Source organism: Ostrea edulis, chromosome 4 (genome assembly GCF_947568905.1).
Source record: "Ostrea edulis chromosome 4, xbOstEdul1.1, whole genome shotgun sequence".
NCBI classification, from domain to species: domain Eukaryota; kingdom Metazoa; phylum Mollusca; class Bivalvia; order Ostreida; family Ostreidae; genus Ostrea; species Ostrea edulis.
This window is the reverse complement of record NC_079167.1, coordinates 26,976,942-27,121,120: the sequence shown is the minus strand read 5'-3', so window position 1 is coordinate 27,121,120 and position 144,179 is coordinate 26,976,942. Positions and strand designations below refer to the sequence as shown.

Sequence of the window (144,179 nt, the reverse complement as noted above, 5' to 3'; positions counted from 1 at the left end):
TCTAAAATTATGAAATTTATTACTTTGTTTGAATTTTGTAATGGACAATCGCCAAAAATAATATCAAATACATTGAAACCAATTCTATTTGAAAATATATACTTCGAATTAGATATTTTGCATTGAATATCATTGTAAATCAAATTTTATAAAAAAAAAAAAAAAAAAAAAAAAAAAAAAAAATTAAAAATAGTATATTCATTTCTTGGTTTTCTCATACTGATCACTGTATTCCTTAATTCTCTTCAAAACAAAAATTATTGAGAACTTTCGTTGGCGTGCTCCAAATACCATTTATTTTCAGCATTATTTTGTTTTGTCAACAATTAAGTTTCATTTTAATTCAAGATATATATTCAAAATACATGTATGTTTCATATGAAACAATATAGCAATTATATCTACCATTACTGATTAATGATGACACATTATATACATGTATCTATATATATCTATATACTATTCTTACAAATTAATGTTCTATTATTAAAAAAAAAACAACTAAACTAGTGGGGATCAGAATAAATAGGAAAAACATACAAGCACATAGCTATCACCGTATGATTATATGATATTGAAATAGAGCTGTCTGCAATCAAATAATGTGGGTTTTAAAAATAAATCAGACCACCCATACTGGCATATAAGCATTACATACAAGGATGGTGGGGGTGTAGCGGGTATAAAATGAATTCCCAGTAAACAAAATGCGCGGCCTTTTTACTCCGTGACCAAAGCGTCCTAACGGCAAGCTCTGATTGGTAAAGCATGGAATATGCTACGCACGGGATTTCTCTGAGAGTGTGGTTGTGACAAAATGTCGGTGCAATATCTATCTATGATGATAAAAAGTCCAGGAAACCATTTGATCTACTTTTAGCCCTAAAGTAGGTCATGGTGCACCAATTAAGTTGAAATGTTTGAAATGTGAACTGATTATGTATTTCTCTGAGAAGGAGGCTGTGACTAAATTTCAGAGCAATACCTGTGACCATAACAAAAGAAATCTGGAAAACTGTTTGACCTACTTCTACCCCTAAAGTACTGTAGACCATAGTGCGCCAATCCAACTGAAATGCAAAACTGAACTTGTATTCCTATAAGAGAAAGCCAGTGACTAAATTTCAGGGCAATATCTGTATCCACTTAAGATCAACACCCGTAAAACGCAAATGATGAGGATAAAACCAACATCAAGCGCACCAGTAACTATGACTGGGGAAAATCTGGAAGAAGTTGATAGATTCATATATCTCGATGTAACAGTCAGCAAAAGTGGTGGGGCTACAGAGGACATGAAAAGGAGAATTGGGCTTGCCAGGATTGCTTTAAACAAGCTTAGCAAAATCTGGAGAGACAGCCACCTTGGAAGAAAGACCAAATTAAAAATATTTAGATCAAATGTTGTATCAGTCTTGTTATACGGGTCAGAGACATGGAAGGTTACAAAGGGTGATGAAAAAAGATTTGACGTATTCCTCCATTCATGCCTGAGAAAGATATTTGAGATTTGTTGGCCGGAGAAGATCGATAACATCAATTTGATGAAAAGAGCAGGGATAGATAAGATCAGTGTCTTAGTGAGAGTAAGAAGATGGACCTGGATTGGGCATGTTTTGAGAAAAGATGCACATAACAACTGTAGAGTAGCATTGACATGGACACCTGAAGGTGGAAGGAAAAGAGGTCGGCCAAAGGAAACGTGGAGACGAACGGTGGAAAGAGAAAGAGAGCAAACTGGACTGAAACAGCAAGAGCTGCACAGGACAGGAAAAACTGGAAAATGCGTGTTGGAGGCCCTATTCTCCAGTAGGAGGGAAGGAACTAAGTCAAGTCTGTATCCATAATGAAAAAAGCCTGGAAAACTGTTTAACCTATTTTTAGTCCAAAAGTAGGTCAAGGATGGACCAATTCAGCTGAAATGCAAACTGAACTTGTATTCCTCCAGGAGGAAGCCTGTGACTAAAGTTTAGGGCAATATCTGTATCCATTATGAAACAACTAGGAAAACTGTTTGATCTATCTTATCCCAAAAGTAGATCAAGGATGGACCAATCCAGCTGAAATGCAAACTGAACTTGTATTCCTCCAAAAGAAAGCCTTTGACTAAATATCAGGGCAATATCTGTACCCATACTGAAGAAAGCCAGGAAAACTGTTTGACCTACTTTTAGTCCTAATGTATGTCACGGACGGACAGACAAATCCAGCTGAAATGCAAATTGAACTTATATTCCTCTGAGAGGTAGCTTCTGTGTAAATTTCAGGGCAATATCTGTATCTGTAACGAAAAAATTCCGGAAAACTGTTCGACCTACTTATAGCCCTAAAGTAGGTCAAGGATGGACCAATCCAGCTGAAATGCAAACTCAACTCATACAAATTTTGAGGGAGAAATTATGACCAAATTTCAAAGGTGTACATGCATTCTTTACGGAAAAAAAGTCCGAAAAACATGACCACGGACGGAGGGACAGCCAGCCAGACAAACGCACGGACAGCGCCATAACATAATACAAATCTAACGACTGGCGTATAAAAAGGGGGCCTCAAAATATAAAATTTTCTCGTACCCAACATCAGACAAATATAAAATATACAAAATCAACACGTTACATAAAACATTGACGGAAACTATGGTAAATAGTACCATAGTTTCCGTACCCCATATCAAGACAAAACTAGGAAGAATTGTTTTAGCACACTAAAACTGATTTCTCCCCTTCCATGTTCCATGAGAATTTTTTAAAAATATTTTTAAGGATCATCTTTAAAGTGGAAATTTAAGAATTACGATACATAACGGTCAAGTAAATGTATATGTACTTCAACCTAGGAACAGAGTTGTGAACATATATGTATGATAGTAAATTAAACTTACCAACATACCAAATTGCAAAGGCCTGTGTCAAAAAACAAGAGTTATGATCTCCAAAAAAAAAGACCAAAAATTAATTCTACTATTTGACCTTTACATTAAAAGTCAAGGTTAAAGGTCATCACAATTGGCGTGCGACACACTGTATTATCATGGTATTATCCACATACCAAAGATCAAAGGCCTATTCAAAATACAAAAAGTTATCGTCTGGACAACAAAAATGCCCCAGAATTCTATTATTGGACTTTATCATAAAAGGTCAAAGTTAAAGGTCATCAAACATGGTAAGTGACACACTGTCTTATCATGTTATACCCACATACCAAATATCAAAGGCCTATGTCAAAATACAAAAAAATTATGGTCCGGACAACAAAAATGCCCAAAGATTCTATTATTGGACTTTTACATACAATGCCAAGGTTAAAGGGCATCAACCATAGCAAGCGACACGCTGTCTTATCATGTTATACCAAATATCAATGGCCTATGTCAAAAGACAAAAAAGTTATGGCCCGAACAAATTTTGTATGAGAAGAATTCACACTTAAACAATATGCCCCCCTTCTGGCAAGGGGAGGCATAATAAAACTTACTCAGTTTAACACGTTACATAAAAGTATTTACCATAATCACATATTGTTTTTCATTTATTTCACAAATTATTAATGAAGTGAATTTCAAATGGCACCCCTGAATTTGTTCCCAAATCATTTTCATTTCAGGTTTCTATGACCAAGAATTATTTCTTCCATCTGTCATAAAATTACTCCAAAATAAAATGAAATGTGCAATCACACACGTATTATTTTCCTTTGAGTCATCTTGTAAATCCGTAGTTCTTTTATCAGTGACACAAGAGAGGTAATACAGAGTTTATGTCCTGAACAGGTTATCTTTCCCACCTTAGAGTTTGGATATATTGCTCGGGAATACCACCAGCGCATGCGTCACATCACTCACCCGAACAGTTACATTATTTTCATGTGCAAAATTAAATTCCAATTACAGACCTCACGCTGGGACTATGGTTCATTGTATCGAGCATTGCAATTGCACTACGTAAGGATGCATGCACATCAAAACATTTTGAACTTGGTCTATGAGAGATTTTCAACGAATATTCCTCTTTATTTATTCCTAAATAAATATGCATCCCCCTGTGGCCTCGCCCTGAACATAGGGGTAATGGTGTGAACAATCTTGAATCTACACTAACATGAAAATAATCGCATATTAATTTGACAATACACCCTGCGTTTTGTAAGAAGAACAACTCCTAATGTCTACGAAGCATATGTAAAGTTCTAAATCCTCTCTGTGATCCACAACCCTTCTAAACTGGTAGCCCTGTTGACCTCGCTTCTCTCGAGTGTTTATCACCAATTAGCGGAATACTAATTTACACCCCCTCCTCAAGGGATACTATGTGGAACAAACTTAAGTCTATGCTACATGGGTATACTTGTAAATAGACTCGTTATTCTTAATAGAATATCTTATAATATCCAAACAACTCCTTAGCCCCGCCCAAATTTCGGGGGTTATGGTATAAACAAACTTGAATTTACTCAACATGAGTGTGCTTGTGTATTATTTTCCAAGTGGTTCTTGACAAGATTTCGTATATATATTAAAATATCTTGAATCCCCGGGGCAGGCAGTCTGAACAAATTGGAATCCACACTGCTCGTGAATGCGTGCACATTAAGTTTACAAATTGTGCGACTGTGCTTCTTGATGAAAAGGTGCAGATTATATATATACATTTATCCGATGTAAAACTGAGAATTCTTTTCGTTGCCCTATCCTGAGGGTCACCATGACCCTCAAGATAGGGCAACAAAAATAATTTTGTACAAATACAAATCTACACGAAATGAGAATATGACACATAGAACCCTTGTGATTATTAAAAGGAGTTCCTTATATACATGTATTCTCAAATATGAAAACTTCTAACGTATTATGCCATAACACATGCCAAAAGTAGTGTAAATCAAATGTCGATTCTAAAAAAAAATTCTAAAGACCTTTTAGCAAACTTGAAATCACAAAACTTTTCTCACATCAACAACATCAAAACCTATGGCTTTTCAACACTTTATACGACAATTCCTCACGATAAATTAAAGACTAGCTTTTTTGACACCATAGACCGATGCTTCTTCAACAAAAATGGAAAAAGGAAATATTCATAGCTAGTGATTAGTTATTCAAAAACTTACATTGTTAAACACCACTTTGATTCTATGCACAAGTACTCTCAAGTTGATATTAAAAAGATGCTGGAGTTCCTCATTGACAATATCTTCGTAGTCTTTGGTGATCAGGTCTTCCAACAGTCTGACGGAATTCCCATGGGTACGAATTGTGCCCCTTTGTTAGGTGACCTGTTTTTATATTCTTATGAGCCAGAATTTAATCAAAACTTCTACACGAGAAGAAAGAATCTCTTGCTGTGGCCTTCAACTCCACCTTTAGATATAGCGACGATGTTCTATTCATTAACAATAATTATTTTCATTCATTTGTCGATTCGATGTATCCCAGTAAACTCGAAATAAAAGACACAACAGAGCTTTCCACATGTGCGTCGCAAATAGATATTTTATTGAAAAAAAATGTTAACATCAAATTAACTACTCAACTTCATGACAAACAGGATGACTTCAGAGCTTCGCCACCCTCAACTTCCCGTAATTATGTAGCAGTATTCCATTATCGCCTGCATATGATGTTTATATGTCAACTGATTCGATACGCTAGATTTTGTTCTGGGTGTTATCAGCTTTCAAATCGAGGCAGGCTACTGACAAACAAGTTTATGTTACAGGAGTTTCAACAGTCTCGTTTACAGTCAGTATTTTGCAAATTCTGTTGTTATAAGAATCTAGTTTGCCAATACTGTCTGTGGTTGGGTCAAAAGCTGTCTGACGTGATCCATACCAATTGTTACACCATTCTTTACACACTGATTTCAACTACGGATTATTTCGTTTACCTGATCATAGGGCTCACTGCGGGTGTGACCGGTTGACAGAGGGGGGGGGGGGTGCTAACTCCTTCTAGGCATCTAACCCCACATCTGGTATATCCTGAGGTCCGTGTTTGTCCAACTCTTAATTTTGTATTCTTTATTACATGTAGTTACCGGTATGAGATTAATCTGTGTTCGTTACCTTCACTTTTTCATTTACTGAATCCAACAATGTATCTTTGTTTATAATATTTATAAGGGTTTTTGTGAAGTTTAGAATCCAGTATACTTGTAGGTATGGTAACTCATCATTCACCCCATTGACTGGGATATTGAATGTGTTTAAAACTGAAGCATGATTTTGAAGAATTTTATGTTTTGAAAGGGAACTTGGAGGATTACTAAATGTGGAATTAAAGCCATTTTTTGTAAAATACAGTTAAACAAAGACACGATGGAGAGTGTTCTCTTTTGATGTACCGTCAAGTAAAGAGTTGGGGAGTCTTCATCATTCCATTCAGAGACTGGAAATCAGAGGTGAAAGGTGTACTTTTGGAGGAATTTGTAAAGATTTACAACCAGACCTCAAAACCATAAACTGAGAGTAGACTTCAGTCTAAATTTTAGATCCAGTTAACGTTTGAAATAATTTTTATAAACAAATAAAATTTTCAGTATACATATATGTATTTCAATTTTGTTTATAAACCAGTTGTATTTTAAACATCTGTTCTAAATAAATCTTTAAGGTAGGTATAAGTAACCAAAATTTTGACTAACGTCTAATTTTAATTTATGGTGTTGTTGGCAGGATTTTATCACCCTATTTAACCAGAGATGTCCAAATATGTTTCACATGCATCAGAATGTTATGTAATCAAGGAAATGCAACTAGACATTTTGTCAGTCCGAAACGTTTTTTGTCAGACATTACCATCAGATTGACACTTTTAGATTTTTTGAATACTTAAATTAAGGAAATCTTCAAAGACTATCAAACCATTTGATCGGAGCGGTTACCTATCAAGGATCCCATTGGAAATAAGATTTGTATCCTAGGAATTTAGGGCACGATCTTTTATGAATATTGTTTTAAAATTAACAATATACATGTAGGCATCAATTGATACATGAAAGAAAAATAACGACGCTTGTATGGAAGAAAAGGAATCCAATTTGAAATCCGTGCATGTGTATAATTTGTCGCAATATCGCCAACGTTTCGCTCCATATGAAAAATCAAATTAGACATCAATCCTCATACTCCAGATTTAGATGTGGTTAAATTCCAGACTTACTCGTAGACATTTATTTCTATCAAGGTAAAGTTTTCACCATCGTATGTTAAAAGAATAATAAAGGAACCATTCGTAACTACACATTGAAGAGTTCCAATAAATCTATTTTTATTAGGTACATGTAATTAAGATTTGATTGTGGAAGAGTGACTAAAGATAATACTTTTCAAAAGGGATGTTTATGCTTGTCAAACTGTAAAATATTGGCGAAAGCAGAGACAGAAAATATTTGTACAATGTCAAGATTGTGTAGTTTTGTACCTGGAGTGATATGCCCTTGGATAACACTTAAAGTTCTTCGACTCATTGGCTTCTTTTCATGCATTATAACATGAAATAAAAAAGTTCTATATTTCAAGCATATGATTTTCCCGTTTATGACTTTTAGTAGTGAGACATAAGAATTTTATACCCGAATTTTATACCCGAAAAAGAAGTATGTTACCCTATGAATAGTAAAGCAATGTTGTCGAAATGAGGAACACAGGAGTTGAAATAAAAACAGAATAGAGCTATCACTGCGTTACTGACAATGTCCTTCGTGAAATCAATCTTTCTAACAGTGTTACCAAGGTTTACGTGTAATTGAAGTGCAATGTGTATTTAGATTACATTTTCAACGAAATTACCAAAATATCTTAAAATTGATTTTGCATTTTCAAACTCCCAAACTTCGAGCGGGTTGTTAGTGTTTTGACATTTTTATGCCTGCCTGATGTTTCTTTTATTATTTCTGAACCATCATTTTACTTCTTCACGTGATTTATGCTGATGAAATTCATGCTCACCTGTCAAACATTTCACGTGTTAATGCTGATTGATTTGAAATCGTGTATGGTGCACATTTATGATAATGATAATAACAATATATTCCTCATTTTATTGTTTGAATGTTGAGCATGTTCCATACTCATGTGCTAATTTAGCATTTCGAACAGGAAAATTTGATATAAATCAAGTCAGTTGTGGTCGTGTTTACCCACGAAATGGTCCAGTAACATGTATTAGACAAAATGACAATCAATCAGAATGTCCAAAATCTCTGTCTTCCACGAAATCTAGTTATTCATCTTCATCTTAGTTTGAAATTCGGGGAGTGATTTTGCGTTTTATATTTCAAGACTTGCGACCTCTTTCATGTATAATAATACTAGTTTATTCATTTATTCTTACTAACAAGTTATACACAGAGTTGTTAGTCTCCTGTGGTAAAATAAAACTGGAAGATTATATGCATTCAAAATTAGGAGAAAGAAAAACTGGTAGCTATGCAATGAATCTAGATCTGTGAAATCCTATGCTTTCTTCAAACTCCTAGCTAATAATTTACTGCCTTTTTTGTATGGTTGCATCTATAAATTAATAAAAGTTCGTTACTGCTAATCGTGATGAGAAAAAAGGAGTCAAATAAATTACACAGTGTGCTTGGTGTGAAGTCATGGCATTAATTAACAATGGAAGTATACGCATTGATTCTCAGGTAAAGTCATTTGCATAAATATGAAATTTCATACATCATATCCTGTTTAATGTAATGGCGACCATATTCTAGAATTACTGGGGGAACAAATCAATGGAGGTAGGAAAATCTACATTACTTTCATCTATTTTATCTTTAAAGTTCGTGAATATAATTGAAAGAAATACTTTCTATTTCACATGATAGATTATCGCCATACATATTTCAAAAACTATTATGATAGTTTTCCAGTTTTTGTTTTTATTTGTAAACAGTTCGTTTCTATTCAAAACACAAAAACTCCAAGAATTTCGTTAAATGAAATAATTATGTATTAACGTATTAATTCATTTTACTAAAATTCATATTTGTTTTTATACTGTTTCAGATGAATACATACACAAATTTTGGCCTATTAGTTATTGTGATTTCGCTAGCTTTTGTTCAAGGTAAGTTCACCTTCGAAACAATGTAGGGCTTGCAAATTTCTATCTCAAAAAGTTGTACATGTATTCTGTGAAAGGTTTCTTTCTTGATTTAAACTATGATGGTTTTTTAATCAATTCAATGAAGTATTTCGCTGCTCAGAATTAAATTAGACATAACCTCGGTGTCAGCAATCGGTGCTTGAGACAAGACATCGAGGAAATTGAGCGATACATGAAATGCAAATGAAGTTAGCAGGAGTTGACGTGTGTTTTAACATAAATGAAGACATGTAATAAATTAGAGACAAAAAGATAATTTTGCTATAGAGAATGCCAGGACAATTAAAATTTCTGTTCTAATTTTACCTTGGTTATGAACTAAATATAAAACAACACATCAACACAACGAAATACATGTATGAAAAGGGGAAAAATCAATCTCATAAATCGTATGAAGAATACAAAATTGAGAGTAGGACAAACAGGGACCCCTGAAAACACCAGAGGTTAATGAAATACCTAAGAAGAGTAAGCATCCCTTGTTTACCGGTCACACCCGGTATGAGCCCTATATCGGTATATCTTCATCAGGTAAACGGAGTAATCCGTAGTCAAAATCAGTATGTAACGAACGACATAACAATTTGTATAAGACACATCAGAACGTCGGTGTTTCTATATGTACATGCAGAAATGTAATACCTTTCAACTTCGTAATAAAATGCTCTTATCAACGCAATGAAACATACCAACAATGAATCAGACTAACAAAACGCCACTGCTTATTTTTTCCTCACGCCTAACACTACATTTTGTACCATTGTTTGCTGTATTTTATTTGAGAAAACCACCCATTAAAAAAACGGGAAAAAAAGACTAATAGATGGTTTCTCAATATCACTGTTATAGGGCAGCACTTCCAGCGGTTCTGTGTGTACAATGGTTTTGCGATAGCACGTGACGGAGAACATGGTTTACAACCAGAGGATATTGACCCCTTCATGTGTACGCACATCATCTTCTCGTTTGCCGAAATTGACGAATCGGGAACTAGGCTTAAGGACCCGGATCACTTTGAAGCAAATTATTTGTATGTTTCTACTGTATATGTTGCAATTCTTTCAACCCTATGTTGCAGAATGCTATTGAAATGAAATGTTTCCCTTTGTAGAAATAGACTTATTCTAAGATTACAATATATAAAACTGAAACAGTTGCATCTACCAATGTATAAAAATTTGATACACATTGTTCTTTCTAGATACCAAAGGATAATTCGTCTTAGAAAACTGAATCATCGGTTAAACATGATTTTGTCCGTCGGCGGTTGGGACAAGGGAGGAGAAGGTTTCTCTAGACTGGTGTCATCTCGAGAAAACATGCTGAAATTTACCAAGTGGGTTATTATATATCTTCGACGTTTCGACTTCGATGGACTTGATTTCGATTGGCAATTCCCAGCATTGCGAGAAAGCAATCTTCAAGACAAGAAAAGATTTGCAGATTTATGCGACGTGAGTATTCATCAGGAAAATATATCTTGATGAATTGAAATAAAATTATGAACATGTCATTTATAGAAATTAAATACCTCATCTCCAGGTGATTGCCCTTGAATTTGACATTGAAGAAATCCCAGATATCAAGTGGAAATTGACCTTTACGCTTACCTTTCACCCTATATTACCAGTGATGAATTTCGGTTACGATATACCACGTCTTTCAAGGTAAATTTAATTACAATCGTTGTATTTCAGTTTTATATTTCACCCAGTTGTCGGAAAAATACAAATCCCTTTACAGAGCAGTATATTGATATTATTTCAAAGAAGCTTATATTTTTTACTATATATAGCAAAAACTTGAAGATATCGATCAGTGGTCGATCTCATAAATCCTAAATAAAATCGAGAACTAGTTAAACACGATCCCCTGGAAACAACAGGGATGGGATCAGTGTCTAAAAGAAGTAAGCATCCCCTTTTGACTTGTCACACCCGTCCACGAGATTCCTCTATTTTCATTAGATAAACGGAGTAATCCGTAGACAAAACCAATAAGAAAAGAACAGCCTCACAATTTGTATGAAATACATTAGGCATCATTCAACTTAATGAGAGGTTGTATATGCAAACGTTATCATTATAACGACCACAGAATATGCAGACTTTAAACGAAGCTGTTGGTGTCAATGTAGCATAACTTACCCAGTTTAGAATTTGATTATACGCAGAGCATGCTCTTGCGAATCGAATCAGTGGGAGACAAAAACACCATATGCAGGTGATAATGGAATATTGCTACATAATATGGAATGTTGACGATGGAAAGCCTATGTGATACCGTTTGTCATAATGTTGTGTTGTTGTCCATTAATGACTTATTCTATGTTCAGTGAGACATCTGAATATGAAACAGATGTGCAAGAATGTGGTGTCATTTATTTCGAGTTCAATGGGATATATCGAATTGGCATATGTATGAAAAAAATAATGTTGATTTTTTTTATATTAACTTTGGAGTACTTGTGTGAAAATTCAGAATGATTTTTAACAAAGTAATCGTTGGGATGACTGATCATAAGATATGAATTTCTAAGATCCAGTTTTATTGAATAATCATCTATCTATGGTGTCTTTTGAAAATAGTATGCAATTTGATTTGAATTTTGTGTTTCTGTGAAATGCCTTATTTTTATTATTTCAGTAAGGCCCATTATATCAATTTAAAAATGTATGATTTCTATGGTCAATGGGATGATCCAATGCTGGCAAGACATCATAGTGCACTGAATGGATTCAAAGGTTTCAATAATATTGTGAGTACTTGTTAATATTAATGTTTTTGTATGACATGACTGTAATGTTTTTTCCATTGATTGAAAATAAAGGCCAAATTCTGATTAATATGATGTAGTAGTTGGCACATTGCCAAAAGCAGCTTCATTATCAGACACGACGTCAGAACACCTAACCTTTTCATTTTAAGTTCTGGTTAAAGAATAATATCCATTTATATATTCTTTAAGGTAATTGGTAAGGAGATTTGAATTTGTCGCATAAATATTTTGTTGCCTTGATTTGACAAATTTCTCTAGAAAATAGACAATGAGGCCTTTATTTATTTATTTTTTAGCTTTGCTTCTAATGTATTATATGAATATGTTATGAATAATTTCTTTCCACTTTGGTAAACAGCACATTGCTTCGATATTATCATTTCTGTGACGTCGTCTGTTGCTCGACACTGTCTTAGAAATCCCAATGTAGACCTTACCTATAGAAGATCCCAATGTAGACCTTACCTATAGAAGATCCTACTGCAGACCTTACCTATAGAAGATCCCAAAGTAGACCTTACCTATAGAAGATCCCAATGTAGACTTACCTATAGAAGATCCCAATGTAGACCTTACCTATAGAAGATCCCAATGTAGACCTTACCTATAGAAGATCCCAATGTAGACCTTACCTATAGAAGATCCTACTGTAGACCTTACCTATAGAAGATCCCAATGTAGACCTTACCTATAGAAGATCCCAATGTAGACCTTACCTATAGAAGATCCTACTGTAGACCTTACCTATAGAAGATCCCAATGTAGACCTTACCTATAGAAGATCCCACTGTAGACCTTTCCTATAGAAGATCCTACTGTAGACCTTACCTATAGAAGATCCTACTGTAGACCTTACCTATAGAAGATCCCAATGTAGACTTACCTATAGAAGATCCCAATGTAGACCTTACCTATAGAAGATCCCAATGTAGACCTTACCTATAGAAGATCCCAATGTAGACCTTACCTATAGAAGATCCTACTGTAGACCTTACCTATAGAAGATCCCAATGTAGACCTTACCTATAGAAGATCCCAATGTAGACCTTACCTATAGAAGATCCTACTGTAGACCTTACCTATAGAAGATCCCAATGTAGACCTTACCTATAGAAGATCCCAATGTAGACCTTACCTATAGAAGATCCCAATGTAGACCTTACCTATAGAAGATCCTACTGTAGACCTTACCTATAGAAGATCCCAATATAGACCTTTCCTATAGAAGATCCCAATGTAGACCTTACCTATAGAAGATCCCAATGTAGACTTACCTATAGAAGATCCCAATGTAGACTTACCTATAGAAGATCCTACTGTAGACCTTACCTATAGAAGATCCCAATGTAGACTTACCTATAGAAGATCCCAATGTAGACCTTACCTATAGAAGATCCTACTGTAGACCTTACCTATAGAAGATCCCAATGTAGACCTTACCTATAGAAGATCCCAATGTAGACCTTTCCTATAGAAGATCCTACTGTAGACCTTACCTATAGAAGATCCTACTGTAGACCTTACCTATAGAAGATCCCAATGTAGACTTACCTATAGAAGATCCCAATGTAGACCTTACCTATAGAAGATCCCAATGTAGACCTTACCTATAGAAGATCCTACTGTAGACCTTACCTATAGAAGATCCCAATGTAGACCTTACCTATAGAAGATCCCAATGTAGACCTTACCTATAGAATATCCCAATGTAGACCTTTCCTATAGAAGATCCCAATGTAGACCTTACCTATAGAAGATCCTACTGTAGACCTTACCTATAGAAGATCCCAATATAGACCTTTCCTATAGAAGATCCCAATGTAGACCTTACCTATAGAAGATCCCAATGTAGACTTACCTATAGAAGATCCCAATGTAGACTTACCTATAGAAGATCCTACTGTAGACCTTACCTATAGAAGATCCCAATGTAGACCTTACCTATAGAAGATCCCAATGTAGACCTTACCTATAGAAGATCCTACTGTAGACCTTACCTATAGAAGATCCCAATGTAGACCTTACCTATAGAAGATCCCAATGTAGACTTACCTATAGAAGATCCCAATGTAGACCTTACCTATAGAAGATCCTACTGTAGACCTTACCTATAGAAGATCCCAATGTAGATCTTACCTATAGAAGATCCCAATGTAGACCTTACCTATAGAAGATCCCAATGTAGACCTTACCTATTGAAGATCCCAAATCGCTGTAAATCGCTATAGCTGTGAATCCAAATAATTGTAACTCGCTGTACTTTTAAATCCAAATCACCGAATCTCTAAATCTAAATCCAAATCACTGTAACTCGCTGTAGCTCTAAATCCAAATAAGTCACAAACACTTGTTTTAGATGTTACTCTCATTGTATAAACATGGACGACTCTCGATCCATCTTGGAGATGTTTTGGCCAGCAGATCCACCACTAGATTTATTCGATGACAATCCATTGTTGCTTTTTCAACGTACATGGTGTACTATTCGAGGAAGGTGTAATTCATGATTCTTGCATGTATTTGGTCTTCTACACGTGTATTGTAAATCGTTTTAGCTTGCAATAAATGGTTCTAATAAACTCATCTCACTATTCCTTTAAACCGATTTATGATTTGTTTTATTGCAAACATTTGCTTAGCTGAACAACTGTCAGACAATATAGAAATGATAAGATATCTTGCATAAGAATTTAACACAACTTGTCTATGTGTTAAAACTTTAAAAAAATATTATCAAAGTGTGCATAATATTCAGCCATGCAACTGGTGCAAATGGGCGGAATTAGATTTCGAACAGAAATCACTAAGCAGTTATATGAAAATGAGTTTAAGCAGATCAATGTTTTATTTAACGAATGGGTCTTAAACGGTTCATTATATTAGATATTGAAAAGTGATCAGTGATTCAGGCTTAGAACTGTGTACAATTTGACATATTGAACCGATTTTGTCTTACATCCGTTACTTAAGTTTGTGTGGTATACTAGTATTCGTATATTATAGCACGATTTGGTGGAGTTATGGGAACAAAAAGGAGTTCCTGGCCACAAGATGGTTCTTGGAATTCCATTTTATGGGAGATCCTATCGTCTTGAGAATTCTGCCATGTCAATGCCAGGATCACCTGCTATTGGACCAGGATCGGACAAAGGAGACGGAATACCAATTAAACACGTAATTTGATAACATTCTACTTGGCGTTTTATTGATTTGGTTACAGATAGTATTAAACTTTAATTAAGGGAATTAAATGTTACATTTCTATCGTTGATGCGGATTTGAATAGGGAGAATTGCACCATGGCGTTAGGCGCTATTTATACCATTTTACGTTAACATATGCAGTTGATACTTCCTTTAACCGAAAACAGTGTTAAAGGCTTTTGTTGTTAGATAAAGCATGATTCCACTATGTGTTGTCTCTTGTGAAATTTGCAGCTCTGTCACCTCATACGAAGTGGGTTAAATGAAAGCTTCATTCCTTCGCAAGGCGTGCCTTACCTTGTCCAAGGTGATGAGTGGATTGGATACGATAATCAAAGAAGCGTCATGAATAAGGTATACGTTGTTTTCAATTCATTCATTTATTTACTCATTCATTCAAAAGAGATACACTTGCTTGTAACTTCATTTTATAATCACAGGCAACTTATGTGTTCAATAAACCTTTGGCTGGAGTTATGCTTTACTCCTTGGACATGGATGATCATTCAGGAGCTTGTGGAGGTGGAAAATTCCCACTGACAATGTCTGTCATTAATGGACTTCAAGCCTACATGTTATACATGCAACGTAAGCACATGGCTATTGGAGAGATCTATCGAACCAAGATTAACAGCGCTCGTGTATCTAGAAGAGCTTATTTCATGGCCGGAAAACACAATATGGTGGAAAAAGAAGATGCCAGAATCGCCGCCTTGCAGAAGGAACAAGACATTGCTATGGGAAAGATCACTGTGGACGTACAACAGGCACAAGCCATGATGAACAAACCATTTGAACTTCCCCCCGTCAATCAGCCATCATTTACATGGTAGACGGCGAATAATTATCAACCATTTACGTTAAAGTCAATGTTAAACGACTGTTTATCATATGAACATTTCACAAACATAATTTATGAATATAATGAATTTTTCATTATTCAATACTGTTGTTTGTTCCACGAACAATCACGTGTTTCCAACGCCTAATTTTCTGAATGATCGAGTTTGAATGATCGAAATACATGTATATGTACTAATTTAATTGTGATAAAGGTGTATCTTTAATCAGATATCTTAAGTACAGAACGATTTTGAAATGATACTTTTCGTGAAGAATAAATACAATAAAATGTTTACAGACTCATAAGTGTTCCGAGTGTATTCAAGCTAATTGTACTGACAGACGCAAAATAGAATAAAATGATGACACTAGTGATTATACATGTACATGTATGAATCAATCAGGTATTGCACTGAAAATACGAGCAAGTGGTAAGAGAGAATGAAGCAGATTGCATACATTTAATAAGTCGTTAAATATTCTTAATATTCATATGACATATGCTATAGATTTAACTTTTCATCGTGTATCAAGATAGAACTAGTTCGATAACTGATGTAAAAGCCATCGTGCAACTCACCATCAAAAGAAGTCATTTCGTCAGTTCATCAAGATATCGGTATCTCTTTTGTGTACATACAACAATTTATTGTATTGAATTGATGTTACAAGGGTTCAAAATTCTCGTTTGAGGTCAGCATTATGCAAATTCTATGGTCGTAATAACGATCTAGTTTGCCAATACAACCTATCATTGGGTCAAATGTTGAATGGCGTGTTTCAAACCGATTGTTAGGCCGTTTTTGGCACACCAATTTTGACTACAGATTACCTGATCAAGACGTAGGGCTCACAGTGGGTGTGACCGGTCGACAAGGGATGTTTACTCCTCCTAGGCGCCTGATCTCACCTATATCTAGGACTCCGTGTTTGCCCAAATCTGTATTTTGTATTGCTTATAGGAGTTATGAGATTGATCACTGTTCGTTTTCCTCACCTTTCATTAAGATGTAATGTTTGTCCATATTCGTAATTAGCCTAAGTCATTCAGGTGCCCTGCTTTTGTCCGTGACCGTCCGCCGTAAAATTTTGTAACATTTTCCACTTTGTATCAGAAACTACAGTATACGATCAATTATCACCAATTTGGGTTTACAGGGCAGGTAATCCAAATTAATAAATATCATAGTTATCGCCCGTTCAGGAAAACTTTAGATACCTCTAAACATCCTTCTTTTGACACCTTTTCATGTAGCGGACAAACTTTTTTTGATAAAGGAGAGAGATATCTCTTACAAAACAGAGATGTCTGTCAATTGAAGAAATACCTTGTTATGATGGTGATTTGTAAATAACAGATGGAACCGGGGAAGTATACTGGGATTAGGTTGTCCGTCCGTCTGCAGACTGATTGCTTTCTGAACCATTTCCCTACCGCCTGAAGTCACCACACTTCACAAAAAAACTCAAATTGGTACAATGATCCCTATATTGATTTTTGGAGCAAAAGGGCACTGGGCACTGCTTTAGGGAGACGTTTTCTGGGCCATCATGGTTGATTTCCTTTTCCATTTGAAGTCACTTTTTTATATACTGACTTGACATCCTCGATTCGGAGGTCAAAGGTTATAGGTCTAGTAAACTGGATGGAGGTGTAGTAGAAAGCTTTCAGGGCCTTAATTGGTTCTCTTTTCACTTGCAATCAATACCTTTGTGTAAATACTTGCCATGGGATGAGCAAGAACTATATTAATCTCGGGTCACAAGGTCAAATATCAAATAAAAGGGACAGTGAGGTACCTCGGTCACTTGCATTTCCCGCTTTTATCCAAATTTTGATGCATTTCTTGAACCCTGAACATGCTTCAGTCCTAATTTGATTTACTCAGGTAATCGTTACGATCCACGGGTCAATTGTTGTATTGAACATAATTATGTCTTTTCGAATAATATATTTCATTTTAAGTGCTGTTCCACGTAAGAATCATGCAAAGGGTGGCACATCGACCGTCAGGGATTGAATTGATACTTATATATACTTTACCACTATACATAAGAACCCTATATGTGGTACTAATTTTTTCATCTGATGCATACCTGCAGAGATATGTTACTAAAAATAGATTACCCCCACAATCAACACAAAATAGCTTAAAATAGGCAATAAATTGTAAATTTTATAATCAATACCGAGAGGAAAATACCAATATATTTTGGTCAATAAAAATATACAATGGCAAATAAAGTCCCCTTTTCCTTTATGCATTGCCATAGTGACAATATCTCACTTGTCTCCATGACAACGGTTGATTTTATTTGATGAATATGGTTTTCTTGAAAAAACATCTAATTTTTAAAATTACTTTTCTTAAAACAGCAAACACTTACAATCGTATGAGATTTATATAAGAGAAAAGGGGATTTTGTTTAATCAATTTTCATTTTCAAAAGTGTGGAAAATTCATTTTTTCCCCAGAAATGCCTCCTTTAAAGTGGTGAAAAATTCCGGGAAAATGAAAAAAACGAAATATATTGAAATCATTGAAATATAATAATTGTGCATTAACTTATCATCTTTGATTATTTTAGTTAATGATTATATCAATGTATTTTCATTTTTGTTTCTTAAACTATCGAAATATAATATATGATCCTACCGAATAGGTAAAACAATAATTTCTGAGAAATTTAGGTCGGGATCGAAATTCCCATTATACCTAACCCATTTGTTTCCACCACAAGTTGTACCTGTAGACGAATTTCAATTTGGAATTGGAGTTGTTTTTAAGCTTACCTTTGTAAGTTTTAATGAAGAAGTCATGTAACTGTTACATGTAAAGATGTGTGGTTTATCAACACTAACGATCGGTTAATATTCATATGAAGCACCATGTAAACAAGGTAGGGCCTATATCTCTTTACCACAGGGGCTCAGTTTCAACATTCAGGGTATTCTTTAATCTCTATAGAGAAGTAGATCACAGTGAATGGGCTTGTCATATGTAGAGGTTAGAATTAATTATCCCCGGAAAAAGAATGTTCCCACTCCCGAAGATTTCTTTTCTATACAGCCCATGTGAATTGAGAGCCAGTTGATAAACTTCACTAAAGAGATTAAGTATTACATTAAGGGTAGGGGATTTTTTTAACGCCATTTTCACAGTATTGGTGATAATTCATACTTGCTAATGTTATAATGCATTCTACATCAAGATATATGATTAAACCCATAACAAATATGACCAAATATTGACCAAATGGTACCTTTAACAAATCCATTGATATATAACACTCCCATATTCTATTTAAATATAATATGTACACGGTGTGACCGTTGGACCGAGCGAAGCATGTAATGGTCATTGGAGTGTCCCAAGTGGTAGTCATAATTCCGTTAAGTATGGTAGGTTATGATTCATTTAAAAATATATATTTTGAATGAAATTTTCCTTGCGCTAAAAACCCAGTAACATCTCAATATTAAAGGGGTTTATATGGGGACAACAGCGTTACAGGATCCGCCTATTCGTTGAACGCGGGAAATAAAACACAGGGCGACGTAAACTGTGTATTGTGACGTCACATTTAGCCTCAACCTTTTACAAAGCAAACAATCATAAACAACAATAATACATTCCGTATGCAATGAAAAAGGCCGTTATAAAACTAAACAAAATTAACCAATAAATTCAAAATGGTAAAAATGTAACCGTAATTTTATCGTATATTATTGTTTAAAGAAACTCATGAACTCGTTCATCTATTTAGTCGTATTACGGTTTTATATGTAATTATTTGCTAAAACCTGTTACAATGATAATTATACTATTCACTTTGAACAAACAGAGTGTTTAAATTACGAATTGCACATCAGAGTCGTCTATTATTTGCATTAAAAATAAAACACGAATAACTGTTGAAGCAGGTGATGAAAAAATAAATGGCGGCGCCCATATGGATCACGAAAATTTCAGTGAACGTATATAGAGATTGCCTCTTTTTCTTTTGCTAATTTTGACTTTTTTCTTTTACATACGTGTTACCTTTAGAGCCTTGCTTCGCGGACGGGCCTTCGGCCCGTCCGAGCTTCGCTCGGTAATATTCAAGATGTATTACTGAAGATATGGGGTATTTTGTGTGTTATACTGTTGCAGCTAAAAATGGCTTTATTTTCAAGTTTTTGTTCAAAGAGATTTATAGAAGAGGCTTTTGGTAATAAAAACCAGATCAATGAGAAATTATTCCACTTTTATGTGCAATTTACGGTATGTAAATCGAAAAAAAATATTAACGAAATAATATTTAAAAATATGAAAATGCGTGTACATTATGCAATTTTATAAAATTCCAATGTTTAAACTTACAAGTAAAAAAAACTACATGTTAATTCATTATTTCAACTTTTGTTTTGCTTTGAAAAATGAGTTGAATACTAAATGAAACATTATAGAAAAGTTGAGTGGATTATTCAAAACTTGAAAAAATGGCGCATTTTTCTCTAACTGGCATAAAAATGTCCAAAAATTCTGTAGTGTCCGCAACATGTGCATATTTTGGAATGCCTGATGACTTATATTTCTATACTCTTACTGGTAAGAGGCAATACAGCTACTAATGTATCTACCAAAGAAACAGACTCTAATTCATTATTGCTAAATTTTCTGGCAGATATATTGTGTTTTGTAAAGTCCGCAACCTTGTGGAGTCCGCAACGGCTTTTTGATTTCATAGATTTTTTCAAGAAAATGTATTGTGATTTATCTTTATGATAACTATAACTATTCAAGTATTTACTTTAAACATGTAATGGATTAAAATACTGTAAAAATATATGTTCAAACTCGGAATTTACACCCATAACATCTATTGTATACATATTCAAAATCCTTCAATTTTCAGTCTAAAGTTACATATTTCAAGTCAATTTTCACATATTTGAAACTGAAGAAGTGGAAACTAATTAAACAAATATATGTCAAGATTTTAATTGTTTAATGATAAATCTAAATATATTCCAATTTAATTATGTTGCAGACACTACAGTAATGATATGTATTCCAATTTTCTTAAGTGCCATAGACTAAAAGATTTCAATGAGCCACTAAGATGAGCAGCCCAGAGAGGTTAATGAAATCAAGGGAGAAGATAGAAGAAATAGGGTGAAATTAAAAAACAAAAAACCCAGTGAAGCTAAAGAAAGACAAAATAAGGAAAAGGAGAAAGAGAGAGAGGGGGGAGGTATTAAAAAACAATCCCCAATTTCTTGCCACACTTGGAAAAAAGAGATTACATGAATAAAAAAAATACAGACAGAAAGAAATCTTGAGAGAAAGAAAAGGTTGAAATTGAAAAGGAAATGTAAGAAAAGGTGAACACAAAATATTGGAAAGAAAAGAACTTTAAAAAGGAAAGAATTAAAACCAAAAAGGGCAGAGAAGAACTGTTATTTGTGACAAACATAATTTTCAGATCATAGCTATGGACAAGGAGAAAGATGAGGTTGAAATCCCCCCCCCCCCCCCCCCCCTCAGTACCATTCCTGTTCACACGAAATACAGAAAGTAGATTCCTCCTGGGGAAACTAATGATAAAATTAGCGTCATACTTTCTGAGCCAATTTTATCCCCAAACAGTACCAATGACAAGTTATTTCATTCTTTTGATAATTAAGTACTGTTTATATGCAAACATTATTTTGCATTCAACATTTAGTTCCAAGTTCAAGTTTGTTTGAATTTGAAAAAAAATAAATAAAAGATTTGTTCATAAATTTATCTACAGTATTTGCAGTGTCTACAACAGCACTAATTATCATTTCACTTTTATTTCATTACAATATTTCTGAAATAAGTGAATATAATAAAACATCTCTAATATTCTGTTATTTTGATGATAAAGTTGGATAACTTTATTTAAAAATACAAATGGTTAGTTTAAAAGATGACACTTCAAACTTGTATGTACACACTTCATAATTGATATATAGGTATCATTTCCAAAAGTATCATTCTAGCCCCCCCCCCCCTTTTTTTTAAACAAATGTTCCCATCATGTTATACCATTCACTAACATAGAAAACAAGTTAGAATTTAAGGTTTTTAATTTACTTCATTCAAATCAAATATGGATTCAATCAGAAATACCTCAGTATATTTGTAGTGTCCGCAACAATATAAAATCTGAGGGAAAACAAATAAGAGTCCTCAGTAAATTCTTTAATTTATGAAATTTACTCTATAAAATCATTCCTTAGAACATGTTTAATAGAATGAACATCTGTGATACCATCAATATTTTTTGAAACTGCATAACAATATATAACAACAAAAATTTAATGATTAATGTTATATGGTAATTCCCATCTCAAAAAAAAAAACCCACATTCTACAACTTTTGATATCTAATTTTCCAGAGTTGATCCTATGGCACATGAATTAGTCGATCAAGAAACATTCATCAACATTGATTTTAAAATAAATGACAATATATTAGATATGTAATGTATGATAACCTGTAGTGTCCACAACAAAAATATCTATGTATTTTCAAAATTTAAGAGGAATGAAATGTTCTGGAATGGACGTCTGCCACATTATGTCGAAGTTGGCTTCTAAGGGGACTAGATGTGCCTTTTGTTGTGAGTTGTAGAATCTGATCAGATTTACATCCGTTAAATCTAACTCACAGTCTTCACTCCAATTAGAATTCTGTGATACTGATTGGGAGTAAGACTCTTGACTGTCCCTCATTGTCTAAAGAAAGGGTATATATGTATTTCAAATACTTGTGAAAGCAGTTATAATTGTAACGGGACAGTTACAAATGATCCTTAACAGCAACAACAACCCCACCCTAATTTAAACAAAAGGCCCATGAGCCACATCACTCACTTGAGTCACATTGACCTGCCATTGTTCAGCTGATGTGAATTTTCAAAGTTCACTGGGTTTTAAAAATGATTGAAATTAATAAACATTTTATTCATATATAATGATTTCCATATCTAGTTACGGAATGTATAAAAAAAAACAACCCTGGTTTGTAAATTGACAGTACACATTTTAAACACAAGGTGTCATACATGTATGCTTATAGTAGTTGTACAGTTGTTACCTGTATGTAAAATTGTTCGATTTTATTTTATCACTATCATCATCATAAACCAATTTAAAGTTGTCACTTAATTATGTGTACTTTTGTATAATATTCTATTGGTAATCTTTTGTTCTAAATGTTCACACCTGTATAGTGGCAATACTCTAATATATGGGCAAAAAAAAATCTGAAAAATTGATAAGTTTCTTACACAAGAGAGAGAGAGAGAGAGAGAGAGAGAGAGAGAGAGAGAGAGAGTAAATTAATAATAATAAAAAAATCATTTTGATGAGGTAAACAGGTATATATTTTTTTAAACTTCACTGTAGCGTGAGTTATCTTTCCTTTTTATATTGACTTGCAGCTTGAGTTACCTTTCCTTCTTAGTGCATATATTTATATAAAATTAGCTACTGAGTTTTTATATTAATTAAATTAAATCAAATTACTTACTATTAAGTTTATGCTATATTTTTAAACATTTACACAGAAATGAATATGCATTCATTAATTATTTGGTTAAAAAAAATTAATTTAATTTTGTTAAAACCTTCGGAAAGTTACAATTTTATATCACGAAACTTAATTCAACGTGGGGATTTCAATATTGCGAAGTGGAAGCGTGTGGCGCACAATTGTTTAACATATTTATCCCATTCATAAACTCTATCTAAATCAAATTGAATTCTACTTATAGTTCAATTACAGGAGTCGGAAATTTTTCTGTAAAGGTTTACAATGTAAACAACAATCACTGAGCTTTCGCTTTTCTGGCTTAGCTCAGTGGTTGTTGTTCAACTTGTTGGCGACTCGTGTAATCTCGATTGTATTTAGATCCGCTGTTATACTGTACATGTACTCATTTGTTTCTATTTCTTGGGGGCACTGCATTGATCAGTGTATGTATGTCAGGTGTGCGTGTTTCAATGTGTTCATAATATAAATGACCGACACTACACTTTTCCATTGCAAGGCTCTATTTAATTTTTGGATCGCCGCGATTTTCACGCACCAGCGTTCTTAGTTACGGTGTGCCATCTAGCGGTGTTTATGAAACTTCCACGAACGATAACTAAAACTCACGATTATTCAGCGATTATTTTATTATTTATAAAACCGGAATGAAAATTTTCCACACTTTTGAAGTTTTAAAATGGTGATTGAAGATTTTACCTTGAGATATGTGTAAATGGCTCTTTATTTCAGTGTTGCTGTTTTGAGAATTTCCGTTTGGTATTCCCGACATTTTGTATGAATTAGTACACAGTAACAACTTTTCGATTTTTTAAATAAAAATTATACTGGGTGACAAAAAATGAAAATAAACAGATTGTCATATATTATGCACCCAACTATTTTTTTTCTAAAAGTTTGGCCCAATTTCGTAACATTGGATGTGCCGCGGAAATTCAATTTTGCATGATTCTTACGTGGAACAGCACTTAATTACAGATATTTCTCTTCAAATAAGATACATCATGAAAGATATATTTTATATCAGAAAGATACTTGTTATTGATAGAAATGTCGGTTTATCAAAGTAAGAGATAGAGAGGGCTATAAGTAAATTTAATGTATATCTCTGTAAAATAGAGAGATTTCTAAAGGCCAGTAGGAGGAGGCCAATTCTTTGTCTTAGAAAAATACACCTTAATCTTAGGGAGTTCTCTGATAACTTAAAGATAGCTTCAAGCTAAAGAAGTTATATCTTTTTACATCCCAGTGAACTCGAAATAAAAGACTACGGAGTCTTCCATATCTTTTGATATTTCATTGAACTTAGACTTTAACGGCTAATTTACCAACTGAACTTTAAGACAGCGGGATACCTTCAGCTTATCCACCGTCAACTTCTCAGATTTATGTAGGAATATCCCATTATCACCTGCATTTGCAACTGATTCGATAGGAGAGAACATGTTCGGTGGATGATCAATTTTTAAAATGAAGACAGGCTACTGACGAATAAGTTGACGTTACAAGAGTTCCAACAGTCTCGTTTTAAAATCACCATTTCATTATGATGATCCAATTTGCAAATACAACCACTTATTAGATCGAATTCTCTCTGACATAATTACCAATTGCTAAGCCATTCCTTGTATATTAATTTTCACTAGGCATGACTCAGTTTGCATTATCAAGACAAATAGTTCATGGCGAGTGTGGCCATTTAAGAGATGATGCTTACTCCTCATAGACACCTGATCCCACCTCTAGTGTATCCAGGGGTTCGTGTTTACCCTACTCTCAATTATATACTTTATATGAGATTTATGAGATTAATCACTGTTTAGACTTATATATTACTTGTATCTAATTCGCATATGAATTTATAGAGGACAGTGTAATACGCAGTTATTCGTCTCTCTCTCTCTCTCTCTCTCTCTCTCTCTCTCTCTCTCTCTCTGTCTCTCTCTCTCTCTCTCTCTTTACCCACACATATATATGCGCTGTTTTTAGAGTCGTGAAATAGCGTCAATACAGAATCCTCAAGTGGCTGTGGATTTGCTAGAGGGTGTACCTCTTTTAACAATATGTTGACCTATATGTAGTTTATCTGTTTCCATCAAACCTGGGGGATGAGAAAAAATTCGTCATGAATAACTTGGGGGAAATTATCACTGAAGACTCAACGCCTAAACATATTGAGTGAATAGAAAAATGGACTGATGCCATGCTGATCTTTGCAGGAATTTACATGCAGGTTCACCCCGCTAAATCCATTGACCTCATCAAAGACATTTAAACATTAAGAATGGGGGGGGGGGGGGGGCTGGTAGGGGTTATAAGTGGTGGTATGACTATGATATTCAGTACCGCCTTCGCAAGGCCAATGGCCCCAGTAGCTCAGGTTGACTCAGAACTCTGGCTTATGTACATAACCCCATCTTCTGTCTGAAACAAGCTACAGCAGGGCAATATTTTATTTCAATTTCAAAGGATATTGTAGCTAATTCCCTTGTTTTTATAATCACATGTGCTTGCGCTGTAACGGGTAGTATGCGGGGGGTTCAATATCCAGGGGTTCATTAGCCACAGCTAAGCAAATGTACACAAATCCCTCGACAAGTTTCGTTCTCCAGGGAAATACCAGTTTTCAGCATCAAATTCAGCACTCACTTTCATAGGGCTACAAAACCAATCATTCACCTATAGAGGACAACAAAACCAATCATTCACCTATAGAGAACAACAAAACCAATCATTCACCTATAGAGGACAACAAAACCAATCATTCACCTATAGAGAACAACAAAACCAATCATTCACCTATAGAGAGCAACAAAACCAATCATTCACCTATAGAGAGCAACAAAACCAATCATTCACCTATAGAGGGCAACAAAACCAATCATTCACCTATAGAGAGCTACAAAACCAATCATTCACCTATAGAGGGCAACAAAACCAATCATTCACCTATAGAGGGCAACAAAACCAATCATTCACCTATAGAGGGCAACAAAACCAATCATTCACCTATAGAGGGCAACAAAACCAATCATTCACCTATAGAGAGCAACAAAACCAATCATTCACCTATAGAGAGCTACAAAACCAATCATTCACCTATAGAGGGCAACAAAACCAATCATTCACCTATAGAGGGCAACAAAACCAATCATTCACCTATAGAGAGCAACAAAACCAATCATTCACCTATAGAGGACAACAAAACCAATCATTCACCTATAGAGAGCAACAAAACCAATCATTCACCTATAGAGGACAACAAAACCAATCATTCACCTATAGAGAGCAACAAAACCAATCATTCACCTATAGAGGGCAACAAAACCAATCATTCACCTATAGAGGGCAACAAAACCAATCATTCACCTATCAACAAAACCAATCATTCACCTATAGAGAGCAACAAAACCAATCATTCACCTATAGAGGACAACAAAACCAATCATTCACCTATAGAGGACAACAAAACCAATCATTCACCTATAGAGAGCAACAAAACCAATCATTCACCTATAGAGGACAACAAAACCAATCATTCACCTATAGAGGACAACAAAACCAATCATTCACCTATAGAGGACAACAAAACCAATCATTCACCTATAGAGAGCAACAAAACCAATCATTCACCTATAGAGGACAACAAAACCAATCATTCACCTATAGAGAGCAACAAAACCAATCATTCACCTATAGAGGACAACAAAACTAATCATTCACCTATAGAGAGCAACAAAACCAATCATTCACCTATAGAGAGCAACAAAACCAATCATTCACCTATAGAGGACAACAAAACCAATCATTCACCTATAGAGGACAACAAAACCAATCATTCACCTATAGAGAGCAACAAAACCAATCATTCACCTACAGAGAGCAACAAAACCAATCATTCACCTATAGAGGGCAACAAAACCAATCATTCACCTATAGAGGGCAACAAAACCAATCATTCACCTATAGAGGACCCAATATTTCTACGTAAGAAACCGATTCCAAAACCCAACAAGATTTGGGTTTTAGACAGTTAGAGTGTCAGTTCTGAAAAAGATAATTTAGATCAGTACCCCAATTGACCAATCGCAAACAAATTATATCTAGGATTTGCCCAAGAATTTCGGTTACTTTATTTTGGACATAGGCTACAACTTGATATCAGCATATGAACACCACCAAGATGTTAAAGACAAAAATCGGGAAAATTTGATTTGGGCAGGATTGGTGGACCATACGAAGAGTTGCCTAATTTCACCAATAGGGGTATAGTAGTTCCAGGGGTGGAGGTGGGAGGTAATTCAGGATGACGGCTCATAACTCATCTATCCTTCCTTGACCACTGCAGCATCAATGTATTCATAGACCCCAATGCAACACTTCATTTGATGTAGTCGTCCAAATGATGGCTAGGTTTGGTAAGGGGGCATTTATTGCAAAATGTGACATAAAATCGGCATTTAGACTTTTACCCAGTCATAATTGCTGGGGATTTTAATCTTCTGGGTTATACATTTGACAATATCTATTACATTGATCAATATCTGCCCATGGGATGTTCTATATCTTGTAAAATTTGGCTTTAATTCGGTTGATCATTATCTTGATTTCATATTTGCTGCTCAAAAGTCTCAAGGCTATAAACATATTATGTCAAAATTTCAAAACATGTGCCATCAACTTCGAGTTCCCTAAGCAGATAGCAAATCAGTAGGTCCAACAACCTGCTTAACCTTTTCGGAACTAGTGATAGACACAGTTCAGATGTTATTGGTAAAAATCCCGGTCCCCAAATTGCTTGAACTTTAGCACTGAGGATTTCATGTCTTGGAAAATATACTCTAACACACTTCCAGTCATTGTTAGAAAAGTTCACCTAAGCTATCCTTCTGTATTTGTGAGGCGCCTATGTGATGCTACAACAGAGGTTACAAAGCAGCATAATGAAAGCCATACATGAAGATCTTTGCAAATGGTCAACATTTTTAAATGACTTTAATGGTCATTTTTACTTTTTAGACTAGGAATTGACATCAGACGATTTGTTACAGTTTGTTACAGACAGTTCAGGGGCTTTAAAGGTTGTGAAGCATATTTTCAAGGTGAATGGTGTTACCTGGGTTGGTCCCCCTTTTGGTAATATCTATTAGGTGATAATTTATTATGACATTTTTTGAGCTAATACCGTTGGTGTTGAAAGTCTATTTATGGGCGGATAAGCTTGCCAACAAAAACAACATCCCTCACAGAGATAACAAAGCCCCTGTAGCAATATTAGATAAGCATGCACAGTCATAAAAGCATGCAGTACAACATGTTAACTATTCCGTGCAGAATATATTCCCACAAAACTTAATACCATTGCTGATTCTATTTCTCACAACCTGTTGGAAAGATTTCGTCATGCAGAGCCGGAAGCAGATCCAGTTCCATTGCCAATCCCCTCCTCCTTCACAAACCTCATCTCCAGTTTGAACTCAACAAGTTATCAGATGCTTCACCGTCACAAGACACACACAGAGTTTGCAAAGGAAGTGTCCAGACGTATTACAAGTTTTGTTCAGAAAACCGGATCAGTCAAAATTGGCCACCCAACTTAGCTTCAATAGTTCAATTTTGTATTTATCTATCAGGAATTTAGCCTATTCCACATCCCATTCATACATTGCAGCTTTGTCATATCAATGTCAATTATTGCAAGCAATTTGTGATCCTACTTCTGAATCCTTGATTGTTAAACTTTTGCGAGGTATGAAACGTTTGAGGCATACTGCAGATAACAGGCTTCCAATAACGAAGATATTTTAGCTAGAATAAATCAGCTGCTTCCATGTAATTGTAGTAATGTTTATGAGTCTGCTTGTTTTCCGCTGCATTCTCAGTAGCTTTTCACAGGCTGCTTAGGGTAGGCGAATTAGTTAGCTATCCCAGTTCACCAACAAGAGGTTGGTGATGTTAAACTAGACAGGGCAAATGGCTCAATAATCGTAACTAATACATATACCAAGATCGACCAACTACATAGCATTCCTTAAGTGCCCACTTTATCACGTGGATGTTTTCCTAAGTGTTCGTCCCAATGGTTCAAACACAAATTTCTCCATTTTGATTCATCCCCGATGACTAGATACATGAACCAATTAATTGCTGTTTTGTCAAAAGCAATTAAACTATTTAAATTGCCAGGTAAGTACAAAACACATTCTTTTAGGATTGGGATGAGTACTGAGCTAGTTATTTGAAGATTTTCATCCGATGTCATTCAGAACTCTGGTAGATGGCGGTCTAGATATTTGTATACCAAAGTTTTAATTTTCGAAGTTCATTTATTTTGTAGAGACTCAAGTAGTTTGGTTGGTGGACTCCACGATAATAAAGCAATTTTCCTTAGGCCTAGTGGTTGCGGTTTGAATCTCGGTAACAGTAAATATATCATTGTGGTTTGTCCACAGCCTAGTGCCATTCTACTACACTGCAGTGGGAACGTTTTAGGTCACATATTCATAAGAAAATTTCTAAAACCAAAATTTCCCTATGTTGGATTAATTGGTCTTGTGTTTTAGCGCGCATGAAATGGAAATATTCCCACAATAGTGTCAAAATAGAGGAAGCACGTCGGCGCCTTAACTCCTTTGCAAGCGCTTTAATAAAGTCGGGATGGGTAGGGATTGTCATTTCATATCCATACATCAAACCAAAACCCCCATTATTACGCAGTGATGGTGTTCATCTATCCAAACTATGGAAATTTAATTATATTAAATACCTTACAGGGGGGTCTAGAAGCAATGATGTGTCACAGTATATATTTTCCGCAGTAGTCCCACCAGTACGGCTTAATCATATCAAGTACCGCTCCTCCCCCATCCCAAGTATGACGGAGTTTCCTGTCATGATTGCCATTCATGGTAGGATTGATTGATTGAAAATTGTTTAACGTCCCTCTCGAGAATTTTTCACTCATATGGAGACGTCACCACTGCCAGTGAAGGGATACAATATTTAGGCCTATGCTCGGCGCTTACGGCCTTTGAGCAGGGGGGATCTTTATCGTACCACACCTGCTATGACACGGGACCTTGGATTTTGCGGTCTCATCTGAAGGACTACCCCATTTAGTCGCCTCTTACGACAAGTAAGGGGTACTGAGGACAAATTCTAACCCGGATCCCCACGGGATCATTCATAGTAGGAAACTTGTGGCGCTTACGGATGTGAAACCTACATCTCTGCACTTCACAGGTTCAAAGTCATGAGATGTTTGAACTCTCTACCTCCAAATGTCAAGCACTCTGATATCATGGTGAACTTTGAATGTTGATTTTTTTCCAACTGTGAATGTTACAAGAAAATAATTATGTTGTGAAATTGCTTTTGATGATGCTTCTGTTGTTTGTGGACCTGCCCTTGAGATGCTGGCGGACCATCAGTTCGTGTTGTAGATCAGCCATGCCCATAAACGCCACAATAAAGAATTAAGTATTCTATTTTTCCTGTTTATTTTCATAATACACTGTTCTGAGATAAAAACAGTCCCTGTAACCTAGCGGTTTGGACGTTCGCTTCTGGCGCTACGTCAAACCCATGACCTTTAACATGGTTAGTGAACTGCTCATTTGTCAACCAACCGGGTACTTCAGTGGAAACGATAATAGAGGATACTACATCCTTGTGACGGTAGGGGGTGGGAACGATAACAGCGGATACTATGTCCTCGTGACGGTAGGGGGTGGGAACGATAACAGCGGGCACTACGTCCTTGAACGCCCAGCATACCGTAGGTCAAACTTTTGCCATTTCACCTAAAGCTGGTGGCGGGAATGAAAAAATCTCGAATAGGACGTTAAATAAAAAAATTAACAATAAAACAATCTTACTGTTTTGGACTTCAACAGTCTTACTGTATTTAACTGAAATAGCCTTATTGTATTGAACTTTCAACATCCTTATTGTTCTGGACTATTTGTAGAGATCGCTACAGTTATATACCTTAACAATTCTTTTTAAATGAATGTTGAATTGTATTCTATTTTGAATTTGTGTGATTGAACAGATATATCGTTTTTAATTTGTATATTTGTTAAAGTTATACTGTCAAAAATAATTTTTCCATGCTTGTGGATTCAATTCTAAAATTGAAACAAAGCAAATTTTGAAATCTTGACAGGAGGAAGAAATTACCATATCTGCCCTGCTGGGATCATTAAAATCTTGTCTTAATATACTGCTTTTCTCTACATCACTTGTTTCCATTACATTTTCATGTAAATATGAAATATGATTAATTATTTTAAAACTCTTCTTAAAACAATTTAAATAAACTAAATACAGCAGCAAGCCTAGGGATTGTGGTCAGCTGAACAGGTGCACTTGCAGAAAACTGATCAGTTGAATTTTTCAGATACTGAACATGAATTTATTTGGATGATTAGGACATCAGATTACTTGCTGAAGATGAAAATGGCAGTTTGGCTGATTCTATTTTCTTTGATTTCATGTGTAAGCGGGGGTAAGTTTTTGGTGGTTACTTAGCTTCGAACAATAAATCGAATAAAGAATATAATGTAATGAATGTGTTAGCGATATATTCTTTATCCCTCAGATGTTAGTATAGATACGTGTAATGTACTGTTTGGATTCTGATAATGTTCATTTGAAGATTACTCAAAAATGCACCTAAAATCTAAGCATGTACAAGTATATTGTCAATGAATTCTTTTGATATGCTATGGTGACATTTGTCTATTTTCTGTTTCTTCAAGAAGAGTTTCGAAAAATGTAGAGCTGCATAAAACTATATTAAATGGAAATTTGACGCCGAAAATATATATATACTACATCTTTACAGAATCTTACAGTATGATTTTATTCATACTTCTGCAACCTCATATTTCTTTACATATTATCTTAATCAGCATTGTGACTTAAGTACGTCAATAACTTGAATATCAAAAATGTTTACTGAAAGTATCATGGATACTTAATAAAAAAAAAAAAACAACTTTCCCTCGCTCAGCCGCAACAGTATTTTCATTTTTGTATTCACATAATTAAACACAAACAATTAAACGTTTTATCGGAAATCACCGCTAAAATTTAATTTCTCAACTTAAGCTTGTTTCAGAATTCTAATTAGGGGGTATACAAAGTGCTATGAATCTTCTTGCGTATATATTGCATAGAAATAAATGAATGTTTCCCGTCTATTTAAACGTTCAACTGTCTGGCTGCCATGTCAAGTTGGCATAATGAAAGAAGTACTGAGAACGTGACTATTCATCATAGAAATTTTAATTTAGAAGGAATAAGACGAATAAACTCCCATTTAACATATTTATAAAGCAATACGTGTTCTTTAAAAAACATAAAAAGCTCTGCTAGAGAATTAGCACGCATAGATTTACGTGATGTTCCAACATGAATTTTACATTACATAGTCCTGCATAAAACTTACAACACCGTAACAAATGGGAGATGGTCGAAATATTGAATTTTATATTTGAATAGTATTTCCTTGAACGATGAGATAAAGCGAGGTTCACGTGACATAAGATATTATCATTAATGCTGTGTATTTCAAAACAAAATTGAACTGATAAAACATTAATCTGAAAATCTGCTTGCACTTATATATTTTTGCAGAATTTATCAAAATGTGTTACTATAGCGCCTGGGCAATTTATCGAGACGGGACACATGCCCTGGCACCAGAGAATGTTGATGCCCATCACTGTACACATATGGTCCTTGCTTATGCCACGATAGACGAAACGGGCAAACGGGTGAAATTTCCGGACGCCCTTGAAGACATGCATCTGTAAGAAATAACATAAGTTGTAAAAAGACATAGATCAAATGTATATAATAAACTATGCAAGTTATAGTGATTTAGACATCATTTGAAATCAAGTTCACAACATTTGAAATATGTTTGAACGTTTTAAGACTGGGTAGTATGTTTCAGTGCCGAGAGATTGAACGATCTACGAGACCACAAAGATGACATTAATATGGTGCTGTCAGTGGGAGGCTGGATGATGGACAGCGAGGCTTGGACAAATGTTGTCAGAACCAAGGAATCTATGGACGCCTTCATTACAGAAGCCATTGTATTCCTCCGCTTTTATGACTTTGACGGCATTGATCTGGACTGGCAGTACCCGTCCTTTAGAGGAAGCACTCACGCGGATCAAGAAAAATTGGTGGAATTTTGTGAGGTGTTTATCTTTCAAATTGCAGAAATATCCTAGTGTTATCGAACCTGTACCAGTGAACACTGCTACGAGTTGGGTATAGTATGCACGAGCATATATTTGAGCGTCTGAGAGCATTTTCAAGCCTGGCTTAGACTTCTCGATAAAAAAGATTCAAATTTTAAGTTCGAGTTTTCTTTTATTTGAGCGGTCAAATTTTTAGTAAAATTTCATTCTTGAGTTGTTTTCAAGAAATCCAGGCCAGGATTCTGTCAATATTTATTGATACATGTACAAGTTAACCCTTATGTTTCAAAAAATTTCTAAAATGTTTAGTGAGGGTTTCAATTACTTGAATTTTCAGTTAATAGATGCAAAATTATATAAGATATAACATTTCTTGATAGTTTCTTGATAGTATTCTATAAAAGAAATTTGTCATTAGGCAATGTGATAATAATGTGTGAAAACTGCTTCTCAATTGGATGAAAAAATTCAAGTAATGTTAATATTAATTTTCATCCAGATGTGAAATGATTATATTTTCAAAATATATCAGTTGCCCTTGATTTTAAACATAATATACTGTAGAAATTCTGGGTTTACTTCATTGTGTACATTAATATTAACACTTCAAAGACTTGAAAATACTCGTACCGTTTGACCTTTCACCTTGGATCCTCTTTATCTAGCGTTTTCGACATGGCATCGAGACAGAGTCGGAACCTGATAGCAAGTGGCACCTGTCGTTTTCATTGTCTGTAGACCCCTCGGCCTATCGTGTGATGCACTCCTACGACCTCAGAAAATTATCGAAGTAAGTACAATAGCCCTCCCGCGTTATCTGTGGGCGTCATGCTGCTGTATGAGAAGTCACTCGTAGCTGTGAATCAAAATACAAGATACATAAATCATTGATTCTAAGGGACGAATTTACTGACACTACATCTGCTTTTTCAAAAGGTGTAACACGTAACAACAGGAACTTAACCGGTTATAACTTTAGTGAATCGTTAATACATTTAGCACTACAATAGACAGAATCATTGAGATCCACACGTTATATGCCTCATCGATGAACAATATGTTTGCTACAAGTTTCCCCCCTTTATTTTCAATAATTTTTGTCTCGTCGAATTATATATATGGGTTTGTTGTCCTTTAATAGAAGAGATGCAATGAAACACAGAGATTAGACTTTTTTCTGATAAAAATGTGCTTGACAAAATACAACATATACTTACCCTCTGTAGGGAGGTGGACTTCTTTAACTTGAAGACCTATGACCTTCACGGTCACTGGAGTGAGCCCCTGACAGCTGACCATCACAGCCCTCTCACTGGAGGTGACGATCTCAGTCCAGAACCCAAGGACAGTGTTGTAGGTTTCATTCTAAAATATGTTCTTCACACTGAAATATGCTCATCTACAATGTTTGACGTGTTTATCAGTGAAGACAAATTTGTCACACAGCACATACATGTACAGCTTAACTGAAATTATGTATTTTGTTCAGTGTAATTGTGTTCGATATGCAGAATGTCTCTACATGCTAATTATAGATTATTTGGTTAATAACTCAATTCAATTCATATAAATCAAAACTTTATAGAAAATGCATTCACACTGTATTCCATTTATGTATCAAAAAACGCACCGCATGTAAAAACTAAAAAGTATGTTCGATTAAACAAAACGTATACCAACACACTGTGAGTTAAATGTGCTGAAAAGATTGTTTCCTGTACATTTTCAGAATGAACTGGCTAAGGAGTGGGTTCTATCAGGGGTACCCGCTAACCAGATTGTGATTGGGCTTGCCTTCTACGGTCGATCCTTCAAATTACAAAACGCTAACTATTCCATGCCAGGTGCCCCAGCCATGGGCCCGGGGTCGGATGGAGGGGAAGGGATCCCTGTCAATAAGGTAAGGACAAAGACATAATTGTTTTCCTTGCCTTTAGTTTCTGTTTGAAATCAATTGATAATTGGTGCCTGTTTGTTTTGCAGATATGTCACTTAATCCGAGGTGGAATACGAGAAAGATACATTCCTGAAAACCGGGTTCCATATTACGTTATAGGAGATGAATGGGTTGGATTTGACAATCCAAGAAGTATCAGAGAGAAAGTACATAGTCTAGGTCTTCTATCATATAGAACAAGAGAGCAGAGATAATGCATGTGTATTTACTGTTTAGCGAAGAAATCATTTTCAATGAATGAAAATAGAAATGTATTAAAACCAGAAACAGCCAAATGCGGCCCAGTCAATCACAGAAAATCAACGTTTACTACTGGGGATCTTCATTTTGTCCAGTGATACTTTCTTTTTTGTAACATACAAATAATACATAATTAATCATCTATTTTAGGCCCAACTTGTTGCTAAGAATCACCTAGGAGGAGTGGCAATTTGGACAGTAGACCAAGATGACCACAGTGGTGCTTGTGGTGACAAATGGCCGCTTATGTTCGCTATAATTCACGGACTTGGTCCTCGGGAATATGTTAGCTATGTATCAGCAAAGCATGGTTCTTTGAGAGATTTACTAAATAAGAAAATATCGCATGCTCACAAAGAACTAGCTTTCTTCACAGGAGCTCATGACTACAGAAAAGCTCGAGTGAAAGAGAAAGAGGTGGCCGCTTATACCAAACAGTTGGCAAAAATGCAAGCTCAACAGTCCGCGTTCTGGGCACAAGTACAATCTTCTGCAACTCGTGGTGGTAGTCCAATGCCCCCAGTTGACAAGCCTTCGTGGACGATGTGATTCTCATCAATTTACAAATATAAATCATTGGATATTGAATGTTATATTAGTGTCATGGAAATAAATTTGCACGTACAGAAAACTGTCAGGATATACACAATGTACCTTAGGAAACGTCATAATTCACTCTAGAAATGATTTACCATCAACACCGATACATGTATCAACAATATATTTCTGTTAATTTCTGTTAATGTTATTTCTGTTATACTCCTGTTTTTGTATAAATGAAAATAGACGGTACAATTACTATTCAGATAAGGTTCTGAACAAACTTACTACGCCAACATTTTTAAGCCGCATTGTAGTCGACATTTTTACCATAATCACATACCTGGTACTAATGATACACTTTGAAAAAGCGTTGATTATAATATCATTTTTAGTTTTCATCACTAAATAGGATACCATATTTTTTTCTCTCCCTAATACTTGTATAGAATTTGTCAAAGTATTCAACGTATTTCTTAAGCGTGAAACTGGAAATATACTTTGATTGAACATAGTAAAGTTGTGTTGATTAATGAATATAAAACAATTTCAAATCTTCACACACACACACACACACACACACACACACACACACACACAAAACAACCTTGTATTGAATTACTTAATGCCATGTGTCATTAGAAATAAAAAATCAACAGAAATAGTTAATCATTTAAAATTGAAACATCCTGATATTCGTGAAGTGTAGAAATTCAGTCGTAGCTTACCAGTATACAAGTTTCGTATCTGTAATTCCTCTTTATCAATAACATGAAATGTACACACATGTACTTACTTCCGTGTTGTAAAATTCCTCAGATGGACATTGTTACATGCATCGAAAAATTTCCGTCAAACATCATTACGAAAATTATCACTGGACATAAACATGATATGATGATGAAAAAGAAGTTTTTAGCAAGTAATTATACTGATCATACAGTGACGTGAATTATGTAAATTTCGGTCAGTTAAAAGGTATCATGAGTGATGTTGTGCTAATTTTATCTTTTCTCGAAATACTTCAGGTAGACCTATGACATCGAAATTTAATTATGAAAAATGATATCTTTCGGCCCGAAACAGGATATGTGAAATTCATTAAAGCAATATAATGTCTGGAACAGACAGATTCACGTCAGTGACAATGATTACCAGTATAGTGCCAGAGTGACACAGCTCACTTGTTCCTGTCTAAATGTGATCTACTAATTAAATTCAAATCAGGTATCTGTTCTGTATAATGCAGTCAGCGATTGACGATTGAAGAAAATGGCGTCGAGATCGTTGTAATCCTTCTTGTTTGATTTTTACGGATTTACTCCAAATACACAAAAATATCGACCAGTAAGTGTTTTGATATCGTATACATATGATAATTCAACATTTGTTATAATTTGTAATACATATAATTTATTATGTTAAATCATGTTTTATCTATCTATCTATCTATCTATCTATCTATCTATCTATCTATCTATCTATCTGTATCTATCTATCTATCTATCTGTATCTCTCTCTCTCTCTCTCTCTCTCTGTATCTATCTATCTATCTATCTACCGGGTAACTGTATCTATCTATCTATGTATCTATCTGTATCTATCTATGTATCTATCTGTATCTATCTATCTATCTATCTATCTATCTATCTGTATCTATCTATCTATCTGTATCTATCTATCTGTATCTATCTATCTATCTATCTATAATTGTATCTAAATCTATCTATCTATGGTAAAAAACAAAAAAAAAAACAACACCAAACATTCTTTATATACGTATATGGTGAAAAAAAGATCATTCTTTGAATTTTGGAACGGAGAAAACACAACACATAAAGATAAAACAGAAATCAGAGATTTCTTTTAGAGCTAATTTAATTCTGTCAGTCAATGACATAAGAACTCTTATTTTTCAGATCATGAATACGATGATCCGCTCCTTTCTTCTCGTCACTCTAATCACCTTAACAGAAGTCCATGGAGGTTTGTTACTTGCTAGTTTTGTAAATCATTTAAAGAAATGAATAGCACTACACTAAGATAAATGGACAAGTAAAATATCATCAAATTTGGTCTATAGTCCAGATTTTCAGGTGCAGTGGGTTGATTACATGTATTATCTAAATAATGTGTTTTCAAATAAAAATAAGGAAGTTGTAAAATAGCCAATTGAATACAGAGAAGAATACACCAGGAAAAAGAGATATAAAAACCGAGCATATCACGAGTAGAGAACCACACTATTCGTCCCAATAAAACATGTTATTTAGGTAACCTCATATTCTAATTAAAATGGATTATAGATAAGAGTTCTCTTCTATACATTATGTATTATAAATAATAGTCTCTCTTCTATACAGTTTTGAAGCAACTTACTCATTACTTCAGAGTTAGAGTAGAGTTATGAAAATTAATAATTAAGAACTATGTAATTTTATTTTTAGACGAACTAAGCGCCAGAGAGGTTGTAAGCGCGCGGTCATAATTAGCCCGGATTCTGTAAAAATGCAAATGAAGACAATGAAATAATAATAGGTATTTAAAATCAGAAGAAATACCTAAGATATTACATTAAATCTGTATCATTTATGGAGGTATGTTACACCATAGAAATTTGATATGGATGAAAAGTAGAGGATATGTACAACAATATTTTGAAATTGAAAACTTGCAAATTTACTTTATTTAGTCAAAAATGAAGTTTTGGTACAAAGCAGTGTGAAAAAATTAAAAAATAAACTTGCTGGACTCGAACCCGCGATCTACCGTTCAGCAGTCGACGTGTTAACCTACTGAGCTACTCAGCTAGGCGACAATTGTTTTAATGAATAGACAAATATTGCTGATATTTATATTTTCATCCACGTTTTAAAAGGAAGTCAGCCATTATGACGATGTAGAGACCATCCTTAATAGAATGTCAGATAATGGATGTTCTTAGTCGTCAATCATCTGAACACATTTGCAATACACGAACAATGGCTACACTGAATATTCCATACCTACAATTCTCTGAATTCTATTTCACTCCAGAATTCATTAAGATGTGTTACTACAGCGCCTGGGCGACGTACAGAGATGGAAACACGGCGCTACAACCAGAAAACGTGGACGCTTTCCACTGCACTCACCTGACCCTAGCCTACGGAACCATCGATGAAAGCGGCAGAAGAGTCAAGTTCCCAGATGCGTTTGAAGAAATGCACTTGTAAGATCCATTTCTATGGCTACATATGTATGAAAAGGTTACGATAACGAACAGTGATCAAAATCATAACTCCTATAAAGAATACAAAATTAAGAGTTCGACAAACACGGACCACTGGAGATACCAGACGTAGGATGCCTAGGAGGAGTAAGCACCCATGCTGACCGGTGGTACATGTATGTGTATCGCTATTTAATAATGCCGATGCTTCCTATTGGCAATGAAAACTGATTACGATTCAAAATACAATATCGATTATTAAGTTTTGCGTCCCTCTGAGGATTTTCGTTTTCGTTTATCTAGATATATCACTACTTTAGTGAAGTGCCAATTTTTTTTAAAATCTATACTATACATTCGAATTCATTCCGCAGAGGACATTCTTTATAGTACTAACGCATACCGTATCATGGGATCTTGAGTTTAAGGTCTTAACCGAAACACCCGCGAGCTCTTATCGAAGGAACGATCGCTGCTTATATTGATGAATCGGGTATGTCGCAGCCTTATATCGAACCCGGGCATTTCTCAAAAAGTCTAAAAATACAATGAAGTTAACATAGTAAATAATTGTAAAATTTAGGATTTCAAAAAGCGTTTTGTTTTATTCAGAATCGAGCGAATGAACACATTACGTGATCATAATGAGGATCTAAACATGGTTCTATCTGTGGGAGGCTGGATGATGGACAGCGAGGCGTGGTCTAACATACTCCGGTCCAAAGACAATATGGAAGAGTTTGCAAAGGAGGCCATTGTCTTCCTCAGGTTCCACGACTTCGATGGAATCGATCTAGATTGGCAGTATCCAGCTTTTAGGAAAAGCACGGCTGAAGACAAAGAGAGATTTGCTGATTTGTTGGAGGTGAGAGAAAGAAATAGCGAGAAAGAATCAATATGTTACAAAACTACGAAAGTCCGTAAGTGCAAATCAAATATTCCATAACAGAAAAAATATATAAAACCAGAAAACTAAATTATTTGATAAAATAAAAAATAATTCAAATAAAAATGAGATTATTACATAAAAAATTATGTATAAAATAGGAATTTACTGAATAAAAAAAAAGCAAGTAATAAAACTATTGATTTTTTTCTTCAAAAGTCCGAAACGTTACTATTGCCTATTCAGAATTTGACAACTCGATATTTGAGGGAGAGAGGCAACAATTAGTCAAATTCTCAAGAGAGAATAGTAACGATTCGGAATTTTGAAATGTTTTTATCAATATTTTTGTAATAATAAGAACAAAAGACTCGAACCAGTTGGTCTTGTTAGTATATATAATAAATTTAATACCCCCACACACTCGGATTCAACCTATCCATGGTAAAGTCGCCCAGACTCAGATTCAGTTGCCTGGTGACGAAACGCTGCACGCTCCATTTTCAGTTTTATCTAACGTTAGTTTTTTTGGTCTTCTTCAACTTATTGATTTTGTATTAAATTCGTAATTTCGTTATTCATTCATTAATTTCGTTTTTCATTTTATAATTTCCATTTGCTATATTTTTTTTCTGTTTATTTTGTTTGCACCTATAGGCTTCCGTACAAATCAGGTTAATTCAATTGGATATTTTAATAAACATACCGGTACCAAAACACATTTATCACACATACATGTGTAGGTCTGCAATGACATCGAAAAACTCACGCATTAATATGGACATGCACCTAATGAATAGAAATTGTTGTTAATTAAAGTAAATGCATAGGGTGTCACGGTGATTGTCCGTCATAAATGAAACACCTGCTAAAATAATGAACGTAAAGAGAATTATATTCAAATATAAGCCATAAATTATCGGAACAATTAGTTAGTCTGCTGATATGACGGATAACACATGAAATGTTGCTAAGACAAACATTTAAGGAGAAATCGATCAATTACAAAGCTAAATATATTTGATTTGAATGAATGATTGTATCAATAGAATTCATATTTTATGAAAGTTTTCGTCCCAATATATCTCTCATTCATCAAGTAAAGATGAAACGATTGATGTCAATAACATTTGATTGAACCCCTTATACGTACAACGTAACGTTTTATCAGGAAAATGGCTTACTTGTGTGCGCGACACTACTCAACTTTTTTTTTCATATTTGAAAGTTGAGTAGTAATACTCACATATGATACATGTGCCTTGCGACTGTCGTAGAGAGGGAACTTGCCGCCAAACCGTGCGGTCTTCCTGTAACTGTTCTATGAGGATCCTAAGATTGGAGCGAAATATAGCTTCTTATTTCTGTCTTCAAGAAGAAGAGTTTCAGTATAAATAACAAAACATATTTTACACTACTCTACGATATTTTGTGGTACGATGTCAGTGTGAACACGACTAAAGTTACTGACATTGATGTTTTTAAGGTGGTTTCAAAATTTTGTAACGTTTACATATTCATGAAATATATGTTTTAATCAGAGACATACAACTCAACTGTATGACAAACGGGATGATTTCAGCTTCTTCATCGTCAACTTCCCATATTTATGTAACAATATTCCGTTATCACCTGCATATGGTGTTTATATATCTGATTCGATACGCAAGAGCTTGTTCTGCGTATAGTCAGTTTTTAAATCGAGGCAAGCTACTGACAAACAAGTTGAAGGTACAGGGGTTTCAACAGTCTCGATTGAAGTCAGCATTTCACAAATTCTATGGTCGTTATAGCGATCTAGTTCGTCAATACAACCTATAATTGGGTCAAATGCTGTCTGATGTGTTTCATACCGATTGTTAAGCCGTTCTTGACACACTGATTTTGACTGCGGATAACTCCGTTTACCTGATCAGGATATACGGCTCACGGCGGGTGTGACCGGTCAACAGGGGATGCTTACTCCTCCTAGGCACCTGATCCCACCTCTGGTGTGTCCAGGGGTCCGTGTTTGCCCAACTATCTATTTTGTATTGCTTATAGGAGTTATGAGATTGATCACTGTTCGTTATCTTCACCTTGCATACATGCATATGTCTCCGCTGTAACATTACCATGAGAAAATGGTACAAAACAATCAAAGTCAACTCGTGTCAGCCCCATATCATTGTAGCAAAACAAAGTAGACATAATTCTTGAGATGCTCGGTTGTCGTACATCTGCTTCGCCTTGCATCTGCTACATGACTATCGATAGCTCAACCTCAGATTCACACGGGTATTTACAAAGACCCTATGATCGACTTTGGCAGATGCAGCTTATGTAACAGACGTCCACAAAATGTATATAAGAGCACCGGTAACATTCCTCAGACAGCTGTATGTATGTGTGTTGTCTGAAGTGCATGTATGACGGCAAATACAACCGTTGCTCAATGTCGTAATCTTAGAAAAGTTTCAGTCTCTTATTTAATTATTAACTCTTGCAATAACCAAAGACAGTGCCATTTTTGAGAAAGATGAGGTTCTAAAACTCGTAGAAATGAGTTAAACCCCTAGTGAATGTACGAATGTTCCAGAACTGTTTTCAGGACCTCGCATGTCAGTTATACGACAACCGACCGTCTGTTGTACGTCGATTGACTTGTGCAATTACAAAATGTATCTTAACTTTCTCATACCACTGTTCGCAAGAAAAACTACACATAATTTCAACAAAATTGATCTCATTTCTCATATGCTTTATCAATTCCGTATCTAACTAACTTAGCCAGTCCATTCTGTCGTATGCATAGGACAAATAAGTAGTTGGGTTTACATATATGTGAAAGGAGCATATTATGACTTTCTAAAGCAATCGTAGATAGTTGCTATCATTCTTAGGGCTTATATGTAAAACGTATACGGTACCAATTTTGATGCACCAGAATTTCGACAAATAATGTCTCTTCAGTGATGCTCAACTGAAATGTTTGAAATCCGAGATAACAATGACGTTTTTGAGCTATTATAGGGAAAAACAAGTGTGTCAAAAAAGTGGAGTCAAATTCGTCTAAGGATAAGAGCTATGCGTGAGGGAGATAATCCATAATTTTGAAATGAATTTCTAAATTTTATAACAGTAATTAAAGATACATCCGTATTTTGAAGCTAGTAACGAAGTACTTAGCTACTGGGCTGTAGAGACCCTCGGGGACTAAAAGTCCACCACTATGGTATATAACATAAATTATTATCTACAATGTTTAAATTATATTTTGAAATACACAAACCTCTATGATAAGGGTCTACAACATTTTGCTCTGTTGCAATATATGTACACATGATTTTGAGTGACAAACAGACGACTGTGCAAATAATTTCCTTCATCTTTTTACTTAAGCACACACAAAGAGAGAGAGAGAGAGAGAGAGAGAGAGAGAGACGCACACACAGATGCACATACAACACACCAACCTCCATGGAGGAAGTATATGTGATAACCATCTTCTCTTTGATAGATAATGCGGCACGCCATAGAAACGGAACATGAACCTGACAGTAAATGGTCGTTGTCTCTCTCCCTGTCTGTGGACCCAAGCGCGTACAGAGTTATTAACTCCTACGATCTTAAACGGATGACAAGGTATGTCAACAACTGGAAGGACACGAGAGGGCTGGCAAGGCTCGTACGACTTTGATAGGCTAGGAAGGTACTGTGGAATCATTTTAATTCGTGGGGGCGAATGTTCGTGGGTAAGCAAAATTTTACTGGTTCGTGGGGACGTAATTTCGTGGGTAAGCGATACGATGTCAATAGGAAAGATAAGTCTACTTGGTTTAAAAAACGTTCGAGGACACGTAAATTCGTGGGTAGAGTGACCCAAGAAATCCACGAACATCAACTCCCCACGAACAATGATGATTCCACAGCACTTCATGATATCTTATAACCAGAAAAGAACTTCGGGAGACTGGTAAAGTACGTAATCAACTCTTACGAGCTCAAAAGGCTGGTAAGGTATTCCATTAACAGTTACGACATAACCAGGACCTTAATAGCCTGGCAAGGTACATTATTAACCCGAACGACTTCAAAGGAAAGGCAAGGAAAATCATCAAAATAGACTGTCAAGGTATAAAATCAGAGTTAAGAGTTTGTAACGTTGGCTATCAAGTCCAAAGAGCCTGGAAATTTTTAGTAATCTATTTAAAACACCCAATGGGGCTGAATCATACAAATAAATAATCATTACAAATTGAAGAGAATAATGCCCTAATGCACATCAAAATGATTATATTGGTCGACTCCTCATTCCTGGTAATGGTGGAGATAAAAGAGAATTTTCTCTGGTGTATGATTGTATGTATATTTGTAATTTATAACGATTTAGATTATTAAATGTGGGGGATTAGAAATATTATGTATGTTTTAAACTGTGTTAACGTATGAAAATACGGATGTGTATTTCAGAGAGGTGGATTTCTTCAACCTCAAGACTTACGACCTCCATGGACATTGGGAAGACCCGATGACTGCCATTCACCACAGCCCTCTCACCCATGAGGAAAGCCCTATCAACATTGTGTGTTCTTGTTTTTATTAAACTTTTGACCATTTGATTGATATTTATTAGAGCGAGATCAATAGACTCCATATCTTATGTATTATAAAGAAATACATCTACTTCAGAATACCTTGGCAAGGAGTTGGGCAGAAGCAGGTGTCCCGAAAAGCATGATTGTGATAGGTATTCCTTACTATGGTCGATCCTTCACACTCCAGAATCCTAATATGACCACACCTGGGTCTCCTGCCATAGGACCAGGCTCTGACGGAGGAGAAGGAATTCCTGTCAATAAGGTAACTGTCTTAGAATACAATACAAAGAGAAAAAGGTGAAGCTAACGAACAGTGATCAATCTCATAACTCCTATAAAGGTGAAGCTAACGAACAGTCATCAATCTCATAACTCCTATAAAGGTGAAGCTAACGAACAGTGATCAATCTCATAACTCCTATAATGGTGAAGCTAACGAACAGTGATCAATCTCATAACTCCTATAAAGGTGAAGCTAACGAACAGTGATCAATCTCATAACTCCTATAAAGGTGAAGCTAACGAACAGTGATCAATCTCATAACTCCTATAAAGGTGAAGCTAACGAACAGTGATCAATCTCATAACTCCTATAAAGGTGAAGCTAACGAACAGTCATCAATCTCATAACTCCTATAAAGGTGAAGCTAACGAACAGTGATCAATCTCATAACTCCTATATAGGTGACGATAACGAACAGTGATCAATCTCATAACTCCTATAAAGGTGAAGCTAACGAACAGTGATCAATCTCATAACTCCTATAAAGGTGAAGCTAACGAACAGTGATCAATCTCATAACTCCTATAAAGGTGAAGCTAACGAACAGTGATCAATCTTATAACTCCTATAAAGGTGAAGCTAACGAACAGTGATCAATCTCATAACTCCTATAAAGGTGAAGCTAACGAACAGTGATCAATCTCATAACTCCTATAAAGGTGAAGCTAACGAACAGTGATCAATCTCATAACTCCTATAAAGGTGAAGCTAACGAACAGTGATCAATCTCATAACTCCTCTATAGGTGACGATAACGAACAGTGATCAATCTCATAACTCCTATAAAGGTGAAGCTAACGAACAGTGATCAATCTCATAACTCCTATAAAGGTGAAGCTAACGAACAGTGATCAATCTCATAACTCCTATAAAGGTGAAGCTAACGAACAGTGATCAATCTCATAACTCCTATATAGAAAAGATAACGTCCTCAAGTCCAATCGAAAATCTATATCTGGTCATCTTCCTATACAACCCGTCATTGGGTAAAATGCTGTTTGACATGTCTCACATCAATTGAGGTTGTTCTTTACATACTGGCTCCGTTTACCCGATCTAGATACAGGGCTCACGGCGGGTTTGAGCGCAGAAGACGCTTATTCCTTCTAGGCACCTGATCCCACCTTTGGTACTAGTATGTCTAGGTGTCCATGTTTGCCCTCCTCTTAATTTTATAAACTTTATAGGAGTTATGAGATTGATCGCTGTCCGTTGTTTTCACCGATTTATGAATTCAAATACAGATGTATTACAAAACTGTTCAAGTTATTTTGTTTAATAAGTTATCAAAGTCACCGCCTTTCGAAAATTTTATTTTGACAAAGCATTGTGTGATTACCTTTTACAGATATGCCATATCATTAGAAGTGGAGTTCCAGAACAATATATACCCGAACAGAAAGTACCATATTTTGTTATGGGAAATGAATGGGTTGGATTCGATAATTTAAGAAGTGTTAGGGAAAAGGTAGGAATAAAGAAACTTATGAAATACACAATTATAAATGCTAAAACCCAGAACTATTTAAGGTATAATTACAAACAAGAATGAAATGCAGGAAGACCAATCGAGTAATACATATTTTGATCACTTTATGAAATTGTAGGCAATGTTGGTAGCTTCAAACCATCTTGGTGGCGTTGCACTGTGGACAATAGACCAAGACGACCACCAGGGTGTCTGTGGTGAAAAGTGGCCGATAACTTTTGAAGTAATTCATGGTCTAGGCCGATCAGAATATGTGGGTTACGTTGCAGCGAAGCAGGAATCCCTCCGAGAACTTATAAACCACAAAATCTCGCATACTGCCCGAGAAATAGGTTATTATTCAGATACACAAAACCACACAATGGCCGCCAAAAAGGAGGAGGAGTTGACACAGCTACAAAATGATTTGGCTTTACTTCAAGATCAGCAACAACAACAGTGGCGTCAAGTCCAGACTGCTGCTACTTTAGGTGGCAAACCAATACCGCCACTGGATCAACCTTCATGGACAATTTAATTTATTTTCTTTGGTTTAATTCTATATGATGATCATTAATTACTAATCGTATGATATATACTTTGATATGATACATGTATGATACAGCCAAAGAGTTGTTAATTAGATATTTTGTTGACAATAAATTCTATCCTTGAATATGTTGTCCACTTACGAATGCAATTTTTCAGTTATTGTGCAATAGAGTTTTCATGGTATTAATATTTCTTTTATCAATTAGTACATATATTACCTGTTATCAAGGTAAGAGAATTGCAATTTTCCATAAACAGCATTATCAAAATTTCACAAAAACTGGTTAAAACGATATCACAGTATTCATGACAATTTCATGAAACTGCATCTATCGAATAATGGAATTGATATGAAAACAGTTATTGCCTTTGGATTCAATATTTTGAAACATATAATTTATTATTTCTATATAACTTAGACTTTTGAAATATTTTATGGTTAACAAGATTTTTTACGATAACTGTTGAAAAAGACTCCAACATAATTTATGTTCCTGTCATGCATATATCTTAATAAATCATTGACTTCACGAAATCTTATGACATCACAGGAGGATGGAACTAAGCTAAAACATTGAAATACAGATCTTTTTCCCATATAAAAGTTTTCACTTATTTTTGAAAATTATGGAAGGATTGCTTAAATTCTTTTAAATTGTTGATTGTTTTTGGATCAAGAAACCAATTTTGGTACATAATTTTCTGCTTTTCCTAAATAAACATTTAGTTTTATACTTAGAAACGTAATGAAGTCTTTCAAATGATAAAGACAATAATCACTATGTTAATTCTGGCCCTGGAGCCAAAATCCCTATTATCTGGGATCATGAAATTTACAATTTTAGTAAAGGACTACCTACTGCTTATAAATATCTATTTATTTTCAGTTTAGTATCAATAGCAGTTGGTAAATGTTTGCTTCATCCCTAAGACACCAGGGGTGCAAGAGTCCTGAAATATACAATGTCCCAAATATGTTTCGTACTGAATTTGAAATTAATTGGAATGGTAGTTATTAAGATGTTCAAAACGTTTAATTGTTCACACATTTGATAACTGACCATTTTGGCTCCACCCTGATACCAAAACCCCTACCACTGGGATCATCAAATTTACAATTTTGGTAAAGGACTACCTGCTCTTTCTAAATATGAAAGGTAAAGATAACGAACAGTGATCAAACTCATACAATGGAACTCTATAAGAAATACAAAATAGAGAGTTGGACAAACACAGATCCCTGAATATACCAGAGGTGGGATCAGGTACGATGGAGGAGTAAGCATCCCCTGTCGACCGGTCACACCCGCCGTGAGCCCTATATCTTGATCTATTCAATTTCAATTTAGTATCAATAACACTAGAGAAGATGCTATTTAAATGTTTTACACATAAACACTATATACCAAGTTTGGTCCCACCCTGCACTCAGAACTTCTACACCGGGGATCATAAAGAAGGTATAACCGCTCTACATCAATATGCATTTAATTTTTCTTAAAGATATGCAGTTGTAGAGAAGACAAGTTTTGAATATTGGTCAACTCTTGGCAGTTTTTGTCCCGCCCCTAAGGCCCCAGGGGCGCATAAGCCCTGAAATGTACAAGAAACATTTAACTGTCAGGTGATGCGCTATCTATTGATAGTTACAAAATTTACATTATAAGATACTAGTTGTCGTGGATCTGCAATAAACACAAATTTCTCAACAGTTTTGAGTTCGAACAATATCAAATTAAAATCAAAAAAGGTGTTGCACGTCCCATGTTAATTTTCCTAAAGGCGTTGCATGATAGATCGAAAAATTTAAGTTATTAAAATATATGATAAAATCAATTGGAACGTATGTCTTGATTCAATAATATTTTAAAACAAGTTTAAAGATGTGTATTGACAAAATTAGCCAAAATATTTCGAGTTTAAATCAAGCAATAGGCGATTCATATGAATTTTAGCGTTAACATGGAGGAGTATCCCCTAATTTCAGAAAAACTGCCTCCGTGAAACAAATTTGTTTTAGCATTAACATGTTCTTCGAGTTTTCCTCTAAAAAAAAACAACTGTCGCTTTGAAATTTTGTTTCACGAGGGCGATTTTTTGTAAATTTTAAAAAATCGAAACTTCACTGGTATTATTTTCAACTTCACCTGCACGTTAATTTTCGTTAGTATTGTATGGTCTACTGCGTGGTTTAGTGGATAAGGTCGTCGAATCTTATATGTAAAGATGTTTTCTATTTTTAAAACGACCGGGTTCGACTCCCTCACAAACACATTTATTTTTCATATTACGTTTTCCATCTAGATTTGTTTTTCTTAATTGAAACACGCTTCTAGTTTTTATAAATGTTTCATGTCAAATCTCTGTTTATTACCATGTACCGAGTTTGAATTAAGCTTCCAACCTGGACACTGTTTAGTTAGTGAATAGGACTCTCAACAAACACGCCAAATACAGCACGCAATACCTGTGTTTTAATAGTCAAGGCTGCTAACGAGAACTTGTATGTTTTTCTGAATGAAAGTTGTTGACAAAGGCATGGTGCCTTTTACGAAAAACCGTTGTGAACTTTGCAAAGCTATGGAAGAAAAACTTTAAGGCCAAACAAGGTAAATAACCATTAAACAGATTGAGTTTATATGTATTCCAGGAGCAAATTGCTATATGTTGAATCAATTTTTACGGGTGCATGTACTCCGAATAATGTTGAATTTTATTAATGAGTATTAGACTTTCCATATTTTGTTTTGTGGCCAGAGTCATGTACAGTTGCCAATTGTTGGTTGTAGAAAATAACACATACGAGTATAAGAGCATTTGGACTGTAGTATTATAGAATATTAAATATTTGATACACTCGTAACATGTAACCGTATACATTGTATCTGATACTCGGAAAAAAGAAGGCAATTTAATTTTCACGATTTCAAAGCTAATGTTTATACTACATGTATTATGTATTGACACATAAAATGTATTAGGCTTGCCCCTAGTACTGGGGAATCCTTCAAGTATTTAAATGGCAAATAAGCAATGAGTATACATGTAAATATGAATGAAGTTCAGTTCTACGTCACGAATGCTGGCACGGAGCTCCGATTGGGGGAAATTCCCGATTCGGTGCAACACCCTCAAATTTCTAATAATCTATCAAAGTTATAGTTAAAGTTGATTTAAAGTTAAAAGTAGAAAATTAACTAATCTTCTATATTTAGATTCGAAACTTTTCTAAACAAAACTTCTTATTGTTCTTGAGCAACCCTACACATCATGACAATCCTAAATTGTGCAAGATCTTGCACGATCCTTGTAAAGTGGAACAGTTCTAACGATTCAGAAAACTGTACACCTATTCAAAATAAATAACGTTAAAACTGAATTCTTTTCTGGCTTTTATCTATAAGACAAATTCGTTATCAGAGAATATAGACGTACATGTTACGAAGTCATTCCAGATCATAACGCAAAGGTAACCTTGGTCGTATTTTTCCTATAGCCTTTTTCATACAATTGTAAATTCATTATGTTACAGTAACGTTCCAGTATTGATTGATGTATTTTATCACTAGATGATCCAGTTATTGGTTTCCCTGGTGCTGTTAACAGGGATTTTTGAAAATGGTGAGATTGGTTTAGAATTTAAAAGAAATTATAAATTCATGAGGTAAAAGAGATTAAGTGTGTCTTCTTATGTGACATCAACAGTCACAATACCCAACAGGTATTCAATATTACCAGCCATATATACCTATCATCACAAACTCATAATGGGTTTAAGTTTTCAAAAATTAAATTTACTTATTTTAATCACAGCTTCTGCATATCGGAGAGTTTGTTACTATACAAACTGGTCACAATACAGAAATAGCATAGGAAAGTTCTATCCTGAAAATGTGGACCCTACCTTGTGCACGCATCTCGTCTATACCTTTGCAAAACTCAATGGAAACAGGCTGTCACCCTATGAGTGGAACGACGAGAGTACACCATGGATGAAAGGAATGTCTGTATAATTCTTATAAACATGAAGCTTTCATATAAATATGATACTGACTAATTGCAGAAGTAAATATCTTAAGCATTACTGATTAGTGATAAGGTAATCATTGTTTTAAAAACCAAATATAAATGGCTTCTCTCTCTCTCTCTCTCTCTTCTGTGTGTGTGTTACACTATGAATTTTATTCTTCCTACTTACTAGTAATTCACTCATTCACTTATTATTTCCTTTTAGGTATGAACGCTTTAACGGTCTAAAGCAACGAAACCCATCCCTGAAGACTTTACTAGCTGTGGGCGGATGGAACATGGCGTCTGCTCCATTCACAAGAATGGTTGCCACCGACTCCAGCAGGAGAGAGTTTGCCACCTCCACAGTGCAGTTCCTGAAAAAGCACGGGTTTGACGGTCTGGATATGGACTGGGAGTACCCCGCCAACAGAGGAAGCCCACCACAAGATAAACAAAACTTTATTGAATTACTGAAGGTTAATTTTAATTTAGTATGTTTGCATGCATGTAATCGAAGATTTTCGGGCCTTTTCGACAAATGTCGATGTTTTTCTGCGCGAACTTCAAGAAGTTTACGAGAATTTGTAAATGTTAAGGTATTTCTTCCTGAAACACTATATCTAAAAGTTACAGTCGTTTATTAGTAAATTTGTTGCCAATAGTAAGAATAAGATGCAACATTACGAGATGATAAGAATGAAAACAGCAGCGATGTCGACGAAATCGATTATAACACTATCATCATGACCATGATATTAATATGCATAATTTGTATGTAATGATTAAGAGCAAATGGAGTACAATACCTAAACCGTTTTGATACCCGTTTGCCACAAGTTTTGTGAATGATGCAGTTCAATATAACTCCTATTTTCGCCTGCATTATCATATGTCCCACAAAAATAGAACAATTCCAGGGTCAACTTACTAGACGGTTTACAAACTGCGTTAAATAACCGATTCATCGCTGCGTTCAGTCAAATGATGTCGGCAGATTGTTTGAATGTAACAGTCAGTTTGTGTGCACCAGTTTACTCATGAATAAATGTTACATGTATCCAACGTAAATGATATTACAGTGAATATTGTGGTCATATCTCGATGTTACTTATTGCGTTTTCGCATGTACCTGAACATAGATTCTTCACAACACCTTTGCCAGCCAAGGACTTCTACTAACGGCTGCTGTTCCTGCCGGAAAACCTAGAATAGATACAGGATATGATGTACCTACCATGTCTAGGTACGAAATACACGTCTTATAGAAATTTAATAGCTACATTAGTATACCACATGTCTATTTATAGCTTTTAAGATTAGTAGGATCTTCCGTCATTATGCTATGTTCTATAGGTAATTTTATTAACAAAACCATATGCTTTTTTACCGGATTTTCCCCGTCTTTCCCATCTCAAAAACTTAAAAAACAAACTTTTAACATTAGAACTATTATTGTTGGAAAATATAACATATTCTTTAATTTTTTTTTCTTCTATTGTTTTAATACAAATAAGTAAGTTTTAGGTTTCTACAAAATTATGAAAAAACAAATTTCATCTAATCATACAGAGTAGAAGCTTTCTGAGTTTTTCATTGGTTTGCTGATATATCTTTATTTTAAACAAGATATGTGGACCAGATCAATTTGATGACCTACGATTTCCATGGCGGTAGTTTCGATAGTAAAACTGGCCATAACAGTCCACTAAAGGGTCACCCACAGGAAACCGGAAATGACGCCTATTTTAATGTCGTAAGTGTTTTAAGAAAAATAACCCTTCTCACGTGCAGTTTCATATCAGCAGAAATTTCAAGCATTAGTAATGAATTACAAGTATAGATAATGTAAGTATACTTACTTCCCAAACAAATCTGTGAATGTTTCGATAAAATGTGCATAATATCGTTCTTTCATTGCATCTGTTTTCTAGGAATGGGCATTAAATTACTGGCTCCAAAAAGGGGCCCCAGCAGCAAAAATTAACCTCGGAATGCCCTTATATGGCCGCTCGTTCACTCTGGCCAGCACCAGCAACTCCGGGCTCTTTGCTCCTGACAGAGGTGCCGGAGGTCAGGCGGGACCTTACACTGGGGAGGCGGGATTTATAGCCTATTACGAGGTAAGATGAACCAAACCCCAACATATCATAAAAGATTTCAACAATCAGTTTGAATAAGTAAAACTTTAAAAAAAAAATCTGATGAAAATTAGTAAAGCTTTAAGCTGTAGTGTATGCTTTAGGTATGTGACATGCTGAAATCAGGCGGCGTGAGACACTGGATTACGGAAATGGAGGTTCCTTATGTAGTTCGGGGAGATCAGTGGGTGGGGTATGATGACGAACAGAGTCTCCGATACAAGGTAACATTGCCCTCACTACCATTAATATCTAGTCTGTGTGAGTTTGTAATATTTCCGAAGGAAATGAAACATCCGCACATATTTTAAAAATGAATATCGATGGCTCGATGTTCTTGATCTCTCAAAGTGAAATTCTCATCCCCACCCCACCGCCATTTTTACTGTAATTAACTTTTTTCTCGAAATTCCAAATGACTCATATTAGCCTGCTACCTTTACATGTATATTAGTATCCGTATCTTCGTTATATACAAAGTTTAGATCCCGTGGGGATAAGGGTTAGAATAGGTCCTCTGTACCCCTTGCTTCTCTATATGAGTGAACAATTCTCGAGAGGGATGTTAAACAATATACCGTCAATCCTTCAATACAAAGTTTTGAATATTTTGATAGAATCCGTGCTTGCGTAAGCAAGTGCATCATACTGAAATGCAGTACATGTATATGGCGTAATTATCAGTGCCAAATTTACGAGACACGACATAGTCCAGACTTTTTGCTACCCATCATAATTTTATTGAGAAAAAATTAAGACGCATATGATGGGTTTTTGTCAATATTTTGATCTCTTATATTCATATAGAATTATAAATATCAGCCTCCACATTGTTGGACATATACTTAGCAAACCGGATTTCCTTTATTCCATTTCAAGTTGAAAGTTAATCACATGCCTTATGCGTATTTTTAACTTCCTGTTTCCATCTTTTTTCCGGATAGTTATGATTTAACCTTTGGGGAGAATTTTAATGCTTGGGTGGATTAAAAGCTTAATTTTGAAATATTTCCGTTTCTGTTCCGATTTTTAGAAACACCCTACTTGAACCGGTCTTGCGCTGTTCAAAGCACAGAGCGTAAACGACAATGCACTTAAGGGAATCAGATTCGATTTTCAGGTGATTCACATGTGTTTCCGGTCCAATGCCAACTAGTGCTGACTGTGTTACAAAAGTAAATACATCTCAGAAAAGTCATAGACGGCCTCATAACTATTAGTTTTATATCTACTTGTACTTATTTCTTTTCCTTTTTCTCACGTTTGTGATGGATAACACATTTGGAACTGCTGGTAACAAACTTAGCAGCATTGAACGTTGTTATTGTTGCCAGATTAAAGTAATGTTTTATGTAAATGAAAAAGTTAAGGTAACGAAAAGTGATCAGTCTCATAAATACTACGAAGAATACAAAACCGAGAGTGGGACAAACACGGACCCTTGGTTACACCATAGGTGGAGTAAGCATCCCCTGTTGGCCGATATCACCCGTCGTGAGTCCTATATCTTGAATAGGTAAACGGAGTAATTCATCGTCAAAATCATATGTAAGAAATTTACACGCTTAGCGCTATGCAACACCTTTAGTAATCAGATAGTTATCATTTTCATTTTTCCATTGCGTATTTTAGCACCACCCAGTAGTGATTTATATCATCTACTTCCGTTTTGTTTAACACACGATCTACTTCTGTTTTGTTTAACGCTCGTTATACATACAAACAGGGGATAGTTTATGAAGAACACGTATTCCATTCTTTAAACCCTTGGATATACGGTAAATGTATCTATTCTATAGGTAGACCTCGCCAAAAGCAAAGGATTGGGAGGAATTATGGTGTGGGCCCTAGACCTGGATGATTTCACAGGCAGTGGATGCGGGAAAGGAAAATATCCCCTCTTACATGCCATCAATGATGAACTCAACTCGAACCTGGCTCAAACGTAAGGAATGAAAGGTTTTCATACATATACAGTTTGTATCTATAAAGAAATCCACTCCTTACCTTTCGTTAATTTGGGGGAATTCATTTTTTTAAAAGCACGACACGAAGCCCCATGACAACAGTCACAACAAGAGCCACAACACACAGATTGACCACCAGACCATACCAACCCACAACATTCAATCCTATCACTGGTACGAGTTCGTTTAGTATGATAGTTTATTTGATTTTCTTCATGGATATGCAACATAGTCGATCCACAGCAATTGCACTACACGAGTACAATATCACTAGACAAAATATGCTACCCCAACGGCTATTTACATACAGGGACATTCCCTAATAAGTTAATAAGTGAACATAACAAATATTTTGTGGTTCATCTCTGAAAATGTTTTGTATGTGAAAAAGTTGGCAGTGAAATGATGGCAATATATTAAAAATTCTATGAATGTTGTTTATCGTTCTGGCGAGAACATTTCAGTTTCATTTAGACACCAGTATCTTCTTAGTCGCATTCACTGATCGTTAAATTTCTGTCATTATGTAGCATCTCCAACACACCACATTTCTACAAGCCATTCATTCAACTGTAACGGAAAAGTGAGTGGATTCTACGCTGATCCAACCTCATGTACTCACTATTTCATCTGTGTCGGAAGTAATAGCTTCGGGGTTGACTGCGCCTCTGGTCTTCACTTCAACGACGCCACCAAATTCTGTGATTGGCCTAACAACGCCCACTGTCACCTACAACAGTCGGTTGTGACTACTGCCAAACCAACCCATGCCCCCGTCGCAACAACGCACCGACCCCAGACTACACGCCCATTCTATTACTTTACAACACGACCGACATCTGCAACCACACCACCTAAAACCATTCCAAATTTAGGTACCTTTTATTTTATTTTCCAAATACGTCGAATGCAGACACCTTTCGAAAATGGTAGAAAGAAGTCTTTGAAATGGGAATTGCGATTGATATTATGATATATCTGTAGTAAACGTTATCTCTCAGCCCGAGTCAGCCGTGCAGGATAGCTTTTTATGGGAAAGGCCAGGACTGCTGGTGGACTCGCAGTAATTCAAGTGCGCGGTGCACTGTTTTTATCGCTTGTCTTTGCATTTATATCTACATGTAATTATAGGGTTTACATCTTCTTGTACCTACGCAATGACATTGATCACATTTTATACAAAATCTTATCCTACGTTTTTGGGGTTCTTTTTTATTTATTATTACAAAAGGCTCAACATAATCCTGATTTGGAGTTTGATTAATACAAAGAAAATATTCCTATGACATTTAATTTAAGGAAATGAACCAGCAAGTTGACAGAGCTTCACTCCGATTCTTTTGTTTATATATCAATAAAATATGTTCAAACAAACCCCTTATCTATTGACAGTAGAGACCCATCTGCCGTTAGGTTAGTGTCATAACCATATTGATATAATGCTGCATTTTTCACCACCTATCGTCAACCTTTTACATGCAGTTTGTATTCCCCCCAAAATGATTGTAAGCGTTTTATATTTCTTTATTTTCCGTTGAAGTAGTTCATATATTTGGTCATTCCATCCTCTTTGAACTTGTGCTTTGTCGATTTTCCTTATCGCCCTTTAACATCGATTTGATTGGCCAATGACTGGTTGTTGAACAAAACTTAAATTCAAATTTCTCTCATTTTGTTCTCAAACAGGCCTGGTGTTTGAGGCTTTCTCTCATTTCAATAAAAATATATGCAACTAACCCACAGATCCTGGTAATCAACTGCGTGACATGGAATCGTAGCTAGTTCATTGTGGCGAGGAATTCGCAGAAAAACCGACCCGAAAGATATTCCAAAATCAGAGGCTGTTTTGGAACTAGTTTAGCACTTTGATATGCGGCGTTATTGGATTAAATAAAAAATGACATGTAGTTCGTTCAAAGATTATTTATAGATAATATCCAGTGCATTAATAGCAATTAACTAATGGCAGCAGTGCATGTACCGTTGACTTAGTGTATTGCGTGTCTTTGAAATAATCAACATGAGAAAATTTAACTAGTTTTCATATGAAAAATGCTTTTCCAGTTTTCTAGAAACCCCGACCCATCTTTAAAAGGCTACTTATAGGTACACCCTTGACCTGTTTATGGAAAATATTGTGTCAATTAAGAATACAGTGAGTTCAAATTCTAAATTTACAGGTGCAAGTGCGAATGCTTTCTGCCATAACAGAGCTGACGGTTTGTACAGGGACCCATCAAATTGCGGCATGTTCTACCAGTGTAGCATGAATTTTGGATTCTACGAGCCCTGTCCGCCCGGATTGGTATTCCACGAATCTCTCTCTGAATGTGACTACGCTTACAAAGTTCCTCAGTGTGTGAATTACCACTATCATCCATGAAGTATAATCAAGTGATTGTGGGTAGTCGTTTGACTATTGTTAATTTTGAAGTGAAACTTCGTAAATCGCTTTGGTTTGAAAACAATACACATATCATGTCAATAATCAAAATAAAGGAATATTCATGAAGGGTTTTTGGCTGTTTTTATTCCTAGCATGGGTTGCTAATTCGGGATCGGGCAGCAGGCATAGCCTATTTAAGCCCTCTCCCTACAACAAGGTCAAGTGTGGAATGGAAATACAAGGTACACACATATACAAATAAATAACATATACACCAGAGAACAGTCACATGAATGTGCACATATATATAAATAGCAATAGACAGACTAAGAAAAGTTTCGATATATGCACACATACATATGCACATATACACATATATAGAATGAGTAAACAAAAAGAATAAAATGAAAAGAAAAAAAACCAAACAAATAGATTGAGAACTGAAAAATATTTATACAAATTGAAAGAGAATGAAAGAAAAGTAAGGGTATATACATGTAACGTACAAAAGATAAAAGAAAAGAAAAAAGAGAAGGGGGGGGGGGGGCAATGCCGGTAAAAGGGAAAAAAACTAAATACCAAAAATAGAAAATTGAATAATAGACAAAATATGAGATACTTAAAAGAACCTATTAGTTTCCAAGATATACTTTTGAACAATATCAAAAATCTTTTCATTGTATTTATAGCTTAAACATTTTTCACCATATAAAAGTAAATTTAGTGTTAAAGAAACAGAAAGTTGCATTTCATAGACGAGATTAGTTTAGTTCTATGGTCAGCAAACTCAGGACATTTGAAGAAGAAATGAAAAGAATCTTCAGTATGATGGCCACGCCTATCACAAGTAGCACTATCTCGTAAGAAGTGGGATTTAAGATCTGCATTTAAATTACTTGCATTGTTTCTAAGTTGACAGTGCACAATGTTACCTTTACGTTTACTGATATTAAAAAGTGTATTGGGTTTTAGTCACATCGGTAGTTTTTACTACGCCTTGATATTTGCTAATTATCCATTTATGAATTCTTTGTTGTCAAATGAGTTAGCATTCCAATATAATCACTTTAGTAATATACATGTACTAGTACAGTATTTCGCAAGTGGCGGATCCAGTATTTTAAGAGAGGAGAGTTACCTTAATTGAATAGTACCTTTTTCTGCCCACAGGGGCCAATTACAGTCCTCTAAATGGCACAAAGTAACATTGTTTTCCTCTGAAAAACATTTCCAACTCGAGGATAAATGGGTCTGCAAACGCCTTACCCCTTCTATATATTTTGTTGAAAATGCATCTTTGACTGTGTTTTAAAATGTCAGGCTTCATTAAAAATATGACTGTGTAGTCTATAGTATTTGACTATACATGTGACCTTCAATTCCACATTTAGAAATATCAACGACGTTTTATCTATTAACAATAATAACTTTCATTCATATTTCAATTCGATATATTCCTGTGACCTCGAAATAAGATACCACAGAGTCGTCCACTTCTGCTTCATACTTAGATATTTTATTAAAAATAGATATTAACGGTAAACTAACAACTCAACTTCATGATAAACGGGATGATGTCAGCTTCTCCATTGTCAACGTCTCATATTTATGTAGCAATATTCCATTATCACCTGCATATGGTGTTTATATCTCTTAACTGATACGATACGCAGGAGCTTGTTCAGTTTTTAAATCAAGGCAGACTACTGACAATCAAGTTGATGGTGCAAGGATTTCAACAGTCTCGTTTGAGGTCAGCATTTAACAAATATTATGGTCGTTATAACGATCTAGTTCGTCAATACAACCTATCATTGTGTCAAATGCTGTCTGACGTGTTTCATACCGAGTTTAGGCTGTTCTTGGCACACTGATTTTGACTCAGATAACTCCGTTTACCTGATCAGGATATAGGGCTCACGGCGGGTGTGACCCGTCGATAGAGCATGTTTACTCCTCCTAGGCACCTGATTCCATCTCTGGAAAATCCAGGATCCGTGTTTGCCCAACTCTCTATTTTGTATTGCTTATAGGAGTGATGAGATTGATCACCGTTCGTTATCGTCACCTTTCGTATATATCAAAATGTAATGATTTATTAGAATGGTTCGTAATTATGGTGTTTGAGTGAGTATACATGTATATCAAAATGTGGTGCTTTATCAGAATTATGTGTAACTATGATTGATTGGTTGATTGTATATTGTTTGACGCCCGTCTTGAGAATTTTTCACTCATATGGAAACGTCACCATTGTCGGTGAAGGGCTGCAAAAGTTAGGCCTATTTCTTTAACTATGATGTTCGACTGTTTGTATATGTATGTCAAAATGTGATGATGCATTAGAATTGTGTGCAACTATGACATATGAGTGTTTGTACCATACCAGTAGCTCTATACACTATGCTTGCTTTGTTTTCACCAATCGTGTATATACAAAACCACACTTTTTGTGACCAATATCGGTTGATAACAAATCATATTCACTCACTTCCAGCTTCTCTTAATTACAATTCTATAGAATATTTAGAAATAAAACTGTTTTACATAGATAAACAAAAAACCACCAATCCACCCACAATGTTTAACAAAGTAATCATCGTTCATTACGGTACTGAAAGAAGAAAAGAAAAGGATTGTCAACGATAAAAGAAAATATATCTTTCATAACCGTGTTAAATTAAAAACAGATTCTCTCTCTCTCTCTCCCTCTCTGTCACACACACACACACACACACACACACACACACACACCCTTTTTCTTCGGGGAAATGGAACTTGAAATTCTCCATATCTCCCATCTAATTAAAATCAAATCTTCTTTAACCGTTACACTCCAGTATAACGGTTAGAGAACATCTGATTTTAATTAGATTGCCATCTCTCATTCCACAAAAATCTGCTAAGACTCCGCTTCTGTCAGACATTTACTTGGATATTCCAATGTATTTGAAAATGACTAAGAGTAAAGGTACTGTGAGTAAAAATTGCCTCAGAGGCATCTGGATCCATGGATCTACGAAAACAGGAGTAATACATGTAATGGTAGCACGTGCTTCTTCTTTCTTTGATGATCTCCACTCCAAATGAGTTGCGCTATAGATTGTAAAAACCAAATAACATTGAATAGTTGACTTACTAAAAAGTCTTGCATAATTGGAAAAGGTGAAGATAACGAACAGTGATCAATCTCATAACTCCCACAATGAATACATGATCAGATAAACGGAGCAATCCGTCATCACAATCAGCATGTAAAGAATGGATTAACGATTTGGCATGAAACACGTCAGACAGCACCCGGCTTAGTGACATGCTGTATTGGCAAACCAGATCGCCATAACGACAATAAAATTTGCAAAATGCTGACCCCAAACGAGACCACCGAGACCCCCGCAGCACCAACCTGCCTGCCACCAGAGTATTCATTTGTATATACATGTCCAGGTTCCGTGTTTGCTTAACTATCTATTTTGTATTGCTTATAGGAGTTATGGAATTGATCACTGTTCGTTATCTTCACCTTTCATTAGGAAATTCCACTTCATAGACATTTCCTCTACAACTGTAAGCTGTAAAAAATCTGAAAATTCGTCAATTTCGACTTCATGTATATGATTTGATTGAGATGGAATATATTATATCGCAAATTGTATTTAAAGGGCGTACATGTACAAGTAAAACTCACAAAGGTAAACCTCAGGATCAATCTCATAAACATCAAGTGTTTGTGTCAAAATCATTTCGTTCATAGATTCCTCAGTCTTAACAAAATCCCGCTCATGAGGCAACAGTAATTTTTTCACCGTCTTACTCCATAATGATATTCGCACAAACACCCAAGCACATAGTGTTTTCTTGAGAGAGAGAGAGAGAGAGAGAGAGAGAGAGATGAGTGTAACTATGGTGTATGCACATGTATATCCAAATGTGATGCTTTATCAGAAATTTGTGCAACTCTGGTATTTCACTGTTTGTGTATGTATATAAAAATGTGGTGTTTTAATCGTTTTTGTATCTAGATATCAAATGTGCTATTTTATCAGAAATGTGTGTAACTATAGTGTTTGTGTGTTTCTACATTTCTATCAAAATGTGGTGCTTTATCCAAAATATATTTCTAACTATGGTGTTTGATCAAAATGTGCAGGTTTATCAGAAATACATGTAGCTATGGTGTTTGTACATGTACATTAAAAATTAAAATGTGATGAATTTAGTAGAAATATGTGTAACTGTGTTTGTTTATGTATGTGAAAATACGGTACTTTATTAGAAATGAGTGTGATTACGGTATTTTGAGGGTTTGTACATTTTTATCAAAATGTGGTGCTTTACTCGAAATATAATTATTTCTAACTATGGTGTTTTTATCTGTATATCAAAATGTGGTACTTATAATGGGAAATGTGTGTAAGTATGGTCTCTGAGTGCTTTGGAATGTCAACACGTGGTGCTTAATATTACTGACGTCATGAGGGAACATAAGGAGGGAGCTAAAGGGTGGATGTGTCCCTGTTTCGCCACGATAATTCTCTCACTATCTCTAATGGCACTTCAAAGGTTATTGTAGATGATAAAGTAATAATACACAAAATCATTGAGCAGTTTCACAGATAAGACAAACTTATTCAAACATTGGAATTGTTTAGTGGTGCTGAGTGAGGTAGATTTTTGGATTATTATCACTGAAATCTCAAAGGTTGTCGTCATATTGAAGATTAATCACTGTCAAGAGATGTCAGTTTTAATCGGGCTTGTTTCCTCACGTCGATATGGTTGATAACTAGAAACAATAGTCATGCTTTTCCCATTGCAACTGATCTGTGATCTAGGAATTCAAGATGTACGTCCTTGATCCAATAATTATTTTTGTGCGTTGATCAGTTTTCGTTTAATTTTACTAATAACAATAAAAATAATCTTAAAACCAGTACATAACAGTATTGTCATTCTAAACAAGTTTCGAAGCATAAAATTATTCATAAAAGCAGAGTATGTATACACCTATGTATGTATACACCTAATTTTCTTCCATGACAACGGATCCGTAATCCAAGGATTAAAATACATGTATATGCCTTTCATCAATTGCATGCAGTGCTTACTTTGAATTGGTTTTGACAAAATATCGAAAAACACTAAAATGAATTTGAACCACACAGACAGCAGGTGCTCATGCTAGACATGTTTGCAACCTGAAATTAACCTTCATATAAGAAAAAGTACATAAGATTTCATTTTGTTTGCTTATTTAAAGAAATGACGACTACATTTTTTAAAGGAGATTTAGTATTTATGAAAAATTCCGATCATTTCGTGTAATGATTTTTTTCCGTCTTGGCAAATATAAATGGTTTAGAGGTTAGGTTAAAAAAAGGTTATCGATAGTACACTCCAAATTCGTGAATACAGGTCACATAGAAAATTATTTACTTATCGGTCACGTCAAAACGAACGATTTTCTACAATCCCATAAGGAAATTTTAGGTCTGTATAATCGCACTTATAAGAAAACTTGATTTAAGAAAAGAACGGTCAAATATGATTGATGGACAAGTTTGTCTAAATCCATTATACTTTAATCTTTATAAATATTTTAGAACCCTTACTGGACCTCAAACACTATTTTCCTACCCAAGAGGTCAAATAAAAACATTAAAATAATTTCCATATGTAATCGTAATGTAAATAGTGTAAAACAGAGTAGTCACATCTGTAATTCGCGGACAAATAGTAGAGAAGGCATCTTAACATGGAACCTAGATAGTGGACCGTGTTATCAAATCAACGCAAGACTTTTGAGCAGTTTGACAGTTAATAGATTAACCCCCCCATATCAATAGCGCAGTGGTACGCAGACGGTCGTATCAGTCATTTTACCGGCAAAGGGTAAATGCATATATATATATATTTAGTATTTATACGAAATTTATTTTTTTTAAATCATCTCAAGGACGTCTATTGTAATCTAAAAAAGTATTTTTTTAAAATTATATTTTTTTCCGGAGGAAATTTGTAATGTTATCAGTTTTTTAATGCAAGGTTCTTTTTCCAAGTTGTATTTTCTTCGCTGCTGACGCCAACGTTTTTAATTAATCTTGATGTATTTTTCAGTATAATTGTTTGAATATTTTTTCACAAAGATTTTATTCATTTCTGTAATAACTACTATCTTTCAGATGTTGAAAATTTTAGTTCCGTTGCTTGCCCTGGCATTTAATAATGGTAAGTTCTCTGTGCAGTATGTGAATCCTTATCACAATATACAGAGTACTAAGTATTTCAAAATGAAACATAAAATATTTCTTATGTGTAGCCTTGGGATATCGACGGGTTTGTTACTATACAAACTGGGCGCAGTACAGAAATGGACCCGCTAAGTTTTACCCGGAAAATGTAGACCCAACCCTGTGTACCCATGTCATCTACGCCTTTGCCAAAATGAATGGTAACCATCTGGTGCCTTTTGAGTGGAATGACGAAAGCACACCATGGATGAAAGGAATGTAAGAAAATGTATTTCCTTGTAATTTTCAAATTATGTATATATGAATCAATCTCCAAATTATATAACATACATTTGTGATAAAGGTATTAGTATCCACTTTGTGATTATATAGTTAAAAGTCGGATAAAAAATTTTGAATTTTGTTGATAGGTATGAGCGTTTCAATAAGCTCAAGCAGCAAAATCCCTCATTGAAGACCCTTCTGGCCGTTGGTGGATGGAACATGGGAAGCGCTCCATTCACACATATGGTGGCCACTGACGCTGGTAGGAGGGAGTTTGCCACCTCTTCTGTCCAGTACCTTAAAAAACATGGTTTTGACGGTTTGGACATGGACTGGGAATATCCCGCCAACAGAGGAAGCCCACCCGCGGACAAAGATCATTTTACACAGCTTCTGAAGGTATGCATTGATTTGTAATTGAAACTCTTAATGGATGTGTACAAAAGTTAGAAACGTATTTATGAATATCTCTTATCAACAACTATTGTTTTATACTGTAAAATAAATATTCACTTGTATGAAATAGTAATCTGAATCATCACGTGATATTCTAATTGATGCAAGTGTATGGGATTAGTATTTTAGATGCCCTGTTACAATTTTGTTTCAGATTCTACATGAAACATTTGCACCCGAAGGTTTGATGTTGACAGCTGCTGTGCCCGCTGGAAAGAAAAATATTGACCCAGGATACAATGTCCCTGTCATTTCACAGTAGGTATAGTTTCCAGGTCGATAATGCTCAAAGTAGAGGAACTAATACCATCATGCAGGATCCGAACATGGATATTATGTTTCTATGGAAGATACTGGGTCAGTTAACAAATAACCGTAATTTCGAAATGAAAATCTGGATAAAAGTTGCAGTTGGTGAAATTTTGTAGAATTCAGTTTAATCAGAAACTGGACGAGATCCCCAAGTTACTATATATATAGTATTTGGACATTTGACAGATTTTAAATATCCTCTGTGTATTCACTCCAAAGATAGATATACCTGTTTTGAAAACATCTAGGTGAAGATAATATACCCGTTCAAAAAGTATCTTGATGTTCACTCTTTTAAAAGATAAATATAACCGTTCATAAAGTATCTTCAATGTAGGTGTTCACTCTTAAGATAAATATACCCGTTCAGAAAGTATCTTGGAATTCACTCCAAAGATAAATATACTCGTTCAGAAAGTATCTAGGTGTTCACTCTTTTAAAAGATAAATATAACCGTTCATAAAGTATATTGGTGATCACTCCAAAGATAAATATACCCGTTCAGAAAGTATCTAGGTGTTCACTTTAAAGATTTATATACCCGTTCAGAAAGTATCTTGGAATTCACTCTAAAGAGAAACATACCCGTTCAGAAAGTATCTACATGTTCACTCTTTTAAAAGATAAATATACCCGTTCATAATATATCTAGGTGTGCACTCTTAAGATAAATATACCCGTTCATAAAGTATCTAGGTTATCACTCTCAATATAAATATACCCGTTCATAAAATATCTAGGTGTTCACTCTTAAGATAAATATACCCGTTCATAATATATCTAGGTGTGCACTCTTAAGATAAATATACCCGTTCATAAAGTATCTAGGTGATCACTCTCAAGATAAATATACCTGTTCAGAAAATATCTAGGTGTTCACTCTTAAGATAAATATACCCGTTCATAAAATATCTAGGTGTTCACTCTTAAGATAAATATACCCGTTCAGAAAGCATCTTGGTTGGATTCCATTTCAAAAACAATTATACCTCATCAGTCTTTTGGTGGAGAACTTGAATCGAAGATTGGCAAAAAAATGCATTTTCTATCTAATGTCATGAAGACACTTACAGAAGGTAAAGAGAGCTGGTGATTGTTTTAATTAGGTGAAAGAAGTAGGCCCATGAAGTGTTAAACTCGGTCTTACCATGAAATAAACAAATACAATATTGAAATGCTAAATCTTGAATATCTGAAAGAATTATCTTCAAATCAGTTGGAAATGCATGTACATGTATATCTACAGCGGGTCAAATGACAGTAGGTCAGAATAGTTATGACACCCAAACAAGGATACACAATAATGTTTTCTATGTTGCATACAATGTATACTGTACGTCTGGTCTAAATCTTGATTTTATCATCGATTAGCATCTTATCAAATTTATCACATAAAATGTATGTTTAGTTTGAACATGCTACTTGTCAAAACATCTATGACAACGAATAAAAATGTATAGTATCCATGAATACACATATGTTTATTTTCAATAACTATAAAGTTTTTACTGATATCATCTTGCTCCGTTTTGACAATGAAGGATTAATACATCTTCTGTTGCCTGACTCTGTCCTCTTACTGCACACATGTAGCACACACACAAAAACACACCTTGCGACTTACATGTTGAATGCTGAAAACATAACAAATTTTGTACCGTGGCGTACAGGCCAACAATAATAATTTTACTAATTAGTTTCTTTTACTACCATCTTATGGGCGACGAAAAGAGTTAATATATATATATATATATATATATATATATATATATATATATATATATATATATATATACACACACACACTGACGTAACATACTAGCTTAAAACAAAATCAATCGACTTAATTGCAAAATTAACAGACTCCTTTGCAAAACGAATACATGATCACCGATGCAAATCCAACGTCATTAAAAGAATTGACGCTAGATGGCATGCATAAATTATAAATTTCAGGACTCCTGCACTCCTAGGAGATTAGGGACGGGGCAAAAACTGCCAAAAATTTATCACTTTTCAAAAATCTTCCTTACAACCGCATATCTGTTAGAAATATTAAATACATAGTCATGTAAAGCAGGAAGGCCTCTACGAAAGTTGTAAATTTCATTATCCCTAGGGGTAGGGGTTCTGACTCTAGGACAGGAGTAACTTGGTATATAGTACCTCTGTAAAACATTTAAAGAATATCTTTTTGAATTCTATATATATTGATTCTAAATTTAAACTACACAGATATTTGAAGAAGCAGGTAGTCCTTTACAAAAATTGTAAATTTCGTGATCCCAGGGGTAGGGGGTTTTGGTTCCAGGGTGGGGCCAAACTATGATAATGATTATTGTCTATAGCATTTGAAAGACTTCTTTGATTATGCTGATACTTTATGAAAACTAAATTCATATTTAGGAAAAGCAGAAAGGGATGTACCAAAATTGTGAATTTCGTAACCATAGGGTTCTGACTATAAGGGCGGGTCCAAATAGTTATATAGTATTAACATAACATATATCATGTAAAGTCTTTCACATCAGTATGGGCACTTTCGGAGGATTTGTGTTTTAAGAACACATCTCGTTTTATACAGATCCCGTGGGGATCCGGGTTAGAATAGGTCCTCAGTACCCCCTTGCTTGTCGTAAGAGGTGACTAAATGGGGCGGTCCTTCGGATGAGACTGCAAAAACCGAGGTCCCATGTCACAGCAGGTGTGGCACGATAAAGATCCCTCCCTGCTCAAGGGCCATAAGCGCCGAGCATAGGCCGAAATTTTCAGCCCTTCACCGGCAGTGGTGACGTCTCCATATGAGTGAAATATTCTCCAGAGGGACGTTAAACAATATTAGATCAATCAATATACAGCTCCAGAATGTTAGAATTTAGCTCATAAATGTAGAACAGGAAATTATTATAGATTTCATATTCCTTGAGGTTAGTGATACTTCTAACTAATACTCGGGTGACCGATTTAAGCTTGTGGACCTCTTGCTTTTTACTGATCGAGGAACTAAAAATAAGAGTTGGAGATTAAAATCCAGGAATGAGAAATTCTAGGTAAACTGGGATCTCCTCAACTGTCTGTATGGAATATTTTTTACCTTGGAACTTCACCAGATGCTAATACTAATTCCGCAATGAAATTTACAAATGAACAAATGTTGTACCACCACTCCCCTTGCTTTTCGCCCCTAGGTATTCATTGTGTCAGATTCAGCAGTACAGCACACTAGGCATTAATGAAGTAGTGATTTCCTTACACAGACCCACAAGGAACGTTAGGCAATATCTATTTTATTAGAAATAAGGTAGATAATTTGATTTACAGGTATTTGGATGAAATAAACTTGATGACGTATGACTTGCATGGCGGTGGTTGGGAAGACAAAACTGGTCATAATTCTCCTCTCAAAGCTCATCCAAAGGAGTCAGGAAACGAAACGTATCTTAATGTCGTAAGTATTCACACCTAAAAATATTTTTTGGAAAATTCCATGCTATTTTTAATTGGTAATTAACATTTTATTAGTCCCCTACCGACGAAGTCGAAGGGAACTTTATGTTTGCGATCCGTCTGTCTGTCAGTCCAGTTTTCCGCACGTTTTTCTCTGTTCTTGCAGATATTTATTTTATATTTGGTATGTTGCTTTCTCATAACAAGTTACAGATCAAGTTTGAATTTCGTCTCGGTCCGTTGATTTTTCACTTAGTTATGGCCCTTGGACTTTGAAAATTAGCATGAATTATCAGTTTTCCGGACTTTTTTTGTGTTATGCTTGCAGATATTCATTTGATATTTGGTACATTGCTTTGTCATAATAAGTTACCGATCAAGTTCAAATCCGTTGATTTTTCATTAAGTTATGGCCCTTGGACTTAGAAAAATTGCATGAATTATTACATGTAGTTTACATCCAAGTTTCTCATCTCTGTAGATAAGAGTACTACACTCATTAAAACTTCTAGCATAGTAATCCCGTGGGGATCCGGGTTAGAATAGGTCCTCAGTACCCCCTTGCTTGTCGTAAGAGGCGACTAATCGGGGCGGTCCTTCGGATGAGACCGCAAAAACCGAGGTCCCGTGTCACAGCAGGTGTGGCACGATAAAGATCCCTCCCTGCTCAAAGGCTGTAAGCGCCAAGCATAGGCCTAAAATTTTCAGCCCTTCACCGGCAGTGGTGACGTCTCCATATGAGTGAAAGATTCTCGAGTGGGACGTTAAACAATATATAATCAATCAATCTAGCATAGTAATAAAACAATATAGGTAAATTATTCATTATCACCTACACTGTACATGTCACAGTTTATTGACTTGGTTAAAGACCTAAACCTAATTTTAAATTTCTCTTTTTCCCTGGTCTAGTCTCTACTCGAATAGTAGTTGATTTCCAACCTTTCCTATCTTGGTTCCTCTATTTTCCCTTTTACCATAGCCTATATAATGAACTTTGAATATTGTTGTGGTACAGTAATATTTGCAACCGGTAAGGGTCTATGTATTGCCATGCAATACTCTCAGAATGCTGGTTTCTACATGTATGGAAATGGTATGTTTTTAGGAATGGGCCGTGAATTACTGGCTTCAGAAGGGGGCACCTGCTGACAAGTTGAACGTAGGATTGCCTCTGTATGGACGCTCATTCACACTAGCTAGTACCAGCAACACCGGACTCTTCGCTCCCGATAGAGGCAATGGTGGACAGGCTGGCAGATATACAAGAGAAGCCGGATTCCTGGCTTACTACGAGGTTAGAATCATGCATATACACTATAATTCCTGTTCATAACCGCCGATAAAGACTACTCTTATAGACATATTGATATTATCTTAACAATAGATTTGTGAGATGCTGAAGAGTGGAGGTACCCGCCATTGGATTCCTGAAATGGAGGTTCCCTATGTTGTCAAAGGTGACCAATGGGTTGGCTACGATGATCCACAAAGCTTGAAATTGAAGGTAGGCAGAGGGAATAGACACCGACCTATGCATGATCATGTTCCTTAGTTCACCACAATATTAACGTGAAAAACACCTTCATCCCATATACATTTTTGTTCTTTACTCTTAATATTAAGGTTGATTTTGCGAAAAGTAAGGGGGTCGGTGGTATCATGGTGTGGGCTTTAGATCTCGATGACTTCAGCGGTAGTTGTGGACAGGGAAAATACCCACTCCTTCGTGCCATCAATGACGAACTGACGTCCGGGCAAACTCAACAGTAAGCGTTCGTATTTGTAAACCTTTCACACGCACGCATATACCTATATATATATATAACACTAAGACAATGCTATTTTACGGCAGTGTATCATTCAGTTAGAAGGTCAGACCACATTGAATAGGGTTGGATTGAGTGGTAATCGAACTCCAGTTCTAATACATACATGTATGAAATACAAATACGTAACTAACATTGAGTATCTCTTCATGCTTATGCACAGATATTCTTTTTTATGAAGGCCTCCAAATGCTCCAACTACTGCTGCCCCCGCCGCCGCCACCACCACACGGATGCCACAGCATCAGACCACCCACGCCAATAACCACCCCACAAATGCCCCCGCTCCAGCCACTAGTAGGTATCACAGAACACAACCCTTGTATCCATCGTATTTGTGAACAGGGGGCTAGGGCAGGAAACTTTTTTTTTTCAGGGAAGCGCGTGCATGCATTCATCGCTCAGGCAAGCTTTAAACTTCTCATATTTTATGCCCAAATAGTCATATGAAACACACTTGAATTGTCTTGTTAAAATTGTACATCTAAACAACTAATTCATTTCAACTACTAAATGTTTACTCTAATGTACAAAATGTTTTTTGAATTGCAATTGCAACTTATCCAGTGCGAAATAATTTAACGGCATTTATCTATCATAATCTTATCATTAATGCGCAAACAATTATAGCAAGCTATAATGATTGGGACAGAGAAAATTCAAGCTATATAAACGTAGACAGAAATTTTAGCATCGTAAGAATCTCCAATAATCTGTATGACCGTCTTTTCTTTTTTTTTCGCAACGCAACATCTCATTGACCCGAGATTATCTCGCAACGGAACATCTCGTTGACCCGAGATTATCTCGCAACGTAACGTCTCGTTGATCCGAGATTATGTTAATACTTATCATTTCCATCAGTGGAACTCTTTAAATTAAAGGCCCGTAAAGTCGTGATACCGGGACAACATACATAAACATTACTTAGGCATGCGTAATATAAATTATGGTATCAAATGCATATTATAACCGACTGCAAACCACGACACTGATTAAAATTCTAAAGGCAAATTCAGGAATTGATTATTCTTACAAGAAAACAAACTTATTAAACTATGTGAAGGAGTGCGGGTACTAAATCTGCCAAATCTGACCGATATAAAGCATTAATCGCAAGAAGAACTGTGAAGGGAAAACCCAATATGCACATCCGACACAATAACTTTTCTTGTAATTAATGGGATTCATATGTTATTAAAATTATTCTATCAGACTATGAAGACATTCTATTTTATCCTACAATTTGGACAGGTTCATATGGCATGGACTTTGTAATCGTTCATGTTCTCTCTCTCTCTCTCTCTCTCTCTCTCTCTCTCTCTCTCTCTCTCTCTCTCTCTCTCATTTTCCAATATTTTAAAATAAGTTATATATTTGCCAAACTGCATTTTTTAGACGTTTATAACACTAATTAACACAACAAATGCGTTTCCAAACTGCATCTAAGCTATTTTGAAAATTACAAAATATTGATTGACTTAGAACAGAGAACATGTTGTTTGGAATTTTTAAAATAGGTGTAGTAGAGTTTAAAAAAAACCATGTAATATCCTTGATAAACTAGTGGTAGAATATTTAAAAAATGCAGTTTGACCAATGGCTATTTTATTTAAAATTACACAATGTACTTTAACTTTAAAAAAAAAAGGGGGGGGGGTGCCATGAACGTTTCGTTTATGTCCCAGTAATCTCGCACTTGCTCGCGAGACTTGTGCATTTTCTTACCAATGACGCACAAGAGTTATCAAAGCGCGATAACTCTAATGAGCTGGTATACCAGTTTTATCCCAGTCTTGTGATTCCCTGTGCATTGGAAATGCGTAGGTTGTGTGTGGACTTATCCATCATAACCGGGATAACATGATAGACGCCTTCGTTTGGCGTCATCATACAAACACCTCTGTTTATTCCGTATCTGATGATACATGTAGTAATCGGCCACGCCTAATTCTCAGCATGTCTGGTGATGCGGCAAAACACGGTGACAGCGCCGTTCCTCATTGTCGTAGGCCGGGTCAGTTTAGCATGCACACACATGAAAAGAACCATGCCATTTACTGTGCCAGAGAAAATCATTACTGGGGGTCAAAGAATCAACATTTATTTACCATATGGATATGCTGAAATATCTAATCATTGTGTTTAGGATTCTGTACTGTACTGTATGATATTATATTATTCTAATATCCTCTTTAAACAATACGTCATTGCTTCATGCTGGTTGGTATGTGCTTTTACAGGATAATTACCGCCTTGCTATTATATATATATAGATGGGTTTTTTTTTTGGGGGGGGGGAGTCCTATCGTGTTATTACTTCACTACATATTTGTTTTGTTTTCATTTTAATCTAATATCTTAATTCCATCGGTATACTGTAGAGGTTATGTCAGGAGCGCATAAGGGGGGATTGATGGTCCAAACCCACCCCCTGAGCTTGATAGAATATAAATACATTTGCCTGTTTTATGCACTTTCGGTTGTACATGTAAAATACTAAATGTCCATAGTTTCGATTGGATCCCTAAAAAACTGAATGAGGTAAAACCTACTACACGTACCTTGGGGGAAAATTCTTGATTCGGGCATATATATGTAAATGCGCTTGCTCTGATGCTAGCACCGTCAACATATCAATCTTGCATTAAAATTGCTTTTTACAAGCATTTTATCCAAATAATTTTGCCACAAATCAGTTGCAGACATTGAAAGGTATCAGATCAAATCATCTGTGGTCTTTACCTCATCTTAAAGCTTTTCATTTTAGAATTTCATTCTCTAACGGTTCAATTTCATACATTAAACCTATGTCATCTTTTTTGTCTATGATTATAATATATTTTAAAAAACCCTTCTTAAAGCTACTACCACTTCTGTCAAAACTACTCACCATATTGGATCGACTAATAACTTTGACTGCAACGGCAAAGTCAGTGGTTTTTATGCCGACCCGAGTTCCTGCACTCAATACTTCATTTGTGCCGGCGTCCAGAGTTTCCGAGTGTCATGTGCTTCAGGTCTTATGTTTAATGCGGCTACTGACTACTGTGACTGGCCTGCAAACGTGAATTGTAAAGTTCATTCACAGTCAACAACCCGGGCTCCACCAGCCACCAATCCACCGCAGACGACACATGGTAACCAACACGTGACAACCACTACGCAGGCGCCAAATCCAACCACTCAATCACAACAGATCCCAAACTCTGGTATTCAGTCTAACGTCATTGCTTTGCCTAATTTCAAAGGCATTTTGATACGAAATACAGAAACCGTAATAAGAAAAACTATACATATTCTTAAAATTCATGGTACACAATTTAGAGAATTTAAACAATAACACGCAACAGTAGGCTATAATACATGTAGTTTAAAAATACTGGAAGGATGTGGTATTTCTGTAGGTGGTGACGCTAACGCCTTTTGCAGTAGCCGTGCGGACGGTCACTACAGAGACCCCGCAGACTGTGGCATGTTCTATCAATGTGCCATGAGTCTGGGATTCCACGAACCCTGTCCCCCCGGAACAGTCTTCAACGAAAACATCATTGCCTGCGACTATGCTAGCCACGTCCCTGCTTGCAAAAACTATCAGCCGTAGGAGACAGCAAAATAGCCAAATGATTATTGAACTCGAGCCACTATTTTTCTGGAATCCGTTTCATTCGTTATTTTCGTTTGTAGCCTAAACTTTGTCACAAGCATTTGACTTCAATAAAAATTATGTTTAACATATTTTTGTTAGTTCTATCCATTCACCATTTATTTTTACATACAATAACAGAATGGATGAATGATACAATTAATCATTTTGCATTAAGAGCATCACCATGTGATGGAAAATATTAACCTTTCGGTAGCATCACAGGGCCCCAAGGCCCAGACCTTTTTAATTAGTTTTAAAATTTCTTTTATATCTAGATAACCAGTTTAAAATTTCTTTAAAATAACCAGTTTTAAAATTTCTTTTATATCTAGATAACCAGTTTATAGAAACATTTTTACAGGTATTCAAGGCAAATGTTAATGAGAATGAAGATATTTTAGAGCTTGATATCGAAAAACTAGCAAATCTGATCAAGGTTTTATTTCAAATATTACATATTACTAAATAAGATAAATGTGTTCTTGACAAATATAAACAAATATTTTTCGTGTCTTTCTTTTCTTAATCGCGCTACTACATTTATATGTTGAAAATATTATCTATTCTATGTGCTTCACATCAACTCTATTGGCAAATGATACAATTATTGTGACTGAGACTGAGAATGATTTACAAAATACATTGTACAATATTTTTTTTTATTTGTGTTTAACAGAAAGTTAATGGTAAACTATATTTGTTTACCAATTGAGTTCCTTCTTAGCCAGTTTGGTAAACTTGTGATGAAAGTTACCACAAATCTATTGTATAGGCTTATGCCAGGTAAATAATGTACAGAAATGATTCCTATACAAATTTTGCTAGATAATTTAATCGGTCAAATATAAACATAAAAAATGTTACATTTAGTAAAATGTTTGTAATAGTCTATCCGCAAACTACAACAATGTATAGTGACCATTTCCAAATCCGTTTTCTTCCCTTTCTTTTCATATGCTGTATCATTTTCACTATGCCTCTGTCGTAATGGTACAATTGTTATATATTGTTTTATAGAGTATCTCATATTTCATTGTTTGCGGATTGGATGAACACAAAAAATCCAATGGTGGCCATGGAAAATTCTCTATAAAAATAATTTGCTTAATCATTTTATCCAGGAATAAAGTAAGAAATTCTTAACAAAATATCAAATTGACATTATACAAGATTATATTCAGGTAACTAATGAAAATTTTCCAAACCTACCATAAATAGTCATACTTCAGGTTTAACATAAAATCTATCTATAAATATAATTTGGGGTTATTACCAGAGCAATTTTGAATGCCGGACTTCAGTGTAAGTTCTTTACCCTGACACCGAAGGGTTAACAATACTTAAACTTTACTTTATATTTGAAGTCGTATCAAGATGTAATGATGAACGCAAAGAAAACAAGTACGTGATATACAAGAATACATTACAATAGTTTTGTTAAAAACAAAAGTACATGTACATATATAATGTAAAACTTATACGGTACCAATTTTGATGCACCAGATGCGCATTTCGACAAATAATGTCTCTTCAGTGATGCTCAACCGAAATGTTTGAAATCCGAAATAACTATGAAGTTTTAGATCTAAATATAGCCAAAAACAGCGTGTCAAACAAGTGGAGCCAAATTCGTCCAAGGATAAGAGCTATGCATGAGGGAGATAATCCTTAATTTTGAAATGAATTTCTAAATTTTATAACAGCAATTCAATATACATCCGTATTTTCAAGCTAGTAACGAAGTACTTAGCTACTGGGCTGTAGATCTAGATTTTGCACGAAGATGAGTTAAGTTAAACTGACAGTTAACGCTATATAAATGTAAGAGTTAATGGGAAGTTAACTGTCTGTTAAAATTAATTAACCGACGTGCAACGGGATCCTAGACGACAAGAGTAATTGGAATTTTGAAAGGGGGACAACTCTATACAGAAGGTTCTGTGTCACTCTTCTTTTCAGATAACGCAATGCGACGGGTGTGTTATTACACAAACTGGTCACAATACAGAAACAACCCTGCAAAGTTCTTCCCAGAAAATGTTGACCCCACTCTCTGCACACACCTCATCTACGCCTTTGCCAAAATGAACGGCAACCACCTGGCGCCTTTTGAGTGGAATGACGAGAGTACATCATGGAGTAAGGGAATGTAAGGTGTTACTTTCCTTTAGTTTCTCTATTTGCAATATTTTTTATTCCCAGTATTTGGCATGTTGTTTTTGCATACTGTAGATTTATCATATTTACTAAAGTTTGTATCAAAATTGTAAGCATTATTTTTTGTTTCAAAATGAATTGTGTTTTGAGCTAAATAAAAATGATTTCACTCTCCATTCGATCAAAATCAAGATAATAGACTGATGGTTATGATATCAGAAAGATAGTTTCCCGACCATTGTCGGTATTCTGTAAATAGGAGTTTGTAAGATACAAATAATGTGAAACTGTATTCGACATGACCTCCTCAATGAAATCAAATTCATCCGCCTGTGAATATTTTGAGTTTTATGATGACCAAAAAAAGGTCGTTATCGTACAGGGTAATTAGTGCTATATAAATAAAAATGAGGTTTTTGAAGGTATGAGCGTTTCAATCACCTGAAGAAGCAAAATCCCTCACTGAAAACCCTTCTGGCCGTCGGTGGATGGAACATGGGATCCGCTCCATTCACAAGAATGGTGGCCACCGACTCCAGCAGGAGGGAGTTTGCTACCTCCACTGTCAAGTTCCTGAAAAAGAACGGTTTTGATGGTCTGGATATGGACTGGGAGTACCCCGCCAACAGAGGAAGCCCACCTGCGGACAAAGATCGTTTCACACAGGTTCTGAAGGTATGCCATCGAATGTTTAAAATAATCTTCTGTACTCTTGAATATCAAGCACAAAATCTGAGTACCTATCATAAATATGAGCACGGAGGCCTTTACGAAAATTGTGAAAGTCATGACCACTTGGTCAGGAGATCAGACTTCAGGATGGGTTCATGTGACTGACACAGTAAAAAGGATTTTTAAGACCGTCGGATGGAACAGTTTATGATAAAATTAGCTTTGAAACCTTTACAAAGATATTTCTTTGAAAAGTAAAGAAATTGGCGGGCTCTGGTTCACCACGTGGGGCTTGATTGACTTGAAAAGTAGAGGAATGATGGGTACGGATTTATTACATGGGACTTGATATTACATGTAATTTTTAAGTATGCGCTAGTTTTGAAGAATTCTATGCAGTGTTGATATGCTCCCCTTTTTCTCGGATACAAACACACCGTAACAAGGCATTTATAGCTCTCTAATATTATCATTTTGCTCAGTTTCAATATACTTTCTATGAAGAAAATCTTCTCAATATTTTTTGCTAGGGGTGGTCCAAGTTTTATTGGGTTTCTGTCATTCAGTATACTACAAATGAGACTGCATGGAATTAAGGGAATGGATAAATATTAGGGGACATTCACAGGTCCTTTAACGACTGGTTACCCTTGATACAGTATATATTATTAATAATATCAATAAAATACATGTGTATATACCTGTACAAGTAGACATGTGCTATACTGTCACAATTAATTTGATCAATGAGAAGCCATGCATTGACCAGTGGAATATTACTGTGGCGAGTGTTGATGAAGGAAACAGACAGCAACCGTGCTTTTTAAATGCATGATACGCAGCACGATTAATGCTTCTCTGTTTTACATCCCTTTGAATTTTTTCATTCATATTGAGACATCACCAGCTGTTGGTGAATTGGCACAAATGTTGACCTATGCTTAGCGACCAGGGTCGTATCAACAATGGTTGTACGAGCACGACACGTGACCTCGGTGCTTAAGGTCTCATCCAAATACCCGCGACTCTCACTTCTAAATGTCAAGCGTGTTTGGCAAAGCAGAAATCAGTACCTGTTTTTACGTCTTAAGTTGCATAAAGGTGATTCGAACCCATGATCCCCGACTACGAAGCAAACGCTTTAAATAACCACAGAGACACCGCGACCGGTCAGAGTGAATAGTATCTACATTTATGTACATGTATATTAGAAAGTAGTATTACAGTATTCCATATATATCTTAGATTTTTTCTTGTTATTGTACAACTGACCTCGTGAATATTATTTCGTCATCTGTCCGAGGGAAACCGTTTTTGTTCTATCAAAATTAAATCAATGAACACATTTGACAAGGCGATGGTAAACCATCGTCTTTTAATACTGCATTCAAATTAAGGCGACCATTATCCGAATTCTCATTTTGCTAGTATTATCTTGTAATATTCTGCATATGATCTTTAGAATAGTTTTTAAGACTATATTTATCAGGGCGAAGCAACATTCCTGACATTATCATTATCATGGCCCAATTATCATTCATCATTCTTACTCCATTTGTAGCTGAAAATAATATATAGTTATCCACTTCCCATACCTTAAATGATGAACTTTTGCACAATCGTTTGAATTTTTATCTTAGGTTCTACACGAAACATTTGCACCGGAAGGACTCATGTTGACAGCTGCTGTGGCCGCTGGAAAGAGTAAAATCGACACTGCATATGACATTCCTGCCATTTCACAGTAAATACATATTTAAGATACATATAACATTATACAAGAGCAACGACCAGGTTGCAAAAGCTTTCTATCTTGCATGTTATGAATGTTTCCAACTATAGAAAAAGTAGACTATAACTACCGAAAAGAAAGATATTACATATTTCAAAATAATATCCGGATTTTCTATATGCAGGTATTTGGATGAAATAAACTTAATGACATATGATATGCATGGAGGAAGTTGGGAAGATCAAACTGCGCCTAATGCTCCACTTAAATCTCATCCAAAGGAGAGCGGAAATCAAACGTCTCTTAATGTCGTGAGTTTATCTTACTGTATTTAAGGAAACATTAGAGGGTAATCTCTAAAGGGAAATATTTACCATATGCATATATAGGACAAAACGATACGTAAAGAGGAAATTCCACGAGATTACCTCGAGCTTTTTAAAATTGATAGATATATTTCTTTTACAATAATATTTTAAGAATCCTGGCACTATTTAAAAATGTTCAAGTGCTTTGAATTGACTTTCAAACATTTAAATTCAAAGTAAATTCATCCAAAGCACATTGATACTTCTAAACGTATATATAATAGAACCTGGTGATGCTATCTTCATGTGTATGTATCCTGTTTTACTCTTAGGAATGGGCAGTAAATTACTGGCTTCAGAAGGGGGCACCTCCAGAGAAGATGAACGTAGGAATGCCTCTCTACGGACGAACATTTACTCTAGCAAGTTCCAGCAACGATGGACTGTTCGCTCCCGACAGGGGCAATGGTGGTCAGGCCGGCAGATACACTGGAGAGGCCGGAATTCTAGCTTACTATGAGGTAATAACTTCACAGACTATCTACTTCTATTTAGCTATGTTTAGATGAACAGAAGAAACTACAATTTGCATTATTTTCGTTATCTTCACCTTTCATTTGATCATAGGTCTGTCCGATGCTTAAAAATGGAGGAACACGCCACTGGACTCCTGAAATGGAGGTTCCCTATGTCGTCAAAGGTGATCAGTGGGTCAGCTATGACGATCAACAAAGTTTAAAACTTAAGGTAACAATCTATTTAATTCAAGATATGCTATATTTTACATATCATATATATATTTCACAGTTCGTTGTAATTGATGATACAGGTCGACTTCGTCAAGAGTAAAGGACTTGGTGGTATCATGGTCTGGTCTCTGGATATGGACGACTTCAATGGTGTTTGTGGACAGGGCAAATATCCTTTACTTCGTGCAATCAATGACGACTTGTCTGGTCCAGTGCAGCAGTAAGCATTCAAAGACAACACATGCCTTCTAAAAATCAATTATATCTATCATGCATGGATGTTGCTTATCTTGAATGAAGCTCAGAATTTATGTTTCCCAGTATTTTTAAACCATGTCTTGTGCCAGAAGGTAAATATATCCCTTATATAGAGAACTATTTTGAAATGTGATATAATACATATATGCATTGATATACAAACATGTAATGAATTGTCACCTTACAATCACTAAGGCAATTGTCAAAATCCCCATAAGTTAGTATACAATCTTAATTTTTAGGTTGACTAATTCTCCTACTACTGCTGCTCCAACAATGTCACCTTCCACTGCAAGTACCACTACAAGTACCACTGCAAGTACCACCACTGCAAGTACCACCACTACAAGTACCACTGCAAAAACCACTAAAAGTACCACTGCAAGTACTACAACCACCCAGCCACCACAACATACACAGAAGCCCCACACAAAGACCACACACGTCAATCACAATACACATATGCTTCCCAGCAAAAGTACGTACAACAGCTTATAATCCTTCACTTCGCGAAAATGTTATATATGTTTTTTCAAAATATTATCGGTGACATGGGGGTATCATTCTAGTATACGTAACTGAAAGGCTGACTTAAGAGTGTATGCAAACAGTTGTATTCCTCATCTAAATAAACCTCTGAGTCATTTCATTGCTTCTCTTCTAACTGAATTAACATTTGTTGACTTTAAAATATGCACTAGCATATACGATATATCCTCATCAACGCAGCATTGCGTAATTACGTCGTGATAACACACTATAGATCGTTTACAAGTAACATTTCTAAAATACAAATTGTTATCTTCTTGCATGAAAAATGTGAATATTAAAACTATTCAGTTGGGGGAGATGAGAATAATCAATCGATTCAACCCCGTGGTAATTCTTACATAAATGCCTTCGTTGTTCATGCGAGTTATATTATGCTCTATTCGACTGACTATTCAATCTACCTCCACTAAAATACAAGAACAGGAAAATTCTTAAATTTGATTTTTAAGTATTTTTATCCTTCTATATTTTATTAAGCTACTACCACACCTATAAAAACCACACACCACATAGGATCGACTAAGCGCTTTGACTGTACAGGGAAACGTAGCGGTTTCTATGCCGATCCAAATTCCTGCACGCAGTATTTCATTTGTGCCGGCCCCCAGAGTTTTGAAGTGTCTTGTGCTTCCGGTCTTATGTTTAATGAGGCCACCAAATTCTGCGATTGGCCATCCAACGTTCAGTGCAAAAATCAACATCAGGTACAGCAAATGTCAACTCAAGCATCTGTCCAGACCAATCCACCACGAACAACACACTCACAGGGAACTCATCACGTGACCACAACTACCACTCAGGCACCAGCTCACACTAATCCACCGCGAACGACCACAACCACTACTCAGGCACCAGTACAGCCAACTCAAGCACCAGTGCAGACAAACGCCGGTATGACTAAAGAAATGATAATTATATAGAAGAGTAATAGTTCAACAACTAGAGATTATTGCTTCTCTAAGATGTTAATATAAGTCTTACGAAAAGACACTTCTAATGTTTTGTTGAATTTGTTTTTATTATCCAGTGGAATTATAAATTGAAAAAAGGGATATTCTATTATATCATTCTTTGATAATAGGTGGTGGTCCTCAGGCCTTCTGCAAAAACCGCGGAGATGGTCACTACAGAGACCCGAATAATTGTGGCATGTTCTACCAGTGCGCCATGCATGTTGCATACCATCAACGCTGTCCCCCTGGAACTGTCTTCAACGCAGCCATCGTCAATTGTGACTATGCATTCAGGGTTCCCGGTTGCAATAATCAAACGCCTTAGACTTTATCAAAATGGACAAGTGCTACCTTAAATACTAGTATTGTTTTTTGTTACATTCATACTCTTTCATGTAGATCTTTTGTTTGATTTTTTGTGTTCTTAAAATAAAGGAATTCCATGCACGATAAGTTTTGAATTTGGTGCAAAACATTGCAATACGCTTTCGAGGTCTTTACGTATATTTTAATACACTCTGCAAACATTTTTTTTAAATGGTAATGGTGATGACGATACACTAAAACCAAGAATCAATTCTTTCAAGTACGTTTTAAATGTGGCCAAGACTATCTGGTGTAAGAATTATTCTTAAAATATACCCATAAGGGAAAATTCCAAGTAATGCAACGAATAAGAGTGGAGAACTTAACAACAGGTTGTATCAACTTTCTTTAAATTCTGAAAATACCATTTGCAAATAATTTGATAGATAATGGTTTTTGAAGCGCTTTCTCATGCCTGTCGGCGTCAAACCATTACCAAGTCTTTTGGTGTTTTCGGCGAAATTTCACCGAAATGGAGACGTACAGAAATCTTCACTGTGATTATGGCCTAATACACACCTCAGGTACATGTACAACCAAGGACAGATGACAGAGGGAGACACAAAACATCCATGACAAGAGAAATTAGCAGGATTTAACTAGAGATGAGGTAATTGAAATCAGCGATTGTAGTCAGCAGTAATGAATAACCCTTTTCGATATAATTGAAGACATGCATGTACGTATTTGTAATCCAATTTAATTTCAAATATAAGTAACTGAACGTATTCAAATACATTTCGTCAATGAAGACAGTTTTCGCAGCATTTGTGTTTGTGTTCACATCTTGAAATTTTGATTGTGCAATGAAAATGCTCTCCCCATCAGAGTAAGACATGTTGATATGACTCAGTACTGTAGAGTGAGTGAAAATAAAACACCTGCAGTTCAAGGTACCTTTGATAACTTACCTGACTATAAGTGAACAAAAACAAAAACCCCCAGACTTCTTCACAAAACTGGTTATATCATCAATTACAATTTTATTCATAAATAGCATTGTCAATGGGTTACCTAAGCTTGTCCATTCTTAGAACAAAAGATATAATAATGTTTAAGTAGGTTACAGTCCTCCAGCAGTTCTTTCTGCTCACAGAATGGACAGTTTTCGGCTTGTAACCTTTACATAATGTACCTTTATACCCCTCATTTCAGACAGATGTGAATGGAAATTTAAAATTCTCTCAATTTGATAATAAGTTTAGAAATAAAACATATACAAATCATCATTACAGTGTATATGAAAAAGTGAAGATAACGAACAGTGCTGAATGTTATAAATCCTGTAAGAAAATACAAAGCCAAGAGCAGGGCAAACATGAACCTCTTGACACACTAGAGATCGGATCAGATGCCTGTGAGCATCCCCTGTTGGTCGATCACACCGTGAGCCCTATATCTTGATCAGGAAAACGGAGTAATCCGTAGTAAAATTCAGTATGGACCATGTTAGAATAGGTCCTTAGTACCCGTTGTTTGACGTAAGGGGCAACTAAACCGAGGTCCCGTGTCACAGCAGGTGTGGCACGATAAAGATCCCTCCCGGCTCAAAGACCATCAGCGTTGAACGTAGGCCTAAATTTTGCAGCCCTTCACTGGCAATGAGTTTAAATTTTTCGAGTAAACGTTAAACAGTATAAAACCAACCAACCGAAATCGGTATATAAAGAACGGTCTAACAATTGGTATAAAACACGTCAGACAGCATTCGGCCTAATGACGGATTTCATTTATAAATTAAATCATTGTAATGATCATAGACTTTTCGAAATGCTGAATCTAAACGAGACTATTGAAACACCTGTAACATCACCTTTGTCAGTACCCTGCCTCGATTTAAAAATTGATTATATAAAGAACATCCTCTCGAGTATTAGTTGAGAAACATAAACACCATAATATGCAGGTGATAATTGAATATTGTTACATAAATATAGGATGTTGACGATGTAGAAGATGAAGTTTGTCATAAAGCTGAGTTGTTAGTTTGCCGTTTAAGTCTATGTTCAATAAAATATCCAAATAAGAAGTACATATGGAAGACTCTGTTGTGTCTTTTATTTTGAGTTCACTTTGATGAAAAGAAAGGCGATGATAACGAACAGTGATCGATATCATAACTCCTATAAGCAATACAATGTAGATAGTTGGGCAAACACGGACCCCTGGACACATCAAGGGTGGGATCAGGTGCCTAGGAGGAGTAAGCATCCCCTCTCGACCGGTCACACCCACCGTGAGCCCTATATCCGGAGTAAAATCAGTGTGCCAAGAAGGGCCTAACAATCGGTGTGAAACACGTCAGACAGCATTTGACCCAATGATAGGTTGTATTGACGAACTAGATCGTTATAACGACCATAGAATTTGCGAAATGCTGACTTCAATCGAGACTGTTGAAACCCCTGTACCATCAACTTGTTTGTCAGTAGCTTGCCTGGATTTAAAAACTGACTATACGCAGAACAAGCTTTTGCGTATCAAATCAGTTGAGAGATATAAACACCATATGCAGGTGATAATGGAATATTGCTACATAAATATGGGAAGTTGACGATGGAGAAGCTGAAATCATCCAGTTTGTCATACAGTTGAGTTGTCAGTTTGCCGTTGATGTCTACTTTCAATAAAATAACTAAGTATGAAGCAGAAGTGGATGACTCTGTGGTGTCTTTTATTTCGAGCTCACAGGGATATATCGATTCGACATATGAATGAAAGTTATTATTGTTAATAGACAAAACGTCGTCGATATATCTAAATGTCGAATTGAATGCCACAGCAAGAATTTTTTTTCTTCTCGCGTAGAAGTTTTTGAATAGATTCTGCTTACTATGAATATAGAAACAGGTCAGCTAACAAAGGAGCACAATTCGTGCCCATTGGAATTCCAACAGACTGTTGGAAAACATGATCACCAAAGACCACGAAGATATTGTCAATGAGGAACTCTAGCATAATTTTTATTTCAACTTCAGAGTACTTCTGCATGGAATCATAGTGGTGTTTAACAAAGTAAGTTTTTGGATGACTGATCACTAGATATGTATATTTCTTTTTTCCATTTTTGTTGAAGAAGCAACTGTCTATGATGTCAAAAAGTCTAGTCTTTAATTTATTGTGAGGAATGGTCGTGTACAGTGTTTAAAAGTCATAGGTTTTGATGTTATTGATTTGGGAAAAGTTTTGCGATTTCAAGTTTACTAAAAGTTCTTTAGAATTTTTTAGAATCCACATTTGATTAACACCACTTCTGGCATATGTAGCGCACAGTAAGTTTGAAGTTTCTCCTTCACAGCTGTTAATATTTTCGTCAGGAACAACGATAGGGGCTTGATAGAGCACTTTCTAGATCCAGAAATGTATATTTGTTTGTAAGGGTTTTTATGTAGTTTAGAACTCATTTTCATTCGACCCATTGACTGGGATATTAAATGTGTCTAAAACTGAAGCATGATTTTGAAGAATTTCATCTTTTGAAAGGGCGGTTATATTGAATCAACATATGAATGAAAGTGAGTATTGTTTAAAATAGATGAAACGTCGTCGATGTATCGTAGGCCACAGCAAGACATTTATATTCCGAATATACGAGCAAAAGCTCTGGGCATTACGTAGCTCAGTTTTTGTTACTGGACAATCATTGAAGTGTCTGATAAAATAACAACATTTTAAGTGAACATGTAATTTATTATCACGATCAAACAAATGACATAATAAACAAAGTTCAAACTAAATGTGTTTGCAACAACTTTAATTCTATCAAGGGCTTTTGTACATTTCTCTTTGAGCATTGCTATATGAGGAATGATTATTATGATTGAACATTGTTTTACGTCCCTCTCGGGAATATTTCACTCATATGGAGACGTCACCACTGCCGGTGAAAGAAAATTTAAAATAAAAACAATTACACCTAAAAACTGAATTTTTTTTTTACAACTTTAATTGGAGTACCATCTAATTGCAATTGCGGATCATAGTGGTGGTGTTAGAAGACATTGCTGGCACGTTGAGGATGCTGACGTATTTCTCCATGAAGAACATGGAACCGTCTTTTTAAGTGACCAATTGTTCTCTCAACAAGGGTGCGAGTGCACTTATGCGACCTTTTAAAAATGAAGATATACTTTGAGAAAAATAATTGGGGGGGGGGTGTCAGAGGTGTGTGTTACATTCATATATAGATAGAGAAGAAAGAGAGATGTGTGTGAATGAAAATATGCAGTTCCAAAGTATATCCACATGAAGATGGATATTAGAATCCAGAATGCGTTAGTGTTTTGAATATACTTTTGAGCTGTATATTTTCTTTCTTTCTTTTTTTTAATCTATTATTTTTGTACTCTATGTTAGTCCCTAAGCCATGTTTTTTCTAAAGTTTTAAAGATACACGCATGTCAACAACAAAAATTCGACTTGTATCTTTCGTAATAGTTAACATGAATGATATCTATGTTTGTTATGCAGAATGGGGAGAGCGAATTTAAACTGGGTCGAAATGCCTCGGTACCGTTTACCGAAAGCAGCAACCCCAACAATTTGGATGAACAGCAGCGTCCTCGTCATGATGGGTGTGTTGCTAGAGAATATGAAAATATTTCTCGTACTATAAGCGATAAGTGTTTATTTTTCAAAGTGCTCCGATATATATTAGGCCCTAATTTCCTTACCTGTTGTACCGTGACTGTGGACCAGCTTGTGGATTTAAAAAAGGTGTCAGCAGCCAGTCTTTCCCAGGATAACCGCTATCACCGAGAAGATGGCATTTCACGGGCAATAAACGTCGTTGAAAGAGCTGAAATAGACCACTCTCCCTCAGTATTCTGGCATCGTGAGTCGCTCCCGGCCAGCTTGCCACGATGTCTAAAATCTTATAACTGGCATCACATACAATCTGTACATTTATACTGTGAAAGTTTTTCCGGTTGACATACTCCACTTCGTGTTCACTGGGAGCTATAATTCGCACATGAGTTCCATCAATCGCCCCAACCACACCAGGGAAACCAGCAATGGCAAAAAAGTCAACCTGGTGCTTTCGAATAGTTCCTGGGTCCATTGGAAAGGAAACGAATCGCTTGACAATATTTGGTTGAACAAGAGCGGTAGTAACTCTTTGAATTATTCTTGAAACCGTTGACTGGTGAAGACCAAAGTTGTCACCACTACATAGCTGCATCTTACCTGTAGCATAGTATCTCAAGGCAACCATGACTTGCACAATTGCAGGTACACTGTGATTTCTGTTGGTCAAAGGCATAATGTCATTTTGAATTAAATATGTTATAAATTCAATTCCTTCCTGATCAAATCTAAATCTGTGCTGCAGTTCTGCTGCTGTCATTGATTCTAAGGGATTAATTCGTGGTTTGAATGTTCTCTGTTTTCTGTCAGCCATTTTGTTCTTGCTAAGCAATATGCTTAAGAACTTAAGACAAGTAAAGACCATGCTTAACTTTAAGCATATACTTAAGAGTTAAGAAGTTTTATGCAATCTGCTAAGCAATATGCTAAGTAAAATCTCAACCTGCTAAGCAAGAAATTCATACTTAAGTATATGCTTAAGGACTTAAGAATGTTTATGCATACGACTCCTGAGCACAAAAGATTATGTAGATATTGTCAATAAGGAACTTTTCAATATTACCTTCAGAGTATTTATGAATAAAATCAGAATGGTGTTCAACAAAGCAAGTTTTTGAGTAACTGATAACACGACGATATGAATATTTCCGAGTTTCATTTCTATTGAACAAGTACAGTACATGTAACTATTTATGATGTCAAGAATCCTAGTCTATAATTGATCGAGAGGAATGGTGGTGTAAAATGTTGAAAAGTATGTTTTGATGCTGTTGATTTTTGGAAAAGTTTTAAGATTTCAAATTTAGTTAAAGTTCTTTAAACTGTTTAAGAATCCACTTTTACGTGGTTCCACTTCTCACATACCGTATACTGTAGAACAACACGTCTGAAGCTTAGTTAATATTTCCATGAGGAGTAAAGATTAGGACTTGGTGGAAAATTTACTGGATCATGCAGAGTATCTGCGAAGTTCTGGAATCGAGTATATGTATGGTTACTCATATTCTTTCTTTCCACTCTCACCTCTGTCGGCGCGGGTTCGAATCCCGCTCGCGTCGGTAAGTGAGAAAGTTTCCCAGTTTACTTCCGGAAGATCGGTGGTATCTTCCCAGGTACATTGTATCTGGGTTCTCTCTTCCACCAATAAATCTGGACGCCACCATATAACTGAAAAATTGTTGAGTGTGGCGGAAAACATCAATCAATCAATCTTTCTTTCCATTGTACAGGAAATCAAATTAACAGGTAGAGATAACGAACTGGGATCAATCTCATAACTCCTATATGGAATACAGAAATAAGAGTTGGGCGAACACGGACCCCTTGACACACCAGAGGTGGGGTCACGTGCCTAGGAGGAGTAAGCATCTCCTGTCGACCGTATATTTAATACTGAAACATAATTTCGTCCTTTGAAAGGGAACTTGGAATATAAGTTGGATTACCAAAGTTGAAGTTAAAGCAAATTTCGTTTAAATTAGTTGTAATTATGAGCCTTACAAACAATGACAATATTTTGTCAACTTAAACGGTTTACTAAACACAAAAGGATACAATTGTAGATTGTACGCATTTTTCCTTTGACGTGTCTAATACGAGATATCAATATCCATCGAACACTTTTTATCCATTCAGACAAAGCATCAAGTTTTTTCTTTTCATATTTAGCCCATTGTCTGGCACAATCGTCGATAAATTCAAGATAGAGATAAGGTTCTGTCGCCAATTGAAAGACCGAGGCTCTCTGAATTTCGGACATTTTAGAATAAGTGACTTCAGTTTGTCATTTTCAACTACATTGACATCGCCTGTAATGACATGTCCAGCTGCTCAATAGTTTAAAAAAACGAACGCATAAGAGGATTTTGTATAAGATTGTCTATATCTAGGCACTGTAAAGTTTATTTGTAATTTTAAAAGTTTTGATTTTGACTACGGATTACTCCGTCTACATAATCAAGATACAGGGGTCACTGTTGGTGTGACCGGTCGACAGGGAATGCTTACTCCTCCTAGGCACCTGATATGTCGTATGTTTACAAGTGTCTTCACAAACTGGCTCCTGGATATTTGTCAGAATTGATAACACCATACATACCGGCGATATCGGTTTGATTGATTGTTTTGCTGTTTTCGGAATCAGTCTGTCTGGTCACACTGCCTGTAACCAGGACAAAGACTTGTGAAGAGCGGGGGTTTGACAAGGCCGCAGCAGTACTTTGGAATGGGCTGTCATGTGAACTAAGGAATGTTCAGACTCTTTTGTCTGACTTGTAATGTGTGATCTGTGGTTTTATTTTTTATATGCATTTTTTTTCGTGGAACATTTATGCAAATAGTGTTTTAGCTTCATTTTGTGACCCTGTATTAGAAATCGGGTACTTTTATGTGTATTTATTATTTGGTGGATTTAATGTTTGTATTTTTAGTATACGGTAAAGTGCTTTAGAGTACGTTTTAGATAAGGCGCTATATATTCATTTTATTTTGATAACTGTTGTGTCTAGAGTTCCATATTTACCATACTCTTACATATAATTTTGTATTCTTTATAAGAGTTATGAGATTAATCTTTGTTCGTTATCTTCACCTTTTCATTGAATAGAAGTATATTTTCAGGGAATACAAGGTGCAGACTTGAAATATGAAAAAGTGAAAACAACGAACAGTGATCAATCTAATAAATACTATAAATATAAAATTGAGAGTAAGACAACCATAGGCCCCTGGAAACACCAATGGTATACATATGTACAAGATTGAATTTATATTGAGTATACCAAGAGGACATCGATTCACTTAATTCCAAGGCATTCTGATCGTCCTCCTCGAGAAGCTGCGAAACATTGACGCAAAGGCTACAATCATGCCAAAAATGACTAGCTTTTTAACCTCTGCTTTTGTAGATTGTTGTGCATCTTCGGGATAAGTGTATAGCCTTTTCGTGTTTAATGCTCTGTAACTTCACTGACAAAAACTAGTACATGTAATAAGAAACAGCAAAAAAATAAATGCAATTTCAATTACAGTGTTAAACAAATAATTTGTAACAAAGTGTCATTGAATTCAGTAAACCTAATTTGCTATTATACCTCAGAAAACAGCAGCATCCTCAGCTAATTCACATACTCAAGATAGAATATCAATACTCTTATCATGTACCAAGCATGATAAATTCTAAATTGCTTTATATTTATCTACTAATTGACTAAATTTGTTATATCAATGTAATCCTGATATTAACCAGTTGTACACATAAAACATGGATGCATACGTAACAAACATAACAATGAAATAACCTAACCTAGACACGTGACTGTTATTATATTCAGATCAGGACACAAAACATGATTTAGATGGTAATTCAATTTCTACAAATGCTACAAATCTTTATGCTACACAACGCACTTGTTTCAACAAAGATAAACAAAATAAACATGAAAAACTTACTTTCTGCAAGGCTAAAGTAACAGAATGTGGTGGAAAAGCACCAGCGTTTGAGGAGTACGCCATGCATTGATAAAACGGAAATGTAAGGAACAGTCAAGTAGACAACGGACTCGATCCGGAAACAATATGCCAAACAAATACAAAGAAAGACAACTTTATGTCGTAACATTATGAGTAGAGTGCAGAAAATTTAATTTCGTAGTCCCTAGATGATCTCTTGGGGCCCGCGAGATAAATGATAAAACCTCTAAAAGTAGTAGTATAATCATTAAAAATCTTTTTAAAGTTAACATGAAAATAAAATTTTGTTGTTATTATTGGGGATTTGACGGTTGCTAGCATTCTAGAAAATTAAATGACGCGCTTACGTGCAAGCAGGTGACTACTATTTCCTCCAATAATGGCACTAAATGCATAATACTCTTATTCATCTATTGTCCGATTCAAGTGTGACCTGGAGGAGTAAAAAAAATGATAGGAAACTGAGTTATCTTTCCAGTGCTAGTACCTGGCCAATAGAACCTTAACATGTGTGGGTCTACATGTTTGTACTATGGAAGAGTGTAAATTATACCGACATCAAAGCCATATGGGTGTGTGGGTTTTGGAAGAAAAACAAGGCAGAATTTATCGTTTAACTTATTGTTATCTCGGAGAGAAATATGCACAGACGCATTTTCAAATATGCGGTATTAAAATCAGTTTGAATTATCTTTTCTTGAAAGACAATTGTCGATCGAAGTTTATCTAACTCTCGTCAAAGTCATTGGTAAAAGTGTTCAAAGTATTTCTTGCACACCATTTCTTTAGCCAAATATTTTTGCTTCACATAATATATTCAGGAACACGTAAAGCAACTTCAGAATTAAAAACCCATATAGAGTGGGGTAGGACTCCCCCTGGCCCGGGGGCTACGAGTTTCACACCACTAAGCTCATTAAAAATCCGTTCAGTGTCTATGATCCATTTTCCCATGTTTAGACGGGGTTTTAAATATTTAAAGCGCCACCCTGGAGTCTGAACTTCTGACTCATTGGCCATGAGTTTCATATTGTTAGTAGAGATCTTCATGGTCACCCAGTTTTGAGCCTAATCTTCAGAAGGGGATTTTTTAAACATTTGATACACATTTTGATTATATGATCTATATAGACCCCCCTCGGAATCTAATCCCCTTACTCAGGGGTCATGTGTGTTTTACAAGAGGTGTTTGGTAGATGCCTCCGTGCACAATTACATATGTATATGAAACCGTACGCTATGATGTAGAAGTCCAGTGTTTCGGAAGCAGGGTCAAGCTCCTCAGTTGATTTTTGTTTTCCTTTTTCACATGTATATGTGAATTAGATTTAAAAATCGTCTTTGGATTTTGAGAGACAAATTGGATACAATGAATTTATATAAACACATGTAATATATGCGACTAAACTCGTTTGTGTTCATCCTGGACGTTCGATGTTATATGTACGTAAAAAGACACGGAGCACCTTGCACGACATTTTGTCATTATTTTCACTCGCAAACAAAACTACTTTCAAATCCACGATAGGGAAAATCAAGTATGCATAAAATGACCATTATGTTACAGTTTGTGTGCGCATATTACCTGTGGGTAAGTTCATGCAGCTATCTTAATCACGGGGGGAGGCATCGGCGATCCGTATAAACTAAAGTTCGGTCATTTCAAGATGGTGGCGGCAGAAACAAGTTTGTTCATTTCACGTTCTTTGTTCATGATGAACGTACTGGTAACTCAAAAGTAAATTAAAAGGAAGATGACCGTAAATTCACATTTTGGTAACACCATTTCTTTTTTTTTAAGACTACAAATGTTACTTCTGTTATACACGGAGATCTGCTTTTGACATTATAAAATGTAGTGGACACACGTGTACACCAGTGACTACTACTTAGAATATCCCGTGTTTTGTCTTAAAAATCCATATGATATATTCCAAGCATATCCCGGAAGGAATTAATTTCTTTTACATGCTTCTTACAATCTAATTTTTGTGAGAGTTTGTGTTTAGGGTGGGGTACAGGAATTGAAGGATCGTCAATACTTTGTTCTACAAAGTAAAAATTATCTTTTCTAATAGTGATTGTAACAGATATTGTAACTGAATTAAAATGAAGCCAAATCCCCTCAGTACTTAATTAAGAACAAGCTACATTGTATACATGCATGTCTCAGATTACTCTTACGACACATCTTCTAACTCACGACACATCTATGATCTTAGTTCTAACTTACGATACATCTTAGTTCTAACTTACGACACATCTTCTAACTTACGACACATCTTAGTTCTAACTTACGACACATCTTAGTTCTACTTACGATACATTTTAGTTCTAACCTACGATACATCTTATAGGAGTTATGAAATTGATCACTGTTCGTTATCTTCACCTTGCTTCTAACTTATGACACATCTTCTAACTTACGACACATCTTAGTTCTAACTTACGATACGTTTTAGTTCTAACTTACGACACATCTTCTAACTTACGACGCATCTTAGTTCTAACTTACGACACATCTTAGTTCTAACGTACGACACATCTTAGTTCTAACTTACGACACATCTTAGTTCTAATTTATGACACATCTTCTAACTTACGACACATTTTAGTTCTAACTTACGACACATTTTAGTTCTAACTTAAGACACATCTTAGTTCTAACTTACGACACATCTTAGTTTTAACTTACGACACATTTTAGTTCTAGCTTACGACACATCTTAGTTCTAACTTACGACACATCTTAGTTCTAACTTACGATACATCTTCTAACTTACGACACATCTTAGTTCTAACTTACGATACATCTTCTAACTTACGACACATTTTAGTTCTAACTTACGACGCATCTTAGTTCTAACTTACGATACATCTTAGTTCTACCTTACGACACATCTTAGTTCTAACTTACGATACATTCTAGTTCTAACTTACGACACAACTTCTAACTTACGACACATCGTAGTTCTAACTTACGATACATCTTCTAACTTACGACACATCTTAGTTCTAACTTATGACACATCTTCTAACTTACGACACATATTAGTTCTAACTTACGATACATATTCTAACTTACGACACATTTTAGTTCTAACTTACGACACATCTTAGTTCTAACTTACGACACATCTTAGTTCTAACTTACGACACATCTTAGTTCTACCTTACGACACATCTTAGTTCTAACTTACGACACATTTTAGTTCTAACTTACGACACATCTTCTAACTTACGACACATCTTAGTTCTAACTTACGATACATTTTCTAACTTACGACACATCTTAGTTCTAACTTACGATACATTTTCTAACTTACGACACATCTTAGTTCTAACTTACGACACATCTTAGTTCAAACTTATGACAAATAAATATAGTACGATTATTTTAACGACTGGAGATATTCCGACAGAAAAAATATTTCATTTTTGAAAATACTTAGAAGTACTGCGCTGGTGTAAAGCTTAGCAGTTCGTGCCCTCGTGTATTTGTTTTTAATTCGATGTTTAGAAAAGGAAATACACATTTTACATGTAACTTACGATACATCTAAGATGGCTTCGGTTTACATCCCAATATACAAATGTTTATCTTACAGTGATCATAAGATGTGTCTTCAGGCATGTCTTAAAAAGGATCTTAAGAAACAGAAATGATGCAGCAACTTAAGTGGATGCCTCTATCCGACTACTTTGTATATAGAATTATCATTCTTGTTTTCCGAGTTTTACATAGTCTAACCCCCGATTATTTAGATGTTTTTCAATACAAATGTGTATGTTCACGAAATTCGCAGTAGATCTACCAGATTAAGTAAAAGTAATTCGTTATATATCCAGAGGGCAAAGACACAATATCTTAAAAGATCTTTCACAATTTATAGTTAACAGTTATGCAATGATATGCCAGAATTTTAAAAACATATTGCCCAACAATGGAAACTTTTAAATCCGCTTATTTTACAATTTTTTCACCCTGGAAATTAAAAGCATTTATTTTTGTTGTCAATTGTATGTATGTAGATATCGTATGTACGTAACATAAATTCCTATACCAATTAATATTGTATCTGTTTATTACTACTGTGTACATATGTACAACTGTATATGTTTTTATATTGTATCTGTGTATTACTATTGTGTACATATGTACAACTGTATATGTTTTTATATTGTATCTGTTTATTACTACTATGTACATATGTACAACTGTATATGTTTTTATATTGTATCTGTTTATTACTATTGTGTACATATGTACAACTGTATATGTTTTTATATTGTATATGTTTATTACTACTGTGTACATATGTACAACTGTATATGTTTTTATATTGTATCTGTGTATTACTATTGTGTACATATGTACAACTGTATATGTTTTTTTATTATATAGCTAATAAATAGTCTAATATAAAATCTGCGTAAAATCTAGAGAATGTTAGCGTTCAATATCCTGAGAATTTATTGAACGCTAACTTTGCATTGCGTAAATTGTATGCGCCCGAAACATTCCGAGTATGAGCGTTCAACGTTACCGTAACGACGTAAACAAGCCGAAATGGCAGACGACGGTCCTCCGAATCTGACAGAGCCGTTATTTGATATTTACTTAAGCAAAATGTTTTACTGTACATAAATTATGATGTCCCCATTTACAAAATCAGTTTGCTTCATGCATTAATGACGGGTTAAATATTGAACAGTTAAGAAATGCATGCTGTTATTGCACACTGCCAATACTGATGAATTCTCGTCTATTTTGGAGTACTTTGAGTGAAAAGGGATATAATTTAACAACTAAATACTTTAGCTATATAATAAAAGGGTTATTGAACTTATATAGGTGAATATTGGCACTCGTTGGCTGTCAAAATGCACTCGCAAGCTCGTGCATTTCGTCAGCCAACTCGTGCCAATATTCACCAATATAAGTTCAATAACCCTATAATATTGTATATGTTTATTACTATTGTGTACATATGTACAACTGTATATGTTTTTATATTGTATCTGTGTATTACTATTGTATACATATGTACAACTGTATATGTTTTATATTGTATATGTTTATTACTACATGTACTGTGTACAACTGTATATGTTTTTATATTGTATCTGTTTATTACTACTGTGTATATATGTACAACTGTATATGTTTTTATATCGTATCTGTTTATTGCTATTGTGTACATATGTACAACTGTATATGTTTTTATATTGTATCTGTTTATTACTACTATGTACATATGTACAACTGTATATGTTTTTATATTGTATCTGTTTATTACTATTGTGTACATATGTACAACTGTATATGTTTTTATATTGTATCTGTTTATTACTACTGTGTACATATGTACAACTGTATATGTTTTTATATTGTATCTGTTTATTACTACCATGTACATATGTACAACTGTATATGTTTTTATATTGTATCTGTTTATTACTACTGTGTACATATGTACAACTGTATATGTTTTTATATTGTATCTGTTTATTACTATCGTGTACAACTGTATATGTTTTTATATTGTATATGTTTATTACTATTGTGTACATATGTACAACTGTATATGTTTTTATATTGTATATGTTTATTACTACTGTGTACATATGTACAACTGTATATGTTTTTATATTGTATCTGTTTATTACTACTGGGTACATATGTACAACTGTATATGTTTTTATATTGTATCTGTTTATTACTATCGTGTACAACTGTATATGTTTTTATATTGTATCTGTTTATTACTATTGTGTACATATGTACAACTGTATATGTTTTTATATTGTATCTGTTTATTACTACTGTGTACATATGTACAACTGTATATGTTTTTATATTGTATCTGTGTATTATTACTGTGTACATATGTACAACTGCATATGTTTTTATATTATATCTGTTTATTACTATTGTGTACATATGTACAACTGTATATGTTTTATATTGTATCTGTTTATTACTATTGTGTACATATGTACAATTGTATATGTTTTTATATTGTATCTGTTTATTACTATTGTGTACATATGTACAACTGTATATGTTTTTATATTGTATCTGTTTATTACTATTGTGTACATATGTACAACTGTATATGTTTTTATATTGTATCTGTTTATTACTATTGTGTACATATGTACAACTGTATATGTTTTTATATTGTATCTGTTTATTACTACTGGGTACATATGTACAACTGTATATGTTTTTATATTATATCTGTTTATTACTATTGTGTACATATGTACAACTGTATATGTTTTTATATTGTATCTGTTTATTACTATTGTGTACATATGTACAACTGTATATGTTTTTATATTGTATCTGTTTATTACTATTGTGTACATATGTACAACTGTATATGTTTTTATATTGTATCTGTTTATTACTACTGGGTACATATGTACAACTGTATATGTTTTCAGGACCACGATGTGAACTACATGTAGGTGCGACAGACGACAAAATTAATGCAACACGTTTTCCTCATTTCATTCGTGAAAATGACCTAAGGATGTTTGATCGTTCCTCATTTCATTCGCGTGAATGGCCTAGGATGTTTGATCGTATTAGAGAGAAATGAAGCTTGACAAAATTTCATATTTGATGTGATACCTAGCGTTTTGTGACAAATTTAGAAACCGAAGTGACAAAAATAAATATATACATTTTAATATAAAGACCAATTTACAGAACTAGTACACAAGTATGACTTTTATTTTTGATTGTAGATAAGTGGAAAAAAAACCCATACAAACGAAGGACATGTACATGTATCAGTATTCATTACTGAAACATCTGCTACGTGTATCGATGTATCAGCATTAGATATTTACATATCTGTTTACTAATGCTTTGTCAATAAGAAAAGTTGGTTATTTCTAGATAAATGCATTGTGACTCGATCGTATTTGACCTTTAAACTTGGACAAAAAAGCATATTTTTATAACAAATATAAGGAGTAAATATGTTGCTTGTTTGTATTATAGGAAATATAGAACATGGAAGCGTTGCGAATTCCCATGTGCTTCCATTATTTTATATTCTCAAAATACAAACTAGCTAGACATTCCTTAATTACATTACTATAATTAACTGTGTTTAAAATAACATTTCTATGAATTTCTAGAACCTTATAACATATGTTTGTCTGACTCAATGAAAGTTGAAACTTTTGATGAAAGTGTTAAGGTAAGTTATGTCCTTATCTCATTCAGTTATCGAGCCATGGTCTACGAATATGACCAATTTTAATTCATATACTACCAGTGTATATAAATTCAATCGATTTTAATGTACGCACTTAAGCGAGTTGAATCTAGTAAATCTTTAATAATCACCAGCACATCAAAGAATATTTGCGTTCGTGATTCAATATGTTTAGTCTTTTCAAAGATTACTGTATAAATACAAATAAACGTTACATAAATACAGTGTACAGTGGAAACAAAACACACAAACACATTTGGACTTTCCGCCGTCTAAAAAGTATACAACTACCGGTAAAAGTTACAAATACTGGCTCAGCTGCAGAGCAGAAGACCTGTTAAATCAAGTTAACTGTAGCAGATTTTATGCATCTGGGCTCGGACCGGAAGTAAACTGTGCCTCGTGCAAACACAACATCAAATTTATAGTTTTTAAAAATTGTTTATTCATGTACATGTATGTAATATAAAACCACAAAACAAAATAGGTGAATTGTAAAATAGATTACATAAAAGTAACGAGAACAACTAAGAGACACCCAAGAACATAAATTTTAGTTCCTGTGAGCGGATGGAGGTACAAATGGACGGAAACAGTAGCGTCAAGTACTTATGTTTATTTTGAACACAATTTCTATATTGTAGACGCCTACAAAATAGACAAATTGAAATAAAGAAGAAAAACCACGAAGAATACCCCCTCCCTATGTATTTAACATTCTGTATATGTTGATCGCAATATCATCGAAAGCAGGATTGAGATAGTTTATTCATTTATATAAATTATATAAATATTCTATCTCGCAAGTGATTACAGATCGAATATTGAAATTACCTTTCTTTGTTCGGAATATGACCTTCAGGAAGACACCGAATGGAACCCCAACTACGTTAAGCTACCAGGTCCCACTACTGGAAGGCTAAGGAATGTATATCATGTCATCATATCTAATACAATAATATAATAGGACTGTGTACAATGCTCTCAACACTTTAGAAGATCTTCCATGTAAGAATTGGGTATCACGCATAAATGTAAAGATAGTTGGTTGTCCTCCAAGTTACACAGCTGAAAATACGCGTGGGACTTGAAACAGACTTCCTACGGATACTATTATTGGTATTCAAGATAAAATTGAAAAAAAAACATCTTTCATAAATCATCGTGTTGGTGAGTTGTCTCTGTTTTTAACTTGGTGGCTTTCAAAGTAGCATCTGAATCTGTGAATGCTTTAGGTTTGGATGGCTTTTTTGCACTGATGTTTTCTGTTCCAGGAATGGGTTCAGCGTTTATGATTTTCCGTTCATGGGTCAAGGATGACCTTCCCGTGTTCACGTGCATTTTGTCTTCGTTTGGTTCATAGTCAATACCGCCACAGTCGCATGCCTTCTGCTGAGATTCTTTGAAAGCATTGCAGCCCAACATAGTTGTTCCTGTAAACATCAACTCTGCTGTTGCTTTACAACCTGAAATACGTTATAAGTAAATACATTTCCAATGTTTTCGCCTTTGATATCCATACAAACTGCAATGATAGCCATTTCATAATGAATGCGTTGCAGTTGTAAATATTGTGCGTATGAATACAGATAAATATAATATGTCTATTTAAACGGCTGGGAATTCCGACAGAAATGAAAGTAGAATATAAATATAGAAATAAACTTCATTTTTGAAAAGGCATAAGGGTATGAACTGTTACGTTTCATGCCGACTGAAAGCACCGCAGTTCACACGCTCATATTTTCAAAAATTAAATTTATTTCTTACATTGCAATCAAGTGTTATATTGTAATTTTTTAATTTACATATTGTATTTTTTGTATTTACATCCACCCAGTAAATTTAAAAATAAAATACAATATAACATCATCAGTTGATATATTGTTCATTTAACATATCAATTTCAATTATCTATACACATAGAAAAGCTCTGGTTTACTGCTACATGTAAAATATCAATACATGTCCAGTTGAGAAACTCACATGTGCCACATCAACAAAAGCTAGATCCACCCCTGAATTTTATGTACCTTCATGCTCCTCATTGTCTAGTTTCTTCTTCATCTTTTCACACATATCAAGCAGACACGTCTTGAAGTCGTCATCACACTTATTCTTGTCTGAATTACAAGTGTCGTAACAGAAATCGTGTTCATCACAGCATGTCGTCATCAATGGAACAGAGGAGGTGTCAATCTAAACCAAGATTTAATAATATCATATCATGATTATATGAATATAAATACACGGCAGTGAAGACAGCCACTTACACGTGGCGTTTGACATGCATACGAGGAGTGATAAAAAATCATGGACAATTGGCATGGAATTTAAAGAATATCAATGATGTAGGTCTAATTCAATGTAGAATAAATCAATAAATTTGGTTATACATGTACAAATGTATGTTGAAAGTTTCAGCAAGAATTCATAAACTTTGCACTATTCTATCGTCAAAATTCGCTGTCTGATAGTTGGACATTTGCACATTGCAAGAGACATTTTCAATTCCCCGTGAGCTACGATTCAATGGAACAGAAAATGCCGTCCACCTTCATTTTCCCTAAAACTGTGAAAATTAACTACTACAATTAAGTTTACTTTAGCTTTTGAAAGGGGAAATCAACCAGAGGCTTTTATTTCAAAGAATGTGTAATCCAAGAACTTTTTTTTATTTTGTAAAAGGGGTATCTTCACTAGTAGTAGCTGACCGAACCTACATAAACCGACTTATTTCCCCCCAGAATTCTCCCTTGCATATCTGAGTGCATGTATGTCCAGTTTCAGTAAAATTTTCACAATAATTTGTCAGATTTATGGAGGACTAATAAAATCCTTCAGAGGGAACAGAAAGATATGATTTTTTTCAGAGTTTATGGAACAATTAAAGAACATCATCAAAATGAATTGAAATCAATTTGAAAAATAAAATCAATGCGTATTTTAGAAATTATGCGTTGAAGCGTTTTCCAAACTAAGACCTCTGAATATGATTCAAACGAGGCGTAACAGAACTGATTTATCAATCTGATTATCCGTGGTGTTTGTGCACAGAGTATATACAAATGGGTAGTTGTACATTTACATGTAGAAAATGTACACATGTAGCTGCAACAGACGTGCACTGTAGTGCTATTCCACATACTGTTGCATACCTGTACATGTATATGGGAATAAGTACCTCGCCTGAATGACTGTCAATGATAGCCACTTTGTGTACCCCTGACCAGTAACTAATTGTATCTAATGAAAGCGTGGCCACTCCAACAGCCTACCTCCAACCTACCTCCATGCCGAATGTTCCGCAGCCATTGCTTGATCGAATGTGGTCTTTTCGCTTTTTTGGTTCCACACCTACAAAAGCGACACGGTCATAAGCGATAGCATTATTTACCCCAATTATTGTTCTCTGAAGCATGTCTGTGTAGGAGTTCAAGAAGGGGATGATATAACAAGTCTCGTGTACATTTAAAATAGCAGTATACAATACATCTATTGCAACAGGAAAAATCCGAAATGAAGATGAAATGCGTGCATCCAAGTACTTACAAAAATAAGTACATGTATACGCGATAACTTAAAATGTGTGATGAAGCAGTACGTTTTAATTGATGGGGATTCAATGCTGCTTATACGTATAATTCTAATACATCAACATGATGCTGTGCGACAGATAATCAATGTGTTTGTTTAGAAATGTTCTATCGTACATATCTTATATTCAGTTCATACATCAAACTGACAAAAGTTGGATTTTCACCCCTACCGTTTGGACAACTGAATGAGCAGGGACTGCTGATAGAATCCAAGGAGTCCACCAGTTCTCCCAACATATCCCCGACTTTATCAAACATCCCCTCCATGTTCCCAGCCTCTCCCTCCTGTAACATTTCGTCCAGAAGGTCTCGGGAATTTCCCTGGGTTGGACTGAGAATCTGCCATAACACCAACACAACCACAACGGATCTTGTCCCTGTCATGTTTTTTTTTTTACCTACGCTAAGTCGTCTGCATGCTGTTACTGGTATGTTTATCGTCCGCGTTTGAATAAGTGCTGGGATTTAAATTGGATCTTCCACTGAAATGAAACGTTTGTATGAGAAGGAATTTAACAGATACGTCTTTCTTTTTCATTGGCCGCCGAGATATAAACTCTAGTTATCTCGCATTGCACTGAGCTGACAGTAAATATCTTGAACACTTTGTGGGTACATTATTCAAGCTGAATAAAGAAAAATCAGAACGCCGAAAATACGAAAATAACTCAACCGGTTTCATTTTAATCTTCAAGAGTTATGACTATTTACTTATATTTTGGATTATATATATATTATTTGTCGAAATGCGCATCTGGTGCATCAAAATTGGTACCGTATAAGTTATATATATATATATTCTCGCATTGTTAACTAAGAAGATAATAAGTTTCTCCAGGTGACCGTAAATTCAATTAAATTAGAAATTTAATTGTTTGTAAACATATTTTTTACAAAGCGCGCAAATAACTGAAAATGTCCGAACAACTATCCTCTCATTTAATTGACAAAATAAAACGCGTTTGGGACATTATAGTTTAGACCTTTTACGAGTTTATCTCCATTACTTTCTTTATATGATGATCCTGTCTGGTCATTCCGATTTCCTTTTCAAAACGTGTATACCATTATTTAATTACTTGACACTTTCATGACTCTTAATATTTCGATGGAGTCTGATAAGATATATTTACGCTTTCTATTTAAAGAAAATATGAACATGGACTATTAGACCTCTACAGTCTGACTGTAATAAATGTTTATCATCTTCATAAAATGGCGTCGGAGCTGCTTCGTCGAACTGATAAAGAAGACGATACGGTGGCGTTGTCATGAGTTATGGCTGAGGATTCGGTAAATCACTGTTGGGACGGAACATGGCGTCTGGACTAAGTCTGGGATCCCCTGCTTATTGATTCCACCAATAAAATTTGATCGATGGACAAGAAAAGGTTGAATATCCTCTACGGAATCAGAAACGAGTACTATAGTGTATCTGTCTTTACTTTACACGAATAGCAGCTGACAGTTTTACTTTAAGCGTCCCACGATTTGATACGCAATGGAACATACCTCTATAAAGTTAATTTAAAGGGAGGAAAAATTAAAAACAAGATCAGGACACGTAAACTTAAAATTTCCGCTTGAAATGAAAAGTGTAAAATTTCAGTTGTCAGTGTTTCCCCATTTTTGTTTGTCCTTATTTTGATACATACACATGAATTCGCGTCTTTGGACACTGTCAGTTTCAGACAAACCTATTAACTGATCTGGGTTTTCTGACAGAATTTGAACTTCTCCGTTAACATTTTCCGATTTACTAAACCTTTGCTTTCTTTTAGTTCGATACACACACATGTCGACGTCAATATAGTCATATAAACAGTACTTATTCTACAACGGACATGATTTTTCTCCGACACTGAGTAAAAAATAGAGCCCATTTTCTCCCTTTGTATAACGCAAAGTTTATATTTTTCATGAATAACACGGATCGATTTCTTTTGGCGCCAAATGTATGCAAATTAAAAAGCAAATGTGTTCATTTGAATTGCATAATTTATGTTCAGGCAGCAGGCTCTCTAATGCGACTACTCTCCAGCCTTGAGAAGCGATGTCGTCTATTTTCGCATGGGTAGTAGATGACGTGTGAACAAGTCATTAACAATGAAATTGTACCGTAATTCGGTGTAGTATTATGTGAGAATACGGGATAAGGGTTTAATCCATCATGCATTAACGGGGTTTACGTGCCAAACCTTCATTCCCGTGGAGTGAAAAAAGGATTTCAGATACATGTTTAAGTGCGATGCAAACACATTACATGTTATGGTGTACGTCAAGGACGCTTTCGACAAAGTGGATTACATTTACGTAAATAATATTCATTGAGAGAATGCGAAATTGGTAAGCTGTTCTGCTGTACCCAACATAGAACTGGTTATTATCAATGGTATTGTGTGGGGAAAATAAAAATATAATGTACATACAAATTTCAAAAATACAAATATAATGTATATACAAATTTCCCTGATAGGCTCTCTTGATAGTTTTGTGAAATTTAAATGTCAAAACATTTAAAAGATTTTTACCTGATTTAAAAAAAAAAGTATCAGCAATTTGCTTAATCGAATTAAGAACTATTGAAGTTTTTGCGTCTCATTATGAAAATAGAGAGCTTGTGTCTAAAGGTTTCGGCTCTGTCATTTAGCTATCATTCGGTAGAGTGTTCATTGGCACAGCAAGGAAACATTCGTTGACGCCACGAAGGGTCGTTATATCTATCAATCAGCACTAATAATCTCTTCATCGTATCAGGGGAGACTATATTTGACAGATACAGGCTCTTCACCGGCGCGAACGTTCCTCTTAAGGAGAAAAACACTAAATCCAACAACACGCTCATACAATACTCGACAATAATATCGCTCTTCAGTTTTCAATAACGGGATATTTTACGCCTTTTTATACTTCAAATAGTTTACTTCAGTTTAATGTTAAAAATCCAATTTCAATATCAAAAATATTTGGCTAGTGTTCCGTGAACAGCAAGACACATTCTTTAGGGACGAGTGATTGAGTTTTAATTTAGTTTTTGTTGGTAAACGCAAGAATTCCAGTTAGTACGCGCATTTGTCTTTGCAATTCAAAATTTGTCTAAATACCAAAACATTTAGGTAAGAAAGATTCATAAAAACGGTTAGAGTTTTCGTTATGCCCAAGTCCTTGAGAATTTTCTAAACTCTTAACATTCCTTGTATATTTCTCCCAAACACATGTACCCAGATCTGATAAAATCCGACATGGTCACTATTGAGTCATTTAACCATGTTCAGAAATAAAACCAAAAATTCCTAAACATCTATAAAAAAAAAAGTTCCACCTGCAACAAATTAATGAACCTAATTAGCACAATATATTTTGTTCAGCCTAATGATAAATGCAGTCGTAAATACTTTGGTCACTGTGAGTCATCACTTTGATTATTTAGATTTGAACTCATTAAATCATTTAAAAGTTTTGATATAAAATGATAACGAACCAACAGTTGATACTATGATATCAGATAACACCAGAATTTATTGCCCATCAAAATAAACACGTTATGTAAGTACTGAAGCGTACCAGCGAATTATTTAGATATGTGAAGTATGTTCTGTTGAATAAAAAAAACGAACGGAGGGAAATGACGAATTTAATTATATACTCTCCTGCGGCAGTAGGTGCAATTTTATTGACCTTTTTAATCAGCTGAAAACTTTAAATATATGTTCTGAATACTTTAGAGTGTGCGGTAGATTTATTTTGGCTTTGTTAGGAGAATTGCATTTTAGGACCGTAAAATCTACCATTTATAAATTTTGATCACGGGAGGTGTCGCCACTGTCACGTCGTGGAGTCTAATGGGAGGAAAAACATCTTAAAGACAACGTCGGGTCGCGCGTTATTGATAGGAAAGGTTAGCAAAAAGATTTTACTAATCCCCTAGTGCGCCATAATCGATTTCAAACTGTAAGAAATGACAAGAGACTTGCTTCTGTCTTTGCCATATCGGCGACATATTTACATTAAATGGTCTATGTCAACAGTGCCCCGACTTACTTTATTCCCACTTGAAATAACTAAAATGATCAGATAATGCCATCAAATGTTTTCTATTATTTACATATGTTTGATTCTTTTCAGAAGTAAGGTCCTGCACTCATGGTAGCAAATTATTGTCTCTTCGCCTCTTTTTATTTCTACATCTTTCTTAATTTTCTTGAAAGGCTGGTTTTTATTACTGCCTAGAACTCATTAAAGAGGTAGGAATTCCAATCAATCCTATGAAACCTAAAGGCGAGACAGGATTATTAATCCATTCACTATAGATATAGCAACCATGTTTATTAGTACCCGTGTTTCGGAAACATTTTACTCATTAACGTTCATTTATAATCTTTGCGTAGCCCTGTCACTCTATAGAGACACAATTTACCATTTTCTCCCTCTATAGCAAACTATTTCTCTAATGGATTATTTAAAAGGAGTTATCGTTTCATATTTTTATGCACAAATAAGGAATAGGTGTGCAAAACCGTCATCAGCGATAATGAATTTCCTTATATATTTTGAATACTGAATGACCATGGCTTGTATTTAAAATAGAAATACCGGTAAGCTTTCATTAAAGATGGAAAAAGTTGCATTCCGACCTAGAGACCAACCACGTGGAAACGAGGTAGTCCCTGCTGCCTGACATGTGTGTTCTAAGCTCCGTAACAGTGTGTTCTGACGTTTAAATCATTTATATGTTTTGTTAATTTGACATTCATACTTCTTGCGACATTGTCAGTCATTAGGCTATATATTATTTACAGTGAAGATTCACAATAAAGACTAATGCACCAAATTAATTATAATTATTGAGCCGGAAACTGAGAGACATTGTTATCCATGTAATGCGTGGTTCTGGATGTCAATTTAATATTTACCTCCTTTTTAAAAGCTTGACATGAAAATGACAAGGGGATTAAGTTATTAAGGTGTATGAGTTGTTTGTAGTCTGTATTCTGTTTGTGTTCAACATTAAAGGAAAAATAAAATTATATAAAATGCCCTGACACATTACACGAATACCGAGGTGTATAACGCCCGTGAAACAAAACGCTTTTGTATCCAAAACATCACAACTAACACAATGACATCATTATACCTCTCCAATGGTCAATTTATTCAAGTATTGAACAAAACATTTGATTGAACTATTCTTATATAGAGGAGACGTTTAGACCTTTTGCGTGATGGCATTAAATCATATTCCACAAACAAGTCTTTTGTTAACCAAGTGTCATTTTTAAGGGTCACAAAGATGAAAGAATCTACAGCCAAATGGGGAGTTAAATATTTTTAAGAACTGTTTGTACTTTACATAGTTTATCTAATAAGGATTTGCGTTACGCGGGTACTACCATGGACAACCTTGCGAAATGGTATTTTCACAACAATAAAACGCGTGTTTTCTCGTCAAATATTCCGATTTTCATTAGGTGCTACATATTTTGACAGCAGACAAAGAACTGCATTCCGATCGTTTTCAATTTAAACTCTCTGCTTGGTCCATTTGCAATGGGTATATCTACATTTATTGTAGTAACAACAACACATTCTGTACACATGACGGGGGATCAGTTCCAACCCCTCTAGTCAATAAAACCAAACTAAGGCTCCTATACAGTCCCACCACTTTAAGTATTAAATTACATAATCACAGATTTTATGCAATTCTAAGTTGAAGACCTCTCAATGTTTTTAATATGAGAAGTTATGTTAAGTACCGTGTTATTGATATAAATACTAGAGATCATACAGAAAAGAAATTAAGATATCTAAAAAAAAAAATAAAGTGAAACCCACCACAGAATGCACTTCGTAATTTTGTTTGTTTGTTTGTTTTGTTTGATTTTTGTTTAAATATTTTTAATTCTTCTATTTCAGGAGGTATCATTATTCATGATATAAGAAACTTATTTTGCAATTATTGCTTTAGCGATTTCGAACGCACCTACAGTACATATGTAGCCAAGATAGGACACGTTGATCAGCACCCCACCAAACAGAAGAGGTATCACCTGAACTACTTTGAGAAAACATGCTAAAATCTTGAAGCGGCAAATAAAATTGTGGAGATGCAATAAGACATAATAACAAAATGCGATATAAATGATGTTTCTGTAACGTTGGGCCCGTAGCTCTCTGGTCTGTTCCAAATTCTTTCCAGAAAGCTACAGTTCTGAAGCTAAACTACACCAAATGTTAAAAAGAGTAGAAAATGTCAACATGATATAGCAATACTTCGTACCAATCACGGATGCTTAATGGTTAACTCGGTCGCTTCGCCTTGAATCTGCACTATATCAGGAAGCTCTCATGTAAAGAACTATCCTGACCCAGTGGTTCTTAAGAAGATTTTCCCTACATATACTCGCATGTAAAACTTTGACCCCCTATTGTGGCCCCATCCTACTCCTGGGGGCCATGATTTGAACAATCTTAAATCTGCTCTATGTCAGGAAGCTTTCATGTAAATGTCAAATTTTCTGGCCCAGTGATTTTTCCTATATGTTAGCATGTAAGATTTGATCCCCTATTGTGGCCCCATCCTACTCCTGGGGGCCATGATTTGATCAAACTTGAATCTGTTCTATGTCAGGAAGCTTTCATGTAAATTTGAACTTTTCTGACCCTGTGGTTCTTGAGAAGATTTTTATGACTCAAGCCTATTTCTGCATTTTCGTGATTATCTCCCCTTTCAAGTGGGCATGGCACTTCATTTGAACAAACTTGAATCCCCTTTACCCATGAATGATATGTACAAGTTTTAATCGAAATTGGCCCAGGGGTTCTAGAGAAGATGAAAATGTCAAAAGTTTACAGACAGACAGACGGACGGAGACAACAGGTGATCAGAATAGCTCACTTGAGCTTTTAACTCAAGCGAGCTAAAAAAAAAACTATAGATGAAAGGTGAAGATAACGAACAGTGATCAATCTCATAACTTCTATAAGCAATACAAAATACAGAGTTGGGCAAACACGGACCCCTGGATTTACCAGAGGTGGGATCAGGTGCCTAGTCAGTAGGAGTAAACATCCCCTGTCGACAGGTCACACTCGCTGTGAGCCCTATATCTTTATCAGTTGAGCCAATGATAGGTTGTATTGGTAAAGATTGTTATAACGACCATAGAATTTGCGAAATGCCGACTTCAAAACGAGACTGTTGAAACCCCTGTACCATCAACTTTTAAACTGATCATACTCAGAACAAGCTCTTGCGTATCGAATCAGTTCAGAGATATAAACACTATTGAAGGTGATTATGGAATATTGCTATATGAATATTGGAAGTTGATGATGGAGAAGCTGAAATCATCCCGTTTGTCATAAAGTGGAGTTGTTAGTTTGCCGTTAATGTCGATTTTCAATAAAATACCTAGGAATGAAGCAGAAGTGGACGACTCTGTAATGTCTTTTATTTCGAGTTCACAGGGATATATCGAATCGAGAGATGAAGAACCGCCTCGGTGGTCTAGAGGTAAAGCGTTCGCCTCGCACGAGGAAGATCGGGGTTGGAATCCCGGCTGTGACATACCTAAATCGTTAAAACAGGTAGTGACAGTTCCATCGCCAAACGCTCGGCAGCAGGTGTGAATGTCACGGCTCTTCGGGCCTTAAAAACGGATGTCCAGTGTCACTGTGCCTTTCACCGTTATTGGTGACGTCTCCATATGAATGAACAATTTTCGAGAAGGACGTTAAAAGGGATACAATCAATCAATCAACACATGAATGAAAATCATTATTGTTAATAGATATAACGTCGTTAATATACCTAAATGTCTTGAAGGCCACAGCAAGAGGTTTTTCTTCTCACGTAGAAGTTTTTGAATAAATTCTGCTTCATAAGCAAATAAATACAGGTCAGCTAATAAAGGAGCACAATTCGTGCCCATTTCATAAACGAATCCCGTCTGTATGCAAGGTGAAGATAACGAACAGTGATCAATCTCAACTCCTACAAGCAATACAAAATAGATAGTTGGGCAAACACGGACCCCTGGACACACTAGAGGTGGGATCAGGTGCCTAGGAGGAGTAAGCATCCCCTGTTGACTGGTCACACCCGCCGTTAGCCCCATATCCTGATCAGGTAAACGGAGTTATCCGCAGTCAAAATCAGTGTGCCAAGAACGGCTTAACAATCGGTATGAAACACGTGTATGATGCTGGAACCCGGCGCAATGCCGGATCCTAATTGGACGTCCTGTAACATCACGCTTTCAAATTGCTGGAACGCTTTCCTAATGCTTATATATGATATTACCAAGAGCCTATTTGACAATTATCGAACACTTGCAGTTGTCAGTTTCTTTTAATCATGATATATAAATGTTCAGTGTCCATGTATATCAATCCGCAGTGGATCGATTTTTGCCATGCAACCTAATGTTAACGTTTTTGTCGTTATTGATCTCGAACAGCTGGAGTGCTGGTTTTCAGAAGATAAATGAGTCTTCCATATACTTTATGTATTAAAAACTAAAAGTGCTTTAAAAATATTTTATATTTATCAAGCAGCAGAAATGTAGCTTTCAGCGGGAAAAATTGGGATATACAGTAGAGCTACAGATCTAATCCTTTTAAAAAGCTGCATTCTTGCATCACAGTTTCAAACTTTTACTATTAAAAAAATCTAGTATATTTGTGTCATGCAAGGTGAAGATAACGGACAGTGATCAATCTCATAACTCCTACAAGCAATACAAAATAGATAGTTGGGCAAACACAGACCCCTGGACACACCAGAGGAGGAGTAAGCATCCCCTGTTGACCGGTATCATATCATCTCATTAAATGTTCATTATACATGGATATCCCCAAGCGAACCGATATCTCACAGCTTCAAACTATTTGGCGTAGCGATTGGAACCCTATTGATATGATCTACAACTAGAAACAACGCTAACCCTATTAACTATTTCCCGATATATATTTCTAATCAAATATTTCGAAAGAAACCAGTTTGTTTAAAAACCATTGTTTATTTAATCAAATTCACCACTCTCAATAAGTTCAAACTAAGATACCAGAATTAATTTGCAACACTTAAGTTTTAAGGTAAATCTTTAGTAAAGATATCAACACTACGGTATTCTTCGGTCGAAACTGTACCAAAGTCAATGGCTTTGTGACAATGCAGTAGCTTATACCACCGGTCGCGGTAGTTCAGTGGTAGAGCGTAAGCTTCGTAACCGAGAGGTCCTGAGTTCGAGTCCCGCTCGTGCCATGGCCGCGTCAAAACTAAGACGTTAAAATAGGTAGTGATTGCCCTTTCAACAAACACTCGACATTTAAAAAGGTGAAGATAACGAACAGTGATCAATCTCTGAACTCCTATAAGCAATACAAAATAGAGTTGGATAAACACGGACCCCTGGATATACCAGAGGTGAGATCAAGTGCCTAGGAGGAGTAAGCATTCCCGCCGTGAGCCCTATATCTTGATCAGGTAAACGTGAACGTGAGAATCACGGGTCTCTCAGATATGACCTTAAAAACGGAAGTTCTGTGTCGCGGCAGGCGTTGACACGATAAAGAACCCGCTCTGCTACGGCCCTAAGCATACATGTAGGAATCAATCAATACTACCGTCAGTCAAAGGTTTATATTGGCAAATTAGTGGAATGTGTAAATAGTAATGTGTCGAATGCTAAATTATGATTAAAAACAGAGTATGAAGAAAATTGTTTGATAAATTATCGGAAGGATATCAAACAAATCGTTTCGTATGAGAACACTTTGTACGTGATCATTTCATGATAATTGTGTGATTTGGTTTTGTCCTCATTACTTACGTATGTAGCCCAAATATGTGATAACTAATTGTTTTGGTGTATAAATGATGGTGACATATACTTTACAAATTCCAGGGGGTTGGGGAGGCGCATGCGACCTATTCCTTTCATCTGAGATGAAATCAAATATTTCACGTTGTGTAATTTTTTTTTATACACCGTCATTATAGGTAAGTAAAACACGCTTATAGCGAACACACTTATAACGAATCCATATTTATTCGATTAGACGGAAATTGTGTTGGATATAACGAAGTTTGGTTATAATGAATCGTTTTTAGTTTACTCTGAAGGTTCGCTATAGCCGTGTTTTACTGTACATTAAACATGTAAGTTACTGTACATTAAACATGTAAGTTAGGAAACAAAAAGAATCTTAAATATACACTATGTAAGTACATGTTCGTATGTACCGTTAAGAGCATATTTTACATCTAGAGGAATTATGCATATTGCATTTTATATTGATTTAGATTTGTGTTTATGTACATGTAACTGAAGACCGAATGCAATGACACTGGAATATGAATAAATGCAATTATAATCAACGGGGTTCGAATTGACGGGCAACTTAACATTTAGTTTTTGTTTGTTGTTTTTGTAAAACTGAGTTTTCGATTCCCACAGGAATTTTAATGAATGGCTTGACACAAATGCAGGGGGGGGGGGTTATATCAAAATTTTGAAATGGCGATGCAAAAATACAGCAATATTATGCACAGAAAAACTTACGTTGTAAACCTACCGATTCTATAAGGGGTAGACCTAAAGCTGTATGAGTATATGTCACCTTTTTTCATGAGACCTACAATTTTGTAGCTAATATTTTCAAATGCATGTATATCTAAACCTTCCATTGAAGTTTCCCGATGTTAATTCAAAACTACATGTTCCAAAAGAAAGCTCTGCTCTCCGGTGTCTTTTTTCACCTGAAAGTCTTCTGAACATGAAATAAAGTAAATCTATTTAAGAATTGTGGGGAAAATTAGTGACATCTTTGGAATGCATATACGTAAAAATTAGGGAGGAAAATGATAACCGTTTGTCCATGATATTGATTAATTATGTATCCCCTCTTTCAGTGGAAGACATATTGTTTTTGTACTTTCCGTCCGTCCGTCTGTCTGTCACAAAATCTTGTGAACGCTTCTCCTCCTATATGGCTTATAGGATAGACTTGAAACTTTGTACAATGCTTCATTGCCATTTGTAGATGTGCATATTGTCGGGAGAGGAGGATTAAATAATTTTCATAAAAGTTATAGTGGATGTAAGAGGGGTGGAGTATGTAAAATAGCTTGTGAACACTTCTCCTCCTATGCTTATTCGATAGATTTGTAACTTTGTACAATGCTTCATTACCATTTGTAGATGTGCATATTGTCGGGACAGGAGGATCCAATCACTTTCCTAAAAGTTATGGTGGATCTAAGAGGAGTGGAGGATGTAAAATAGCTTGTGAACACTTCTCCTATATGGCTTATCGGATAGATTTTAAACTTTGTACAGTGCTTCATTTCCACTTGTAGATGTGCATATTGTCGGAACAGGAGGATCCAGTTATTTTCCTAGAAGTTATAGTGGATCTAAGAGGGATTGAGGATGTTGAAATAGCTTGTGAACGCTTTTCCTCCAGTATGGCTTATCCATTTTGTACGATACTTCAATGCCATTTGCAGATGTACAGTTTGCAGGAAGAGGAGGATCCAGTTGTTGTCCTTAAAGTTATAGTGGATCTGAGGGGCGGAAGGTGTAAAATAGTTTGTGAACACTTCTCCAATGTGGCTTATCGAAGTTCATATTGTCTACGTTCCTGCTCAGGCTTTCTCCTCCATACCATGCAGTACATTAAGGAGAGGAAGTTTCATTTGGAGCACTTCCAATTTGGGGAGTTGAGGAGACATTTATTTTTCATAAAACAATCTGAAGTTAGTCATTAATATTTGAATTAAAATTGAAATATTTTATCCGTATTTTTTCAGAACAGTATAAAGTTGACACATCTAAACTTACGTTATTTATATAAGGTAGTAGCACAAGAAGTGCTCGCAGTAGCTCAATGAAGCGTTCGTTTTGTAACCTGGAGGTCGGGAGTTCGAGCTTCGTCAGTGCCATGGTCGCAATATAAGTAATAATTGCTCCTTCGCCAAACGCTCGGAATTTTGAATTGAGAATCACAGGTCTTTCGGATATGACCTTAAAACGGAGGTCCTGTGTCGCGTCAGGCATTAAAGAAACATAGGTTTACATTTGTGGTGCTTCACCAACGGCTGGTGACGTCTCAAATTATTGATTTGATATTGTTTAGCATCCCACTCGAGAATGTTTCACTCATATGGAGACGTCACTATTATCGGTAAAGGGCTGCAAAATATAGGCCTATGTTCGGCGCTTATGGCCTTTGAGAGGAAAGGGAACCTTATCGTGCCTCCTGCTGTGAAATGGGGCCTCGGTTTTTGCTGTCTCATCCAAAGGACTACCCCCATTTAGTCGCCTCTTACGACAAGCAAGGGGTAATGAGGACCTAATCTAACGATGAACATCTCTCCCTGCTCAATGGCTGTAAGCGCCGAGGATAGGCCTAAATTTTGAAGTCCTTCACCGGCAATGACGACGTCTTATGAGTGGAAATTCTCAAGCGGGACGTTAAACAATATACAACTAACCAACCTAATTATCTCCCTTGGAAGTGCGTTGGATCAGAAGTAGTTGGAAATGTGAATAGGCATAACGACTGAGAAAATTTCAGTCTCATTTGAGCCCAAGGCTGAGATGAACAAAAACACTGTATAGTGTACTCTCTCTCTCTCTCTCTCTCTCTCTCTCTCTCTCTCTCTCTAAGAAATTTAAAATATTTCCTTGAATAACAAGTCATGGGTTTTTTTTATCTTTCCGGCAAATGAAGACATGAAAAGAGATACGTATGCATGAGATGCTTCTCATTAATCATTAAATGGGTGAGGAAATATATGTGACGTCACCTTGCCTGTAAACCGGAACATGAAGCGTACTGTCGCTTCCGGGTCAGCGAGAAACGCGAGACGACGGGATTGTGAAACGCGCCACAAAGAAAAGAAATGTACATCCATAGCGACATACTTTTCTCTCTAATTAACTGATATATCTGCTAAAAACGTCTCCGCAAAACATCTGTTTTCATGGTTGACTTTCAATAAGAACGAGAACATATCTTTTTCTTTGGTACCGGAAACTGTTTGGCTTCCTGAGTCGTACATTGTACTCCTGTGTTTGGATTTGAACAAACCCGCTGATAATACTGTAATATTATAAAAGCAATGAAGCGTTTGATAAACTCAATATATTTTCCTCGTTACACTTGCCACTAGCACGCACAGTAAGCCTTCATCAGTGCTAAAACATATTTTTCGTTGTTGACATGCCTTTTCGCAGTAGAACATTTATTCTCGGGTTCATCTTTCGACAGAAAAAACATTATGTACGGAAAAACGAACTTTTTGTTCATTAATGATAAACGGACGTACTTCATCCCGCACTTTTGTACTTTATGTCCTATTGAAAATACTGTATAATTTCTATATTCAGCCAAAGTGTCTCTGTAATTTTACAAGTTGCATAACAATGAATGTAAACAATAATTATTAACCTTTTAGCGTGATAAATTAGAGAGTTTGTGCAATTAAAGATAAGGGAAATATGAGAGTGCAAATCTGAGTACATTTTATTTTTCTGCTAGGAACCCTCTTTATCAAAATGAATTCGTTATCTCCTACTAGTTGACATTTGTGGGACTCCAATTAATATATTTTAGCGGGGTATTTTCAAATAAAAACATTGCAATACTGCGTGTTGTTATTGATTTTAGATTAATCTATTGATAGGGTTAAGTAACATTGAAATAATATCGATTGCCTATTGGACATTACCTTTGACGTTTGATATATCTCTTTGCAAACCCTTCTCGATGACCTCCACGATTATTTTGATTGAGAAAATTTTCTATCAGAATCATGAAAAATGTTATTAAAGCTATCAAGAAACATATTAACTCCACATTAAAAAACAATAGAAGGAATCGGATGAGAAGTAGCATTCTGGGCCAGTGAGTTCAATGCATTTGATTCAGGAATCCTACAACAGGCGAAAATTTGGTCTACCCATTGTGTCTCCGATCTTGCATAATTTTTCCTTGATGTGTAGAAGGGGCGGGTCGAAGTCTTTAACTGAACAGTTGGATAGAAATTCCATATCGTGTTCCTGCAAACGACCGCGTATCAATTTCTGAACAATTCTCTTGTACTATAGAGAACACGTTGTGTCTTTTGCAAATAGAAGTTTCATATTTTGTACTGTCAACAAGGTAATTGTAAGTTTTATATTCGCCATAAAATCGCTTAACTAAAGGTGACTATAAACAAATAAATGCAAAGGTATGACCTGTAAGCAACAGGTAGATAGGATAAATCTTTGAGGTGTTAATACCTCCCTACAAAATACACAGGTAAAGCTGGTTTTGTCTGATCTCGACATTCCTTCTTCGTATGGTTCTGATTTCCACCACGTATCGGAGGCGACTGAACTATCTGTATTTATTGTCTTATGATGAAGTCAGGATTGCTGGCGTATCAATTTTATTTGTCAAGAAATCGTTGGGCATTAGCATCGTGGAGCCAGCCATCCCCCTTTGGAAGAGCTTTACAAGTATTCCCGTCTCCCTTGTGGCTGGATTATAACTTGTTATTAATACAGAACTTGCGATTAAGCCTGGAAGAGGTTTTGGTCTGGTCTGACACGACTGTAATTATCATAAATAAAATACAATAATTTTATTTTAATATAGCCATGTGGTTTAATGAGTCCAGATTTAATGTCAATTCTTAAAACTTGTTAAATACAGTGCTCACCGTTCTTTTTTCAAAAGGTCGACATTTTCCTACTTGGGTGGTTTTTGAATTTAGGGTTGATGTTTAATTATAAGACGTTAAGGAACATACCTCGATGCACCTATCAATCTTTACACTGAATCTATTTGACGCCATTTTTGACGTTTGGATCTCTGTTTACATTTGATATTAAAGACGAGGAAATTACATATAATGATTGTGTTCCATTGTAGTAATTGAAACGATGTACCGACTACTTTTTACTAAGGGGCGGGGGAGAACCTTTTTGGGCGAAAGTTGATCAGGGTATCTCAAGCGTTTGATCTTGATCACTTCTAACGTTGATTACTATCTGAAATTGTGGTCTTCTGTGTGTTTATCAGATTGCTGTCTTCAGAAAATTCTCTACACGAATAAATTTTCACGTGATGTAACAAATAAAGAATATATCTTTTCTCTCATCATTTAAAACTACCCTAATCAAGATAAAACAGTGTTAAAACTGCATGCGAATCGTGGAATGGAACAGGTGATCAAGGTGTTAGGGCCCGGTGGTGCTGGTAAAAAACAATTTAACAAGGGATTGTCACTGTGCTTCCGAACCAACTTTAAACAATTTAACTACTAAACTGTTTGTTCAAAATAATTGATTAAAGCCAAAGGAAATCGCGCTTTAAGATAGTTATCGTGTGTGATGCCCGACATCTCAACTTTAAAAATTCGTAATGAAGAATCATCAATGAAATCAAGATTGTCTTCATCAAAATCGAGGCAATATCAAATATCAGAAAATGTATATTACATTAAAATTACGAGAGAAGTCTTTACATTTTTCTCGGAACATATGAGAATTCATGCTTTCTACGTTTCAGCTCACTAGACGCTGGAATATACTTTCCTTAATTTTCGGTATGTAAAAGAAAATTCCGTGCAATCCCCATGAACCATCATGGAGACATTAAAAGATTGGATATAAGCCTTCAGCGAAATGATTGCAATGTCAATGTCAATCCTTTCGTCTATCGTCAACCCGAGAAACACGCCTTTGTGGGCCGCCTTGCGTCTGACGGGGCGAAAGAGATGGAGACTAAAAGTCAGACCGTGATGGTATCAGGTGTTGCCCAATAAATAGCTTATTAAAACTGCTTTCTTACATTCTAATGTATTTATATCTGATAATTCGACAAAAACTAAGGCAGGTCTAGATGTTTTAGATACAAATTGAACCGAGTTCACAAAGCTCTCCATTCAAAGGCAATGAATAAAATGTGTTCTTATCCTATGTTATGTGAAGGCACAAGAACAGAATTTTGTTTGTATTTTGAGAAATCTCAGAATTTTTGCTTGCGTTGTGTTGAATCTTTATCACAACAATGATCCAGCGAGAGCTCTGGTGCTTCCTGTTTGTTACTGGTTTAGGTTCGGGCTTTGTATAATGTATGACTTGTAGTCTATCAACCAAAGTATTCTATTGGGTACTACGCCAACTGTATTAGAAAGAAAGAATGCCTTGTATCGCCTTGTAGATGTACGTGACACTGACAATGGAAAACAAAAGCTCGCTAGGCCTGAACTGGTTTCTCAACAATCAAAACGAAATTGAAGAATGCAGTTTTCATTCAAAAAGAAACGAATTGACCCTTTAAGAAGAAAATTATTTTGCGACATTATTGAATGTCTTTCATGTATAGGAGTGTTTTATGGACCCAGCGACACACCAACGTCTCCATCCAATATTTAATAACTTGCGAGGATTAATTGATAATTTTCCACCCAGAACATACTGAGTGCAGTTATAGATGAATCAACTTTTCCTTCCTTCAACACTAGAGAGCGACCAATCACGTTCATTAAGGTTGCATATTTGAAATTTCAATTCACAAATTCGTCTACGTTGTAATATTAAAAAATATTCTACAAACAATGGATCAATCAATATACTAATTTAATTTCCAATAAGATTCTTTTCTAGCCACCCACGACAAAAACGATTTTATTATGCAATTCAGCATATCAAAAGAGCTTCATAGAGTTTGGCAGAGGTTATAACAGTAACAAATGGATTTTAAAAAATAGCAACCAGGTGTTCTATCAAACATCTTTACACTTGGAATCTATATTTAGATGTGATTATTTTAACCCTGAAGTTGGCAAAGGGCAAGGAAATCGACACCACCACTGGTTTCCTAGGACTGGGGCGCGACCCGTGGGTATGCCGCACACGCGAACCCGAGAAAAATAGATTGACGATATCATAACGTTCATATATTTACTGGCCACAAATCTGAACTATTGCATAATTAAAACTAATTACGGAATAAAATGTGAAATAAATCAACGTGATATCGCTGATCTACACCCCAAACCTACCACAGATCAATGTAATTGAAACCATCACAGTTGAAACTCATACTGTAATACGGCAAGACTTTTAATCGTGTAGAGAAAACAACATGCATCCCCGTCACTTGTTAGCAAGCCATACTCGGCAGGAACCCCTTCAATAAACTTTTATTACCAGTCATAAATTTTAGAAACAAAATGCACTAAGTTTTATTTTTTAAATATAAATATCTTGTGAAAGTTTATTTAGAACTGCAGATTAAAACAAAAAACAAAATACCTTGTTTCATAGTTAGCTTATGATTCAGATCCCGGAACCCGAGTTCAATGTTTTAAGAACATAAATCAGGGGAATGAAAACATTTGTAGTTAACTTTTGTACACCTTTCAAGTTAATCTTTCAATTTGTCACGAAGTAATGTACATGTATTCTGTTTTCCTACCAACATTATAGAGTATTGTATTCAGAAGGATAGAAATTGCCCAGCAATATTTTATGTACACTACTTAATTTCCTAAATTGAAACATGTCAGTGAGGTCATTAAATATTTTCAACTGACATCCCTTTGGTGACAGTACAAAAGACCTAGCTTTCACAAACTTCTAGATAAATTGTGGCGTCTGGGACTATGATTTGTGGAAATAAATTAATACATTAAATGAAATTAATATTTTTCTCTGTGTCATATACTTGAGATAACATTGAAATACTGAAAACGCGTTGAATATAGCGTATACTTATTACATGCACATAAATGTATCTATCCACGAGGATCACAATAGGCAGGGATTAATGTTGTATCAGTCGTGGCGCCGCCTAACCCCCCTAACATAACTTCACTAGGTTTATTGCTAAACTCGTTTTTGCCTTGAACGAAACAAGTGAACGAAAGAAATTTATCGCAATAGAAGAAATCTCTAACGTCGGACAATCTTATAGACACTGCGCTTGTGCGACAGATAAGAATTAATCTATCTCTCAAGCTCGGATCATTTGTTCTTGATCTAGTATCCAGAACCCTTTTATTTCGATTTATGAATGGGATCGTGAATAATGAGAAGTCATTTGTATTGGTTCGCATGCTAAGCCACGCCCCCTTCACTTTGACAAGCATACATTCGATGTACATAGAGAATAGGTCTGAAATGCTTTAGACTAAACGTCGTACTGTCCGAATTGACACAAATTCGATAGGCTCTCGACCGTTCACGTTGTTTTTTTTATGATGGGGATTACAGTCTTTATAAGCTTCTAATAACAGTGAAAAAATATTATATATTTACAGAATCACGGTGGTTGGTGTCAGACAACGTGTCTCGCAAGAAAATACAAAAAGGGATAGCTTACATCCAAATCTAACATTAAGCATCTAAATTTCACTTCTACGAGCCGGTGTGTACAATTGAGATATTTATCTTATATTCGGCCATGTGAGGAGATACTGACATCCGTGCTAAATGACTGGACTGTGTGCACGAAGTTACAAAATGGAATATAGTTTTTGCGTGTAATAAATTCATTTAAGCGTCAAACATTCCAATATTGACTGTTATTCCTACAATGATATAAAACGTGAAGATGTTTCGATGGTAAGTAGTTAAATACCTTTATTCAGTGTAATCTGCGATATCATAAACATATGAAATTTCAAACTTGAATTTTACATAAAAAAACCTTGACGCCCCTGTTTATGGTCGCTTTCTTTCAGATTGGTACACGGATGTAGTGATGAATCTATATCGTTTTATTCTGAACTGTGTCGTCCTATTGTTCTGGATGCATCGGAAGGTGACGGGTCAAAGTTCAAGAGATGCTTGGAATCGGTTGAGAGGCGGAACTCCCTTTGAGCCAGAGGAGCGCAATTCTATATCATTCCATGATGGAACCCGTCCTTTCCCTTCCAATCAACTCCCAATTATAGATCTGGAAGAAAATCCCAATCCGCTATATGATCCAAAAGCGGAGGACCTAGATTACAGACGTTTGCGACGTTTGTTAGGAAGAGATTTTGATCGTGATTATATGTCAACAGTTAGACCCCTAGAACATGTGTTGCACAGAAATGGAACTTTAGATTTCAAAATTCGAAAAGGGCGTCCGAAAGGCAGAAGACCGTATTTTGTAAAATACTTTGGACGACCTGTCTATACGGGTGAAAATCAAAAATCAATCAGACTAAAAATTAAACGTGAAGATAGAAAAAAAGTGCAAAAATATTTATGGAGTTATACTCATTGCCCGGTTTTTCACACATGGAAGGACCTTGGAATCAGATTTTGGCCCCGCTGGATTCGGGAGGGACAGTGTTATAGGGGGAGGTCATGTTCCATACCCCCAGGAATGTACTGTCAGCAAAGTGACTCAACGAGAATCACGTTACTGCGATGGTATTGTCGTGGTCCGGAGGTCGGCACAAACTGTTCCTGGATAAAAGTGCAGTATCCTATTTTGACAGAATGTGCTTGCTCGTGTTCATAGCGATATTGAACGAAGACAAATATAAAAGTCTTCAAGTGCTAATTCCTAAAATAGGGGGTTGAATTCGAAACATATACCAGCTGGGCTTGATATGGAAGGATCTTAAAATGGAATGCAAACAGCGGAACAATAAGTTAAATTCATTATCAAATACTTCCACGGCCAGTATTTTCATTTAGAAAGACACTGTGAAAGAATATTGACTTTGTTGTATTTAATTGCTATTCTAGTTGTTACGAGAAGTTATGATAGAGTTCCCTCTCGACGTGATACTAAAAACTACGTCACCCAAATCTTATACACACACACACTTTAAACTTCACATATTGGACTGTTTTAGAAACAAAAGGAACTTTATGTTCAAATACTAGTAAACCGTGCCATTCTGCCGCCTTAATCTCGTTTTGATAGATTAACGTCGCCACTTTTGGGTACCATCTATTCAATAATCTCAGATGTCTTGTCGTTGAGACGGAGAAATTATACATGGAAATTAAAAAACGCGATCCAATTTGATTAACAGTAGCTGGTGCCGGGAAGTTTGAAGACGCTGTCAAACAAACCAAAGAATTGAAATGGTAAATAGCAATCCCAGTTAGATAATTTTCCTAATATCAGTTCAATGTGTGAAGAACCCCAGTTCAAAGCGTCGCCCTGTGACCAAGATCTGTCTATTCGCTCATCAAGCTTCTACTCCGGTTGATAAAATGCCATGTTTAAAACCTTGTAATGGAAATACATTGATTAAGGAAGGTACATTGAAGAAATGTTTGGATCTAAGCAGACGCCGCGTCGACGTGGCGGTATTATGAGGCTTACGCTGGTGTTAAAACACACTAGCCTTCCTCTCGAGAGACCTCATCTAGACGAGCATTCGTTTGTTTATGGAATAAACAATATCTCATTTATTTATCGCTGAATACGATCATTATCGTTAATGATTGTTCTTTAGCTGAACGTCTTAGAACAGTAAACTAGATGCTTCGGTTGTTGATACTAAAACAGGGGATAACGTGAATGAGCGGCAATCAAGTACGACAACTTGTTGGATTCTGAGTGTTTTTGGTCTCCGTTGCTGCTCTGCAGAAATACCTAGACTTTCCGGCTACGCGGGAGTGATCTTATCCCTCGTTTCTAACAAGTGATTTGGTTTCCGGCAAACCGAGTACTTTCTTTATACCAAAGAACGCACACAAAATGATATTACATGAACTCTGTAACCCTGACCGTTGTTGTTTTTTTTTTTCACAGTGCAATTGGTGTTGTTTATTGTTGATGACAATTGTACGAATTTCATAATCTATTTTATGACTGTGTACATATGTAATGGCCGTATATTTCATATGGCCAGAATATTTATTAAGAAAAAATAAAAATGTAAATTTTAGATATTGTTATATTGGGGTTTATTACTGGTATACCAAAGGGCGTAGGAAAAATAGTTTTAAGTTATTGAACGTTTCAACGTTAACGCTTCGAAGAAGATCAAGTGATTTGATGCACCATATGGTAACATCTGATCTATTGAATGAATTCTTATCACAAAACAGAATATCCATCCAGGAAGAATGTAGGCTAAAAATTTCAATCATCCCACTTAACATTCCCCTATTTCAATCAAACCATACCTCAAGATACAAAATGTATAAAATTTGAATATCTGGTACATGGTCTTTGGCCAAATCAATTTTGGTGGTTACACCAACTTTGAATTCTTCTTGATGGGTTGTTAAAGCGAGCGAATCGTTGCAGATCGTGTGCCGAAGCTATCAGGACAAAGATGGCTTTTTCGGTATTTAATATCTTAAAATGATACGATCTTGTGGCATTTTCCTTTAACAATTTGAAATCGTTGACCTTGGTCTCGGTTCAAGATACGGGAATATTACGAAAACAGAATTCGGTTAAAATGGCTTAATTTAATTATACAGATTAATAGCGGGTGAAAACGACTTTTGCATATCTTGATGATAGATGCATAAATTCTTGACATAGTCCTGGTACAGTGATTTGGATATTGTTTCCATGGCTCATACTGTACTGAGATGAGAGGAAGTAACTTGCATTCTAAGATACGTATGATCTAAGAAGTACTTATAAGTTGCATCAAACGATGAGTGAAAGATTGCGGAAAATGAGATATTAGTTAGTTACATTGGAGGTGCCTAATTGCATAACGATAAGGCGAATAGTTTGGGAGGGAGGATTAGCTGCCTTACAGTGGAATATGAAAATCCATGATAGTAACGCCTCGTCATGTAACCCTTGTTTTTCATATTTTGAAGGTAACACATATGCTTGGAAAAAGCACTTGATTATGCTTAATCTATGCACTGTACCCCAAAGACCATAATGTGTAAGGCAAGAGAGCATTGTGTTGAGTTCCAAGTATACACAATGCATACACATCTTTCCGCGCCGTCGGCGTATTTCCTTGATCTCGGATCAATTGATGACAATCGAGATCATACTTTTTACCAAGTGTGTGAATCTGAAGTGTAGCATCATGCAAGCACGAAAACAAGAGTGTTTGATGACCATGATTCAAACCAAGGTAAAGAAACAATGATCCCCGCCACGATCTCTAGGAAGAATGTCGCCCCCTGGACAGGCAATGTTTTTCTGATTATTGTTGGGGTTTTTGTAGTTATTTTGATAACCAAGTATAATGCACCTGAAAACAGAAGCACATAACGAAGAGATAAGGTCCCTTTGAGAATATCGAATTTGATTACATTTACCTGCCTCTTAAACTTCTTTGACATGGGAATGAATTGCCTCTTCACGCCTCTCTCGGCTAGGAGGTGTTAGAGTATTACCTCTTACAAGATAATTTTATCGATTGCCGTTCATAATCATTCAATGGCATCTTAGAAGCGTGTAAATATGTCGATAAATTCATAATGGGAACGATAACTTGATGAAACGAATAAACAATTTTTCAACTCTGTTTCGGAGTTCCTGAACAACTCAGTTTTTACCATTCCCACTGAGTTGAGTTCTTTATTCTGTGAAAGAGGAAAATCAATCGACTCTGCCTATAGATCAACAATCAGAAAGTCACGTAATAGAACATAATCGACAATGGATTATCGTGGTTAAGTATCGAGATAGTGGTTAGAAATATTTAAAATATTTCATCTTTACGTCAAGAGGAGGTATTTCAAACTTAAATACAGTTATATATGTATACAAAATGCTAATAGATTTCTTGATACAGAAAGACTGTTTTATGTAAGCAACCTTGTATTAATATAAGAACTGTTTTGGTTCATCTGTGGAATTTCATTGGGAAGACAAACGGAACCAAGGAAATATGAGAAATTTTACAAAAACTATCACCATAGCAAAATAACGGGAATCCTCATTTCCATGCCATAGAACTGTTTCAATGCACACTCAAGTAAAAGTATGATGCATTGTCTCTTATTGGTGAGAGGATTGGCATGTCTTTGTTTTTGTGTTAGTCCTATTGTCCCGTCTCCCGATGTCGCGCCAAGAAATATATTGTTGTCGAAATAAACATTCCAGCTCGTTATCTTGTCACTTCCATTTGTTGTTTTTGCAATTAATCATTATATAATTAGCGATGCGATCCAGGATCTGCAGTCCGAAACGATGTGGTTTTTGCAACCTCTTCGATCGACTTAAGCAGTTACATGTATTATTATGACGACAAAAATAATTTCAGCAAACACTGACCAATAGACTGATAGGGTTGTATGTGACGTCACTGATATGTAACATCAAAACCTCCCACGCCGGCATGTTATTGCCTTCAGGAAAAATTGTTTGCGTCGTCGGCATGGAGCTATAAATTTCATGAAGTTTAGGAATAATTTTACGAAAAGTACATTAATGCAAATAGTATGCATCTTATGTACTCTTACGCTGAGACAGAAGTTGGTTCTATGAAGAAGCAGCACAAATGTCACGTTGAAAGGGAATGCTAGTGCACTTGTATACATTAATACATATATAACTAATTATGTATATAGTTTTATATTTAATCTTCGCAAAAATACTGTACATCTGCAAGGAATCTTTTGATTAAATGTGTGTCGCAAAATTTAAACAAATACCAACTCTATGAGCATGTGAAATATTCCATTAAGAAGAATGTTGCCCTCGCTCTGGTTTCCTCCGGTACCCCCTTTTCTCTACGATTACTTAAGTTATTATATAAATTTACAAAGATTGACAATTGTCCCCCACAACTATTGGTTTTGCGGTACACGAAGGCATTTAGATAGACTTATCACTGTCAGCTGCGGTTTCATTGTTCAGAATATCGCTACCTTGATTGTCAACAATTCATTAAAGAATACCGCGGTCAGTGATGTGCTTATTTGACCTTTAGAATTTGGTCGCATGTATTTCGCCTTTTGAACCTGCAATCTAGAATACAAAAGCGTTCCCAAGTGAGTACAAAGAACAATTTGTAATAGTTCTTATTTATATCGGAAAGGGTATTTCAAGGCAGGAAGATCAGCCTCGTCTTTGTTAGCAGTATAAAATGCATACACGTAAGCATTGTTAATTAATTCAGAAGTTCATTTCCTTTTTACTGGTACAATACAATATTTTCATCAATAATTTAATTGCAAAATTTGACCTTGTTCATTCATGAAACGGAGTACTCAACTTTTTTTCCGCGTATTTTAATAATACGCGATGGCAAACTCTACTTTTAAATTTGTATTCAATTTATACTTTGGGTATTGGAGTATTTACATAATGAATTTTGACACTTACGATTCTTTGTTTGATTTGAGTAGGAATGATGTAACATGGTTTTAATTTATTTTCTTGGTTCTTGCAATTGATATTCTATAAAAAGATACTTCTAGACATCCTAGCTTTCATTTCGGTATATAACTTTTGACATGACCATTGAATTTGTCTTCAGACTCTGCAGAATTTATTTTTATGTTTCTTAGTTAATATGACTTGCCAAATAGCCTTTGCTTGTTACTTGATAAAGGCAGTGAAAACAGGACAGTGATGTGAATTGAAAAACTGTCATTTATTTTGAAAATGACGAAGTTATCTAACAGAATAGCTAGTTGGGGGGTCAGAATGAGTCGAAAACAAAAATACAAGAACATATGTATCACATAGGTATGATTATGCAACACATAATGAAATATCGAAATAGAGCTGCCTGCAATCAAATAAGGTGGGTTTTACAAATAAAACAGGCCGATACACTGAAGGTCCCACCTTTCCGCTGATGCAAAATACACGTACATGTACCTCCTAAAATCTGTAAAACGAATGATTTATTGGGTGGAGGGAATCAAAGATGAATGATAGGGTAATAACTCTTTCCAGAATTTACGTCCGATCTCTATATAATCATAACACTCGATATACAATAAACTACTTTCACTTTCTGAATAGTTTAAATTTTGATCTTGTTCCTTAGAATATCAGTTTTCAATATATCATTGAATAAGAAAATACATGAATCCAATATATCGGGATTAATTTTCGTAGTCTTTATTTACAACATTTTTGCCTTCGATATATTTAACAATTGAAATGATATCCATTTCCTCATGGATGTGAACGATGTGCGTATGGATATTGATAAATATAGTACGTCTGTTTCAATGACTAGTAATTCTCCGGCAGAAATAAAGATAGAATGCAAATGCAAGAAATGAATTTCAGTTAGGGTATGGAAAGCAACGTTTCCGTTGTCGAGCCCGGCGCCGTGCCAGGCACACTGCGTTTAACATAGGCTTCGCCTAGCACCTACATGCAAGGTGAAGATAACGAACAGTGATCAATCTCATAACTTCTATAAGCAATACAAAATAGATAGTTGGGCAAACAAGGACCCCTGGACACACCAGAGGTGGGATCAGGTGCCTAGGAGGAGTAAGCATCCCCTGTTGACCGGTCACACCCGCCGTGAGCCCTATATCCTGTTCAGGTAAACGGAGTTATCCGCAGTCAAAATCAGTGTGCCAAGAACGGCTTAACAATCGGTATGAAACACGTCAGACAGCATTTGACCCAATGATAGGTTGTATTGACGAACTAGATCGTTATAACAACCATAGAATTTGCGAAATGCTGACTTCAATGGAGAGTGTTGAAACCCCTGAACCATCAACTTGTTTGTCAATAGCTTACCTCGATTTAAAAACTGACTATACTCAGAACAAGCTCTTGCATATCGAAGCAGTTGAGATATATAAACACCATATGCAGGTGATAATGGAATATTGCTACATAAATATGGGAAGTTGACGATGGAGAAGCTGAAATCATCCCGTTTGTCATACAGTTGAGTTGTCAGTTTGCCGTTAATGTCTACTTCCAATAAAATATCTAAGTATGAAGCAGAAGTGGACGACTCTGTGGTGTCCTTTATTTCGAGCTCACAGGGATATATCAAATCGACATATGAATGAAAGCTATTATTGTTAATATACAAAACGTCATCGATATATCTAAATGTCGAATTGAAGGCCACAGCGATAGATTTTTTCTTCTCGCGAAGAAGTTTTTGAATAAATTCTGCTTCATATGAATATAGAAACAGGTCAGCTAACATGTGTAGCTGCACGTGTAGCATTAGAAGTCTTTCAGATAAGACCTTAAAACCGGAAGTCCCGTGTCACCATGCATAGATCAAAATTCGTGAGAGATTCTCGTATGGGACTTAAAATAACAAACATACAAACTTCGTATGAGACCGCAAACACCGAGGTCCCCTGTCACAGCAGGTGTTGCACGATAAAGATCCCTCATTGCGCAAAGGCCGTAAGCGCCGAGCATAGGCCTAAACTTTGCAGCCCTTCAACAGCAATGGTGATGTCTCCATATAAGTAAAAAAGTCTCTAGAGTGACATTAAACAACACACAGTCAATCAATCAATCAATCCAAAAATGTATATTTAAACAACACGTCCGTGCAAAGAATTGTTTCCCCTGAGTTCATAGAATAGCACTTCTGAATCACTTTAAGGTTTAGAATTTTCCCAACAGAACTGCGAAAAGATGATTATCATCAAACAGCAAACTATTTGGGTGTGGCAAGGTCGGATATAAACTTGAGTGAAATATGTCTAGGGAGTTAACATAAGAGATTAGTCCATTAACGGATTACTTTTATCATTGACTCTTAATGTCGGAAATTAGCTAGAAAAAACGAACATGACCTTTGTCAGAAAATTCTAGTCATCATGAAAATCTGAAGTAAATCTGTCAGTTACTTCAACAAAATTAGCACGGCGATGTAAAAATAGAAATTTTCAACGCCAAGAAAATGTTTTGATGTGTCTTCCAAAAGATATTTAATGAAACTTCAGTTTTGAATGACAACTATTTTCTGTATATATCCACAGATTCACATTTTCATTTCATTTCCCCTATTTTTCGTCTTTATTCTAAACATATTCCATCCCCGCAGACTGGCTGCTTAAATCATTAAGTCACCTCGATATCGAATCTGCTTCGTTCTGTAAACAAAAAGTTTCCAACGAACACGATAGCACAAGCAGTTTCTCTAATGAGAGAAAATTTCAAACGATCTTCTCGGATGGAAATTCCATTAATCATTTTTAACAAGATACAGATTCTCATAAAATTGACAGTCTTTCAATAGCATAGACTGTTCATCTTAATTTTTTCGTCATTTACTCGTTATGATATTTCAGCCATTGGGAACGACTGTCTCCATAGACCAATTCCTGAAGGCTTTTAAGTTCAATGGTGACGAGGATTTGATGACTAGCCGTTCCACGTATGAGTTTGTTCATGATAACTGAATGAGACATTTAAGGTTTTTAACAGCCCTCAATGGGCAAGATGAAGAGCGAGAGGGTGATAAGTAACTCAGATCAGTGAGCAGAGACTATTTCAACTTTTAAATTGAAAGGTTTTTGTCATTTAAACTGTGAAAAGGACAGCTGTATTATCATCCTGGTTTTCAAGCTTGCAACTGATTACAAACTTTTTATTATATATTGTACTTGTTAGCAAACTATGCATTCACCGAAGTGAAGATATGACAGATGTGGTGATTACTTGCTGATAATCTACCAGTTTTCCTACATAGACTTGTTTTATAATTCATTTTCAAACATGATTTTGATAAAATTATTGTTTTATTCTCGTACATCGTGAAGTTTATAGATTGACCTCTTGGAGAGAGTGCAGGGTGTAATTAGAAAACGGTGAATCCTCATCAACTGGCGAGAATATAGATATACAGGGTTTCTTTGATGTTGAAGGTGTTGGTGAATCGTTTTCTATAGATTTACATTGACCAGAAGTTATATTGCTGACATAGTCGTCTGTTAGACTCACGGCACGATACGATGGAATCCACAGTGGTGCGGAGCTCGCCAGATTACGATAAACTTCACACTTTTAAACGATAAACGTAATGCATATCTCAGAAATCATTTATTTCCCACCAGAATAAAACACAAATTTTACAATATATATGTTTCCCCAGAAGTGAGAAAGAAACTGTTTTAAATCAATTGACGATCGGAGGAATTGACTTTAAGTATCTGGGTTTTTTAGCTGCAACAGCGCGGAATTAAAGCCTATTTCATCTGAAGATTTGGGGTTTATCGTTGTGTAAATCATAATTACCTCCCGATCAGCGCCTCTTGTCTTATTGTTTAATCTTGGCTATCCGTTAACTCCTCGTGTGTTTAATGAATGTAATTTCCTTTCATTTTGTGCTATACCTTATCTATATTGTCGATTAAATTCAAATGAACGGCGTCCATGTTTAATTAATTACAGTGATATAACTGTGTGCTGCTATTTCTAGGGCTTTGTTTGGATGTGATTGTATAGGAATTCGATTCAAGATTTGTCTTTTATTTTATACCAGTTATCCATATCGATCCTAGTTTGGTGTGCAACTTTAATATTTCATTCACAAATACAGGAGCGGCGCATTAGAATCAGCCAGGAAACCCTTTCTCGCGACAGGAGGGAAAGGACAAGAGAATCCTACACAAGTCCTGTTATGAAAAGTTTTATGTACTCATATACTTTGTTTCGTCTAAAATTGCAATGAAAAAGCAATGTTTAACAATAAACATGACAAGTTGTTCTTTTTATAAACCTCTTTATTTTATGAAAGGTAAATATGTGCACGTTGTGACTCTTCCCTCTGGTTTCATATGCCATTTTTTCAATAGCTACATTTTCTACATGAACATTCAGTAACGAGGAGAAAAGCTATCTTACTATTCAAAGACTACAAATAGTATATGCATTTATTTGAATCTTTAGGGTTATGGATAATTTTACGTATAATAGTGCTGGAGCCCCATCCGCCTCTGTGACAAGTAGTATTTGCATGCCACATGTTACTTAAAGACACCAGAGACTACAAATTAACTTGTTTTTAACTTATCTATGACTTACCTAACAGTATATTAGGTATTACGTGAGAGTCGGCGACATAGTGATTGAGAACACGGCTGTCAATATGAGAGACTAAGAGCAGCGCTTGTTTTGGACGCCAGCGTAAATAAATTCGTGTTACCTTAATGTGTACTCATGTAAATAAAGACAAAAATGGAGCAATAAAAACAGGGACATTACGTTACTTAAACGTATTTGTACGAAGCATTCGCAGACATGTTCGCCTGAATTTTCGTTCCGTAAAACCTCGCTTTGGCGCCCGTATGTTTGATACGTGGATGACTTTTGGCGCGATTTTTACTCTCGTAGTCCCGCCAAATTACCTCTTTAGCAGGCAGACGGTTTAAACAGTCCAGTCTTCTTGCTAAAATACGTGTCATCCAAATCGCATAACACAAACATAATCTAACATTTGATATTTTTCTTATGAAGTCTGAGGCACTCGGTGCTATTAGGTTCTTTAATTTGTCGATTTGATATCATTTAAGATGCTCCAGAAATTACCAGGCCCACAAGAATGTGCGATATCTTTTATTGGTTCGTCGTATTCATGTTCCTATAGGTTGTTTAAGTTATAGTGAGTAAAGTGTAGCCAAAATCAGATACTCTAGTCTGTCTAATATGTACCCTGGCCCCCGCTGAAAGGCTCTGTTTTTCAAGAACGGAAGACAGAATTCTGGACCAGAAGTCTGATGACATTGAAGAGTTTTTAGATTTCCGGTCTATGACTCAAAATAAAAGAAATCTTTTATGCTGAAAGTTGTCGCATTTATACATATGATGAAAGTCTATAGATTTGTTTCCTTGATTAAACAACTGTTTTCTCTTATTCATTCTCTATGCTACAGAGGAGTTATTGTTGGTCAGAACTCAAGCTTTGTTCCGTTTTGAGCAAACAGATTGCCACGAAGTAGTTAAATAAGCCGGTACAAACCTCTCACTGCATCTCACAAAATGTGAGAACTCAACTTCAAGACATAACGGGCTCAATCAAAACAGAAAAAAATTGAATGCATGTAAATTCGTCGATAACATTAAGTGATAAAGATGGCTATCATGTAAATACGACCATTTATTTCTTCCCAAAATATAGACTAATGAGTTATGTTGTCAAAAAGTGAAGGCTAATGTCAAGTGCCAGGACCCTTGGTAACCCTTAATCTGCATATAACACATATCATTACACATAATTTTTTTTATGTCTGATAGTCTTCAAAAATGAAGTCAAACACCGTTGTAAATTAAATACCAGGTATCGATATAAACGGCATTACAGCGCACGATATCCCGAGGAAAAAGCGCGCCTCCTAGACGGCGCACTTGAGTTATGAGAACTTCAAACTTCAACCCTGTACAATAGTGAGACTATACCCATCCATGGACCACACAAAATGAATGTTGAGCCCTGCCTCCGAACGACGGAGCAGCAGGGCGCCATCGAAATAACAGGGTATGAACAACGGAAAGCAGCGACACCAGGTGGCGCTAGGGTCTGATGAGTAGCACCGCGAGCCAAACAGTAACTGCCACAGCTACGGACAGCGATACGACCGCATCATGGCCACCTAATTACGAGTCTTGGATACTCGGGGTGGGACGCAGCGCGACCATTCTTTCGTAATGGTGTGAAAAGTAAAGGAGTTCAAAGCTTCTATTCAGGGTGAATCAATCGGGAGGCGAGACCTTGTTAAATTTTTAATCGTCTTTTTTCAAGTGGCACTCCATTAAACTCGCGTTGATGTTGGAAGAATAAGAAGTAGATGCGATATCTTTATTTTGGGGTGTAATGAACATCATTGTGAATGCTGCAAGTGACGAAACGCTTTATATGGGGTGTCATTTTTCAGCACTTAAGCCTACCCTAATTATCCACGATCTGTTTTGTAACTCGGAACAGTTAAACCGAAAGTTACTCTGTATATAAAATATGTGGCGCCTTTCCTAGCTGATAATTTTTCTCGTTTTCCTTCAAAGCGTCTATATAAACATATCTTGTATTTAAATAACGGAAAAATCATGAAAACATTATATAGTGCAATAAAGCTCCACAGTACTCTTAAGGACTATATCACCAAAACGCTAATTTAATTCAAATACAGTTGACATTACGGCATATTAGACATTCTTTCGGAAAGAGTGCGAACAAATACCATTAGATTTGGGTGGCCCCAGTCGATGTTAATTATCTGCAATGTTCATTAGACTCCCATGTAGAAAGAATTAGGTGTTGATATGAACGGGCTTTTCAGCAACTTCTTTCATTTACATAGTTGTGATTTTTCTATCCCATTACAACTTATTTTCGTTGTAAAATAACTTCATTAGCGCTCGCACCGAATGTTTTTACGCAAAAAGTGTCAAAGCAGCCACTATTAGAAATTTTAAAAATATGTTCTGCTACTGTGGGTTAAACGTACGCGTGTTTGAGAAATCAGAAGTTCTACTGAAACCGACAATAAAGAGTGATTCTAGATATTTATTTTCTAGACTTGCTTGCGTCTGTTAATTTCAACGACTCTAATCTGTTTTTACAAAACAGATCAGAAGGAACATTATTTGAGATACAAATATCCCCCAAGCTCTCAACTCAAGCGTTGTTACAACAGAATAAGTATTCATCTCGTAAATGATACAAATTACATGAAGCATGTACGCTACCACCATCTGCAGTTCATTCGCTGGGGGTAAAAACAAATCCACCAAAAAGTTAAATATTTGTCAGAATATTGCTAATCTAATTTTTTTCTCCTCAAAAAAGGTCTAATAGATTTAGAATAGTTCAGTGCATTGTAAGAAAATTATGCTAGCAAACATATTTTGTTCTTACTGTATATGTATGAATTATCTCTTTATTTTTGTTTTTTGTAATATTATACATATTTGATCTATTCTGTGGTCTCATAATGACGATATTTAGTAGCAGGGATCGTATAGAATTTAATGGGGAGGGATTTAAAAGAATTTATTAAAGTCACCATGATTTGAATGTTCTATTGGATTTGTAAACAATTATTTTGTCTACTTTTAAACTTTGTTTGTCATAGTCGCAGAGGTTCTGTGTACTCTATCAAATAAACAGTAATTAAAACGATGATATACATTTTTTGATGTCCCGTTACTTACGGCGTCAGATAACCTACTTACAGGGGCCGATTCATTCCAAGGGGTTGTTTAACTGTTGACAATATAACAGAGACCTGCGAACAGGAGGAAATGGGACCAACAGCTGAAGAACTGATATAAAACCAATCAATGTATATAAAAACTGCATTGTTTTATATATGAATGACCTATCATCGATACATAGAGATTGCTAAAATTTGCATAAAAGGGCTAAGGTTTGTCGCTTTGAGGCTAGACCCCTGTGTTCGGTCTAGATGACCGATTAACTCAGCCCGTGTTGATAGCGCGTGGAAGTCCGTACTATGCAATTATCAATCATCGCGATTGATCGCTTATTAATTAATATTAATAATTCAATCATCGGTTGTATTATGTCTAGTTTATACCGGGTTTGTTAGATTTATATATGATAAAATTCCGTACAATTTAGATTAAGAATCATTTCCGTAATCATACCCTTGTCCGACTTTGTGTGTTATTCATGAATGAACTTACAATTCAGTAGCAGAATGCCCTGGGAAGACTACATATTGTATACGTTTTGAATTTTCCTTTCGTTAAGGCTTTTAAGTGACTTTTTAACTGCCACTGAAATTAATGTTAAGCACAAGTTGCCATTTTTGGACTTCTTTTAAAAATGTTACATGTCTATTCTATTTATATTACTCCGGCGCCAATCGTGACAACAGCAACTTTCTGTCACAATAAAGTGAGGGCAAAAAACCCCCAACAAAGCAAAGAAGCATACCAGCTGCTCTGTGTTAAACACCACGACATAGCATTTTGTAACCTTAATTTTATTGAAATTGTGCTTCCGGGATTGATTTAAAAGGAAAATGGGAGGGAACCTCGCTTTTTTTGTTTTCGTAATCAAATTAAGACACCCTTTAAATTAAAAAAAATTAAAGCTTGTATAATGTCCATGCAAGAAACAAAATCCAAGACTCTGAGGTGATGTGTACTCCCAGTTTATTTTTGTAAGATAAAGATTGATCGAAAGGAGAAATTGTCTGTTTTTGTTATTTTTGTCTACAGTTCAGATAAGTAATCTGAATTTCCGCTATTTCGTTCCGCTGATTAAATGTTTTCAAACGGTATTGTACTTGTAGTTTGCAGACACGTGTATGACCATTGTACTTGTTCATTCCCCCGCCAGGAAATGGCCGGAGCATACAGTGTTACCCTGGTTCTTCCTTTCTAAGCCGTAAAATGGCTGAGATATTGCCAAAACGGCGTAAAACCCCAATCAATCAATCCTTCCTAATTCAGTTTCCGTTTATTTTCTCTGCTTCAGGTGCACATACTTGTACTCAACTGAAATTTAGTATATAAATACATCATGAGAAGATCCAGGTCAAATCTTTTGATACCCCCGGTATCATTTTTAATAGAGTTGTGCCCTTTGGACTTCGAATCCGCCTAAATTATGGGAAAGAGGTGGGGATGGACTATCTAAATTTACCTCTTTTTTGCCCCTCTCCTTTTTAAAAAATCGAGGTGGGGGTGGGAGTGCGAGCGCTTGTACTTCAAGACATGGAGTCAATATTCATAACTTCAACTTCTAGCTTACAATGTTCCCATCCGCCACTATATTAAATATATTGGGGGGGGGGGGGTCATTTAATATACCTTTATTTGCATATGAAATGAACGGAATTAAAGCGTTGTCCAAGAAATGGTTGTATGATTCTATGTGCTTAATTTGGTTTAGTTTCCTCTCCTTGTCTCAGTCATTACATGAATATTTAGGATAAAGATATGCAGGTCAAGTTTGTATTGGTTCCAGTCGAATAATTTTTGGAAGAGTTGAGTCACTTGGACTTTGAACAAACTTCATAAAGAATTCAGTTTCCCTTCCTTACTTCAGTCATACATGGTCATTTTGAATTCGGGATACAGATACATCATGAGAACACGCAGGTCAAGTACTTGAATGGGTCGGATAACTTTTGACAGAGTTCTGGCCCTTTAGCGGTGCCATTTGAGTCGCTTCGATACATCTAGTTTTTAAATTACGTTACGTTATATATGATTTATACAACAAAAAACATGGGTGGTCCCAATTGCGAAACAAACATACATCTACTTGATCATTTCTTTTAAACACATACTATTATATCCAATAAAATTTGCAAAACTTGATGAATGCTATGATTCAATCAAGATTAGGAAAGACCCATACTACAATCATTCACTGAATTATATATAATAAAAACTTATACAAAACACGACTCATTTGTTGGAGATAACACGTAGTTTTGCTGTGTGGTTCTTTAATTATATGAGAATTTAAAGGAAAGTTAACACCAAGGTGCTATCTTGTTTGCAGACTTTCCTTTCTATTGGAATTTAATTTAACTTGACTGATGATGTTCTCGTCGTTACATAGAAACTGCTCATTTGTATTAACATATCTCTTTGGCTTCACATCCAAGAGAGGCGTGCAGGTCTCGCGTCGTGGAATCTGCAAACTAACGCCAGACGCAGGGACTGCTAGTCTTGCACGCCTCATCACAAATCTAACATATCTCAAATACTTTTCCTTTAAACTCTACTACCAACAAGCTCATCTATTTCATGTTTATGGAGTTTATCATTAAAGTGCACCGCTATTACTTTTTCCAGATTAATAAAGAGAACCTTGGCGTTTTTATGGTAATTAACTTGATTTTTCCCCGTTTTAAATTCATGCATGGGTGTTGTAGGTGAAATAACTTCGTTTTATGCACTTTTCACACTTCGTCGTATTACTGTGTATAAACGTCAGCAATGATAGAGTGATTTGAAAAGTCAGCAGTGACAGATTTTTACATGTTACAATGTACAAGCGGGTGGTGCTAAGATTTGTCAAGTAGATAAGATGTAAAACTAACCCATACTAGTAGTGGGGAGATGCACAAATTGTCATCACCTTCAAAATATTCTACTGGTGGCATTCGGGTCTGAGCAACGTGCGCGCTGAAGCAATGTCGCACATCATAGGTACATTGTGTCAAGCTGAATCTAGGCAAGGTTTTCAGTTACTAAGCTAATTAACCGTTTGTGTCCGTAATTCAATGTACAACTGCTTATACATTGCTTCGAGGAAACTGATATACAGGGACCGTAGTGACATCTTTAAAAAATGTCTTTTTAAATTTGTTTTTTATTCAGATACGTTATAAATTTCGCTTAAGAATGGCAAATGTTAACAATGTATTAAATCACAGATACCTACTCCCCGGTCATAAATCAATGGACTTACAACATCCTTAATTTGTCGAATGAGTAAGATTATTAATTGTTATTAAATGTTTACGTCCCGTCCGTCCGTCCATTTATTAAAGCTAGGTTCAATTTTTCACGTCACCCTCGGCGCTTACACACAGGATATGGGGGTTCAGCACGAGACATCCACGTCTTCCAACGACAATATGAATGAAATTTCTGAATGGAAATATTCTGTCGTGTAATTTTAAAGTTTGATGTTTCTGTCAAATGATATTTGTCATCTTTAAATATTTACAGTCAAGTTGTAACAAATATTGTCATTTATGAGCTCTGAAATATCCACGGTATTCACGTACAGGCGTTGTGCTTGAGGACCCAGTTCACAGTATAAAACAGACCTTGGACGTCTTCATTGATAAATTTCGCGTGTGGATATGTACTTATACTTTATATGAAGACAAATTCATTGTGTCTGAATTTTAATGGGTGTCAATTTTCTTTTATATGGCTCCCTTTTCTCTTGCTATAGAAAATAGTCTTTGTCCGACATTTTTGCAGCGTATTTGAGAGATTGAACAGTACGACATTTAACTCTAGACACGATGTACATGTAGTCCAAACTATTGAGAAAAATGGAAACACAAGCGGTGGATTTAAAAAAAAAGTGTATATGCTCACACGATTGTGAATATTAACCCACAAAGACATAAATAATACAAAACAGTAATAAACATTGAATCCAGCTAAAATCCTATCATTATTCTAAAAGAGAAAAAAGTTCTAATTGGATGAAGATAATTCATCTTAGATAAAACATGTTACGATAAAAAAAAAAAGTGAGTTTTGTATCTTTTCCCGAATTCTTCTGTCATTTGTATGTAATATATCTTTCAGCTACTTACTAGAGAACAGAAATAATAATACTTTATAGAAAATCACATCAGAGAATATCCTCTCAGATCCTCCTGTTGCCTTATGATAGGGTTTTGTTAAGACTAAAAGGCCTACATTAGCATTTTTGTCTTTAGAAGTTTATATTTATAATATTATGAGTATGTGTAGATCCTTACTAATTACGAAAACTATGTACTCCCATTTATCTTAATTAACATCACTAAATTATGTAGGGTAGTAAAAAGTTTGGAGTTCGTCTTCTCCAGAGTTCTCGTATATGTCGCCCTGGTGCTGGACGTGTTTGGTAACATTGAACCGTATCAAAGTATTTTATCTTGTTCAACTCTGATTTTATTGCGATCGAGATTCCAGAAATATCACGTATCAAAGAATTTATCTAAAGGCGAATGGGAATCTAACTCGGCTGATAATTACTGCATTTCTCGACCTTCTGTCCTATCGTATCTTAAAGTTGATTATGGGAAGACCATTAGAATACCATTTGAAGTTAAGCAAACTTTACCGAAAAGGTCGACTGTTTGCATTCTGAATGCTTCTGATTCCTTGTTTTACAACATAAAACACCTTAAATAGACCCGGAGATGTATCGCCATGTGCAGGTGTAGAAGATATTATCAATGATATTGGGTATCCGGAATTATTCCAGCCGTCTAATCGCGGTACAAGTATACTACACTGCAAGATCACCTTTTATTGTAACTCTCCGATTTCACAATATTGGTTTAAATAATGACTGCCTTACCCACCCGGGAAGGACCTTTAAAATTGATATATAACGAAATTTAACTCGTGAAGTTGTATCACGTGTCTACATAACAAATGATCTGAAATTAAGGATGATACAATATACTGTTAAGTGGTTCTGTCGTCAATTTAAAATAGAGCTCAGCTAGGAAAGAAAGAAAATGTACGCGTGTTTCCTTCGTCTGATGGGTTCGTAACTTACTCTCAAGGCTGTATCGATTACTCCCCTTGCTTTCGATACAACGTATCAAACAAAACGATATCGGTACCCATGTGTTGGTTCAAAGCCTTGTTATTTTATAATTACTTTTTTTTAAAAATAAAAAACGACAAAAAACTTGATTTTGCATGGCTCATAAACTAGAGTCGATAAAATGGTAAACAAGCAATGTGTAAGTGAACTATGCATGATTCTCAAATTACATCCATTATTAATGCGCCCTTTCCTCCATTCCCGTGTCTCACATAGCATTAAATCGTCTTCAATATCTTCAAAACAATATAGTTGGACATCAGATTGGAGATTACTCAAGGCACAACTGCGTCATACATCGCCTCCGTCAAGTCTCCAATAGCTTGTATGACACTCAATCTAAATCGTCTCTAAAGCGGATTGGTAAATACACGTGGAGCACTGCAGCATAGGATTGGTAAATTTCATTTAGCAACTGTGGTTTCTCCGTTTATAATCTAAACTATGACATATTTGGCTTTGAAGGGCCTGTGATAATTTTCTTTTCTTTAGATTTGTGACTCCGATCATAGTTGATTCCACGTAGTCTGCCTGACAAACATCATTACACCACACGACAGAATTAATATAATTTTCAATTTTTTCCACTAGTAGTCCTAAAGAAATAGCAGATATTTAAACAATAAAATGCTTTCTATTACCCGATGAAACAACAAAGAAAGACATTTTATTGTTTATATTTATTATTTTAAAATATAAACTAGAATTAAGATCTAAAATATCATATAGTTGACCCATTTGTTACGTTAAATGGAACAGTCAATGCACCCTTTGACCTTGATAACACTCCATATTTGGTAATGAGATTTTACAGACAGGTGGTACTAGAAAATCGGATCGAACTAGTTTGCAACAAAGATATATTCATTGCATGATGAAAGCAATGTTAATTTCAAAAGAAATATAAGAGAAAAGATTCAGTGAATGTAAATATACTCAAAAGAAATCTGGATTTAACTGTTCTAATGATGTCATCCCGCAGAATTTAAAATAAGAGTTGTCTTTCTTCATCCTAATTTAAATCTCCTGTTTCACAAAGGATCTAGATTCTTTTCTCGTTATCATAACAAAAGGAGATTAAAAAATTTTGAATAATTTAAAACAAAATAAATGTTTATGTTAAATAATGATAAAAGATGAAAGCGAAGTAGATTGGTAAACGATTAGAAGCCGATCTGTTTGCACTTGCGACTTTTTGGAAGAGTTATCTTACCTTGGTAAAAGTAAGAAAAATTTAAAAATATGTGCGTTAAATGATTAATTCTATTTCATATTTTCACTAAGGAAGAGTTTACATACCCGGTAACTTTTTACTAAACGATTTCTATGAACATTTTATTTCTTTTTTGAATATTTAATAATAAAAAAAAAAAGCTCTTTCCATGGACTTCAATTTAAAATTCTAGGTGAAATAAATCAAGCAGTCATAAAACTTTTGTAAATCCCTATGGTTGAATATTTTAGTTCAATAAACTCTTTTTAATGATACCATGATTAGGAAAAATCCCACCATCTATTTACTAGATATACCGTAGTATGACCGTTATATATTGAATACCTTAATGTAAACATCGGGTGGATAGTGGGAGGGAGAGCGTGTTAGTGTCAAAATAGCTACTGTATTTGTATACATTAAAAACACACACAATGGCAGTGCAGTCATATCTTGATCTTGATTTTCAGATTGTGAATGATGTGAAGATTGTGAGAATCTCCTAATGAGAGATTTAAGCATGCATTTTTTATTTCCCCCAGAATCCCGGAGAACACAATGAACAGCCTGTAAAACGTTCACTTATTTCAATAGATGTAGTCAGTCATGGTCGTCGTAGTCGCTGTTCTTTCATTTAATGATTTTACGACACACACATGGACAAACAGTACCTGTCCCCTAGTGGTTAGGACGCTAGGTCGCAACCAGGAGGGCGACCCAGGGTTCGATTCTCGGTCTCGGAGCTGCGTCAAACTTAGATCAGGTAGGTGTTGGCACAATAAAGAACCCACATTATTACGGCCCTAGGCGTCATGCATATGTAAAATGCAAGGTGAAGATAACGAACAGTGATCTATCTCATAACTCCTACAAGCAATACAAAATAGATAGTTGGGCAAACACGGACCCCTGGACACACCAGAGGTGGGATCAGGTGCCTAGGAGGAGTAAGCATCTCCTCTCAACCGGTCACACCCGCCGTGAGCCCCATATCCTGATCAGGTAAACGGAGTTATCCGCAGTCAAAATCAGTGTGCCAAGAACGGCTTAACAATCGGTATGAAACACGTCAGACAGCATTTGACCCAATGCGAGGTTGTATTGACGAACTAGATGTTATAACGACCATAGAATTTGCGAAATGCTGACTTCAATCGAGACTGTTGAAATCACTGTACCATTAACTTGTTTGTCAGTAGCTTACCTCTATTTAAAAACCGACTATACCCGGAACAAGCTCTTGCATATCGAATTAGTTGAGATATATAAACACCATATGCAGGTGATAATGGAATATTGCTACATAAATGTGGGAAGTTGACGATGGAGAAGCTGAAATCATCCCGTTTGTCATACAGTTGAGTTGTCAGTTTGCCGTTAATGTCTACTTTCAATAAAATATCTAAGTATGAAGCAGAAGTGGACGACTCTGTGGTGTCCTTTATTTCGAACTCACAGGGATATATCAAATCGACATATGAATGAAAGCTATCATTGTTAATAGACAAAACGTCATCGATATATCTAAAAGTCGAATTGAAGGTCACAGCGAGAGATTTTTTCTTCTCACGTAGAAGTTTTTGAATAAATTCTACTTCATATGAATATAAAAACAGGTCAGCTAACAAAGGAGCACAATGCGTGCCCATGGGAATTCCAACAGACTGTTGGAAGACCTGATCACCAAAGACCACGAAGATATTGTCAATGAGGAACTCTAGCATATTTTTTTATTTCAACTTCAGAGTACTTGTGCGTGGAATCAGAGTGGTGTTTAACAAAGTAAGTTTTTGAATGGCTGATGCGCTAGCTGAGAGCGTCGTGATTTGTTTATAATCGTTATGGTTTTTAGCAGTGAGTGTTAAAAGAAAATATAGTAGATCTAAGTAGCTTAATTATATTACTGGTTGAATTTACCGGTCATTAAATTTTCCAGTCTTTTGAATGTAATACTAGTACTGGTTAAATTTACCAATTCCTCGCTTGTTCCGCGTATGATAAGTTTTTAATCGAATCAGGCTACTAACAAATAAGTTCATGTTATTTAGGGGTTTTGACAGTCTCGTTTACAGTCAGCTTTTCGCAAATTTTATGGTCGTTATAACGATGTAATTTAGCATATAAAACGTTGATCCCCTATTGTGGCCACACCCTACCCCTCGGGGACCATGATTTGAACAAATTTAATTTGCATGATGTCAGGATGCTTTGATGTAAATTTCAACTTTCTGATCCAGTGGTTCTTGGGAAGAAGATTTTAAAAGCTTTTCCCTATACATGTGTATGTAAAAAATTGATCCCCTATTGTGGTCCCATCCTACCTCCGGGGGCCATTATTTCAACAAGCTTGAATCTGCACTATGTCAGGAAGCTTTCATGTAAATTTGAATTTTTCTGGTCCAGTAGTTCTTGAGAAGAATATTTTTAAATGACTCCACCCATGTTTTGCATTGTCGTGACTATCTCCCCTTTAAAGGGGGTTGGTCTCTAATTTGAACAAATCCGAAAGCCCCTTACCCAAGAATGCTTTGTGACAAGTTTGGCTGAAAATTGGTTCAGCGGTTCTGGAGAAGAAGTCGAAAAATGTGAAAAGTTTACAGACGGACAAAGACACGACTCCGGACAAAACGTGATCAGAAAAGCTCACTTCAGCTTTCAGCTTAGGTTAGTTAAAAATACGAACCAAAGCAGAACAAAGGAATGATAAACCTATCTGTCAGATATTTTCGAAAGGTTAGACCAGAAGTATGGCCAACCACGCAGAAACTACTAGTAAGCATTTACAAGAAGCAATATGGTCGAATGAAGATATTGAGGAGCCGTAAAACAAGAGCCATTTCAAACAACCATAGAATACAGTGACAATAATATATCTACTATATTCTGTTACTGTTACATAATGTAAGCAGAATGGAAACCATGCTTGGGGATATCCACGAAAACAGACTCAATAGCCTGCTGATAGCGCCCTCCTTTAAATGGCCGTTAACGGTTTCTGAGAGTCGAGAGATGGCTGAGGAGAAAACTGTACTGAAGGACAGTGAAGACAATGAGAACATAATCTATTTTTCCATTTTTATCGAGTAAGAGATTTATCTAATACAGAAGGAATTTACGTTAAAGGGAAAGTAAATGGACATTGTACATTTTACAGTAGACACTGGTGCATCCGTCAGCATTCTTTCAAGCAAAATCTACAAAACAATCCTGAAACAAAACAGATCAGAATTGAAAGAAAATCAAAGATTAAAAGGGGCGTGTGTCTCTTTCACACATGCCTATGAAAATTGAATTTTTCAGCTTGGTTTAGGACCAGTTCCGTTTAAAGCTCAGCTGTATGGTCCCATGTTTATTTATCATTTTTTGTAAAAAAAAAAAAAAAAAAAAAAAAATATTTGAAAGCAGATGACTTAGTGTTTAAAGTTATTAACTTCCCCTTCATTACATGCTTTAATTCATTTGCATGTAAAAGAAAACAGCGATAATATTACATTTAAAAGTACATTATAAATATAAGGGTAGCATTAATTCATTTGATAGGCGTCTATAAATATCCCCACGCGCATAAAGGGAATCCAACACAATGTACATTAACTTAGACGCAAGTCTGAAAACAACGAATTACTAAGAGGTATCTGATATTTAAAAAATATTTCTCTTAAACTTATGGCACGGTACGGTAGTAACAAAATACACAGCTTTACACAGATAAAATAATCGATGCGACGAATCTGAGTTGGAAAAGGGGGGGGGGGGATTTGTCGATATTCGGACCATAAAACTTTTTAAAAAACACAACCCCCCCCCCCCCAAAAAAAAAACAACTACTGGTGGCGGATAGACAAGATGAAGTTTTGTTAGGTTTCGACATACTGATGGATGAAGCAGTGCTACTAATCTACTGACAGAAGGTGTTATTCAGTTACATGGGCATACTATCTCCTGCATCAATTCCCGGAAAATGTTATACAAAGAGAGCAGATAAATTAATTTATTCAAATTATTAAACCCAGTTTTAACAGTTTAATACAATTTCATTTCAATTGTCACTTGATGTGTTTATGTGCATTTTATTGCCTACCGCCACAATTTACGAGGTAATTTGTCCCTCAACGTTATTGCATTGTACACATCAATACACGTTACATTTTTTGTTTTGTAAAACGTCTTAAGATACCAATGCCTTATATCTTTAATTTCGATCAGTAAAGACCGAAGACTTAGAATTTTTGCACTTTGTAACATGTACATATGTATACAGTGACCGTGATGGCAACTAGAAAGGGCCTCAGATAACAACAATTAGAAAGAAACATTCGTTAAATCTGTCAATGTAGAAGATAACAGAATGCACTACAAATCGCCAAATAAAAAAATATTCAACAAGGAATTAATGAACATTTGCTGCAAAAACAAAAACAAAAACGAGGCAGACAAAATTAAGCATGGAGTTGAGCACTCGATTTGAGGAAAGTTATAAACAATGCCAATGATGCAGAAC

At 35.5% G+C, this 144,179-nt stretch overlaps 8 protein-coding genes and 1 long non-coding RNA gene across 11 annotated transcripts; 6 read left to right on the top strand and 3 right to left on the bottom strand.

The window, feature by feature from the left end:
- The first annotated feature begins 8,653 nt into the window (after positions 1-8,653).
- LOC125669678 (putative chitinase 2) lies at positions 8,654-16,234 on the top strand. Its single transcript, XM_048904393.2, has 9 exons — positions 8,654-8,738; positions 9,007-9,067; positions 9,956-10,136; positions 10,308-10,560; positions 10,649-10,773; positions 11,753-11,864; positions 14,889-15,059; positions 15,323-15,442; positions 15,529-16,234. Exons 1-9 carry the CDS (start codon positions 8,733-8,735, stop codon positions 15,919-15,921), a joined length of 1,422 nt encoding a protein of 473 aa, XP_048760350.1. The 5' UTR covers positions 8,654-8,732; the 3' UTR covers positions 15,922-16,234.
- Positions 16,235-25,832: 9,598 nt separating this feature from the next.
- Positions 25,833-27,537, top strand: LOC125668934 (putative uncharacterized protein DDB_G0282133). The gene is made up of 2 exons (XM_056161339.1): positions 25,833-25,880; positions 26,158-27,537. Exons 1-2 carry the CDS (start codon positions 25,833-25,835, stop codon positions 27,535-27,537), a joined length of 1,428 nt encoding a protein of 475 aa, XP_056017314.1.
- Positions 27,538-31,254: 3,717 nt separating this feature from the next.
- On the top strand, positions 31,255-47,561 carry LOC125669679 (uncharacterized). The gene is made up of 16 exons (XM_056161338.1): positions 31,255-32,009; positions 33,143-33,317; positions 33,465-33,717; positions 34,386-34,510; positions 34,947-35,073; positions 35,450-35,620; positions 35,704-35,823; positions 36,068-36,463; positions 38,377-38,443; positions 39,494-39,668; positions 40,281-40,533; positions 44,054-44,178; positions 45,007-45,118; positions 45,226-45,396; positions 46,766-46,885; positions 47,025-47,561. The coding sequence occupies exons 1-16, from the start codon at positions 31,925-31,927 to the stop codon at positions 47,421-47,423; spliced, it is 2,874 nt and encodes a 957-aa protein (XP_056017313.1). The 5' UTR covers positions 31,255-31,924; the 3' UTR covers positions 47,424-47,561.
- A 3,162-nt stretch (positions 47,562-50,723) lies between these two features.
- Positions 50,724-58,065, top strand: LOC125669676 (chitotriosidase-1-like). The gene is made up of 12 exons (XM_048904390.2): positions 50,724-50,906; positions 51,007-51,058; positions 51,251-51,440; positions 51,672-51,924; positions 52,588-52,691; positions 53,075-53,201; positions 53,380-53,568; positions 53,691-53,810; positions 55,386-55,531; positions 55,630-55,727; positions 56,084-56,428; positions 57,734-58,065. Exons 2-12 carry the CDS (start codon positions 51,007-51,009, stop codon positions 57,934-57,936), a joined length of 1,827 nt encoding a protein of 608 aa, XP_048760347.1. The 5' UTR covers positions 50,724-50,906; the 3' UTR covers positions 57,937-58,065.
- A 5,577-nt stretch (positions 58,066-63,642) lies between these two features.
- Positions 63,643-81,977, top strand: LOC125669928 (probable endochitinase). 3 transcript variants are annotated; one of them, XM_048904786.2, is made up of 20 exons: positions 63,643-63,831; positions 64,122-64,167; positions 64,259-64,448; positions 64,601-64,853; positions 65,065-65,168; positions 68,545-68,671; positions 69,779-69,967; positions 70,058-70,177; positions 70,297-70,439; positions 70,681-70,796; positions 76,108-76,297; positions 76,728-76,980; positions 78,618-78,721; positions 78,894-79,020; positions 79,350-79,538; positions 79,645-79,764; positions 79,847-79,986; positions 80,267-80,502; positions 81,054-81,467; positions 81,658-81,977. In XM_048904786.2, the coding sequence occupies exons 2-20, from the start codon at positions 64,122-64,124 to the stop codon at positions 81,852-81,854; spliced, it is 3,258 nt and encodes a 1,085-aa protein (XP_048760743.2). In that variant the 5' UTR covers positions 63,643-63,831; the 3' UTR covers positions 81,855-81,977. The 3 variants fall into 3 exon arrangements, with proteins under 3 accessions (XP_048760743.2, XP_048760744.2, XP_056018098.1); XM_048904787.2 differs by lacking the exon at positions 63,643-63,831 and adding an exon at positions 63,871-63,918; XM_056162123.1 differs by lacking the exon at positions 63,643-63,831 and adding an exon at positions 63,871-63,984.
- Positions 79,760-90,521, bottom strand: LOC130054021 (uncharacterized). The gene is made up of 2 exons (XR_008802275.1): positions 90,434-90,521; positions 79,760-80,014 (listed from the first exon to the last, which is right to left on the bottom strand). It is a non-coding gene; the product is annotated as an uncharacterized LOC130054021 (long non-coding RNA).
- Positions 85,394-87,138, bottom strand: LOC130054020 (putative nuclease HARBI1). Its single transcript, XM_056162124.1, has 2 exons — positions 86,569-87,138; positions 85,394-86,004 (listed from the first exon to the last, which is right to left on the bottom strand). Exons 1-2 carry the CDS (start codon positions 87,108-87,110, stop codon positions 85,887-85,889), a joined length of 660 nt encoding a protein of 219 aa, XP_056018099.1. The 5' UTR covers positions 87,111-87,138; the 3' UTR covers positions 85,394-85,886.
- Positions 90,522-98,113: 7,592 nt separating the features above from the next.
- On the bottom strand, positions 98,114-101,775 carry LOC125671808 (group XIIA secretory phospholipase A2-like). The gene is made up of 4 exons (XM_048907718.2): positions 101,462-101,775; positions 100,982-101,049; positions 99,726-99,891; positions 98,114-99,158 (listed from the first exon to the last, which is right to left on the bottom strand). The coding sequence occupies exons 1-4, from the start codon at positions 101,673-101,675 to the stop codon at positions 98,845-98,847; spliced, it is 762 nt and encodes a 253-aa protein (XP_048763675.2). The 5' UTR covers positions 101,676-101,775; the 3' UTR covers positions 98,114-98,844.
- A 17,673-nt stretch (positions 101,776-119,448) lies between these two features.
- LOC125672092 (noggin-like) lies at positions 119,449-122,199 on the top strand. Its single transcript, XM_048908201.2, has 2 exons — positions 119,449-119,923; positions 120,043-122,199. Exon 2 carries the CDS (start codon positions 120,063-120,065, stop codon positions 120,810-120,812), a length of 750 nt encoding a protein of 249 aa, XP_048764158.1. The 5' UTR covers positions 119,449-119,923; positions 120,043-120,062; the 3' UTR covers positions 120,813-122,199.
- Positions 122,200-144,179: the final 21,980 nt, after the last annotated feature.

Coding starts and splice junctions, on each gene's coding strand:
- LOC125669678 (XM_048904393.2), top strand. Junction 10,137..10,307: donor CACTTTGAAGCAAATTATTT/GTATGTTTCTAC, acceptor TGTTCTTTCTAG/ATACCAAAGGATAATTCGTC. Junction 15,060..15,322: donor ACGGAATACCAATTAAACAC/GTAATTTGATAA, acceptor TGAAATTTGCAG/CTCTGTCACCTCATACGAAG.
- LOC125668934 (XM_056161339.1), top strand. CDS start 25,833: ATGATATTCAGTACCGCCTTCGCAAGGCCAATGGCCCCAGTAGCTCAG. Junction 25,881..26,157: donor CAATGGCCCCAGTAGCTCAG/GTTGACTCAGAA, acceptor TCACTTTCATAG/GGCTACAAAACCAATCATTC.
- LOC125669679 (XM_056161338.1), top strand. CDS start 31,925: ATGATTAGGACATCAGATTACTTGCTGAAGATGAAAATGGCAGTTTGG. Junction 38,444..39,493: donor CTTAACAGAAGTCCATGGAG/GTTTGTTACTTG, acceptor ATTTCACTCCAG/AATTCATTAAGATGTGTTAC. Junction 44,179..45,006: donor GATCTTAAACGGATGACAAG/GTATGTCAACAA, acceptor TGTGTATTTCAG/AGAGGTGGATTTCTTCAACC.
- LOC125669676 (XM_048904390.2), top strand. CDS start 51,007: ATGATCCAGTTATTGGTTTCCCTGGTGCTGTTAACAGGGATTTTTGAA. Junction 51,059..51,250: donor AACAGGGATTTTTGAAAATG/GTGAGATTGGTT, acceptor TTTTAATCACAG/CTTCTGCATATCGGAGAGTT. Junction 56,429..57,733: donor TAAAACCATTCCAAATTTAG/GTACCTTTTATT, acceptor CTAAATTTACAG/GTGCAAGTGCGAATGCTTTC.
- LOC125669928 (XM_048904786.2), top strand. CDS start 64,122: ATGTTGAAAATTTTAGTTCCGTTGCTTGCCCTGGCATTTAATAATG. Junction 79,539..79,644: donor GAATTCTAGCTTACTATGAG/GTAATAACTTCA, acceptor ATTTGATCATAG/GTCTGTCCGATGCTTAAAAA. Junction 81,468..81,657: donor ACCAGTGCAGACAAACGCCG/GTATGACTAAAG, acceptor CTTTGATAATAG/GTGGTGGTCCTCAGGCCTTC.
- LOC130054020 (XM_056162124.1), bottom strand. CDS start 87,110: ATGGTTGCCTTGAGATACTATGCTACAGGTAAGATGCAGCTATGTAGT. Junction 86,005..86,568: donor CCACAGTCACGGTACAACAG/GTAAGGAAATTA, acceptor CATTTTTAAAAG/GTCGCATAAGTGCACTCGCA.
- LOC125671808 (XM_048907718.2), bottom strand. CDS start 101,675: ATGACAGGGACAAGATCCGTTGTGGTTGTGTTGGTGTTATGGCAGATT. Junction 101,050..101,461: donor CTCATTCAGTTGTCCAAACG/GTAGGGGTGAAA, acceptor TCGCTTTTGTAG/GTGTGGAACCAAAAAAGCGA. Junction 99,159..99,725: donor AGACAATGAGGAGCATGAAG/GTACATAAAATT, acceptor AACGTATTTCAG/GTTGTAAAGCAACAGCAGAG.
- LOC125672092 (XM_048908201.2), top strand. CDS start 120,063: ATGAATCTATATCGTTTTATTCTGAACTGTGTCGTCCTATTGTTCTGG.